The following is a 103,697-nucleotide window of genomic DNA, read 5'->3' as shown; positions in this document are numbered from 1 at the left end:
TTAATAAAGGGTTTACACCGAGATACAAAGTAAGGTAAGAATCAGGAACCAGGAAAAACAGTTCAGATGCCTCACATCTAACAGGAAGCGAGGAGAGTGGCATCATCCCTTAGAATTGACGGTGTTTTAAACCCTTTTGCTTGGCTGATCCCAACAGAAACATTTATTTTCTCTGTAAACCACAGACTGTCTTGGGATGATGTCTCATTTTGGGGGGGATTTTTTTTTTTGCTTTGCTTGTAAAAGAAAAGCATGTTTATTGTCGCCATCAGTGCGTCACATTATTATCTGTGAACCTGCAAGCGGCCATATTTTTGGGACATATCTGCACATTCACTGTTATGCACAATGATATTCACTTTGCCTCCTACTTCACCTGAACCAGAGGTAACGATGATGTGGAGGACAGAAGACTGGCCTCGGCTCTGTAACCCCCCATCAACACCATCATTAGCGACATCAACACAACAAAGGAATGTGGCCAACAGTGGTACAAGAATGTAAACAAGAGACTGATGCTGATTCTGAAAGAGATGATCCTTGTGTTCGTGTCTTCACGGCTGGACGACAGCAGAACTTAGGTCAAACATTATCATAATGGATTTGGCTTTTGTTTCCTCCTCATTCACTATTACAAACTGGGCTTTGCTGTATGTTTGACTCAGGCCGGTTGGTTAGTACTTCCTTCTTTACAATTTATTTTAGAATAAGGGTATGTGTTATTCTTAGCTCTCATCAATCCACTGCTCCAATTCCTTTATTATTATTATGGTCCGTCAAATCTCTTCCTCTGATCCAGGTCTGGGGCAGGAATTCCTGCTACTACTAGAGAGAAGGTAAAAAGTCTTCTGTGAGTACTTACTGTCTGGGTTGTAGCAGTACACGTCCCATTTCTCACTTTTGTTCAGCCGGTGGCCATAGTCGACGATGCCGACCTTGCCAAACCCGCAGTTGGCCCCTGCTTTGACAATAGGGTAACCCACACGTCCTGAACTGAACCATCCGGCTGCACAGACATGGAAACCTGCACAGGAGCAGAAAAGACATTGTTTATTGTTAAATAAATATGTTCTACGGTTTGAATAAAAGTCAGGGCGGCCTTTGAAAAGCACTGGAATGAATTAATTTGGGGGAAAAAATCAACTCTATGGTTTAAAAAAATGTTTATTTCAAAATCTCACAGGAACCAGACTTTTTTATAGCCTAATATTTTATAAACTAAAACCAATAAAACATCAGATGAGACTGGCTGAGCCTTCTATTTGTTGTGCTGTTCGTCTGCAGATGGTTGCCTTGAAGGTGAAAAAAAAGCGACCTCCAAAGTTGATTACTGCCAGATAGCTGAGACCCCCCCGCCGAGGCTGGACCCAAACATCAGAGAGCGTTGCTGGATTCAATCTCCGGCGACATTTTTCAATCAGTATGATGTGAACAATTCAACGCTCCTGAGGCTGTTTAAAGCCTGGAACGGTCTCACTCAGCAGAGGGTGAACTTTACCCTTTGATTCTCTGTTCGTACATGTCAGAGGAATTCCACTGAGCAAAGGAACATACAAAGACACGGCGGAACAGGTATAAATCAGCCAGTGATACAGTCGTGAAGACCTCTAATAAATTAGCATCATGTGGACAGGCTTAAAAGAAATGCAAATAATTAAGGAAAACAGCCGTGAATTATGTTTCAGTATGCTTTATTCTCTACTGGCATGGAGTCAGCTTCAGATATGGGTGTGTGTGAGTTGGAGACCTATTTGACGAGCTGCCTCCAGCTGTTTATAGGTGGCCAGCTTCCCTCCCTCGTATTTGCAGACAGCTTTGGCCTCATTATACGTCAGCTGGTATCTTCCTTTACGTGATTCCCGGTGATAAACTCCAGCTGCTTGTTCTGTTAACACAGAGAGACAACGGAAAAAAGACATCATGCGCAAACCGTTAGTGAAGCTAAAGAAATTGACTACTGTATACACAAAATATCAAAATTATGTTGAAACTTCTGTCATAATTAAAGTAATTTTGTGATTTCTTGAAAGCAATTATAAGTATTTTAATTCAACATTTAAAAAGTAATAAATCCTTAAAAGGCCTGAGGATCACTCATTGTTTTGTGCTTGAATAGGTGCAGTGGCTTCTATCTCTTGGGTATCTGATAACCTGCAGGGTGTACCGGTAGTTCTTTTTGCCAAATGAATCTTGTTCTGACACATTCAGTTGACTTTCCTAGACCTGACAAACTCTTTGTAGGTATTTGTGGCCCTTCTCTGATTTCCATTTGCCAGTTGGATCCCAGGGTGCTTGCTCCACACCTGCCTCTTTTGTGCCATCTGAGTGTACTGAGTTCATCTAAATTAGATTAGATTTTTTTTAGATCTTTACGTACAGCTGGATCTCAATATCTCATTGAGTACTTTGCTTTGTTGTAGTGACTCCAGTCAGTACAGTGCCTGGTAGCTGGTGCTTGCTTCCTCTGATCCATTCATTCATCCATCCATCCATCCATCCATCCATCCATCCATCCATCCATCCATCCATCCATCCATCCATCCATCCATCCATCCATCCATCCATCCATCCATCCATCCATCCATCCATCCATCCATCCATCCATCCATCCATCCATCCATCCATCCATCCATCCATCCATCCATCCATCCACTGGTACACCCTGGACAACCATTTACACTCCCATGGCTGAGGTCAAATTAAAGTTGCCATTTCACCAGGCAGAAAAGCTGCAGGAGCATTCAAATGTGTGTTGCTGTGAGGTGACATTGTTAACCACATCTACCCCAGCTGATGTGATGTCCCCACTTATCATAGCTGCTAAGATGCTACACAATCCTGCTCTGTGTGGGTCCTTCATTAGCAGCTGGTGATGCTAGGCATACACAGAGTGCTGATAGTATCTTCAGTTTGGTGGGGTGGACCATGTCAGGGCCTGCTTTTGCTTAACTTTTCATTCTTCCCTGCAGATTTGCCAAGGTGATGTTTATTCTCTTGCTAAATCACCTAGACACCCAGTAGTGCTGTGGGAGGCCACTTTTCCCAGTTGCTCTTGTAGTATTTCTCTTCATTCAGTAAAGATTGGTGGCAACAACAAGTCCTTTTAGGCAGGTCACCTGGCCAAATTGTGCAACATGTGCTAGTGTTTTGCAGCATTTTGGATGTAGACCAACAGTTTTGTCACTTACTCACTGAATGGCCTTCTTTTTTTTGGGGGGGGGGGGGGGGACTTTTACACAGGCAAAACTATGCAAGATCCATCGGAAATTTTGGCCTAAGTGATTTTCTGAATAACGATTTTGCAATCCATAAACTGTCACTTACACACCCCGTCAGCACTGGATGGTGCATTAGACTTAAAAGGAGAGAACCAAAAAGTCACACACCCTTTAACCTCGTAAAAATCTACAGGATGTCTACAGAGGTTTACATACTGTCAACAGCTTGTTGGATTTATATTTCAATACACAGCTGGAGAAGTGTGATTTAAAATTGATAAAAACCTCAAGGTCCGAGAAATTTAATATATTTTCTTTTCACATGACTGTGACCCATTTCACTCCTGGAAAGCCCTGAGATGAAGTCATTTTCCCATGTTTACTGGTATCATACAGCACTCAGCCAGGCTATAAAAATGCTATTTGGGACAAGGGAAGTCTGTTGGTCCTAATGTAAGGACCGCCTTTGCATAGTCGTAAAAACAAACAAACTTATGGTTTAGTTTATATAAGACTAACACATAATTCAGCACTTCTTTAAGAATTAATAAAGAACTACAGCTGTCCTGCCTACTACATTAGTCATTTACACCATTAAGATTGTGCTAGTTTTCCAAGTCATTTTCCAAGAGTTTAATGTGTTAAGTATAATTTCATGCAGGAAAAATTCCTGGTGGTGACCTCCAAAGAAATTAAGTCTTGAGCAAAAAAACATCAAATATTTTGTTCTGGAATGGCACTGATATATGTGACATGTGACCTGCTGAAAAGAGTAATCATAATCTCGATTAGCATATAAATATACAACAAAATTAAGGAAGAATTAAGTCCCCATAAAATACGTTGATGATTACTTTGAAAATGGTGTAAATTTAATTGAGAAAAAAGTAATTATTGGGTTAATAATTTTCATGATGCCTGTGGTGAAAGATAAAACGTAACTCTTTATTAGGGAATGGAAATGAGAAGATACTTCATATTTGACCCATATGAACATCATAACATCGTCAGCAGTTTTCAAATTTCCAAGAAGCAACGCCGAACAGAAGTCTGAAGACAGCAAATCACAGAAAATGACGTACTTTTCTTGGGGATTCAAGACATCTGAGCGCAATTAGTCCCGCAAATGGATCCCGATTCGGTGTTTTTACGCACGCTGGCTCCAGTCCGACACCGCAGCCATTAACGACTACACGATATACTGTACTTCACCTGAGGGTGTAAATGGGGGTGATAGAGCCATCTAACCCCACTGAACACGATTTTAAAAATCTCTGTTGTGCTCAGTTTACAGACAGACCCCTTTTTCGCAACAGCTTCCTTCGGGAAACTTTGTGAAGATTTGCGTCTACACCTCCTGTAAGCGGTGAGGAACTGGTACAGTTTGTCATGCAAAAGAAAATGTTAGTCTGTTTCCCCAAGTTAGTCTGTTTCCCATTTACAATTTAGCATTAGTGCAGCAGGTAGTACAGACAGCTGATCGTTCCTGCGAAATGGATTTCTTCAACTTGCATCCCAGTTAAAGTTTCGAGGAATCCAACAAGACCAATCTCATCATAAACTCTAAGGAGGACACAGGTAAATGAGCAGAAAGTACTTCAGAATACGTACCAAGCCATATAGAATTGTGGAATATTCCGTTCCTGTAGCCCCATGCCTGGACCTCCTGCAGCAGGAGAGCGAGTGTGCAGAGTAGTGCCAAGATGCGCATTCTGCAGCCGTCAGAGCGCAACTACTGCTGGGCTGCAGCTTTTATTCTGGATTCTGCAGCCCGCCACCGCAGACCTCAACCATTCAATGTGGGAGACTCACACCCACACGCGTTACCCCCACCCCTCTTTTTTTTTTCTCACAAAAGTGTATTGGGAAACAATCTGTCTTTAGCTAATGCTTCCAATAAATATACAAACAAAGGGCGTATTGATGCATGAAGATCTGCAGCATTGTAATCAATGTTTTAAACAATGATACAGCCAGTTGCTGAAAAGTCCATATTGAATGAAATCACTATCACATTTGATGCCAAATCTGTTTTCCTTACAGTATACAGTGAAGCTAGCTTTAACTGATGATCATTATTGTCAACATTTAAGATATAGGAATGAAATGTCTCAAACATTTCTTTGTGTTTTTCTTACTTTGTGGGCTCCAACACACAGCCCCCTCCCCCAGATAGACAGAGACACAGACTATATTTAAAATATTCCGATATTTTTCTGTGTTCAGAACTTAATGATGCGTAAATGTGCTAAAAGTTTGGTCAGGGCTCCAGTCAAATATCACACGTACAAAGACATGAACTGTGAATGGGGAAAAAGCCAAGCCTCACATAGTGAGAGAGAGAGGCTGTTTTGTTGACCATTCCAGATGTTCTCTGAATCTTGCACTTCCAGGGAAATTGGGCCTCCACTATTACAATCTTACACAGCAGATACGCAGATGCTGTTCTGATTTCAACCCTGGAGGCCGATGGGAAGCCCTTGGCAGAGTCACAGCGGTGTTCTGCTCTCCCTCACACTCGCGTCACCACAGTAAATCAGAAACGTGGGTCATATGGGCACAGAAACAATGGACAATATCTTCCATATGTTTACCAGGTGTTGGAGATCACAAACAGCTTCAGATTCATTACTTATACTATCAAAACAAAAGTACACAAAGCCCTAACCTAACAGAAACAACAAAAAAATCATTTTGGAAAAAAAAACCTATATGAAACTGAAAGCCACACGAATGAGGAGTATTTGGGAAAATCCCTGCTGCTTGATGTAAACAGGGACAGACTAAAGCATTCTCTTACAGCTGGGATTAGAACAGAGTGGGGATGGATGGATGGATGGATGATGGATGGATGGACGGGTGGGTGGGTGGATGGATGGATGGATGGATGGATGGATGGATGGATGGATGGATGGATGGTGACTGTCACAGGTGAAGACAGTAGCAGAACAGTGTGAAACAGAAAGATCATCTGGGCCTTAGTTGGTTCCAGATGTAAAAGGAAGTGATCTATACATCTTTAATTGTAAGAGTGCCTCTCCCAGGCAAACCCACACATGGAAAGTCCATCTCAGATGCAGTCATAATTGTGACATCCTTGGTTTTACAGCTGGACTTTAATCATCATCCAATCATCATCATTTCCATGTGTCCAGCAGGTAGAACACGTCGGTGACTCGCGACGAGTCACGGTCAGATTAAATTGTACATTTTTTCAGTGAAATCATGTCTGCTATAGGAACAAAAAAAGTAAAAAACATGAATAATGTGAAAGTCAAAAGTTGAGGTATACACACACACACACACACACACACACACACACACACACACACACACACAGACACACACACACACACAGACACACTAAAACAGCACACAAGCACGATACTAAAAAAAATGTTGACTCATAATACAATGAAGGGCTGTTTTTGACAATTACATTCTATTTTCCAATTGAATTTCTGATGAAGATTTTAAATATATTTTAAGACACTTTTAAACCCAGGACAAAATATTATAAATTACACACACACACACACACACACACACACACGCACACACACACACACACACACACACACACACACACACACACACACACACACACACACACACACACACACATAATTCAGGTGTCAACATATAAAACTGAGCTACAGCCACCTGAGATAAGAGTAGAAGTTGGGTGGACTGGGATGGACTAGTGAGGGTTGGCTAGGATACCATCAGGGGACACTCAAGAAAACAAAAATCACAGAAAGAAAGCAAAGACCTCTAAGAGTAGGAGTGTAACAGAGAAATATTGGTAATGACAGAACAAAGAAAAAGAAGAGCCCTGGAAGATTCGTGAGGAGACTAGAACACTTGGAATCATGAGAGAACTTGGAGTACGTGAAACCACTGGAGCACCAAGGACACTGAAGCACTTTTGACTAATAGAGGTCACGGGAAAGCAAGGGGCCACAGGAGACGGACCTCAGGGCCATCGGGATGGTGAAGAAAACAAGACAGGGACAGTAGAGAGAGAAGACAAAACCAGACAAAATGAACAGAAATAGAATAGAATACGAACAAGAGAACAATCTTGCAACTTGAAACGATCTAGAAAAACAACCCCAAACAGAACAGGATATGAGTAACCGAAGACAGAAGCCAGCACTGGAAATGATACCAAATCACAATAAAAGAAGAAAAATAACTCAACTGACCAACTGGAATAACTCAATCCTGAAAGAGCATCTTTATAAGTTCCACCAACTCCGCTCTGTGTTGACATGGACCCGGTCCAAACATCAAAAATCTTATACCAACACCAAGAGCAATACTTCAGAGTCCTTGCAGATTCTCCGTCTGACACCTTTGATGACCCCATGCGCGCTGACGGTGAGAAAATATTTATTTACTACCGTCTTGAGGGAGAAAGGCCAGAGAGGAATACAATGATTTAGCTCAGCAGGCTAGTATCATTTAAGCTAAAATATAAACCACATGGCCACAAAAATGATTTTATACTCTGGGCCACAGCACAGTAACAGGCTGATGTTACACCACACAGAGGGAGACGTGTAGTGGACGTGTGTGGTTGTTGGTGGACCTTTTCCATCTACTTAAACAGCTGTATTTGCTAAACTTTCCGTGATGTAATGAAGATCTATGACACACACTTGTGGATGCACCACCCATAGAAGGGCCACCCTTTCATAGCAGGTCTGATAGAAATTTACATGAGACATAATGTTGTCATCTTTTTTACTCATTGCAACAGATGTGGTAGGGAGGACCAGAGACAGAGGGTATAAATATATAACTCACAAGATCTGCTATTTTTGTCCAACTATTTGTGTTGAATAATAAACCTTGCCCATTTTATACATATAATTGTATTTTCTTTTGTCTCAACTAAATGCTCTAAACCACATACAATAGATTTCGTTTTTTCATTTAGTTTCGTTTAGTTTAGTTTTGTTTAGTTTAGTTTAGTTTTCTGCCGCTTATCCGGATCTGGGTCGCAGGGGCAGCAGCTTCAGGAGGGATGCCCAGACAGCCCTCTCCCCGGCCACTTCCATCAGCTCTTCTGGGGGAATCCCCAGCCGCTCATAAGCCAGGCCAGAGATGTAATCTCTCCACCTAGTCCTGGGCCGGCCACGAGGCCGCCTCCCGGTGGGACATGTCCGGAACACCTGTAAAGGGAGGCGTCCGGAAGGCATCCTAGCTAGATGCCCGAGCCACCCCAACTGACTCCTCTCGATGTGGAGGAGCAGCAGTTCTACTCCGAGCCCCTCCTGGATGTCCGAGCTTCTCACCCTATCTCTAAGGCTGAGCCCAGCCACCCTGTGGAGGAAACTCATTTCAGCCGCTTGTATCCGCGATCTCGTTCTTTCGGTCATCACCCAGCGTTAATGGCCATAGGTGAGGACTGGGACGTAGATCGACCGTTAAATCGAGAGCTTTGCCTTCCGGCTCAGCTCCTTCTTCACCATGACGGATCGGTTAAGCGCCCGCATCACTGCTGACTCTGATCCGCCTGTGGATCTCCCATTCCATCCTACCCTCACTCGTGAACAAGATCCCCAGATACTTGAACTCCTCCACCTGGGGTAGGACCTCCTCCCCAACCCGGAGAAGGCACTCTACCTTTTTCCGAGTGAGGACCATGGACTCTGACTTGGAGGTGCTGATCCGCATCCCTGCCGCTTCACACTCGGTTGCGAACCGTCCCAGCACTTGTTGGAGGTTCCTGTTCGATGGCGCCAGAAGAACTGCATAATCCGCAAAAAGCAGCGACGAGATCTTCCGCCCACTGAACTCGACACCCTCCACTCCCCGGCTGCGCCTAGAAATTCTGTCCATAAAAGTTATGAACAGAACCGGTGACAAAGGGCAGCCCTGGCGGAGTCCAACCCTCACTGGGAACGAGTTCGACTTACAACCGGCTATCCGGACCAAACTCCTGCTCCTTTGGTACAGGGACTGGATGGCCCTTATCAAGGGACCTTCCACCCCATACTCCCGGAGCACCCCCCACAGGATGCTCCTGGGGACCCGGCCATAAGCCTTTTCCAAGTCCACAAAACACATGTGGACTGGTTGGGCAAACTCCCAACTCCCCTCAAGCACCCCAGCAAGGGTAAAGAGATGATCCGTGGTTCCACGACCGGGGCGAAACCCGCATTGTTCCTCCTCGATCATAGGTTCAACTATCAGTCTAATCCTCTTTTCCAGCACCCTGGCATAGACTTTCCCAGGGAGGCTGAGGAGTGTGATCCCCCTATAGTTGGAACAGACCCTCTGGTCCCCACTCTTAAAAATAGGGACCACCACCCCGGTCTGCCAGTCCAAGGGCACCGATGTCCACATAATGTTACAGAGGCGTGTCAACGAGGACAGCCCTACAACATCCAGAGCCTTAAGATACCCTGGGTGGATCTTATCCGCTCCCGGAGCTCCGCCGCCGGGCAGCTGTTTCACTACCTCGGCAACTTCCGCTCCAGAAATTGGATGGTCCACCTCCTGGTCATCTGACTCTGTTCCACCCTGAGGATACGTGTTGGTAGGATTGAGGAGCTCCTGGAAATATTCCTTCCACCGCTGGATAATTGCCCCAGGAGCTCCCAGTCAGCAGCTCCCCACGCACACCTAACACGGTGTGGGCGAGTTGCCGCCTGCGGCCCCTAAGGCGCCGGACAATTTGCCAGAATCTTCTCGGAGCAAACCGAAAGTTTTCCTCCATAGCCTCACCGAACTCCTCCCATGCCCGAGTTTTTGCCTCCGCGACTGTCCGCAACCCGCTTAGCCAACCTGTACCGGTCAGCTGCTTCCGGAGACCCACAGACCAGCCATGACCTGTAGGCCTTTTTCTTCAGCTTGAAGGCTCCCCTCACCTCTGGTGCCCACCATCGGGTACCGGGATTACCGCCACGACCAGCACCAACGGCCTTGCAGCCACAGCTCGCGACAGCCGCCTCGACAATGGCGGAGTGGAACATGGCCCATTCAGACTCAATGTCCCCTACCGCCCTCGGAACATGATCAAAGCTCTGTCGGAGGTGGGAGTTGAAGACCAGCCTGATGGGTTCCTCCACCAAGCGTTCCCAACAGACCCTCACTAAGCGTTTGGGCCTGCCAGGTCCGCGCGGTGGCTTTCCCCCCCACCTGATCCAACTCACCACCAGGTAGTTATATAATAAATCCCAGTAATAATTTTTCCTTAAACTTCTGCCTGCCTGCCTGCCTGCCTGCCTGCCTGCCTGCCTGAGAGAGCAATGGCACAACGGAAAAAGTGCAGACAGGCTCAGAAAAGGTGGGTTGCCAGGAAACAGATAATTATTTATGATTTTGTGATTGGTAATGAAAGCGGCAGCTGAGGACATATGCTGCTAGTGTGCTTTTTTTCTTTTTTTCAAAGAGAGACAGTGAGACAATGGCAGGAATATTCACAAGAAAAGTTCTGGAAAAATACAGACTGCAGAGCTCAGCAGAGGCACTTGTTGGGTTTTTAAGGAGATCAACGGTGGAAACAAGAAACTGTCACAAAAAAGAATGAAAAAAACCTGGAGAGGAAGAAATAAAGAACCTCCACTTGAAATTCTTGGCTGAGCCCATCGATCCTTGTCTTGCATACTCATTGTTTTGCACAATTCTCCCCTACTGAGTTGTGCATCCAATATCGGCAAACAGCGTGACGGATTGTGCTTTTACAGCCCCAGCAGATGCACATCGCTGATACACCCAGTTTGATGAGGCCACATCCCAGCTTTCATTGGGACACTGTGGACCACAGGAATGATCCTGAAGCAGCCTCAAAGGGGGAAAAACTATCACAACCTTGCCCCATCATCAGGTATTTTAAAAAATAACAACCATGACGATAATAATGATATGAATACATTTGATTTATAAGCACCTTTGTCACGCTCGATGACACTTTTTACAAACATGACCAACAGATAAAAAGAGCACAGATTAAGTGTGGATAAAATAAAAATAAAACTGGATTTTTACCTCTTTTCTACTGAAATTTTAACAAGGTATTTACAAGAGGAACCTGGGACTATTTGGAGGGTCGCCATGGCAAAGGTCCCCCAGATGGCCAACAGGTTTGTTAGCTAAAGGGTTGATTTCCCCAGAGCATTATCCCTGTGCCACGGTCCCTTTCACCTGGCTGCAGGTGCCTGTGCAGACTCAGAGCACTGACCTGCTCTTTCATTTCTGCATCTTCAGTCCTGAATTGAATCACACTGAGCTGCAACATTCATGATGTGACTCACCGCCAAGTGAAATGTATACAAAGTTGTGGAAGTAATCATTTATTTTTTTCATCATTAATTTTTTTCTGACCTTCAATCAATTTGTAAGTTGGGTCTGTCTTTCTCCAAGAGAATGTTACCCTGTGGCCATAGCAACATATTCTGGCCCGTCATAAAGATCAGGCTTTCAAAAAACTGATCAGTTCATGATCAGTAATTTTGACGTCTTCATTTTAGAGCCAACTGTTAAACAGATTTAAGCTTTCGCTCTTAGAGGCTTGGCTATTTGCCATAAAACATTGTTGACCTGAGTATCTGTTTCTTTATGTTATGATCTACAAATTACATGAAATGTGTTATGTATTTAAATACACATTATAGGATACTGTTAAATGACAAAATCAAATTTAATACCTCATATATGATATATAGTCTATCCACTGTGAAGAATAAAATGTAATACTAATTACATAATCTAATAAACCATGTAGAACTAAGTGTTGCTATTACAAACTGACATCTAGATCTTACTATTATTTACTGTATATATAGATATCTCGAATTTAAAACATTTGAGTCAGAAAAACCTAAAATTCATGTCTCCACCTCCAGAGGGCAATGGAATTCTTTTCCATCCCATTTTCAGTTCTCTACCAGCTGTTCTTAACCAGGGTCAGGAGGGGGCGCTCAAGGCTCCCCCCAGAGTGATCAGGTGGGAGGCAGGCTCCGCTGGACAGGTCACCGGTCATCAGCCCACAACACGTACACGCCAGTCTCTCGCACATTCGCATCCTGGGACCATTCAGAACAGCTGTGTTCAACTAATGTTTGTTCAGCCGAACAGTTGGTTTTGATCCACACTTACTGGACGACATCGGCAAGTTGGACATGAGGTCTAGTGACATCTAGTGGCGACAGTGTGAATGCAACAGGTAAACAGCCCCTCTCAGATCCGCAGACATGAAGACATTTCCAATCCAACTTGTTGTTGGTTGATTCCCCCCCCTGTATTCTACTGTTCAGTATCAAATTCAAAGGTAAGATGATTTTTATATGTTGCAACATCTTTCGGGGGTCACTTTACCTTTCTATGAGATCAGGTTTGGTACTTTTATTTTGATAGCAAACTGAACTGAGGAGGGTATATACAGCAGTAAGATAACTCAGGAGGTCAGAGGTGAAAACACTTTGACTTTTCAATGAGATAATTCCATGCGGGTCACTGGACTCCCAGGATGCAGCGATAATGTGTCAGCTGTGCAGCTGTTTGAGGTCAGAGAGCATTATGGGATACAGAGTGAGCCTGTGGGTGAGCCCGTGGGTTAGTCTTTTCAGCAGTCAGGACACACAACACAATTATATCACAAAGAAGACAATGGCCCTCCCTCCACATCCTGCCGGCACCTGAATGCCTCCAGTTATTTGCCGGTTTAACCCTTAAGAAAGTTAGTCCTGGAAGTCTTGTAATGACATCTACTTAAATAAATTTAACTAAAATATAAGAATAAATACAACAAGATAATGACCCATACATAAAACATGAACATTCCCATAAAACAGGTTAAAGGCAACCTTAACTCAAAGCTTTAAACCCACTTTAAATCCATCATAATAAAGAGTCTGTGCCTGAGAGAGCTGAGCACCTTCAGAATCTATGTTCACTAATTCTATCGGTAATTAAATGCTCTGGGTTTGGCTCATCAAATGTCTAAATTTCTACAGCAGACAGAAAATGAAGACATAAATGAGCCATAAATCAGATAAATGGCTCAAAAGCTAAAGTCCTACATTTGTTTCCTCTTAATTGATGGAATGAGCAGAAAAAGGGAAAATGAAATCATGTTAAATAGCAGGTTAGAAGTTGCAAGACAGAACCTAAAGTCAAAGGGTGGAGATGTAATAAGTTTAGAGTATAATTTTATAGTTTTAACTTAACTTTTGCCCCGAAAAAAGATTCAAGCTTATTATTTTGATAGCAGTTTATTGATATAAAACATATAAAAAAAGTTCTGCATGAACAGATTCAAGCATCAGCTGGCGTGCGTCACCTTAAACCCTGTAATTGCAGGCAGGGACGCTGCTCTCACATCAAACATGGGTGGAGATCACTGCTGTTAACAGACTTTGAAGATGCAACTCTTTCAAGCGTGGCAACGTGATATTTCAAATAAAAGCTCAGATTTGAGCCGCTCCTACTCATGCAGCCTGTGTAAACACGCTGTAGTAGGCAGCCATGACGCCACACCTCTCCCTCCACTGGCTGTGTGTCCATGATGGAACTCATTTTGAATTTGTTCTGATCACTTTTAAAGCACCCCTGAGTCTGGCTCCAAGCTTCACCACATTTACTGACTCCAGGGCCTGAGGTCAGCAGCTGGGCCCCTCTGCTTATGCCAAAGATCAGGTTGACTCAAGGCGATTGGATTTGGCGCTTTTGCTGCCAGTCTAGATTTGATATTGGTATATCTGTATATCTGTAGTGTTCTGGCGTTTCATGTGTAACCTTTATTTTATTTCTAACAATCTAAAGTTAAATGTGATAGCAAACAGATTATGAATAGCAAGAGCAAGGCTTAAAGACTGATTACTAAGAATCACAACGTTTAATAGAGCTTTGAAATGAGTTGAAATTGAAATTTGTTTGTTAAGTCTCAGTGATTTTTGTAGTTTATTCCAGCGGGATGGAATATAAAACAGTGCTGTTCTCTGTGGGGAGCAAGAGGGGGCCAACTTTACTGTATGAAGTGCAGAATAATGGGCTTCACAAACGGGAGAGGGGACATAATATTATCAACATCCAGAGAGAATTTAAGAGGGCCGAGAGGCGACCCTTGTTAGACCTAACTCCATCTGCAGTGGCGACTCGAGATCCCCCCGGGAGATAAATGGAGGGCCAACTGAGAGAGGCTATCCAAGCTGGTGGATGAGAGCGGTGAGCAGAATATTATGGGCTACAGGTCTGAGCATCAAGACCATTAGAATGTTAACAACATACATGAGGGCTGATGTTGGCAGCTTTTCATAACAGATTAAGAATCAGGTGAGGCGGTTCAGTGGGCGCTGAGATATGGGTCCTGGCCAAAGACCTCCAGGAGGAGAGTAAGAGGGGGAGCTAGGTACGATCATGGCTGCAGGACTGTGGTGAAAACAATCATGGTCGCATTATTTTCAAACATCTAAATAATCTTCCTCCTGACAAGTAATAACAGGTTATACTGCATGTTCTGACAGCAGGTCAATAACATTTGGACTTTAAACAGATATTATCTTGTCTCTATGTGCAATCTCAGACTGGAGACTTCTTGTTGTGCTTTTGGACTCCGAGAAAATCCTGGTCTTTAACGTAATGCATTTGTAAACACTAACAAAGTACAGGAAATTCGTTTTTGAAATTCATTCACAAATTTAATCCTGGTAAAGCCTAAAATAATAATATTCAATTTAAAAAATAAATCAGAAGAGTCAGTGGAGTGAACAGTGCACATCAGTGATCTATTTGGTGCCGCTGTAATAAAAAATCTGAATAAAATATTTGATTTTGTTGGTGAAATTTAAAATTAAAGCCTTTCTCCTACTTTGGGGGAACATCTTATGACATCATGTGGTTCCACTAATTATAATGTTGGCTAAATACCAATTGCGCAAATTTATTCCATCGCAGAGTCAGTGTTTTGCATGTTACAAGAATAGAACAAATCTTAGGTAAAAGCCTGAATAAATAAGATAAATAAAGAAATAAAAAAGAATCTGATGGTCCCTTTCAAGGTTTAATGGAAAAACGTAAAACCAAAATTGAATGCACAGAACATTTCAGTAATCAACCCTGGAACTCAACAAAGCCTGGATTAGTTTTAAGAATCATTCCAGTGGGGAGATGCTGAGTTCTGAGCAGTCGACAAAGCTGAAGACAGAATCTGTCTCTTTCCCAGAGTAGGTAACATCTGCGTGGGACAATGAAAGCTGAGTGCTGATCATTGACCCTAAAAGATTCCAATCAAAAGGAGTGCAACGTCCTTCTGGTAATGAGCTATTGCCTTCAAATACACCCAGAGGCAGCAGTCTGAATGAGGTGTTGCCTCTTCCACCTGTGTTTAAACTCTTCAATGTCAAGATTTTCTTTAACTCTAAACTTAGCAAGAGTCAAATATGGTAGAACTTGTTTGGCTCTGATCAACACAATATAACCAGGTCAAGGCGGCTGTTGTTTTTTTTTTTTACCTGTACCTCCTAGGACTGGTGGTAAACACAAAGATTTAAACCTTTTCCAACAAAACCATAATTATCCTGGATGGAGCTCTTTTTTTGGACAAATCTGGTGAATCAATATCTGCCCCATAACTCCTTATCTGAATTGAGGTCTACTTCTTGTACCCAGAATCTCCACCCATTCCTGGCTCTTGTCCTGCCCCAGCATGCAGACCCACTTGACGCTTAAGCCATCTTAAGACGCCCTAAATTACCATCTATTGAACTCGACATAAGCATCATATATAAATCTGCCATGTTAGCAGCAAAGAATTTCTCCTTTTCACACGTCAGCTGATATGAACTACATCATTTCAAACTAATGTTCGCTTCAGTAATAACAATTGAAAGTTGTAATTATAAAAACATTTAAAAATGTATATTTCTGTTTTTGTAAATTAACCTGAAGCATCCCTATCAAAGAATGTTGAGTGCACATTTGAATTCTATCTCTTACCAATCGTGATACATGTTATTTTTACATTACCACAAACAGGAAAAATAAGTTGAAGTAAAATATGAGATGTGATCCCTCCCTCTCAGAAGTTGTTCCTCAAAATCTAAAACTTCTCTCATTAATCTGCATGTATCGCTGCACCACTTCCTCAGTCGCCTTCCCTTTCCCCGTCTCTCTTGCAATGAACACAGAAGATGCAGAGCAAAGAGAATTTTATTCTTTGTGAAGCCCTTTTCCACAATCTGGAGACATGCTGAGAAGGGCAGCAGCATGAATGCACAAGAACATTTGTAATAAGCATGTGGGTGGTTGGATCAGCCAGGCTGTTCCTGCCTGACACCAGCTCTTTATCCATGTAGGCTGACAAACAAACACACAAGCTAAACAAACAAGGCATGTTTTGTAAAATGGAGGAATTCATAATTTTTACTGGATAATAAAAATTACTCAATTTAATTTCCAATAATATATTAATGGGGAGGATGATCATAAATAGAACACAGGATGGATTATATGATTGCTGAGAATCAAAGACGGTCGAAACATGAAAATGATCCAGTAAAGGGCAGTGAAGATACCATGTACACCGTAATAAAGGTCACCCAAGTCAGCAGAAAATCGATCATAAAAGACACCTAACTATACTAAAAATGAAACCCCTTAGCACCTAAATCTGTGATCACCTGGTTTAATTTCATTGGTCAGGATCTGTTCGACTTACAGATCTGTAAGACGATACTAAATAGAGTGAGTGAAATGATTATAGTACTCAGAAACACAGAGCACGGGTGAGCAGGTCCATCACTAGGGACTTCATCTTCTGGTAATTCATGACCGCAAATTTTGATGGTCTGAAACTGAACTGAAAAAATAGAAAAATACCTTTTCACAGCAAAATAAAGTCTGATCGTATGCTTAACTTCCCAGAAGTGGTGAGAGGGCTGCCCTGCTTTTCAAATAAGGAGCTAGGAGTGCAATTGGAGCATTCTTAAACACAAACTTCTAATCTATCCTAGACATTTGTCTTAATATTCTCTGTGCAAAATGAAAGTCTACTGCTAAGTTAATGTTAGTAGTACATGAAACCATTAGGAGTGAGCCTCAAATAATGAGAAGTTATTGCATGTAAGATGGTACCTGTAGAATGGAGGTCTGGGTGCATAGTGGATACTGGGAGGAAAAGCATTTTAAGCGTTTATAAAAAATATACTGTACAAACACGACACCCTCGCTTTACACAAAATGCTGGTTTTATGGCAGTGACGGGGAGAGTTTCTTCTTCTGGCGTGGTTACAAATTCACCACTAATGCAAATCTGTTTATGTCTCCACAATCCACATTTTGCTGCTCCTGCATCCTCAGTCAAACACACAATAAAGAACAATGTCTTTAAAAAAAAAAAAAAGGCCACAGATTCCCAACGCAGCATTGTTCACTGGATGAGGTTGTGTTCAGTCCACTGTCCTCCAGGGATCTGCTCATTGGACCGGTCCCGCCAAGCCCTGTGCTCATGGATCAATGCATCCCGCCGTTGTAAGGTTTTCCATACATGCTGAGGTCGGTTTCTAGATCGTGCGTGGAGACGGGCTGCTTGTACAGAGGGTTGGAGGCCTGTGGGTGACAGGAAAACAGTCCAGGAACAAAATGAGCCACTCTCTCTTTCAGCGGCCAACTCGGGGTTATTTTAAAACATCCTTAAAAGCGACGGGTTGTCGCTCCTTACCATCTCATAGCGGGCACGCGAGCGTGCACTCTGGAAGCGTGAAAACTCTCTCCAGTCGTGAATGGTGATGACCAATTTCCAGACGGCCAGCAGCACCACTCCCACAAGCAGGATACTGCCCACCACCGCCAGCAGGACCATTAGGGCGTCTGTCCCAGTGCTGCACTCTGAAAGGGGAAAAGTACGGTGGCTGAGAAGCGCAATACAAAACAACATTCATGAAACTTGAAAACATGTTTACATTTAAAAAAAACAAATAAACACAACATTTAACACTTTTAGCAACTCTAAAATGAATGAACCAATAGGACAGCATGAGGATGAATGTGGGTGGGGGAACACTGTGGTAGATACTGAATAGAGACCTCTTTTTCGTGAGATATGGTTAAAGTACAACAAGCACCATTAATAGCGTTGCAGGTAAACTGCTGACTCCTGATTGGTCAGAGCTGTCATCTGCATCTGTCGAGAAGAACGTTAGCAAACCACTCACAGGCATTTTACAGACCAGAATAAATGTGGTCAGACTCAATCTCACGTAATGAAATCATTAATAATTCTTTCTTGTCATTCTTTGATAGAAAATCCTGGAAAGCTACAATTAACAATTAGAATTTTTATATGACGACAACCCACCATGTTGCACTTAGGGGCACCAAACACAGTGGGCAATATTAGAGTTTGTCTCTATTTTTCCTGCAGAGAGCACCACCACCATGTGATCCATATTTAGACTGCAGGTTCCCGCTGAAAACGATTTGAACAACTGACGGGCGCTCAGGCCATGAATGAGGCGTTGCCTCTGCTTTGTGACAAATATGTGCTAAAGGCAGCACAGACGTGCCATCAAGATTTCTCAAGGGGGGGGTGTGAGGAATGTCATCTCTGTTGTGCGTGTACGTGTGAAAAAAAGAAAAGGCGGCACAAGGAGTCAGCAGACAGTAACGTGACCTGTGAATATCTCACCTCATACTGTATTTATTAACAATTAACCTAAAAACTGATCTGATTAACAGGTAAAACATTTCTGCAGCGTGCATGTGTATTCTAAAAGTATGTGTGAGGGCTTCAGAGGGTTTGGGTTGGCTTTTGAACACAAACACAACATGGTTTGCAAAGATTGGCAACGTTCCTGCAATATAAATGCAGCAGCACTCCTTATTTTGGTGAAAATATCACTTAAAAATAATGCACTGGGCTGCCACATGGACGAGCATTCAAGGAGAGACAAAGCAGCCAACCTGGCTCTTTGAGAGTGGTGAGGACGGATTGCCCGCTGGTGTGCTCGGAATATGTGAACTTCATCACACAGTTGTTATCAGTCTTGTAGAGGCAAAGCACGGCGCCGGGGTCGTCTGTTTCTGTAAGGGAAGGTTAGAAAAATTAAAAAGAAAAGCATGACAATTGCTAATTTAGACCATAGAGACAATTTAACAGGAATTAAGATTAAAATGTTTTTTTTCCTACAATCAATGTTTTCCTGGAAGTAATAAAAAAGCTATTATTAAAGTAATATGTCAGGGTTTTGGCTTCGGATTGAGAAACCCACAAAGGGTAAACAACAAATCTGAGCCTGTGGAGGAAAACCAGAAACACTTGGGGATGATTGTCTTAAATTTCTGAGCTGTGAAATCATGACTGAGTCTGAATGGGACTGAGATATTTTGCATGCTCATGTTTCCAGCGGACTTTCATCACCAAAACAACAGCTCGAGGGAGGGTGAACGGGTGAGCTCATGCTGATCCCTGATCTCTTCCCACTATATTACATGCACAAAGTATATGGAATGTACATGTGGTGTCCATTAAGGCAAGTCAGACACTTGAACTAGGACTGCTAGCAAACACGCGAGATTTGGGCCAGCGCCGCGGTGGGTCAGTACGAAGAGTTCTTAGAATAGTCTGAATATAAACACACCCGTGTCAGTCTCCCCCACCACCAAAATACTGTAGCAAATTCAGGTTTTAGTACATTAATAAATGCTGGACTCGCTCACATTGGCACAAAAGATGGTTTATGAGCCGAAGCACGCAGACATTTTTGCTTTCCAAGTCACACATGATGTTTTTTTAAATAGTGACACACTGATGTTTCCTCTCTGGTGTCTGTTGTCTCTACTGATGCTGCCGATTTGATCAAATGCAGATTCTTCCACCCAGTAAAATAGCGCAGACATTAGTTCATGATTGATGATCATTTGAACTCCTTGACATCTGAAGCCAATTAGATGACACATGGTAACATCGATTATGTGTCCCCAAGCCTGCAAAACTAGATCCAACCACATATTAACAAGTGACGATGTTGGATGCACACATCCTCCTGATTGATGGTGGCTGAGCTGACTTTATGGGACTGAAAGTGGCCTCTCCCATAATTAAACACCTCATAGAACCTCATAGAATTCAATAGGTTTTCAGTGAGTCACAGAAAAAACAACTATATATAGTAACCCCACAACAACACAGGAAGTCTCCTATAAAGTGAGATTTGTAATGGGTGAGTGTGACAGAATACTGGGCTCTGCCAGACAGCTGGTCAGTGTGGCACAGCCTGTCTGTATTTATGTGTGTGTTTGGGTTCACTCACTGAGAGTCTCCACGGTGATGATTTCATCCTTGCACAGACGCTGGCAGGTTTGGTTGTCTGTTAGCTGTCCAGAGTTGAAGAGACGGCACTCGATACACTCCCTGAAACACAGCAGTGCAACTTCAACCCCAGAAATCTACCTTTTAAAATGGAAAGCTGCCTCTATATCATGGGTGGCCAAATCCAGTCCTCAAGGGCTGGATCCAAGCCAGACTTTCTGTCCTACAGGTAAATACTTTGGCCTGGGGTTCCATTTACCTTGGTGAAAGCGGTCTCTCCCTGGTAGGATGCAAAACATGGCTGGATTCCAGCCTTCATGGATTGGACCATCATTGCCCATCAGAGGAGGTCAAATCCATTCCTCCAGGATTTGCATCTTACCAATCAGGAAATGCTTTCAGCAAGGTAAATGAAACCCCTGGTGAAAGTGTTTACCTGTAGGACAGAAAGTCTGGCTTGGATACGGCCCTCGATGCCCACCCCTGCTCTATATTCATCTTTGAAAGCAAACATCCGAGACTGTATAACCTGTTTAACCTTTTTAAACTTCTGTCTGTTAGTTATATTCTGACTGTATTCCACATGCTCCTTTCCAGTTAAAACAACACAGATGTTAAATAAGCCAAAGACCTCTTGCTCAAGTAGGAAAAATGGATTTACAGCAATCAAATGTGATATATAAGCTGGCAATGTACCCCCCCCCCCCCCCCCGGATGTTTCTCCATGTTTTGGCAAAGAATAATGAAAAATGTTTCTTTCTAGACGTACCATGTGCCTTTATTTCATGTACTGGTCAAATGTGTGCATGACTGGAGAACCCACAGTTGAAAAGAAGCTATGGACTGTCTAAACTCCTGTCGAGTCACAGGTCAGAGGTGCTTCCATAAAGAAGGCCGCTGCTTTTGAATCCATGTGGATGTCAGTTAGGGGCAGGGCACTTCTTCATTAGATGTCTGGACCTCTTAACATTCTGATCTGCCACACTGAGAGATGCTAGTCAAGCCTGCAGTTTGGCCGGTCCCATTTTAAGGGTCACAAATGGCACGCGAGCTATCTGGACAACTGTCTAACGACTTCTTCATCAAAGTCTACAAGAGTTCATGAACTAGTGAGGTCTGCTCTGCTCCAGGGCTGGTGGACAGGTCACTAAAGACCATTACTCAGGCCAAACAACTGTAGGGTTTTCACCTTACTTCTCATTGAATTAATCGATTAATTCATTGGTAGTTTTTACAATTTTTCAAGAAGCGAGTGAAAAAAGCAGACCTCATGAGATGTTCTTTGACTTAAAAGAAATGACAAGATTCCCCTCAAAGGACTGTTCTGTATGGAGCAGAACGCTTACCTCTTAGTAGCACAGGCATCAGGGCAGGTGGGGCATTTTTCACAGGTTTCTCCGAATGAACCCGGCTCGGTGCACTGACAGCGACCACACGCACAGCTGCCTCGCCCGCTGCACATCCGTCCATCATCAGAAATGCACGAAGATGTCTCGGTGGAGCAGTTACAGTTGTCACCAACGTAACCAGCGTGGCATTTACATTCCCCGCAGTGACACTCTCCGTGACCTGGGAGAGAGAAGGCAGGAGTGAAAAAATCATATACGTAAAACCAAACTAGCACAAATGCTGCCAGGTATTTAACTCCCATACTGAGTGTGAACCAAACTAACACATGACTGCTACACTGATAAGGCTGAATTAGCTGGATATATTTACATTTTCTTCTGCAATGGCCTGACTTTACACAATGTTTTGGAGCTAAAGAAAAAGCCGTTCTTTTATTTATTTTCGCCAATTTTAACCTTCTATACTGGCAAACAGCAACATAGGCTACAAAGAAATGCAAGATCAAATTGAACAGCTCCGTTACTGTCAGCAAAATAAATGTGATGACTGTTGCGCCAAAAACCGACAGAATGGTGGACAAAGGAGCCATTAATTTATGGCGAGGAGTGCTAGATGTTTTTCCTTTACGAATGAACTGAAAAATACCCAATTATACCTTCACCTAACCAAAAACATGGTAACATTTTGAATGAGGATCTTAAACAGTGGAGAAATATATATGTTGATGTGTGTGGATTATTGACTGGGGAATAAAAATAGATGAAGATTATTGTTATTGTGTCAGCTTTTGAAATGTCTGGAATAAAAGACAAAAAGCAATCCAGTTATTATGTCCTTTAACAGTTACCCTGCAATCAGCAACACACAGCACATTAATCGGTCCATACTTTAAAGCAAAAGAGGAGCAGAAGCCTGCAATGAAGACCTGATGTGATACAACAACAACAACAACAACAACAACAACAGCAGCAGCAGCAGCAGCAGCTGATGTTAGCTGATGACTTCAGCTCATCTGCATCCAGCACCACGTAGCTACAGCAGCTTCATGGGTCAAAGCCAGAGTACCTTCACACAACACACAAGAAAATGTTTGTGCACATCTTCGACCTTATTCATAGAACACATTTAAATGGGAACAAATAGCACTGATTCATCATTACTCAGACTTTTGCAAATCTTGGACAGCTACAAAGTCTTGTCTTGATGGCAATGATTGATTTCCAGGATGTTCTAAGTTCTAAGACTTGGACAAAAGTTGCAACATAATCAGAAACATGTAAATGTCCAAAGCGCATGTGTCTCAGCTGTGATGATCGTTAGTAACCCAGTCAAAATTCCCAGACATAAAAACCATCTCCTCCTCCTCCTCCTGGGAACAGCAGTGACAGACTGAATCAGCTGCAGCTCGACGCCTCTGACATGCTTCACATCTGCTCCCAACAGTGGGAAAACTCTCCCTCTTCCACAGGACTCTTTTGGTTTAATGATAACTGTTGACAGAAGGCTGGTATTTGACACGTTACTTTCATTTTTGAGTATTATAGCTCACGCTTTTGTGTCGTTTATCCAAAATTGGCTGGAGGGAGGGTGAGTACAAGAATGTATGTATTACACCAGTTTGGGCCAGTGCACGCTAGTTGCTCAGGTCAGGACTTGGTAGTCAGGATAACATTTCCCAGAACATCATTGAAACGTATAAACATGCAAACCTTTAGAGGGAGACTCCAGGACAGTTCTTCTAGTGCATGCCATTACGGATTCTTTTATGAAGAACTCAAATGGAATGAGAGTGGAGGCGATTTTATGAGCCAACAGGAACCGAGCCCAGGAGAAAATAGGTCAGATCTGTGTCGTGCAGAGGAGAAGCTACTGCTTCTGTGCCACATGCGTTCACGACAGTAATCAGATTTACTTCACCCCTGGTACAGCGGGGGAAGACAAGAGCCCTGGCTCGAACCCAGACTCCAATCAAACAAATTAGCGGTAAAAAGAAAACAAAGTAGTAAATAGAATCAAAATTTTAAGCAGTGCAAATGGAGACTGAAGCCATGCTGGAATTATGGCCAGGGGAGCCACTCCCAGAGCCCAGACTACTCAGGCTGACAGATGATCAGTTGAGTAGACACAACATGTCCTGAAGAGACATCTGACAACCATGTGTTCGCTCATTATTATTATTTCCACAGGTCTTTTGCTTAGAAACTGTGCTAAAGTCTCGCACTGAATAGATTCAGGAACAATTAATCAGACCATTACTGCAGAGAGCACAAAGAGGCTTTACTACGATGGAACGTTGGCCAATCCTGGGATATTTGCACTGGTACACAATGTTAAAAACAATGATCAGAAAGCTTAAGGCTAATAATATAGTCAACACACAGGTTATTCACTGATACCAGTAGTCTTAAACATCATAAATAAACATGCATTGCTTCATACATAGGAACCTGAGCATTGGTACTGCTTGAAGATAAACCATCACATAATAGCGCAATCTGCTTTATGTCTTAAAAAGATGCCCTAGTTGTTGAGAACTGTGTTGTCAGTCTGAGTAATCAGGGACCTCATATGCACAGACATCCGTCCAAATTCACGTAACATTCGCCAAAATCTTGGCAGACACTCTGCATAGCAGTGATGTGAACATTTAACACGAGTGTAAGAGTAAATTCACAGCTGCAATGATTTCACGTATCAGCCAACCAAACAGGGCAGAGGCCAATCCTGAGGAGCGCTCGCACACAAACACTTTTATGGCCTTTTCCCCTGTTTGTTCTCCTGAGCTGATCTGGTTACTGTGTTCCACCAATATCGTCTGTGGAAATCCATTATTGATGGTTAGCACCTGTTAAGTTTTGCCCCCTGACAGTGCCCTCAAACAGTATATAATCAAGTTTTGGCACATCTTAACTGGGAAAATTCAACCATGATAAAACTTATTAACTCGTCCTTTTACAGTTCCTACAGTTCCTGGTATAAAAAGGTTATTTTATTCTGTTGATGTGGCATCATTATCCAAGTTTGAGTTGAAACAACATAACTGAGTCATTTTCATATACAAACAAACAGATATACATTCAAGTATGATCAGTTTTCAATCACTCAGTGGAAAGAAAGTGATCCTTTTCAGTTCTTGGTGCCTTTCAGCCCCTCCCAAAGTAGAATTTGGTCTCTTTATCTTGCAATTACATCCTAACCACTGACTGAGATGGTTCCATTTCTTTTGGCTGCTTTGTCAGATCATGATAAACACAGCTGTGCTGAAGGAGGATCCTCAACAGTTCTGTTTCTCTAAAATGATGCCTCTCGATTAGCACAGACAGACAAGCAAATAGAGGCTAAATGACAGAGAAAAGAAGGCAGCAGGATGTTTATAGTTTAATGGCTCAGACAGTGAGCGTTTTAACAAAGACAAGGTGCTGTAGACAGTACATGCTTTCCCACTTATTAGCCCTGGAAACATGACTATAATGTCAGATTTTGCAGAAAAATGATAGCATGGGAGTTGTGAAGAGGTTCACGGAGCACCTGCCAGCCAAAAGCAGCCCTTTTCATGTTTTTGTATGACAAAGAGCTGTCAGCCATCTTGTTTTTCTTCTTCAAAAGTACAAAATAAATAGAGGGAGGTGGAAAAGGTCAAACCTTCGTAGGCTGTATTTTAGAGTAATTGTCTTAATGCATAAGTGGGACAGACGCTTGGGCCTGCAAAACATAACAACAATCTAAACAAAGTGGAGGAGCTCTGGTACCAAAGGCAGCAAAGATTACAGTGTTAGGTGGTCATAGAGAAATCCCTGAGACTGAAACAGTGTCTGATGTGATGTGGGAGCGTTCAGAGCGACTGCACCAGCATCAAATTGTTCTCTTTCAGACTCACTGTTGATGCAGAGTCAGAAACGGTCACTTCCTGTAGTGACAGTACAAACGGCCTGTGTCCCAGAGGCAGGGCTATGTTTGTAGAGCGAAAACATGCCCTCTAACCTCCTACATCTCCACTTACAGCAAGAGGTTCCATATTTTCTGCTCTCTGTTGTATCTGGAAGTGTTGCTAAATAGTTGAGGATGGTGTTTTTATTGCATTTTCACCAGTTAGTCCAGGTTTTAAGATCTGAGGTGCATCTTGAGGCCTATTTTTCATGAGGGTTGCATGAGCTTTTGTGTTAGCTCCCACAGTCCAAATACACACAGGCTGATCCTTGGCAAGAGAGAAGAGTAAATACAGTAGTGCCTGGTTCTTTCACTTTAGTCACCAAAACTGAATTTATCAAGTATGTCACGTAAAGATCACATATAATAGTGTAGTATATACATTACATTTCTCCTCCACAGACTATTGGAGGACTGGGAAAGGTTGAATTTGTCCATGACTGATATTTTAAATACATGGCTCCTTTCAGGCCGTTTTACAGTGTTTGTTCCGGGATCAAATGAAAACCTGTTAATCACAGCGGCCAAGTTTGACCCTAAATGCCGGTTAATTACTTTACAGTCATTTCGATTGAAATTAAAGCAGAGGAAATAATAAGTGACAGAGAGCTCTGTGCATTCATTTCAGAGTAGTCAGGCGAGACTAATGGAGCTTAACATGCAGCCCCTCCCTGACCATGAGCCCTGACTCCAGAACAATATCACCAAAACCATGGAGCCAAATTACATGGTGGACTGAGGGATGTTATTACAGTTCGGTAGAAGGCCCAAGCTGCTTCTTTGTGAGCTTGAGTGAAAAACAGAAAACGGTCTCACCGATCCAGGGTTAAAACCTCTTTTTTTGCAGTTCAGAACCACAAATTGGGGAACCAAAATTGCTGATAATAAACTGTTAACAAGCTCATCAGCAGGCAACATGGAGTGTACGTGTGTGTGTGTGAGGTGTGTGTACGTCTGTGTGCACACGGGCGTTTGCAACATTTTGGCTGCTCGCTCAACAGAGATTCAATTTGAAACGTCACTTGCTGTTACTCATTGGAGGAGATTGTTACTCTTCAAGGCTGTTTGAGGTTGAAGGGACAGCATATTGTTTTGATAAAAGGAAGACAAATCAGCCAGTCAGACTAATCTGTCTCCCAGAGAAACAGGAGAAATGAACAAACATGGGGTGGATGAGTAGACTTCCTAGTTTAAAATACCAAAATCAATGTTGTGGAATGCAAACATGTTTGGTTTTGAGCATTTTGGGAGGCCTATGATGTATTACAGTGATTTTCTTAAAAACGCTCCCCCATTTTTGCATGAAGCAGCTGAAATATGTGGACAGTTCAAACATGCAGGTCAAGACCTGCTCTGCCTGTTCTCCATCAGAAATAAACAGGAGAACAACGTCATTGGCTGGGCCAGCAGGTAATAATCAAGGAGTGTGGATTAAAGAGATATAATGATAATAAACATAGCACAACAGTGTTGGGGCCTGCTGAGACGCCTCGGCATCCACAGGAATCAACAGAGCCAGGGAGGAAAAAAATGCAGAAGACAAGGTATTTAGAGGAATTATCACAAGTTTTAACATGGTACAATGCTGACCTTTGCTACTGCAGCAAGTCATATGTCATGTAGATGAAAACAAAACGCAAATACTGCAAGAGTGCAAACACGTGTGGTTCCATTTTTAATATCCTCAGGCTATTATAGTGACTATAACAAAGGACAAAAACAAACCTACATTTTAGGTTCACACACCAGCATATGTGACAGCTACTAAATTGATACTGAATTGCACAATCGTTTGTGAAAGTTCTCCTTTGACCCTCTTTGCAATATTACTATCATATTATATTTATTCCAGTCGTACTCAACTTCAGCACCAAGCAACACCTGCAGCTTTCAGGGCAAATGTCAGGGTGTGACCACGCTGAGGGCGCAGCTTATTATCGAGAGAGTTTTACCTCAAAACCCTGAATCCTTTTGTCTGCTGTAGTCAAGTTCAGTCAAGTCTCAGATAGACGACAGACGGGGCAATCTTTTAGTGTTTGCTTTCCCCCCAGGACTGAACATCCGGCACTGCTGTGTCAGCAAAACTGAATTCCCAGTTCTAGCAGGAATGAGTCTTGAAAGATGTGTGAGAACAAAATCTACAGACCGTAGTCCACACACGAGAATCAGCATATGAACTGAACAGAAAAGGAAAAATTAAGTCAGCAATTCACATACACACCCTATCTTAAATAACTTATGATTGAATCTTTTATGACATATCTAAGGAGTCCAAACTAGCCACATCTGACTTCCTAAAATAAGAAATGTCTACTGCCTTATTTTTAACCTTTGTGTTCAGTAGCAACATTAATGATGTTCCTACAAGCGCATTGTGATATCATGACTCAGCAGTCCTGAGGTGACTCTGGCGACCAACAATGCAGGCTTTCTGTTATTTCTGAAGCTTCACGTGTGCCTGAACATGTTTGGACTAGGAAAAGGTTGAGGTTTTCTCCCATTCCCCTTAAGTGGTTCTGTAGAGGGAAAGAGCCTCCATTATTTTTTTTATCCTGATGGCACAAACAGACTAACAAAATGAAGGGAATCTTGTGTGTGCAGCAGTTTGAGGAAGGCCAACCTCCCCAACAGTTCCCTTTAATCAGAACTGGGTTATCAGAGTCTCCACATCAAGAATCCCATCTGGTCTAAGGCTGCCATGGCTCAGAAGATGAGTGAATAGAGGTTTGAAGAAGGTGCCAACAAAGACCTGACCTCTGATCAATTCTTTGCCTCTGGCCCAGAGTTTTCAGTGTAGGAATCTATGCTTGTGTTTACTCCTACTGACCATAAACACTGTTAAAATGACAGACACTTTTACTTTGGCGGCCGATTATCAGGCAGAAAAATAATGACTTTGTTAGTTTTGTTTAAAGTGGCTGAAAACAAACAATACTAATAATTCAATGTGTGTGTCGTAAATAATTAAAAACCAAATCAATGACGGGAGGATCTTGAATAGAATTGTGTGATTGGGAACTCATTATAGCTCCAAACTGAGGCCAGAGTGGCAGAAGTTAGCAGACTGTTAAGATTTAATGACTGCTTATGGATGATGAGCACAAACAGTCTTTCTGGATGTGTGTGTGTGTGTGTGTGTGTGTGTGTCACTGCTGACTGAAGCAAACTCTTCTGGTTCTGTTGAGTATAGATAAATAGAATTGGGCATTGTGTCGGTGGATCGCGCCAAAACCAGCGCCGCAATCACAAAGCTCTTTCTGTGGCTTCGGGGGGGAACAGCCATTGGCTTGGGGCCGTGCCAGCCCCCCCGATCTCCCCTTCAGTGAGGCAGTGTTGAAGCAGAAAGAGCCAGAAGAGTTCTGAACCTCGTGTTCTGGGAAAACTGCGCGCCCGGTCTGACCAGAGCCAAGGGTTCTTGTCCATACTGACGGTTTGGGGCCCGAGAAAGCTCAGAGAAAAGACGCCATCAGAGCCAGACACCGACCATCACTGCTTATTCGTGCCGGGATGGAAATGTCCGGCGTTTCATCCACCATATGCAGCCCTTCACCCGAGTTATAAGGGTATAAATAGGAATTTTCATTTAACAATGTAGAAAGAAAAACAAACACGTGCACCAAAAGGAAAAAATAAATGTTTGCAGCATTAACAAGCAAAAACCACTGTGCAGCTATGCTGACTCCTGGAATTTGATATCCACGTTCCAAAGTGATAATGCATTCTTCATCCATGAGCCTGGTTTTATCTTGCAGCTGTTTGCGTTAATGTAAAGTGCTTAGAGAGCATTTTAATTGTAACCGACAGTAAATAAATAAAGGTGAGTTGAATTGAATAAATGACTATTAATTCAAGGTTAATTAAACAACCGGTTAGTAACATTTTGTTAAGTTAAGTTTGTTAAGTTATATAATTTAAGTACACAATACACTATATTTTGGCCTTCATTTTTTTGTTGTAGGACTTTTGCTGTTTTGCTGAATTCCTGGTTTTTTTAGTCTCCACCTGTCTCAGGTCTTTGAAGAGCCCAACAAAAAACACAAAGGTCTAAGCTAATATTGCAGCAGCTGTTTTGGGAGGGGTGGAGTAAAGCCTGCAGGAGTCTGAACTGCTGGGTTGTTACGGAAATCATTAAAGATCAAAACACCCAGACACACCTACAGCAAGTATGGGATCATGACCCAACGATGTCCGATTTCGCTCTTTCAGATAACAACTTCCATAAAGACCCAGACAGGAGGAGCACGCAATAAATCTGATATCGCCTTGTGTTTACACAAAAGTCAGCAATTAGGAGAGTGCCTCTGTATCTGCGCAGCTTTAGAAGCACCAGTAAACAATCCCACTTCCGCTCGCTCCACCACCACATCCCTCCAACGCGGGACTGTCTTGGTGAAAACGGTGATCGTGGCCTCACCTGAGCAGAGGATGCCTTTGTGACGGGCACAGGAGAAATCGTCGCATTCGCAGAAGCTGCCGTAGATCTTCCCAAACTCCGACTCGTAGCACAGACACTGGTTGCAGCTGCATTCCCCCCGGCCACTGCAGACCTGCTTGCCCTCTGCTTCCCGGCAGGCGTTCAGGTATATGCTGCTGGCCTCTCCCTCCTGGCACTCACAGCGGGCGCCCAGGTAGCCCGGCTCACAGTGGCAGGTGCCACAATTATAGGTGCCTGGAAGAGATCACGAATGCTTTATTCTACTGCTCTGACTGGCAAGTAATAGTCAAGTACAGTTTCCTGTATTATAAGAAGATAGCCAAAAAATTACTAACATTTTAATAGCCTTAAAAATTAATATCGGCACAATCTAGGAGTCCAAACTAACCATATTTTTTGTGGGTTTTTACAAATTCTAAGGTCTCCGTTAGGAATGTTCAATACCATTTTTTGTCAGACGAGTATGAGTTCTGACACTTGAATACTCACTAATATCATGTTGTTGTTTTTTTTACTCCTGAAGTTTTCCCAGCTGGCATAACATACCTCAGTCACTCTTGTATACCACTTAAACCAGCTCATTTATCACTGAAATGGATTTTTTTACTGGTGTAGTGACAGTTTACACCTTAAGCCTATAGTCACTTTATGGACGTACTGGCTTGCATTTTCTTTGAAAACGCAGATTGATTTCTCTGCTTTTAAACAGATTTTGTGGTTCTGTTGCTTTGAGCAGACCTTCAGTCCTGTGGAGACAAGAACATCTCATCACATCTCATCACATGCAGAGCCATGTGGTATCCTACGTAGTAAAAACTGCTTTAGCAGCTGGTCAGCATGGACGTCTCAGTCATTTCAACATAGGAAGGAACCAGTTCAGGTGCTTCTGGGCATCTTTTTTTTAAGTTATTGTGGCCCCTTGACATCTCCCTTTGGAGGATTTCTGACCACACTGACCAAGGACATCCCAATTACGCTTGATCGGTTCAACAGGACAATCAAAGTCCACATAGCTGGAATCGACCCCAGAACCTTGTTGCTGTTGACATTATGAAGTACCTGTGGAGCTACAGATGCTGCTGTTCACTTGAGCCGTCTTACTGCAGCCACAGTCACACTGGTAATCCACAGACACCTCCAGGTGATCTTTGAAGCCCACTGGCTTGATGGTGAAGCTGTGGTTGGCACCATGTGGAGGGCAGCTTCTCGCTTCCACACTCACATTAAATGAAACCTGATGAAGAAAGCAGTCAAGAAATTACGGCTCTTTCCACCTTCTTCCATGGTATGTTCTGCAATATGCCCATTTTGTGCTGCAACTCAATTAGTTCGAACACCGTTTGTAAATGTAAATATCGTGTTCAAAAGTGAAAATAAAGCGTGTTAAATGACCAGTCCATCATTTGCCCCCCAACTTGTTGAGGATCCAGCCAACAACTTGCACATAACAAAAGCAGGTCACCAACACCTGCTCTAACGTCACGCTGGCAAAACCAAACAAAGGTATAAAGAATATAGAAAAATATATAAAAAACATACAGATAACAAACATTGCATATATTATTTTATATCAGACTACTGACATCCACGAGGTTTAACCGAAGGACATATTTCTCCATTATATCCCGTTTCATTGGGAAACATTCTCCTCTTTCAACATTTCAGCCATTTCTAATGGCCCAACACCATTTAATAATGGTAAAAAACAACCAGCGGCTTGTGCACGACAACTTCCCGTCAGCCTGCATGCCTGAACTCTGTGAGAATGCGTGCCGTTATGCACAATGCCAAAACCTCTCCCATTTAATTATTCTGCGGAAGGATGTTTGGACAAGATAACAACCCAGCAGTGGTGGTTTCTCTTCCCTGCTTCAGTCTTTACATTCTTACCCACACTTGAATGGACATTATTATTAGTAGTAGGATTACTTTATGTATCACTTTATTAAAATGATACACATTTTAAGGGGAAGGCAATTTAAATATCTGAACCTCAAAATGTTTTTTTCTTTTAAATGGACAAGTATGTTCACAAAACACAAATATTTTTAAGTGGATCCAAAGCAGAGCTTGTCTTTTATTCTTTTCAATCTTGTTGTCACGTTTGCAGACGCCACAGCGACTCATAACCCATGGAGACAAGGCCTGATGTGGTGGTGTGGAGACCGCAGCCTCATCCTCAGTCCCCAGAATCCCAAGGACATACAGTAGTTGTCTGTCTTCCCCCCCGTCTACGTCAGCCGTGGCGATGGTCCCCTACATCTCTCTGACCACCTACACCGAGCACACCAACACCACGGCTGTCTGTAAGCACCTCTGGCTGCACGTCGACGTGCTCGTATATTCTGCAGCTGTACAGCTGACCTCCTTCCTCACTGAGGTATGGAGGCTGCACATTTGCAGAGAAGAAGGCTCTGCGGTGGGGGCCGTCGAGGGGCCATGCAGCCCTGCAGCGGGGGCTTGTGCGTGGGTAAGAGGAGCAGGGAGACCAGACTTAAGTTCGGGTCCTTGAGCTTAGTGGATCTGCGGTGTACCAGGACCACGGTGTCCCTACCCACTCCTGATCAGGCTGCACCCGTGGCGCCATTCTTCCTATTAACCATTTTTCTACCACAAACATTATATAAAGGTTGAATGAAGCGGGGCTTTGGAACAGATACTGAAGTGCAGGGAAATGCCCCAAGGCCCTCATTCTGATAAAAGCTCTTCTAAAGCAAAAGGTTAAAATATTAACAATTTACTCTCGTAAAATTATGAATTTATAAATACTTTTAAAATAGGTGCCAGTTTGCTCACGAGGAGTCCTGAGTATCTGCTCTTGGTTGCTCTTCCTCAGCGACCCAAAAGTTCATCACAGGTCAATGACACTTGAATTATTTTATCTTTTATCTTTTAATGAGACAAATGATGAAAAGGATCCGAGTCTGAAAACAACCCTGACTGATGCGGGAAACGTAACAAGTTAATGAGACACACAATTAAATTTACTGTAAATCTAAGTCGTGAGGAGGCTCGTTCTCTGCATCATGTGGCTCATTGTGGGGAAAGTTGCAGAGGTGAGAATTTCACGGGAGGAGCAAGATGAGCTGCAATGTAACTGATAATATAGTTAAAATCTAATCTGAAAATAAATGAAATGTCAAGGCTGGAAGATTTGTCCAGACTGATGGCTGCGGTTTAATTCCACAACTGCACAAGTCTTCTTGCGACTCCACATTTTAATTATGTCTGATTAAAAAAAATAAAAAATTAAAAGTTTTAAAAAGTTACCATGGGAACCTTTGTTTCATGATGGAATTCTTATGACTCTCTGAAATTCAATTAGCCAGAAGCAGTTCACCAGAGAGAGCCAAATAACGTCATATGACTCAAATACTTCTCATGAGTTTAGAAAAAAGGATTTCTACGAAAAACCTACACACAGAACTGGAGATATTGATATGTATGAGCCCTGCTCTGTTGGCTGCTGGTAATCTCCACCTCAGCCAACACGTCTCTCTTAGGGCTGAACTTTCACAGGCCTCCTCTTGCCGGCCTTTGTGCCAGGTCATTGACATGCAGCGTCGGGTTCGTCAGAAAGCTCACGCAGTCGACACATACCGGCTACATCCTAACTAAAGCTTGGCAACAGGCAGGCTGAGCTGCCCCCCCCCCCCTAGTTTTCTTTCACTGCCAAGGAACAAAAAGACGAGAGCCTGAGCCATCACCCATGAGCCTTCTTTCATTCCAGGCAGCTTCCACAAAACATCCACTATCATTTTTCTTCACCGAAACTAGAAAAATATCCAAGTGTTCCCAGATCTGTCACTTTAATCAAACCACAACCAAAACAAAATGGCTTCAAAGTGCTCTCCCTTACTGTGGTAAATCATTCTGAATTCATCAGGCCATGTTGTTCACTTCTCTTATCAGTTTCGTTAACTGTGAATTTGTTAACGCTATAAAAATAATTGTATGAATCAGCTGCAGATTTAAAGAACTGCAGATATGAATATGTTGAGGATGAAAAACTGGAAATTTTGATCGTCGTCTAATAGAGCCTGACATTCAAACCGTTTTCTAATCATGTTCGGTCATTTGGGGACTTCTGCTGCCACTCGAGTTGCACATGTAACTTTATTACATCACATGCAATAAAGTTGTGAAGCAACACCCAAAACGCCTGCCCTCTACTTTCGGTTAGCTACTACATGCTTCTCACAGATCACTCATGAACACTTGCTTGTATCTCAGAGGTGAAACACACACGTCTGCAACCTACACAAACACTCTGTAGCAAGAAGGGAATAAGATTATTATCGAAACCTTGTGCGAGGGGCTAAAGCTGCTGTTGTATTTCATGAATAAATCCGATACTCAGCAGTACGGGGTAAAGGTTCTTGGTCCAGACCGATTTAGATTTGCTCTTTTCAGGAAACTCGATCTCACGCAGAGACTGGGACTTGAAGCCGTGCCGTCAGAGCAGCCGCAGCACACGGCCCTGTCAAGGCTCAAGTGCTGTTCTGCACAATAACACTGTTTTAGCCTGGTGATATTGTGATGTGGCTGGTTGGAGTCGGTTCTGGGAAACAGAATGGAAGCAGCCACATTCAATGATTTCAGAGGAGCGTGCGCATTAAATGCTGGTCTGAGTGCAAGAAGGCAGGTTCTGCTCCCTGCACTGAATCTCTGGGAGAGTTCTATATTGATCTCATTTTGTTGCATGCGTCAACAACGTTTCTGGAAACACAGAAAGACAGAACACCTGGAAATGAGGTGAAGAGGTCAAAGGTCAAAGCTCAGCGTAATTCATTGGGAAACTTGACCGACAAGCAGAAACATTTGGGCCTTGATGCACAAAACAAAATTGTTCCAGTTGAAATGAAAAGTTAAATGAATGAGCTTATCGCATCACTTAATCTTTGTGGGGGAAAGTCACATGCTAACCATTACCCTTTTTCCTCCAGTCACAATAATTCTGATTGTGCGGTCATTTCCTGTAGGCAGCAATGATTATGTCAATCCACAAATATTTAACTGAATTGGAATTGATCATTTAGATTCTTAGTTTCCCGCATCCTCGGGAATTCTCATTTCACCCTGCAGTCCAAACCGGATTCTGACTGGTCTCAATGCTTCTGCACATAGACTTCCACCTGCATGGTCAGAAATTGCCATGTTTCTTTTTTATGCTGCAAAGAGATGTTAGAAGTGTTTGATACAGCTAGCATTAGAGGAATGTTCAGGAGCATTGAACATCTACAGTGTGATGTGCACTGAACATGCACTTACAGTGTCGCCTATCTTTAGGTCAGCACACTTCCTGAAGCCTGGCAGTGGCATCCCATCCTGGCAGGTGGCAGTGAAGGAAAGGCTGATGTCCTCTGGATGATCCCAAACCGAGAGCTCTACTTTAGACCTGATGTTCTGTGGAAAAAAACAAACCAATTCTCTCACAGGCTGTTCTGCCCCAGTCCTTTCTAGCAGGCAAATTTGAAATAATAATTTAAAAAAAACTCTGGCGAGGGACTCCACGGTCTGTCACAGAAATTGATGAATTGATTTACAGTATTAGAAAAAACTGCAGGGAGTCTGAAATGTAAAAGGTTTTGTATTATGTTGCTATTTAGCTGCCAGAGTTTATCTGAATTTTTTTTTTTTTAAAACAACCGAGAACTGTGAACAACTGTCAAACAAAAATCTCCACCCTACTGCTGCTGAGTTCATTTTATCAATATTTCCATTTCACATTATTCAAATAATTGCAGCTTTTAGCAGCGGAACTGAACATGTGGCTGAAAGACTCCGCAGCACTCATCAAAATCAGAAGTCAGCTTGTTTTCAGGCCCTTGTTACAGACGGAGGCACGTTATCTGCATCTCTGCGGGGGAAGGGTGTTACAATTTCCCTTTTATCCGTCTCCCCCAGCATCTGTCACAGCTGCAGCGTTTTCAGCTTGGACCGGATCTACTCACGTTATAAGCGGCAACGATCAACTGAATCACATTCTTGGAGTCCTGGTCCAGGATTTCCACTGTGGTTCCGGGTATGAGCGCAGTGAAATTCTTCAGGGGAGAAAGAGGAAATGGAATTAGCTGCTTGAGAGTGAAGGATTAAGTAATGAGACTTTGCATATTTAACTGTTAAATCGGCGCACCTTGTAGATGATATACAGCTGTTTTGTCACTGCAAAGATAAGGAAGATGTTATTTTCTGCCAGCTTTTCTCCCAGAAGTGCCAGAGAGGGATAATCCTGTAGAGAAAGATGGAAAGGAGCATTGTGGGTAAATTCTGGGCAAACACGCCATATATAGAGCCACTCAGGAAACAAATGGAAAAAAAAGTTGCTGCACTTCTGACCCCAGGTCTGTTTGGCTCTGCTGTGTCCCCATCAGGAGACGTGGTTTGTTCCTCATGACGAGGCCGATTCAATTCAATGTTTTTTTCTTTTTATTTGGCAGGTGGCAGAAATCAACATGCCAGAACAGTCTAATCACACAAGTTCACTCAAGTCCACCAGGCAGATGTGAACCATTCTTTTAATAAATACTGAAAAGAAACGGTGGGTTTCCCCCCATAAACAGCAGCTTTTAAGCAACATTTCCTCTGCTTTCTCAGGGAAAGAGTTATGTTTAACTGACCATCTTTGTAGAAGCGCTGTACTCGCTGTTGTCGTCAAGGTGACACTGTCCATCGTGGGGTTCAACGAGGCCTCCGAGCCTCCCATCCAGAGCGAGGTGAGGCACGTCATCAGTGGTGAACACCAGGAGGTGGTAGGCCTCCTTCCTCCAGCCGATCTTCTCCTGTTTACGGCAGATCGACTTCAATTTAGCCTTGAATTGCTACGCTTAGTGGTATAAATGTATGGAAAATATCAAGACAAGTCCTATTTCTCAACTAGTGAGGTAAACAGTTTGGGGGTAATGGGGTAAAAAAGTCCTTCCCAACTGAGAGCAGAATAAATACATGATTAATACTTTTTCATACTTTATAAATCATAACGATCTAGTTGGCCTGTACAGAAAACCATTCAATATTTTACCCTGCTCGTTGGAATGGCTACTTTCGCATGGTTTTTGTCATGATACACAGGTCGTGATGTCCTCGTCCAGTACAGAAATCTGCCATTTTAACAGCAGCGTGGAGTCTTGCTGGATCGTTTCTAATTTCATGCGCGGGTGGGCAATAATTTAGTGGCACAGTGAAAACCGACACTTGTCACCTTGCAAACAGCAGCCTGCAGAATGGCATCGAACCCGCCCTCCGGCGCGTCGCGGTTCCGAGACACCATCTGCTTCTGCACCTCCTCGTTGAAGCGGTCCACTTTGTCGGTCAGTGGGAGAATGTGGCGGAAGCCGAAGGTGGGGACACAGTTGGGGAACAGCTTGTATCTGGGCACAGGGAACAGGCATGGACATTAGATCACAAAACCACCAACAGATTCTGCCGCCAGAGAAGCGGTTTTCTTGTCTTTCAGATACTGGCAATGTTGGGTTAATATAACCGGCCCGCTTCTCACACCCAGGAGGGAGGCTGCAACCCAGATAGGAAGTGATGCGCGATGCAGCTGTTGAGCTAGCCGTCGCTGGAGGGGAACCGCCGCGCAGCTTCGACCGAGTCTGCTGCCTTTCAGTAGCCCTCGCCGACCCAGAAGCGTGGCCATTTTGAAGAACCGCGGACGCGTTTGGGTTTTCTCAAACATCGTATTCTAGCAACTGCAGTGCATCTTATGTATGATTCATGGATCCACCAAAATAGACTGTGTGGGTACAGGACTTTTCCTCCACAAGCCTTTTCTGCGTGAATTAATGATGACATCCTTGTGTTGAGAAGAAATCAGAATCCCAGAAATCAGAGCATTTGCACCTAATAGTTTTGCTACGCACTTTTTAATCTTGATCAGGAAGAGTGTTTTAGTTAAAATAGCATTCGATTCCTATCGATGTCACCCAAATGTTAAAACATTGATATTTTCATTGTTTCAATTTTGAGATGAGTAATTATCAGCTCACCAATCATCTGAAAAAGGTGAGAGTCACTTGGCAACAGGACATCCACCAAAGCAGAGTCCCACCTAGAGCAGTGGCCTAACCTACCCGCTGCAGGGATTCTCCTGATATTTTTCTGCCGTGTAAGAGAAAGGGGACATGTTCTTGTCCACAAAGGTGCCGAAGCCCAGCCTGAAGTTGCTGGTGAGCTTGCCCATCTCGTGGGCCAACTTGGTGCCCAGGTTACGGATGGTTTCCAGATCATCCTTCATTGAGAGAGAGAGGTCCATCAGGTAGTACACATCCACCGGGTAGTCCTCCACCTGCCGCACCTGCAGCTCGAACCACGTCTGGCCTCCTGAACGAGCAAACACATTAAGGAAATGTTTGGGAAGAATCTCGGTGGGTCTGATGGTCGGTTACCTGGAGAACAAACAACGGTTGTCCCTGACTGAATGTGAAGGAAACCTACCAGGCCTCAGGCTGAGGGCCAGCTTCTGGGGCATGATTTGGATGACGTCATACTGGGACAGCCCTTTAGAACTGAGGGGAATGTTCTGCAGGACAGAGATGCTACTGCTGGGGTTCTCCACAAAGCGGGGCTCACACCCTCTTTTCTGCAAGTTCTGTATGAAATCACAGCGTGACGTCAGCGTCTTCCCCCTCCCGAAATCCTGAAGGACGGAAAAAAAAAACGAGCGTCCCCTGTGACTCCTAAAGCACCTGGTTGGAACAGAAACATGACATAACCTACAACAATATTTCAAAGACGTACCTCTTGCGCACACCAAGCACAGCTGGGGTGGATGAGGAGGCAGTCCCGGCAGCTTGTAGCACTACCACTCGTACATATGTTGAGACCTGGGGTAGTTCGGGGGCACAGAGGGGGTGATCACAAAACTAATACTGATGCACAGAACCAAAGACTCACAGTAGCAGACGCCCAAACATCTGTGGACAAAAGGTAGCTGCTTTTCTCTTTAAGCAGCTGTTTTTGATGCTTCCTTCTCGACACGTGGGTCTGTTAGGATTTGGAACAGTTCTGAAACTCTGAATCACAACAATCTAAATGAATAAACATCCTGCCCAGTTCTGTAAAGCCAATACACACTGGTAATGGAATGTCAGAGGAAGGGGGGGGGGGATCAAACCATATCACCAGGTTATGCCACAGGCGCTTGTGGCTGCTGATGGAACCGGATCACTGATTATCGGGCGATATGGCTGTTGACTGAACAGATCCCTAAAACTGTCCATTTACACTTTGGGGTCATGTTCAACCAAATGCCTCACAAATGACAAGGCACGCGACCCAAGAGTCTTTAAAATGAGAGAACCTGTGTTTGAAGACGCATGGAAAGGAATCTTACTTTCATCTCACAAAGTGTTCCCTTCCAGTCCCATTTCAGGCACGGAAAACGAGTCACTGTATTTAAAACTGCAAAGACGTTGATGGATGACGGCTGGTAAATTAGTGAATTGAAGCCGAATGCCTGCACACCATGAATGAAGGTCGGTGCCACCGAGCACACGCTGCGTTTGGACGTTCACCGCGTTCTTGTGCGCCAACACCATGTTCTCTCCTACCTCTGACACCACGCAGAACCGTCTCCAGAAGCACGCAGGTCAGCGCGGCTCTCCACGTCCACGTCGCCGGGATCCACATGGCGCACAGCCCGATTTGCTGCCTTTGGTTCCGTATTATTTGACCATCAGATCACGAAAAGGGTGACGATCAATGCGAACCGCGACAGGAAAAAAACCATGCTCACACGTCAGCAGGAGAGAGGCGTTAAAGCGCAGACGACTTCCATTGTTTTGTTATTTTTTTCGGTCTTGTTGACCTCAGACACGGAACAAATCGGCGAGTACCGTGTTCGTTTTGGAGCCGCCTGACGCCTTCCAAGTCTGGACGACTTCACCCATTACTGACAGCGGCTCCGACACAGATTCGCGGCCCTCATCGATCCGGTTCGAACAAAAAGCGATTAGGCGGACGCGGCTGGGAACGAGGGCGCAAAAACAGAGCGCAGCTCGGTCTGGAGTTGCCTTCACTGACCCAGGTCCATCACGGTGCCGGAGCGTTCCAGCTGGAATCTCCGCCCAATCCCCGACTGGCGATTTACATTAACCCCTTCGTCACAACCGCCACGACGGAAACGCGGATCGTTTCGGATTTAAATCCCTCGAAGACAATTGAAACACAGTCATAAGGCAAACACAGTCATAAGGTGAACATTAAATGCAACATCAGCAAACATAGACGTAGACTTGTTAAATGACTTACAATAATAATTGTCTTACTTTTGCGATTACAGAAACTGGTTTTCTGTAACTGATTGTATTTGGTATATGTCATTAATGGAATGTAATCGTTTATTAAATGATATGTTTAGAACAATGGAGGTGAGTACGTTAGAACGTACATGCAGACTTGAACGCCACGAGAGCGACTTAATACAGTACATTACCCCCTGGTGGTGGACGAGAGTAATGCAATGAATCTCTTCTGTGGAGCTTATAATTCAAAAGGAGCCCACCCACACCTGAGCCCATTAGCCCATGCTGTAAGTATGAGGGGTGACAGCAATGCAACTGCACCCACACCAACGCACTCCCCAGACTGCATTTCAGCCTTCTTCTTGTGACTATTCCTTGGCTCATTGTAGGGATAACGCAAAGGCCAAACAACCATTCACAATACTTGTGCAGTGTGGGAGGTTTTGCTATGGTTGATACATCACAACACAGTTTACAGTAGAGGAGGACCAGTCAGACCCACACAACAGAGACAAAACATGGGAAACCTTGTCACACACCCAAACATATTTACCAACCCAGGTTGTACAGACAAAGCAACATTTGACTTGAATGATTTCTGCCATTGCTACGTCATTTCTCTTCAATGAAATGTAAGATCAGCCACTAAAGATAAGCTGAAAAAATCGTTAAGGTTCACTCTCATAGGAAAAAGACAAAATGAATCTTTGTAAATTGAGATTGTGACCATTAAAATATCAAAAATACACACAAAAACAGGTTCAGGTGTTTGTAGACCTGAGGAAAATATGTTAACAAGTAAAATTTTAAATTGAAGATTTCCCACTTTTTTTTAGTTTTAATTTAAACAACAGATTTATCATGGGAAAAAATATCTTGACCTCTGAAAGTAATACTAAATACTACCTTTATGTCTTATGTTTGATGCACAAATCCTGATTTCAGTAGCACTTTCTGAAACCGCAGCACCGCTAGTTAAAACATGCGGTGCACTGCTGCCATCTGCTGGCAGAAATGGCACAATACAATATTCCCCCAGGTCACAGTTAAACTCCAAAATAATTTAGTAACTACTCTCATGCCTCCTGTGGATAGGTAATTCCCACACCTGATTCATAACCTCTGTTGTGGGACTATTGAAACAACTCTCCTTGTATTTCTGTTTCCGTTAAACTGCGTTGATGATGGTGCTGAACAGGAATGAGATGGTTTGAGAGGTAAATTTTAGATTTAATTTTTTTTTTTTTTTAAGCTGTCTCATTACCTGGCCTCCAGTTCCAGATAGGCCATTGTAGTTAGAAGGATTGTGAGGATGGAAGTGAAAGACAGGGAGGCCTGGAGAGGACATGAGATTTGTGGATTCAGTAAAAGATGACACGATGAATGGTGCAATTAGTTTAGTAAATGACTTCATACATGCTATCAAAATAACCTCGTCCTTGACTCTTGATGTAAATTGAGAGGATAATTTGTGTGGCAATCATTTAATATTTGAAGTATATTTAAATAGCAGAATCGTAGCCTTTTATAGAAACCAGAAACATATCGTGTTGTAGGCCAATACTAATATGTAAAACTAGTCCAGAAAAGGCGAGTCCTTGTAATACAGCTACTGCTCACAAGAGGACGCTGTTGCTTATGTAACTTAATAAGGAAATCTAAAAGAATTTCTGAAAACGTTTTCACAAATAGTATCCTGTCATAAGAAAGATATTCCCACTTGAAAATTATAGAGGAACAACATTTGATTTAAAAAAAATCCTCTTATAAAAATATCAAATTCTCTTTTAAGCTTTATAGAAGAGTCTTCTATGACTCTCTGTGATATCCTTTCAAAATGATCACTTTAACTGTAGGAAATTCAATAAAAAAAAATTCCAGGGCTTATTATCCTGCACCTTCAGACTAATAGAATTGCCCTAAAGTGTTGCTTAAAATATAGAAGACATTTAGTTAGTAATCATTATGGTTGCATATGCAGGCAGCAAACAAAGGCTGCAAACATGTAGTAAATTATGCAGGTTATTAATTCTAAAAAAGCACATTTAAGAAAATGAAGCAGACTGTTTGCTCAGTTTATTACGGGCTGATAGAACAAGCACGTATCGAGGAGCATATCCCACAGAATATGCATGTGACTCAAATGAGTCCAGTCAAGCCTAGCAAGTGCACAACCACAACAGGCAGTCAGCTGACTGACTGCATGCGGGGAGGGGGGATGTTATGAAACACACCAAGACCGCAGGCAGTGAAGCATAAAGGACTTTTATTGTACCCAGTACAGATTATAATAAATTTAACAGTGTATGAAACACATTGCGAGGGGGGAAGACTGCAGCCTATACAAGAGCAGATTGTCCACCCTGTCAGGAATCTAACTTATAGTATTATAAAGAGTCTTCGGCCTGGCCTGATACTCTCCACCATTGTCAAATACATCCATACATGAATGAGCCACAGTAGTTTACAGGTTATCAATTATTGTCGGCACAGAAATGATACCAGGGCTGCGATAACACATTTTGACCCATCTGATTATCACATTTTTCTCCAGAAAGTGGAGTTCAGATCTGTTTTAAATATGTCCTTAAACAATCTCAATTTTTTAAAATCAATTTCTTTCCTCATTACTAACTACTGGTTGGTCTGGGATGGTTATTTCTAGCATTGCATATTTCCAGTATGATGACAAGAAAACCCCACATAATTGTCATTGACAACTACAGAGAAAGTTTGCAGGGAAAGGATCAGGTCTCCAGATCAAGCACAGTTCAATAAAAGTACATGACTATCAGAGCCAGAACGTTAAAGCTTAGACATCAAAAACAAATAGAACCTTATTGCAAAAATATAAACTTTATATAAGTTTGTCTTTGCCCCTCAGAAAAATAACAAATGCACGAAAAGTTTAAAATCGGTGCAAAGACCACCACAAACACCATCTTTGTCTGGAAACAGTGTTAGGCGAGTGGACAACGGTACTTGTTAGCCATGCAACACTAGTCTTTTGCTGTCAAACTAACTGGCGAGGGTGTCAAAAATATCACATTTTTAATACTTTTGCATGCAAAGTTCTGAATTTACTGTCAAAATAGTGAATTGGAATATCATTGCAGAAAAAACAAGAACAAAAGTACAAAAGGTTGAGTTAATGATACAGAACAAACCTAATGAAAGCCTGGTGTTAAATGAACTCAGTTTAAGCGTCCCTTCTTTGAAATGGGTGAAATGGGAATATACTGGTCATATTAAAATCCTGACCCAGCAGCAAAGGACACCAGGGACAGGCTGCTGTCCAGTCATGGGGATGTGGCCTCCGTAAGGAGGAGCACTAATCTAGCACAGAGACAGAGGCATTAAAGGGCATTTACACCAGAGATGAACCCCAATAGTTGAAATCCAGCAACAGCCTGGTGACAAGAGAGTTCCAGGTCTTCAGAGTAACCAAAATACAGCAGGTTAAGAAAATAAAGATATATCTACAGAAACTGGTGTTTACTTTTTTGTCAGCATGCTTTCACAAAATAAAGCCCTTTTGTAGTTTATGTACTCTAAACATGCAGTATTATGAAACCAGAGGTGAGTGGGTTTGTGTGTGTGTGTGTGTGTGTGTGTCTATGGGGAAGGGTGGGGGTGGGGGGGTGAGGCTTACCTGAAAAGGCCCCTTTAGAATAGTGCTGCATTTAAAGTCTATTAGATTTGTCATGTTATATTGTGTTGGAGAAACAGATTGTCACAGACAGAGATGTAACAGCTCTTTAGGTTTTTAACAAAGTACACGTCTGTTCTTAAAGCCGACGTTGCCATAGCAACAGCAGTCTCTTCAGAAGTCACTTTTAGAAACATGTCGGCACATTTTTCCTTGCTGATTTTTATTTGGGGAGCTTGCAGAGTTTCTCGTGTAAATCCTCCTAGAAGAAGAGGATAAGGAGGAGGAGCAGGGGGGCAGTGCAAAGAGTTCCTCCTCGGGGATATGGCAGGTCTGGCTCTGGGACCGTGAGAGTGGTTCAGTAGCTGTAGTTGTCCGGGTAGGGGAATCCTGCCGCCCCCTGCTCTCCAGCGTCCAGCAGATAGGGGACGGCATCCTCGTAGTGGGCCAGGGGCACCACCTCGTCTTCCAGCTCCGGCAGGCTCTCTGGGTCCATCTTCAGGCTGGGCCTCTGGTTGTCAGGGAAGGCCATGGAGAAGAGAGCCTCGGGGTCACACACAAACTTGTAGACGTACCTCTCACCAGCAACCTGACAGACAACGAGACCCTTCATCACACGTCTGACTAAAAGAGCGGCCAGTTGATTGGCAGCTAATAGGTGAGTGGGGACAGAATCCAGGTATCTACTGAGAACCTGGACTTACTGAACTGGCTTATTTTATGAATGTGTGGCAACTTCAACAGGAAAGAAATGGTCAGGAGTAATTTCCCCAAGCATTTTCTGATCGGGCACAACCCTAAAACCACCGATTTGATCATGTCCGACCGCAAACAAAACAGCAATTTTTAAGAAGAGGACAATAAAATGCAAAATAGTTCATTCTCTTGTCAGAGTATGCCAGAAAATAAAAGGTTAACATGCCTTTACCTTCTGCATGATGCCCTTTTCGTAGTAGTAGCGCAGGGAGCGACTCAGCTTGTCATAGTTCATCGCTGGCCGGTTTTTCTGGATGCCCCAGCGGCGAGCCACCTGAGCCAGCACAAAGACGGGGAATTCATCAGACTCACATTAGTGCAGTAATCACATATTAGCTCTATGAAAGGTTTGACGGGAGACGCCAACCTCCTCGGGCTCTATCAGCTTGAACTCCATGCCACGACCAGTCCAGGCGATGAAGTGTCCGTTAGCCGGGTCATCCAGCAACGTGACCAGGAACTGCCAGAGCTGCAGGGAGCCGCGGCGCTGGTACGGTGGCCCGTCCCGATACACAGAGGGCTCCTGTTTGAGTTTACCTGTGAAGGGAGAGACGGCTGAGCGGTTAGACTTTGTAAAATGTAACAAAACAATTGGGTTAAGTTGTTCAAAGTCTTAGTTCACGTATTCAGTCTTACCTTCTAACCTTTCCGGTACCACGCAAGTATCATCAAAGAACTGCTGCGGATCTCTCTCATAGGAAAACACTGGAAAAGAAAGTTTAAAAAGCACCATTTAATCAGCGCGCTTGTGGAAACGTGACTTTTGTAACATAAAGGTCAATACAGCCTGGACTTATTGAACTGGCTTCCAAAGCGTTCAGCTTCTACAGTATATATAGTATTGGGTCAATGTCACTTCGACGGCTGCTGAGATAGTTGAACTGTCGAGTGTTCACAACTGAGTATTGACTCAGCGGCCACATACAGGCAAGCTTTCAAGCATTCTACAGGTCCAAGTAAAGAACGGACTCACATTTAATATTCCAAAGGACAAAAGCTGAGCGTGAACTCACCTTCATGGGTATTCTGGTAGAAGCTTCCTGCTGGCCCAAAAGAATGACAATTAGGCACTTCTGTAAAGGGAAAATTCCTTCAGTTAGTAAATCAATGGCAGCATTACAAGTTTTAAAAAGCCAATATGGCCATGTACAGATTTGGTGCCTTAATTTTGGATGTACGGGAATGCTGGTGATAGTGTTTATACTTCTGGGCAGGGAGGGACAATCTGCAAAATTCCACCATTATTGTCGCCTCCTTAAGTTGCTGCATGAAATTAAACCCAAAGTTAAGTTAAAAACATCACGAGGGTCTGTAGAGACCCCAATGAGTCATCGTTGGAGACCCTGCACTGGGCAACAAGACACTATTGTGACAAAGCCATATGCAGTTTTTCCATTCAGAGACACCAGCCCCCTCCTCTGACGTAAGCATTTAAAGGACATTAGAAGCTAAGAGGATTTGTCATTACATCACTGCCCCAGCCCGGCAGCCACCCAACAGGCCGACGAGAGAAGAGAGAGAGAGCGAGAGAGCAAAAGAAAGAGCGGGAGAGAAGAGATGAAAGAAAGCAGCGGCGGTTGTGGAGAAGAGGTGGTTCATGTGTCTCAGCAGCTGTGTGCGTGGGTGTGGGGATCAGACTGCTGTCGCGGCTTGTTTGAGTTGAACCGTGCGTGCAAGCGGCACCTCTGGCTCCTCCTGCGATGTTTAAATGTTTAACGGTCGTATGGTTTGTGTGCGCCCCCGCGGGACGAGCGCTTGATGCCCAACTGTAAATCAGGGGATTTACTTTGTGGTCTCGGACGCTTGGACAGAACCTGATGATGCGGTCTTACGTCTCTGGCACAGGTCTGGATGTGAAAACTCACATCTGTATGTCAGAGGCCAGAGTCAACACAGACAGGCACATTCCTCACCAGCTGCTTCTCCACTCGCGCAATCCCAAAATACGTTTGGAATAATGAGCAACGGACGCAAACGTTTTTTAAAAAAAAACCTGCTACTCACCAGAATCAAAGCAGTAGTCCCGGGGCTCCTGTTTGATGGCCATGGTGTGAAAAGCTGTCTGGCGCTGAGGGCCTGGAGGTGGACCTGGGAGGCCCATGCTGGGGACCCCCTGCTCTGTGTACTGTGTGTCAATGAGCTCTTGCTTGAATCCCTGGGGGTGTGGGAGCGCCAGTGGTTCTGACATCTGCCGATGGTATGGCGGACGACTGTCACGTGCAAGGCTGTTGTTACTGCTGGTAGCCTGGGGCAAGAACCGGAACCGGACCTGGCTTTCTGACGGGGTAAAGGGGAGACATGGCTCCGACATCTGCCGATGAAACCTGCAGGAAGGGGGAAAACAGTGGCAACGATCTTTACCAGCGAAACCAGTATCACTCAATTATTACTCAATTTGGTCTGGAAAGGAAGCGTATTTGCTTAAGCAGCAGCCTCATCTGATTATTCACAAGACTGAGTTATGGCTGCCAAAGCTAAGGTTACAGTTCGTTAAACCGAAATGGCAACATGAGAATGTCAAACACTGGCTACAAATCATTAATCATCACTTGTCAAGCTGGAAGGCAATTATTTCTATTATTTGCAGACAGATGCAGTTGCACTGGGCCCTGTTTCTGTCCCGCTCAAGGTTCTTTCCTCTGAAAAGTTCTATTTCCTGCCACTTGAGTTGAATTGGAGGTGTACAAATGGATGTTAACAGTTAAACCAATCTAGGAGAAGCCAAACTTTGATGTTTTGGTGCTCAGTTTAGCACAAATATGCTACAAATACACTGATTAAAAGAGTAAGTGCTCACCTGTGCTCAGATGCGAGGGTGCTGGCATGCTGGGTGATAGATGCACAGGGCACAACAAAAGGTGGGCTGTGGCCCTGGACTGGCTGCTCAGGAGACACTGCGCTCCCCCGTATAGGCTGCCTTAAGTGCACTGGATGCGTTCCTGGAGTTGGGTTGGCTACATGAGGGTGGGGAGGGGGAATCTGCTCCCTCAGTGGGTGTGTTCCTGTGGTACTGCTGGGGCCGCAAGGAGAGACCGGTGTTGATGGGGGAGTCTGTGGCTTAAACCCAGATGTGGGTTTCCTGTCACAGGCACTGTAAATAAAAAAACCACACGGTCAAAACTCCTCTGATGATACCGGGAGTAGAAACACCCCAGCGCCACCACAAACCTGTAGCTGAAAAGGCACTTCTCTCTGAAGGGCATGGGACTCCTGTCCTTGCGACAAGGTGACAAGTCTTTGGAGGGAGTAGGCTCTCTTTTGATCTTGACTGGTGGGGGGCCATGAAACATCACTGTACAGGCGGAGACAAACAGAAGAGCTGATAGCATTAGGAGCCCCATATATGATCCGATGGAGGCCATAAACAAATGCACAGCAGCCGTCTTAACCACATTTGGAGCCGGTGGATGGATGCACGGACGTCTGCGGATTCTCCCCACTGACAAAACCACTTATCGACAGTTTAATTGCTGTTGAGACAGAACAACGCTAACTGCACTCCACGTGCACGAGATACCACACGTGTAATCTAGTTTCCATTAGGGATAGCCAATACTCATTTCTTGAATCAATGGCTGTAATTCAATAACGGAAAGTGCATTTTCCTTTGCGAGACTGTAACTTTAGACATTAAATGTAATTTCCTTAGCATCTGCTGCAGTGCCATAAAGCAACCCAGTACAGACCATAACCATGGCTGCAGAGGAGCGGGAGGCAAATAAGCGACCCACGTTACGGGTGGACCTCAATGCAACTACCTCAGAGCACACGGACCTCCTCCCATGGGCTCTGAGGTCCATTAGCAATGACTACAAACACAAAGGGAAAAGTAAACAACCTATTTATTTGCCATTGCTTCTGGTTTGGAAGATGAAGCAGTGGACTCACTGACCTCTAGGCAACCTCGGCTCGGTGCTGGAGAAAGTGCTGGAAAACTACTGCAGGTCAGACCCGCTTGAGTTCAACCTTGCGATGACTCACACACTCTACAACAGTTTTAGTAAATCCAATTAACGGTTGTTGGCACTGTATCTGAGCACCTTTGTGTCAGTGGAACTGAACTAAAATGATGCCGGGATAGGTGGTCAGTCTAAAGCTCGCTTTAGCAAAACAACCAAAATCTTTACTGTGCCTCAGACAAAGATGAGCCACAACCACGAGCCAACGCCAGTGCCTGTACAAAACTAAAAGACATGGAGGTCCGAGGCTGCCCTGTCCTCTAAAACAGAAGCCAGCACAGCAACAGAAGCAGGACACGAGTGCAGGAAAGTGTGAAATATGATTAGAAGCTCGGCTCATGCGATTCCTCATGCCAATCAGCTGATTAAGCTCAAATGGGAGAAGGGCGAGCAGCCATCCTCAATGATAGTCTACGGATGAGGAATGGGGTGTTCCCCTCAACAGGATAAAGCCGGGTGGGGTGGGGGGGGGGTTGTTTGGTCTCAGTCAAATTATTTTAAAAATGAATATCAACTTTGGCCAAGATTTTTGGTGTGTGTGGGGGTTGCAAACAGCAGTTAGAGGTGATGTGCAGGTGCAAATGATCAGCAAAACAAGAATTAAACAAAGGAAGGGGGTACTCACAGCTATCGGACTGGAAATCCGGAACAAACTGTTCATCGTCTGGCACTTGAGCTGTGGAGACACAGGAAAATGGTAAACAAAATTAGTGAATGCATACAATATATAGACCTGTGTGTGTGTGTGCGTGCACCATAAGACGAAAGGGTTTATTAGTAATGGAGAAGATACATTTAATCATAAGCTAGGGGGCAGCGTACAGCTCGTGTACATGCTCGGGACTTTGCTCTTCCTGCTCCAATAGCCAAAACAAAAGCAATATATCAGTATTGTCAAAGAATTGTGGTTAATCACTAAAGGTGCCGCTGCTGACAACTCAAAAAAGCAAACAAGGAAGAGAAAATGTACTGAGCAACAGGTGTGAGGGGAGGAAGCAAGTCAAAATGGTTCCACTTGAATCATTTTGTTTGGACTGATGGTTGGGACTGACCTTCAGCGATCCAAATCTCTTGTAGCTGACTGAGATCTTGGAATAGCTCTGAAAATCGACAAGCAAAAAAAGATTTAAAAAGATGTGCTTGCGGAATGGAAACGCACGTTGCTTAATGTGATGAGGTCAACGATCTCTGAGTGTCTGTGTCGGCGTTACCTTCGGTGTCCAGCGCCAGCTCCGCGTCAACAAACTTCCTCTTTCTGTCATTAACGGGCCTGTCATGAGACGGGTCCTCCACCTGAGACTTGTGCTGTTTGTTGGAAAGAGCAGGACGGGAAAACATGAGAGCAGGACAACACCGATGGACTGACAGCGTCCACCAGGAACCCCATCAGTCACAGAGAGGCATGATTACAGGTCTGAGGCTGCTTTGTGTCCGCTTACGCTGGGCGGGACCATAAATGGGACCTGCTGGTCATAGAATCCATCCATGATATCTGGTGTGTGGTGAGGAGGGGGGGGGGCTCTGGCAGCAGGGGGAGGGGGGCTCACTTTAAAGTGGCAGCGCTTTGTGGTATGCTGGAAAAGAGAAAAATAATAAACTTTAAAGAACTTGCATTTCACACGAGAAGCTGCACATCTGGACTATGTGCACGGCTACAATGCTATTAGGTCACAATTCTGAGGCAAGCATTTATTATATAAGATTATGGCTGTGTAGGTGCAAGAAGGCCCCATCTTTTAACAGAGAAGTCTCCTTTCAACACTTAATTTAAACAGAGAAAAGGTAAGCAGAATAAACATGTGTGTGTTCTTTCAGAGTGACATGAGTCACCGGGGCTGCTGTTAATAGGTGACGGATACATGATAGTTGCTAGGTAATAATTACATTCTTAGTTTGGAGTGTCTGTGGCAGATGTGGAGCACATGTTCAGAGGGTAGGCCACTCAGAAACTACGGATTTTTGATTGTTAATATTGAGCAGTGTTCACTGAGGGACGTGAAAAGCACCAAAAACTGGAGGGTTTCGCTCACCTTGAAACTTAAACATTAAACTCTAAAAAGACTGCACACTTATCTACTGCACTCTAATTTTACTTGTGCGCTGTTCCGAGCTGGATAAGGGGTGAGGGAGGGTGAGACAGATTCGCTCAACACCCCACCCCCCACCTCCAGTTCCATCATCTCCTCCTCCCTGCCCTTCCCCCACCCATCTCTCTTTTTTTCTCAATGAAGTGAAACTCGACTCGCGTGGAAAGACACGGTCCATCCATTCACGACTTAGAAAACACACACGCACACGCACGGCCGCACGCACGCACACGGAGCCCATGACCACGATGGTGATAAACTAAAGTAAACATTCACGCTGCCGAAACCTCAGCCAAATGTTGCACGGAACGAGCTTGAGAACTGCGTTACGCGCAAACGAGACTATTTCACATGTTTGGAACAAGAAATTATCTTAAATTTAGCAACCTAAAAATATAAATATATAAGCAGCACCAAATTAAAGCAACACCGTGTGGCGCAGCTCACCTGAGCGGCTGTGATCCTCTGTTTCGCACCAGCGGAACACAAATATCCACAAGAACGCGAGAGAACGCACTGATCGGAGCCGATGCGCCTCCGACTCACCACAAAACTTGACTGAGCTTTTCGCTGATGGCCCGACCGATTTTCCTGCGAGACCCAGCGGCGGGCAGAGGCAGCGCTGATTGGCTGAAGGCTTCCGTCCTGTCGGCGGGCAGCCAATGGCGGCTCGGGGGCTGATATATTATGCATGAGCCAGAATCATCCAATGGCTGCGTCGCGGGGGTCTGCTTTTATGAATGGCTGGGTTCCATTCACAGTTTTTTTTTTAAAACCTTTACAGCAGAGACGTGTTTGTTAAAGGGCCAACGAAGCAAAGACCTGAAACCAAGGTTGAACTCAGAACACACTCCTCTTTAGAGGCAGTAAATGTAGACCTAATATAAAAGTTCAATAGTAATAACAAAATGAAAGGAGACCCTTTCTGAGGGTGTGTCCCTCTCTGCATTGTTCTTGGAAGCACAAATCATGAGCAGATTTATGGCAAAGGATTGGAGTCATGTGTGAAAAAAACAACTTTCGACTCGGTGATCAATTCCACGCTTTGACCACTGGGAGCAAAACCCCAAGTGGAACTTTAGATTACGCTGAGAATACCGATCTATCACTGCAAACATCTGAGGGATTTTCTGAGATCAAAACTGTAATCCTCTGTAAATCTCTCTATCCGCTGTACAGTCACCGTGACCCTGCTGCAGGGGTGATAACGGCAAGAGCAACATGGAGCTGACGACGTCAATAACCTACTGTGTTCAGTTCTGCGTGTAAAACCATAAACCTCCAGCCTGCTAGTCCACTCTGCTTCTCTTGGTGCTGCGGATGTGGTGGGTGGATCCTTGGAGGCGTGTGCAGAGCGAGCACATTGTATTACTCTTCATGCGCTTCCCTAAATAAATGTGCCATATGTTGATGGTGGTGCAGTTCTGGAGCTCATGCTTCAGCTCTCTGGATGAATATGTTCACCACATGAAGCACATGAAGCCCTACTTACATGTTGAAAACTGTAGTTTACTGTGAGGAGAGAAGAGCTAGGTCGGCAGTGCTGCTTTAAAGGCCAAAGTGGGTTAATCCTCATACCAAGAAGCCTTCACTTATCCAGCGAGAGCGCCACAAAAATACTACAACTTTAATCTGTCTTCGCTCACGTACGAGAGGCCAAAGACCTGCCACTGTTACGAGGTTAAGTGTTCTCCCTGGACAAAAGTTCAGGGAGTCACTCATGCAATCATTCATCCCTGAAGTGGCTGTTAAAGACCCCGGGTCTTAAACCAGCCTGGCCTGGTTTCATGCACAGAAACTATTGGTGCACAATGATGGAGCAGTTGCGATCTGCCCTTTGAATTCCATCTCTTCAGGTCTCAAACTATTTTCTTAAATGAGATGACTATCAGGGCCATATAAGTGGAGTTCATTGCCTAGAGTTTGGGGGGGAGGGGGTAGGAGGCTGAGGGGGTTGTGTTGTGCAGTTTGGGCCGCCGTGGTCTCAGGTCTGTATCGGTGCATAAAGAATGCATCAGTAATTTATGTTCATATGCTCACACAGTTTTCAGAGGCGCGATCAGCTTCACACTGATCACTGCTACTCTTCACCAGCCTCATGTTTCATTCAGAACACAATGTTAAACAACGGCTCAGACAGGATGGTTGGGACTCCCTACTACACGCGTTTATTCTTCCTGTTCCATCAGAAACCTGGGATGTGCCAGGCAGTCACAGAAAAGGTGACTTGTACATGTTGCACAGTGGAGTCTGGCTCAGTCCATATTTCAAAGACGTGAAATGGGAAATTAGTGGGTGCACGCTGTCTCTCACTGAGGGACAGGATCTGACTTGTTTGCTATTAATAGCACTTTGAGAGATAATTCTTGCCTTGTTATCTTAGCAAAAGCCTTGCCAAAGGCAGGAGGTTGTAGGCCCTGGGTTGTATAACCACAGCCTTCTTTTCTTATTTCTGCCATCTTCCTCTTCATTCTGTCTGTCTTTGTTCCGCTGATCAGAAGTCTGTGTTAGATGAAGACCAAAGAGGAAAAAAAATAATTTGACACTTCAAAATGGGAATTAAAAATAACTAAAACCAAATCTAAATGTGTACACTTAAATATCTCTAATATAAGATTTTGTGTAATGAAAGTGTCAATGCTTCAGAGGCCTTTGGATGGAAATTTCTGATCTCAATGGCACAGGAGGTAAAGAAGAGATCCTTTAAAACACTGCAGGCAGGTCAGAAACACCCAAGTTACCTCAGTGTCTCTGATAAAACCTGCAACCAGTACAACAATACCAACGCATTTAAGAAACGATGAAACTACGGCTTGCATCGAACACATCTTTAGCAACAGAACGGAGCGATTGGCTGCTCCCCACAACCGTCTGTTTCACTGATCGCTGTCTGATAACAGCAGACACACAAACCTGTTTCACTTGTAATATGGAGAATGTCAGCCAAAAGTTTTTATGTTTGGTGTTGTTGCTGCTGTGGTTAAGCGGGGGATGGGGGGGGGGGGCAACGTGAAATAGCGTGAGGCAGGAAAACCTGTTACACTCATACATTGTCAGGTAGATACCTTTCTGACAGACGAGAACATGCAGAAAATTGGATTAAAATAGGACACATTTGGTGAAAGGATTGATATGACAAATAACAAGCTCTAGAATGTACGCTTGATGGTAAAGTGCACTGATCAAACTCATTACATCAAATTTAATTAAGAATCAAAATGTGGGAAATAGTTTTGTTATCCACAAGGAACTCCAGTGAGAACCAACAATTTTGTATCTCATGTCAGTTTTAGCGTAATTACTGGTTTGCACGTCATGTTTAATCAGGTCAGTTAAAAAATGTCCAGTTGTGTGTTGTTATTGTCTGTCACTTCAAGTATTGTGATCAAATCACAGGTCAAGTGTGATCCGCTTAAAAAGAAGTGCTTATTTTAAATGGCCATTAAAGCGCTACAGCTAAAGGACAGGGAGACAGGCAGGCAGGCAGGCAGGCAGACAGACAGGCAGGCAGACAGGCAGGCAGGCAGACAGGCAGGCAGGCAGGCAGGCAGGCAGGCAGGCAGGCAGGCAGGCAGGCAGACAGGCAGGCAGGCAGGCAGGTAGACAGACAGACAGACAGACAGACAGACAGGCAGGCAGGCAGGTAGACAGACAGACAGGCAGGCAGGCAGACAGGCAGGCAGGCAGGCAGACAGGCAGGCAGGCAGGCAGGCAGGCAGACAGGCAGGCAGGCAGGCAGGTAGACAGACAGACAGACAGACAGACAGGCAGGTAGACAGACAGACAGGCAGGCAGGCAGGCAGGCAGACAGGCAGGCAGACAGGCAGACAGGCAGACAGGCAGGCAGGCAGGCAGGCAGGCAGACAGGCAGGCAGGCAGGCAGACAGGCAGGCAGACAGGCAGACAGGCAGACAGGCAGGCAGGCAGGCAGACAGGCAGACAGGCAGGCAGGCAGGCAGACAGGCAGGCAGGCAGGCAGATTGCATCGATTGATTTCGATTGAGTCTGCCCTTGACCCTTGATAGCAGCCGTGGGGGAAGGGCCGCTCCAACATTGGCTGTAAACTGTAGTGATGAGCAACGATTGGAAATGTAAACATCTTAGGAGGCAAGTTTGCTGTCTGGGACTTCATTCACAAACAAGCAAAGCATCAGTTCAGCTCCCAAAATGCTTTTTCCTTTTAATGTGGAAACGACACAAACTGTTAAGAGCGCGCGCACTTATACTCAAACATTTTCCCTCACGACATCTGATGAGTATGAAATTGTGGAAATTAGCATGAATTAAATGACATTAAGTAAATTATATTCAAATCATTGCAATATAAATAACCATGCCCAAGCAGATCCTTGATATACCCGCAAGCAAGTTTGAAACGCTCGTGGCAGCAGCGCCACTATGTACTTTGTGTGTCGTGCTTCATGTGAAAAAAAGAAAACATTTATTTAACCATATTTCTTTCGATATGCGTGTGTAATTACCCCACCTTTGGCTGACATCTGACATCCTTGTTTGTTTTGCTAAGGCGTAAAATGTGTAATTCAAATTGGTTTCAGACTGAGCCAGCTGTCAAGGTGAACATGATGACTGATGAGGCAAACTTATGTTGCAGAGGGGGTCATGGGAGGGGGGGTTCCTGCCGTTTAAAGTAGGTTCATGCACGGTAAGGCAGTTGATCATTATAAAGGGCATGACCTCATGTTTGACACCCTCTGCACTTACTTAAAAAGGCAAAAATGGCTCAGCATTTTTATGGTTTGATTTTTTTTATTAAGTTGTCTTTTTCTGGTCGTCTTTTACACATACACAAATCATGCTGCTCCAGAAATAGAAAATCAACCCAAATAAAGGTAATCCTTCTGCAAATACATCAGCCTGAGCAGCTGATCCACACTGGCTTCTGTTAGTTTCAAAAGGCATGCGTTGATGTGGAAAAAACCCAAAACAAACCTTAAACAGTGAAACCAACAAACACCAATAAAGTGTGATGCTGCAGTCTATAAATAACTGAAATAAACGTTAAGTAAGTATAAAGTGTGCACTGTATTGTGACATCCTTCTATTATTGTAGATGATAGTATTTTTAGACAAATACCCAAACTAAATATATACTCATGGGGCTCCACTGCTTTTAAGTTCAGATTTGTTTGGGGGCTCGAGAATAAATATTCAACAATTTCGAACAATGGTTTTGATCGAAGGCTTTCAAGCTCAGTCTGCTTGTGCAGGTCCATTTCACCATGAACACCATATCATCCGCTTTCTACAGTTCCTCCAGGATGATGAGGCACTGTTAATCCAAATGTTTGACATAGTCCCAGTGTTTTCTGGCAAAGTGTGCCAAAAAAAAGGATTAAGAAAAACAAAAGAACAAAGCCGGTGGCAGAGGGCAAGACCAAACTACAGCGAATCATCCATACCATAGTACTATTAACACTGATGACAGCCTCTTTCCAAGTCCACATCAAACAAATTGGTTCACTCTTGAGTAGTGACCTTCACCTGACTGTTGGAGTCTCTTGTCTAGCACCCAGGCAGTGAACACAGCTTCTGCTCTGCCTTCTTTAAAAGTGGAATCTGATACTGTCCCTGATGACCACCAGCATGCCAGATGGTGCCGGAAACATCCAGACCATCAAAGGATGTGATTTTTCGCCCCTGAGCTTTCAGCAGTTGAGCACTGGTCCAGGTAAATGGTCCTCTCTGTCTGTCTGATGGAATGAAGAAAATGTGGACACACGTGCCAAAACAGACCCGGATAACTTTCTTTGTTTTAAGGTGTAAAAAGACCAACCAACCAAAATGCCAAACACTGTTTTGGTGACGGCTAACCTAACCAATGCTAGAAAAAACAAAACAAAAAGATAAATTCATTCCCAATCAGATCATCTGTATCTATGAAGACAATCACAAAGACATCTTCAGTAGAACTGTTATAAAAAAACAATTTAGGAAGTGCACCACTAACTGTTCCAGCTCTGGCTCAGTCTGTAGGGGACTGACCCGGGACTCAGATGGCTCTTGTCTGGGTTCTGGTTCGAGACCAAAAAACTGGAAAGTGGGCAGTCTGGGGCACACAGGTCAGGATTAGGGTCAGCCACTCTGTCACCTGTCCAGGTGTTCTTTGTTTCTTCAAGTACTGACATTTCTGTATAAGTGGAAACCAGTAATTTCCCCTCTGGGGGAATAATGAAGTCTTCGAATTAGGGAAGCTATTAATTAAACTTCTGTTTTTGAAACAATAAGTCACACTTTGGTCACGCCAGAAAGCAACATGTTCATTTGTAGTTCCATATGGCAATAAACAAAGTTTCCAAACTATTCAAGCCATTCTACAATTAAATTTGGTTCAAATATTCAAGTTTCCGATCAAGATAAAAAATAATAACCAAGTAATGCAATGCATTTTTCAAACATGTCTACTAATACAGATACAATAACCAAGACGCTGGTCTGGGTTTGTGTTAAATTAGGAAGGTTGGTGACATGATCACTGCTACTGAAAGACGTGGGAGGTGACGTGTTCATGCACCCAAGACAAGTTGTAATTTAGTGGTTCATTGCTATTAAGAAACCAAGCAAACGAAGCCGCTGCATTCACAGACATCATATATTACACTGTGTACATCAGAAAATTATTTTGTCACATATTATACTTCTCTTCTTCCTCCTCCTTCCAAGATGCTGACAGCACAACATCATAGTCAAATATAAATTAATATAAATTAGACAGAGTGGAAATCTGCTTTAAGACGATATTAACTGTTCAGCGAAGAACACTAGTGGGACCTCTACTATCTACACTGCAGCTACATGAGATGTCCACATTTTAATAACGATGATATATTAACAATACATTCAAACATTGTACATGATATGTGAGCTACTGCTACTTTCTGCAAATATATATTTTCTTTCTGCACATATTGAATAATATATTATTGTGGGGACTATGAATACATTCTTCAGGACGTTGACTGACGCACATTGGTCTCTTTTTTTTGTCAGTGTAGACGCCTTGTCTTTATTTGCTCTACTAAATGAATGTATCAAAGCCCCCCAGCAGCCCGTGGGAGGGGGGTAGATGAGTGGGATTTGCTCTCTAACAGCACAGTTGACATTGTGACTCGATGTTTGACATGGTAATTAAGCGTAGGGTTGCAGCAGAGCGTCTCACTAAAATAGATGGATAAAATTAGTTCTCCTGTGGATGCCTTGGTAAATAAAAACCCTGAGGGCCCTGCTCTTATATCCCTGTGGGGTTATATTTACAATATTAACAAGTACCATGCAGCTTTTGGAGAACAGAGCTCATGCAACCATGTATACTCTAGTCGTAATAGTGACCCAAAGGCTGTTTTCTAAGAGGAATACCTTGTCAAAAAAAACCCGTTGCGAACCCAACAAGTCTCTTTTCATTCCTACATGCTTGTTTTGGTCTGTCAGTTAAAGGAATGAACAGAATCGGTGGTTAAAATCTGCAGTTAGCCTAACAGGCTGAAAAGGTCTACAAGTTGAGTCGATTTGTAAAAGAATGCTATGAGTACTTGAACACATTTCCGTTTTTGTATCTTAGTGAGTGAGGCAACACCTGCCTCACGTGAACTGGCAAGAAGACAGAAATGTCTTATTTCAAGGCTCCAGTCGAGCCATCGCGGTGAACACTGGGGCAGCCAGATGCTGTGCATAGTCTGTTGTTGTGGTGTCATGAAACCATTTTTTTGCTGGCCAGTGATGGTGACAGACTTGAAGCCATTCAGGGCACAGTTCCATCCCATTGTCATCCACATTAACGAGTCAGTAATGCAGGAGACTTTTCCGCTGCCCTACCAGGTTTGCCAGACCTGTGGGATGGCCTCTGCTCTTACAAGCAAGTGGTGCTGACTTATTTATACAGATCTTTTAACAGAAATCTGGATCTCCCTCTGTGTACGCCGCTCTTGCAAACCCCTTCTCTACATGTAGTGTGTTAATGGTCCTTCTCCCTTCATTGCCTCATTACACATTTTTAACACCTTATCGTTGACTTCGTGGGTATTCAGGTGATATGTGTGTTTGGCCACCAGCACAATGGAGGGTGTTTGTTCAAACTGAAACACTTGAAGCTGGAGACACGAGAGGCTGATGGGTCCATAGAAGTGGGTCAGTTGTGTATATTGACAGTCTGGTCCATTGGTCCATCCCTTTGGGAATAAATGGTCTGTAGGCATCCAAGCCACAAGAGTGTTCCATGTTAGATGTGTGTGTTTGTGTGTGTTTCCATATTTTGGTTTTTGTGTTTCTTGTGTCCACATGTGTGTCCTTGCTGCAGTCATGGCTTCAGTTTCGTTTTTTAAAGAAAAAAAAGGGCGTCTTCTGAGGGGGACCTAGTAAAATAGGGACCTGGTTCTTGTGTGTAATCCTGACCTGTACGAATCAGAGAAGAGAGAGTCATGATTCAGCTTCACACACACGTAATTGGTGCATATTGGGTTACGGCCTAAAAGATACGTATGTTCTATGCTGCACTAAAGATGTTGCCTTAAAGATCAAACTCTCACCGTGCAGGGGGGCTGCATCCATGGCTCACCGTCAATCTGCATTGGCAGCTGTCGGGTTGTCCTGTTGCAAAGAGAGAGAGAGAGAGAGAGAATCGTGGGGAAGGTCAGCTCACACACAAGAGGGCTTGTTCACACTATCCCAGACCAGGTTACATTGTACCCTTTGTTCCCATGAGAGCCTTTCCCAGACACCCCCACTCTTTTAAAAATCACAGATCAACTGTCTACACACACACAGACACACACACAGTTGTTATAAGAAATTATTGCGGGTCTTTCTAGCTTCAGAAAACGCTGTGTGGGAGAATGAGTTTGATGTCCTGGTGTAAGAAAATGGTGCTTTTCTGTAAAATGTGAGACCAACTTAGAAATGTCACTTCTTGGGAGTACTTGTTGGAAATTAGTATATGTATATCTTAGTGACAGACAATTTACACTTAACACTTTATGATCAAAGTTAATCAAGTGTGAAAAATCTCATTTATTTAAAATCTGGAACCAGTCAAAATGCACATTGGGTATATTGCATGCAGCAGTGGCTGTTACAATCAATATTGTCTCAATGTACAAGTCACTCCCTGGATTTTACCTAGAGAAAACTTTTCAAATAAGCAATAGTGGCAAGAAAAACTCCCCTTTTAAAAGGAAGAAACCTTGAGCAGGACTTATATCGGTGGAACCCTCTTTCTGACGACCCAAATTGAGGTTTGACTCAATTATGATTACATCAGCTACACAATAGCCTGCTGTAACAGCCCATAAGAGACTCATTTTATGCAAATATATCTGCTGAAGTGGTTATTAAGCAGAAGGATGCACAAGAAAATGGATGATAAAGATGGAGAGGTGATAAGAGCGGGGATGTGGGTCCCGACCTGATGCTGACGCTGGCACACTGAGCCAGTCTGCGACCTGCACTCTTCAGTCCAGTATAGATCTGTCCCATCTCTATCGCACCTTCCAGGCCAACCACCTCCAAAAGCTGGTCACTGATGTCTACATAGGTAGAGGAAGAGAGAGAGGATTAGGCACTTTGGTAGAACGTTGCACCTGAATAAACACCAAGCAACAAAAAGCCAAACCTGGAAACCCTCATTTATGCACTAGGTTATTTATATTACTTTCCCCTACATATTTAGTCTTACATCATTTTACACAATACTGGGCAAATGTTTCTCTATGCAGCGTGATGATGGAACCAGCAAAATCATTGAGTTTTAAAAACAAAAGTTCTGGAACATGTCACCAGTAACTTATGATGGAACAGCTTCACAAAGAGAGCAACATAGTGTCAATAATAAATGAAAAAGTATCTCTAGAGACAGCAGGAAGTCATTTAACCTGAGAATAGGCAGTGAGACAGGCTAATGTCTATGAGACTCTGACGTAATAAACACCTTCAAAAATATGTCAGATTTATTTATATTCAAAGGCCATGATGAAAAGATGAACACATTCTGCCATTTCATTTGATACACTTATTATTGTGTGCGTGTGTGTATGTGGTGGTGGTGGGGGGGGACCACTGCTCTAAAAATACAAGAGTAGAGCAGAGGAATCTCTTATTTTAGAATTTTAAAAACAATGCTCATACATCCGTCTCATGGTGCACTATACAGTATTTAATACCCTTCCTCCGCACACCCACCTATGAGCTCCCTCTCCACTTCCTCCGGATACCAAACATGGCCATTGTGCCTTCTATGTGTCCCTGTGTGAGAGCAGCATGGCCCACTGTGCTAGTTCTCACCTCACTCATGATTCTGGCCTTATCAGTTCTCTGTTATTTTGTGCTCTTAGGCAAGTGGCACTGTTACTTCTCAGTGAGGTGGATCTAAGAATAGAACAGAACAGCCTCTTACATAAGGCAGCCCTGGTGCATTGTGGGATGAAAATGGCATTGCGCTGCCATGTACCAAGCAGCCACCGCTGTGCTGCACTATCTGCTGCATGTTTTCTGTTGAGACTGTTGGATTAATGTGTGACTATAGCAAATCATTTACAATTTCTTGAGGCATGATGACGTCTTCTACATTGAAGAAAGGAATGCACATGCTATGTTTATGCTACACAACCACCCACCCACCCACCCACACACGAACAATTGCCTCGCTTGTGGCATGTCACATTTTTAACAGGTGGTGAAAATGAGCAAAATTAGTAATGATCAGTGTTTATTTTTTTATTTTTTTTACAATTTTTCTGCAGTAAACTATAACAAATGGAAGATACACTGCATGTTTCAATCTTTTTCTTGCTTAACTGTTTACACAAATGTGGCAATTGCTGTTTAGACAAAGTAAACTAGCATTTGGCTTCACAGTGTTAAAACTTTTTGCTGTGCTAACCTTCAAGTACCTATTTCAAATAATGGATTGCATCTTTTTTGATGCTTGTGTACAGTGTTTGACTGAGTTCTACATGTCTGCCCATGCAGAACAAAAACCAGAACAAAAAACACAGTGACTCAGAGGAAGTTTCATCACTGTGATCAGAATTACCCCAGGCATCTCCCATTCATGTTGGTTAAGTCTGGCTGATTGCATTAACTGCAGAAAATGGATTTAAAAGCTTTAGTTTACCATGCCAGAGAAAGAAGCTGCCATAAACAATTGGTCATCTGTTCAGCATGAAGGCGTGCAAGTGTGAGCACACACAAACACAGGCAGGAGCATGTTCGCACACTCACACTGTCAGAAAACAACATCAAATGTTTCACGTCACTATTTTGATCTTAGAGGGTAATAGACAACAGGACGGAAGGGAGAATATTACAAAGATATGCATCATTTGTTAGGCGGTGCTTTAATTGTCCTTTAATTTGTCAGTCTAACAGAGATTTTCACCATAATTAGCCGCATTGTTGGCCGCAATCTAAATTTGTGAGTAGATCTCAATTTAGTTTTATACAGTTTTCACTACTGTATTAAAATGTTCAAATTCTGCCAAAAGAAATCTACTTGATAAAGGTCCAAGTTTTGTTTCCATCACACCACATCATTCACCTTATCTTCGCACCATTTATGTGCAGCTTTTGCCGTTCGCTCTGGTGTTCTATGAGATCGTCCTTGAATGTTTTGAATGTTTTTGGGTTATTTATTTTACCCCCCCGTCTTTATAAGCCTCAAGGTCCTGCTGTTGTGAAGCTCACGACACCCTGCTGCCAGAACAATGACTGACAGGAGGTCTGGGGCGCTTGTGACAGAGTTTCAGTCAAATGTAGTGTCCAGTTTGATGGTCACAAAAGCTCAGTATTGCCAGACCAGTTAATGTTCCAGTTTCCTGTGTGTCCTCGGATGACCTGTTAGAGATTCACTTTCTCTTTCTCACTTTTACAGAAAGTTTTGACAGATAAAAAAAACACCAATCACATGTCTCTGCTCAATGCTTTTCTTTTGTCGTGTCCTTGTTGCAGGATACTGACTGACCAGTGAGATGCATCACTGCTGCCAGTGTTTTTGGTTTCCCTGATCTATTTGGGCCACTGCTAGCATCCTGATCATAGGAAAGAATCCTTAAGGAATCAATTGTATTTCAATCAAATACATTATTTTAATAAATAAAATAACACCTCAACATATGCCAAACTTTTTTTTCCAAACATTTACACACAAATGCGTGTATGTTGTAACAAAATAAGGACATGAATTTTTATTGTTTGTCAGGAATCAGTGGTTACCAAAGTCCTCAAGTGGGTCTTAAAGTGTTCCAGTTCTTCATGGAACAATCTCATCCTCACCTGCCTTCCTTCTTTCCCTCCTTGAGTTTTTATTTAATCAGCTTTTGACATTAAAATGTGTTTAATCATTCGATCAAATGATCTGTCAGTCATGCGGACGGGAACTTCACTGCAGCTCCAGTCTTTCTGGTGGCTACATATGAGGTCAGCAGCACAAAACAACGATCCACACATCTGGATGCATTGGTTTGACTTTTGCTTGTTGGAATGGGAATCGTCCCTTATTTTAGGGCTGCTGTGACCTGTTTGTAAGTCAGAAACTACAAGCTGATACTTTCACCTTTAAATCAGTATAAAAGCAAAGCCAGTTTGCTGCAGGTCACATGACTAATCAGCATCATTAGTTTTACTGTCTCCTGTTTCCTTGGGGGTTCTCCTGCAGTCTCTACAGCCCTGGGGTCTCCATGGAAACATGAGTAACTCAGAGACTTAAAGATGATGTGAGAGCTGTAACAAGTGAAAAGAGACGATAGTGAGTATTACCCTCAAAAAGAACCACCGCCTTTTGCTGTTGGGAGAGATTTAGGGTCTAAGGCTTTTAGATCAACAGCATGTGGAAATATTTCCAATTTCCCGTGACATTTATAAATTAACAGTATTTTAAATGATTTTAAAACTGCTTGTCTTCCCACAACAGTTAGGTGGAGTTTCAATGGGCTTATACTTCAGATGTACTTCTAATGAGACGTTTACCAAGGTTGTCTCATAAAAGAATTTGGGTCTCATTACAGCCTAATCCTCATGCAATATTTTACTCTTTATACTATTCTACTGACAGGAGCCTGTGAAAACATGTAGAGAGGTTGTTTTATCACACACTGGCCACCTCGCAAACTTAGCAATATGTTTAAAAAACTACTTTGACATTTACTGTAAATAATCAGCTAAGCAGATGTGACTAGATGTGCTGGCTGACTTGGCAGGACCGTAGAACTGCAGACAGGCACCAGAGGTCCTGCCGAAGTGTTTGAATGCCTCCATCACCATTTCCTTCTCTGTCCGCATGAATGGTTTTTGTTCATGTGACACATGCGCGTGGAATCAGGGGTCAAAGTTCAATACACTTCATTCCCTGCAGTCTGCAACAGGCCAACATTGAAAGAGCTGGCATGCACGCTGTGTTCCATCGCATGATTAGACAAACATCTCAACGTCTCAGAATGAAAAAACATAGAGGGACTTTCACTATTACTGCTCCAAGACTAAAGCTGATCACGGTTAAACCCTCAAGTTTGCGTTCACCTGTTCACAGTGAGACTCAGTGTCACGCTCAAGGACACTTGAACTTTCAGACTGCAGGGACCAGGGATCAAACCTTCACATCCTTTACATCCCTGACACAACCACTCCTCCCCCTCAGCTTCAGACGCCCATGGAGTCATCAACCAATGCTCAAAAGAAACTTTTTCCCTAATCTGGTGCCCTGTGCAGTCGACTCCTCATGAGTTGAAAGGAGCCATGAACCAAGGCAGGAGCCCGTCTTTGGCCCCCAATTCATACTGAAAGGTCTGAGTGAATAATTTTAAGTTGTAATTGTTAACAGCTATGTAAAACCCACAGTTTCTTACTGTATTGATAATTTTGTCTTAGTTTGACTCTATCCTACCTTGCACGCAGAACTTGAGCTCTTTAGCATCGGTGACAGTGCTGGAGGGAATCCTGTCAAGAGCTTTCTTGCTCATACGATTATAGTTTCTCCTCCTCTTTGACTCGCCCCACAAGTTAGAGCCACCATGCATGCTTGGGATGTTAAGCACGGCGATGCCCTCTAAAGAAGTGTTGCTAAGGTCCAAGGTGATCCCGTCACACTAATGGAAGACAAAAGGACAGAAAGAAACACTGTCTGAAAGGTGAATCTATAGAATATCAGAAATGTCTGCGTAGTGGTGCCGGAGGTTTGAGCTTTGGAAATATAGGCTGTGAAGATTTGAAGAATAACATCAAGCTGTGTTTCTGGATAAAAAAGCATTTGGTAACCAACACAAACCCAGTATGTCTTTATTTGTTGACATTAGCACTTTAGGCTTGTATGGCAGAATAGTGGTAAACCAATAAAAGACTAGATCATGAGCTTCAACTATTTTAGACCTCATCTTCAAAAATCAGTTGTTGATTCCACTGGTGAATATCAGCTGCAAGCGTGCAGGTGTCTAAACGTTTCTGACTGGATCCTGTCCCACCTACAGTGTCCCCTAAATACATGTTTTTAGACTGTTGGAGGAATTCAGAGTACAGTCCAGTATGGGAAATGGAATTGAATTAAAGTACATTCAAGATATTCAAATGTCTTTCCTTCTGCATCTTTCACAAACATGATTTTGGGACTGCTGCGATGGCACAACTCACTTCAACCTCTATGCATTCGTTGAGTTTCTTGCAGGTTGCCGATATGGTCTCTGTGGTGCCAAACTCAAAGTACCACAGCTTGTTCTTCATTCTACGAGGCCGGAGGGAAAAACAGAGGTCAGATAGGTTTTAACTAACACCCAAATATCTAAACTTGCCCTCCAGAACAGGGCATCTGCTCACAATCAGAGCTTCCAGCGTGATTGTGTTTGGGTGAACTGAATACATATTGAAGCTGTCCAGCCCTGAGTCCTTTTTCAGTTTGAATCTAATCGATGCTGACAGCTTGTGGTCACGTCACCATAGAGATCAAAGCATCATTGATGCCTTAAAGTGGTGACATGGCACTGACAGTGAAAACACCACCATCTGTCACAGTATAACACGGGCAAATCAGTGCACACAGGCGCCTCTTAGAGCAGAGCTGAAAATTCAACCTGGACCTGGAGAAGGGACACGAGGGGTGATATCGCTACTAAAGTTAATCTGATGAAGGAAAATACTGATGTGAATCACAGCGTTCCAAGCAGCCCCCAGGCAGCCCTAATGAACTCAGTCACATTCAAGATTGCATGTCTTGTTTATATCTACTTATTTCAATTTGCCTGTTTGGATCACCATAATTACAGCTCTAACTTAAAACAGCATTAAATTCAGCACTTTTTAGGGCCTCAGTTTTGGACTCAAAATTCTATCCAATTTAATAATTGCTAACAAATGTATTCCACGGTGGAATCACATTAACATATACATCACGCGATGAAGATTGTTTTTTCTCATTTCAAATGTCCTGTTCTTGTCTTGTGTTTGTCTCTACTCTCTGTCCTCTTGTGTGTGGCCTCACACACACCCACGCACACACATCAATGGCCTCTACCTGTGTTTAACTGTCTCCGCCCCTTTCCTCCTGAACCAAAGCTGTTTCCTCCTTGCCTTTTGTCCTGGCTCTTCTTGTCATTGTGTCGGCCACCCAGCCGTTTCCATGTTTGCTCTTCCTCTTGTTGTATGTGTGGGGAATGGTGCTTTCAATTACAACAGCAATATTGCCACAACTGCTGTGTATTATGTGGGCACAGCCGTTACCTCAGCACAACATAATGTCACATACATCCAAATGTTTGTTTGACAGAATTTTCAGCCTGTGCTCCGTCCTGCTCATGTTCATTTTAGGAACAAACTGAAACGAAACACTTGAAAAGAGCAAAGAAAATAACAAACCCAAAACTCTTTCTGAAAACTCTTTAAACAAAGAGATTAAATAGCTGTTCAGTGTCTGACGCAAACTGTTCATCTTCCCATTTTCTCCCACATTATCGCCTTTCCAGTTTGTGTGCTTTTTGATCAAAAGGAACGTGATTTATATTCTTTGGTGTTGAAAAGAGAAATGGAAAGATTCCACTTACAAAAGTACTAAACACAATTCATTTAGCTCACAATGAGTCATCGTAACGCACAAAGCACACACATTTGCACATACACACAAAGTATGAGAGAAAGAGAGAGAAAGACAAAGTGAGCACACCAGTCAGGCACAAGTATGTACACACGCATGCAGACACGCACACGCCCGCGTGTTAAGAGAGGACCGGCTGTCCATAACAGTGAGTCAGCTCAGGTCTGCAGTATCTGGCTACGCTGATCTTCCTGCTACTGTTTGCTGATCAAACGAGTCTTTGCAAAGGTGCCACCGCAGTAAACACGGCTGGAAACGAAAACTGGAAGCATCAAAGATTGTCTTTTTCCCTTGAGCAACTCTTATTTGTTGATGGTTCTGGGGTTACTGCTGAAATATTTACACTTTAAAACATGATTACTGCTAATGTTTTCATTCATGTGCATGAAAGGAAGAAAATGCTTTTGTCTCTCAACAGATGTGGCAAAAGTCTCAGAAAATAATATGTCAGAGGAAACTAACAGCGCCTGTATAAATAAAGAAGACATGCACCAGCCACGATGGCAGCTAGACAGACAAACAGAAAGACAGACAGACAGACAGACAGACAGACAGACAGACAGACAGACAGACAGACAGACAGACAGACAGACAGACAGACAGACAGACAGATAGATAGATAGATAGATAGATAGATAGATAGATAGATAGATAGATAGATAGATAGATAGATAGATAGATAGATAGATCCCTCATCTCCAGCTCCGTGTCGTGCTGCCAGAACATCACACACTTGTGTAGCTGACACAGTTATCGCCATCTGTGCTGAGCACCCTGCAGTGGGAACCCAGGCCAGATCAAGGTGTACTGTTCCAAACTGGACCGTCCTGCACTGGTTGTGAGTATTGTTTAGCAGTGAGTGGAATTTTATTGTATTTTTTTTACATTCCAGATATCCTTTTTATTACGAAGGAGGTCTACAAAGTGACCTCTCTGCTAAACAGATCTTACATGATGAAAGGATTAGAGAGAGCTCTCGCTCTGTAGCCAGGCTGATTTCCTTCATTCTACTGTAACACCTTTTCAAAAAGACACATTGAATAAAATGCAATAGTTTATAGACCTTTACTGTACATTCTCTCCTGATATAGACTATGGCTGATTATGGTCAAGTGTGATACCCAGATTCTTGACTGTGCCCATGATGAGGTCAGAGTCGGTTATAGTTTTATGGGACAGTTTCAAATGAGATGTGTCAGTTTATCTTAATAAGAAATCCATCACCTGGCAGATCACTGACGTCCAGTAAGATTTGAAAAATCCTAATCTCTCACCTACTGTTGAATTTCTCGGGGTGTTTTTCCCTCATCAGATGGAATCGATGAGCAATGGAGGCATCCTGTGTGCAGAATAACAACAGAACATCATCATCATCATCATCATCATCATCATCATCATCATCACTAAAAGTATAAAGATCTTAGCTATTGATGGACCAATGCTTAGACTGTACTAAAACACAAACCAGCAGTCATTATCGGAACACGTCCCACGTATTATGTAAATTTGCACTTGCCATTTACCAAATGTAATCACATTTGTTTAAATCATTTACTTTGCTTTGTCAAGACCGTGAAAACAGATCCTGACATGGTTTATTCATGATAATAATCGGCTGCTTCTGACTTCAGCAGGATTATTCTCGAGGATTCCAGGATTCATTTCTACGATCTAACATTGACCCCTGTGAGGATTCCTCGCGAGGCGTGCCATTCATGAACTATAGTTTGGATTTTGACCTCATCTTCTCTGACATGTTTGTTGACACGTTCAATAGAGGCAGCGCAGCAGACAGCAGCTGACAGGAAAATGCAGCAGGAGGTGATAAGACTAGCAGAAAGACTCCAGGCTGGCCTTTGCTCTCCCTGAATGACATCCTTCACCCAGTGTCTCTTTAGTACAAGGAAGCTTATCTGCCTTCAACTCCAGACATCACTTGATCGGCTCCCAACGGAAGCCTTTGGATAACTCCGATGCCTGTGCAATGCCTTTTAGCTTTGGTGACAAAGAGCGTGATTTCTTTTTTTTAAATGTAATTTTGAATCTCAATCAATATATCAATCAATATCAATCCATCAATACATAAATTTGCATCGTGAGACATCTGAAATGTGCAAAAGAAAAAGATTTTTTAATTCATTTCCCCCAAACATTAATGAAATCAGGTTCACATAACAGTCAAATAAAGATTTGGAGGAATAACACACAAACCTTAAATGCTTGTATGTAATTATTATGAGTATGTTGTTATATAAAAGAAAAGGCTGTACCAGCACAAGAATACCAAATACAACCCACAAAACCAGCTTATTTTTTGAGTATGTAGGCAGACAGCACACAAAGAGCAGACCAGTACTGCTGTGACTCCAGGCTGAGTTTGACCAGATGAGGTTCTTCTCCTGTCAGGCTTCAGGATGTGATCTGCCTGTCACTGATAAACAGCTACTGGGACTTTGGATGCATACAAAACAGATTATATTGACTTCATGTCAAAGGAAGTAATATTGTGCAGCTTCTGTATGTGTTTCACATGGCTGAGACGTTATAGAAAGTGTTGGAAACGGAAGTCAATGATTTTTAATTGTAAATCTAAAATGACAAGTGCCATCTTGCTCTGCTCAACAGATGCAGGACAAATGACTCTCTCACTTAAAGAAAGACAGACAGAGGTCTTGAGGTCAATGGGTGGAGAAAAGGCTGTGGCCATTATCAGGCACCTAGGGCCTTGCTATAGGGCAGGAGCAGACTCTACAAGTCGTCCTGGCCCAAACAAGGACCTACAGATATCTAGGATGTGGAAAGAGATGTTGTCTACTCGCTGGCAAATTATTTGGTGTGAAAGCCAAAGGTGACTGGGTTCCTGTGGATGGAACAATCTCTCCCCTTATCCATTGATGAACCTGGATGAAGGTAAGGGGCTGGACCACCACCATCAAATGCCAGTCTTCAAGAAAAAGCATAAGGAATTCCTCAAAAACATAAATGCATAAATGCATAAATGGAAAGATGATGTAAAGCTGTAGATCCGGTCACCACTCGTGAATGGGACCTCCTGTTTTCCAGCGTGTCTATCCACCCAACCCCCTCTTAAGGCTGATTTCTGGATTTTCTCTTTTCCTGATTAAAAGGAAAAAAAACAAATCTGGAAAGTTTAAAAGAAGAAAATTGCAACATGAGCTTTATGTGTCCAGCTTGTTTATTGTTATGTGGACAATGGTTGTTTTTCACAGGTAGAAAGATGCGTCAGGGGAACAATTACACGTTGGATAGCTTGGAAATGGGCTGGCGATTCCTGCCCGTTGAAGTGTCTACTGCAGCTATGTGCTCAGATTTTACAGCATCAGCAAATATCACGCCCCAAAATAGAACTGCATCTGCTGCCTCGAATGTTGACACAGAACCAAGAGAGCGAGATGATCCAACACACAATTCTCCAAAACTCTGAATCCGATGGCAAGGTTACTCGCTACAACAACAACAATGTTAAAAAGAAGAACCCTGGGACAGTTCATTTTCCCCTGTCACATGTCAGTGCTGTTTTCCTCACTTTTGGTTTTGATGCGTGTCCACAATAACAGTGACACGTGCCCTTAATGTTTTCCAAATGTGACAGGCTGTTTTGTGTCTCTAAATCTGCTTTTAGGCGATCACTGACCACTTTAACTTTCGTGCATTGTCCGCCTGAATGCAAAGATCGTAACATTTGCAACTGCCTGGGTGATGAAAGTCATTTTGATCTTGCCTTTTGCAGGTTTCGCACACGCAGGGGCAGAGGTGGTGCTGCGACATTGGGTTGATGGAAAGAGGGACAAACAAGATCAGAAAATGCTCCAGTGAAGGAGATGGGCAGGTTTTTATTTTCACTGACGCCTGGAATAAATGAAACAATCAGCAATTCAGTATACCCAGAACCATTTCTGACACCAACAGGAACATTATATTCTTCCATTTACTGATATGTGTTTGCATGTTAGTTATAAATAGGTTTCATTTCCTTTTCACTGCTTTTGAAATTGTTTTAAAATGACATTGTTGGAGTAATTATTCTTCACAAGAGAGAGATACCTCCTGTTGTGTGAGCAAAATCTGCTTGTTCCCGACTCAAATTTCAAATGAAAAACACCATCAAGAGAATCATTGGTGTGTGTGTTTGTAGGTGTGTCTCTGTGTGGACTAGTGCTGGCACAGGCTGAAGGTCAGGGGAAGTATCAGTGACAGGAAGTGAGCAGCTGCCAGGTTCGGGCCAGGTTACCACGGTAATGAATGACCGTGCTGAGTGACATCTGGCTGCTCTTAAAGTCAAACGTGTGGACTCACAAGACTGTGTGCATGCATGCACGCAAACACCATTTTAAACCATGAGCTCATCATGTCACTGCTTGAGAACTGTAAACAGCATCCTGTGTCAGACAACGCTTTTGATAATTTTGCTTACACAGTCCTGCATCCTCGTTAATAGCAGAGATCATTCAGTATGGTGCTAATAACATTAGCATCTATTGTAACTATACCAGCTGTGACAAGCAAAACCTTGATTGTGCTACTGGATCGAAGTATACGACTTATGTCCCAATCATAATTGTACAAACATGAGTCATTAAAGTCATTTTAATTTGATGAATTAAATATATGAGATTACTACAGGAAACAGTGTTGTATCCATCCATACACTGCCTGAAATGTTCACAAGAAGACGGCCAAGATCTACTCCCTACGAGCTAGAGGCAAGGTCACTAAATGGTCCTTTACCCTTGGAATGACCTTGAAGTTTGCAGGTCAACAGCGTACACCTACACATTGTGTACAGAAGCATGGCACCACAAAAGGATCATCTTTCCTGCTGCAATGAAACTCCATCTACCATTGCTGCTGACATGCAGACTTCTCACAACATTCTTACACGACTTCAAGTAAAGAGGATGCAGAGACAGTTAGCAGTTACCATGGACACTACCTTCATAGGATACAGCACAAGTGTACTAATGCACATCCACCTGGTAATTTCCATGGATTACACAGTTTCCCAGGGCCTTGAATAGTGGACAACATCCATTTGTGTAAGAGCGCCACAATGTCAGCCATTAAGCCCATTGACCCAGTAGCAGCCTAACTACTCTCCTACTGGAGTTGTCCCACTGAGTTATTCATAATTGAAGACGTCAAAAACATCTACTAGAAACCTGAGGTCATTTCCATCCTTATGATTTCAGGGCAGATGGGGTGTCTAACTGTAATATTAGTGTCCGAGGGTTAATGGCATTGGCAGCGTTAGGGATGTCTACTTTTGCCCAGTGGACTAGTTTATTCAGCAGAATAGGAGCTTTAGGCTCTCAGTTGAAGGGACATCTTATTAACAGCTTTCAGATGCTACTGGGTGTTTAATTGTAAATGGTAAATAAGATATACATTTTTATGGCATTTTTCTAATTGTAATTGTTGACCATTTAAAATCCTTTGCAATTCTTCCTTCACCATTTCACACTTATACTAGGACACAGGTGGCAGAGAAAAGGCAAAATCATGTTGCCTTCAGGCCATATGGCATGTTAATGTCTCTGCACACTCTTTCTCACACTGATGAGACTAGCCACTAAAGAAGTTGCACTGCTTCAAAATTATTGTGGCAATCCCAATTTTTGGTTAACACATTATGAACAAAGGTAGAGTTATTAACCAAATTTTGGAGTATGCGTATTCCTGTGCTCCACCGGGGGAGGCTGCACCTGTTATTGTGTCAGTGATCCTTTCAGAATAATTAACCTCAGTATTAAACAGACCATGACTGCGCAGTGCTGCCTTCACAGTGGCACGAGGATGGTAATGCTGACAGATACAGTAGTGTGTGTTGATTTCAACATGCCATATGGCCTACGTTTCCTAAAGGTGACATTAAATGAAAGGACACACTCAGCCTCCTTTGTCATGCTGTCAGTCATCATTCTACACCCATATTACACCTCACCCCCATTCCTGATCCTGAAAAGCACCACCTGAAACTAAAGAAAAGTTCTGAGGCCAAAATCTGAAACTGAAAATACAAGATGAAGTGTAGAAAAATGACATTATGAATCTGAAAAGTCCAACAGTTGTAACACCTGGTGTGGCTCCACAGTAAAGGTCCCTGATACATGTTTGATAGCCGAAGACGTTAATTATCTCCCATCTGTTGCTCAAGAACGAGTGTATTCCCACACATGAACAGAACTTATTAGCAGAACTGACACAAGGCCAACTCATTCATTAGTATTTTCAAATCACTGTCAATATCCCATTAATACAATGAATGTTGCACTGTTTTTTCTACTTCTAAAATCTTCTCACCAGCCAAACAAAATACTTGACAAGCATGAAGAGCGTGAACACAATATGCATGAACCCACTTTGGAATGGGGCCGTGGTGACATCGATGCTCTTTACAAATGATAAAAAAATGTGTGGCTGCTCTCTACAGCCAACCAAATCAACAAGACCTTCAGCCTCATGATCAAGACCAAAACTAAAAGATCTGCTGTCTAATTCTCAATAAGGATGCAAAATATCTTGTAAAAGCAACACAGCGACCAAGAGGCTGTTGCAGCGACACTTTCCAAACTAAAATGCTATTAATACACATGGAAAGAGAATGAATTGTCCATGTCTTCGAGTTCAAAAATCAAATTGGAGCACTAAAGTACCTCTAGTAAAAATAAAGAGCAGAAGAGGCCAAGGCAGCACATCAACACAGGCATAAAAACCATAATGGTACAAAGCAATCAAAGAGGGATTTCTTATTAAAACATCAGTAGCACCCAAAACCTGCAGAAATACATGGATACGGAAGGCTTGTGAAAACCTTACATAACATTAAATATGCAAATCGATTTGTATGTAGCTCTGTGTGCGAGCCAACCACATGCTCCACACCATGTCATCCACAATTAAATCAGCGAGATAGAGGACAGATGACAGTGGAAGCTTTCAGATTTGGCCTTGCCAGACCGTTGTCTCCATAGCAACCAAACCTTGAGCTGCAAGGTCTGTGATGGGATGGCCGGAAACGCAAACCCTGTATGGCGAGCAAACCAGATTTGAGAGTTACAGACAAATGGCTGCATCATTAGTGTGAGTCATGGGCGTGCTGCGTGCGCGCTGATGCTTTGCCATCTGTCACAGTTATCTGTTGCAGTTTTGCAGAGTGGTTTGATAAGTGAAAGGCTAGGAAGGAGAAACGAATGCAGCAGTTCATCAGTAGCCTGTGTGTCTGATTTGAACCTGTTAAACCCATAAACCCCTTATTTACTGGGCTGGAGATGCTTTACTGGGACTGGATTTAGTTTTAGAGCAATGGTTAGAAACCTGCTGATTCGGGCATCAGTTAGAATGTTTTTTTTTAAAATCTTTCCTTACAATTTCTACTTAACAACTCATGCTACTGAAGTTAAAATTCTGTTTTTTATTACTACTGTGAAGTATTTAATCAGGATTTGTCTAAATGTTGGCAGGTGGGACAAAGGCTTCATTACACTAAGTAGCCCTGTGAGGGGAAATGTGCCCATTACTTACAGAGATGAAAGCAAATTCATTTTCAGATGACAGTGGATCCAGCAATAAAGCAGTCAGGTCTACAGCCTGATACATGCAACCTTGAGCCTACACACCTTCTGTTTGTTGGGAGCTGTGAATGACTATTTATCCTTCACTTAACTTGACCACTCTTTGTGTGGAGGGTACTGAACACGCCCGTGGGCGAGTCGCCAGCTTATCACAGGGCCCTTTATGAGCGTGTGGGGGTTTGTTGCCTTGCTCAAGGGTAACTCAGCAGTGCTCTGAAGGCGTCCTGGCACCTCTCCTGCTACCAGAACACCTTCCAGCTTTTGTCTGCTACCACGACTTTAACCAAGAACCCTCTGCTTCTCAACACAGCCTGAGCTACTTGCCCCCCCACCTCTAATGTCATTGACATGTGGTTGGCTACAAAAAAGTGAAGACATTTGTGGTAAAATGATGAAAGCCTTTTTGTCACCTGCAAATTACAGACCAGCTGCAACACCAAACATGTAATATATTTAAAATGGTTGCCAAGCGACTGGAACGTGGCGCCCTACAAAAGTCACCGATAACGAAGATAAAATTGATTTCTATAAGAGTCACAAGCGGTCTTTGACCTGTCAGGACAGAAATTGACTTTAAAAATTGCTGCTCGCTGTTCCACCCAAACAGTTCTTGCTGTAGGACCAGATGATGGTTGGACTTACCACCCCGATAGAAAAGTAGTTGTTGACGATGTTGTAGGGGACAGGGTCACCCTTCTCCTGCTTGTCATCAGGGATGATGTTGATGTTCCAGCGATCCAAGACCACTTCAGTGCTGTGTTCGATGTCCCGCAGGAACTTCAGCAGGCTGCCGCCCTCATAACCTGCCGAGAACCGAGAGACAGTAAATGACTGATGTTTAACCAGCTTCACCAGCTTCAGAGATTTTTTTACTCCCTGTAAGTACTGGTACATCCTGTATTTCTTGTTTTTGATGAACATGGACCAGGGTTTTGCACTGTGGGCACCGATATTAGAAAGCCTGACAGGTTTGCATCGTGTGGTGGGTTTTAAAAGCGAACCAAGCGCTGGAGCATCTGTTTTTGGTTTGACATAAGCAGCTCAAAACAATGTACGTCAGACCTCATAGCACATGTTGTCAATAAAATATATCCTTTCTTAGATTCAAATATATGTAATTTCATTCCCCCATGTTATAAGTGAGGAATCCAATAAATACAGAACATGAGACAGATGTTTACGTGATTTGCTGACCTCCTCCCCAACGTAAGCAGCGTGCCAAGTCATTTCCTGTACCCAGAGGGAGGATGGCCACTGGAGGATGTTTGGCAAAGTTGGATTTATCTGGATTGTCAAAAAGAAAGTGTGTGTGAGAGAGACACAGAGAGATGCACAAAAAAACAATGTCCCACAGGTGTTCTGGCAAGTTCACACCAGTTCTTGAAAGTCTCTTCACTTTTTGTGATGCAGGGAAATCACCAGTGTTTTGATCATATCTGTCATTAAAGGTGATCAGCTTTTGATTAACGATCACGTGTCCTCAGCACACTGGATTTTGAAAAGTTCTTGTACCACGGATGGATGTAAGAAGGCGGATAATGGTAGAGCTATCACACCTGGGGAGATACCAGACAAACCAGACAACACAGAAGCAGGACAACTGCAGGACTAAAAAGGAAATGGAATGCATGGACCTCTATTACAGACTCCACAATGGTGAAGCCACAACATGCTTCCACGGTTTCCCACCAAGATATATGAGGAAGAGCTCCTGCTCAGGCCCATGGTCAGCAGCAGGAGCTGGCTGACGCACAATGTAGGCAAATATCTGGCCACTATCCAGCCTCCATGGATCAGCAAAAACTCGCAGGATCTTTTCCGGGACTGTCAGTTTTTATATTATAGATAAATATGAATATCAACAGTCATCATCCACAAACAATGTTACCAGCTCAAAGCTAAATTCATGAAAGTGCACGGAAAGGATTTAACTTTAGTAGCTTTCACCTGTTTGTATGTTCATTTGTCCGAGAACACATTAATTGAATTGAATCTGTGTACCTATACAGTCTAGAATCCAGCCAACGGTGCCATCGCCTCCACATGCCAGCACTCGGAAATCAGGGACGTCGTGGAAGAAGCTGAGACTGAGGAGAAAGGAAATACATTGAAGTGAAGGCAGTCACAAGCATGAACTTTCTGTTTCAAAACATACGGTGGCATCCAAAAGTGGGACACCTGGGTGGGTTTCTGTTAGCGTGACCCGTTAAACAAGTCGATCATTATCCATTTGTAGAAACCAGCCTCTTTGGACCTCCTCTGCTCCTGGTAGCTGTAGTTTCTGATGGCACACGTGTACCTGAAATCACGTTGCTATTGTTTGATAGTCTCCTGCTTTGTGGGCATCGGCTGATTGTTGGGACAAGATTAAAGGGGTCTGGTTATTTATAAAGCTTCAAAATTTGCACCATCTGGCCTTTCATAATGATGATGGATCCTGACGGGCTGCTTGAGATGTGGTAGCTTAATAAAGGTTATGTGAGAGCTTAACTCTCCTGGGTTCCTCTTCTTTTGCTGGGTTCTGCCTGTCCTTTATAACTATATATGATACACTGATATTGCTTAAAATATCAGATAGTTTTTTTATTTAGGTCTTTTGGAGTTCATTTTATGTTCCTCTCCTCTTTACATTAATAAAAATATTGACCAGGGTGTCCCAACCTTTACACTGTAGTAGCTAGCCAGTCAAGGTAATGCACAGGTATCCTGTGAAGCTGCACTTGGAACCTTCTGACACGTTTCTTTCTGCAGGTTGTCAGTGTTGTCACATGGTGCTAAATCCATCAGCAGCAAAGGTCATGTGTTCAGTTCCAGCCATCAACGCTTGTGTATCTTCTGCTGATTGTGTAGTAGCAGCTCAGCTACCTGTGGCAGGAAACCTCATCGCCTCTCCTCTCGTAGGATACCAGATGGTTCCTTCTCCTCTCTACTAGTACCTCTTCAACATACTTTTTTTTTTTTTTTTTTTTTTACAGATGAGGTTAAAGGCTGTAATGACACATACATTGACTGTGTATAGTGGTACGTTGCTGTTCATCCCAGACACGGGACCATTCTCTGAGAGGACTTTGGGGGCAGGCAAGACCACCATAGCTTAAGATTTACACTTCTGTTTTTTTGTAACAAATGTCAATTACCTTTTATTTGCTGGAGAAGCTGACCATCAATATTTCCTGGCGTTGTGAAACACATACAATATATGATGAACTGAACTATAACTATCAACTATGTAAAGCAAAAGCGCTTTTAAAGTGTCTGGACAACTGCTAAAATGTTGGGGAGAACATCCATCTCAGGAGGGAGCCTTCCAGGCCTAATCAGCCTGCAGGACCGTACCAACAGAACCCTGAAGCAGCAAGTTCTGACAACAAAGAATTCTCAGTTAACTGTTTAGATTTAATCAACTTGAGCCTTTTAAATAATATGCAGTCAAGTTAAAATTGGACTTCACACATTCTTGTTTGTTACAACAAGAGGTTGTGTCAGTTTGTTCAATCACACGCAAAGTATCACAGGCACAACCCCAACTCCATCTCATCCTGTGTAACTTCAAATACGGTCAGATGTAATAAGATATTCAGCCAATGACATCACATACAGTCCACATATTATCAGGTCACTGAAGGGTAACTAATATTGTAGTGATCTAGTCCAACAAGCAACACACATATGCATATCGACCTACCCCATCATCGGACCCCCTCGTTCCAAACTGTACACCTGTCTTGGGTTGAGAAGGTACTTGAACTTTCTAAGAACTCTGGAAAGAACAAAGAAATCAGACCACCTACAAGAAGAAAGCAATGTGCTAAATATAACACATAATGGATACTCAGAAAATTAAAGATGTATAAAAAGATATGTAGTGAAGGTTTCAATATCCAATTATTTGGATACTGTTTCGGTACTAGTAATACTATATCCCACATCAAACATTCTCTAGCTCCAAATGATCTGCATTATGTGTTCCTTTAGAGCAGAACATTAATCAGTAAGAGCGTTTTTATCTTCTTCTGTGAATAGACTGTGGAGTGAGAAGGAGCAGAACAATTATAATTCTTTGTCCTGAAATTGCCTTTTTCACGCCTGTCACCTGTGATTAGCTGTCAGGATCTGTGCTTTCTCTCCATTGTGTTCTCACAATTCCATCTTTCTCAGGAACTCACCGCTCCCCCTGCCGTCCTCCACTCTTGGGATTGACCATAACCAGGAGAGGGTGGGAACCCGGTAGAGGGTTGATCTGATTGGAAGGGGCGGAATACAGTTCAGACCCGCATGAGGCAGCCTCGGTGGGAAAGAGGCAGGTGGATGCTGGAGGCGAGCGTACCTGCAGTGCTTGGCCTTCGCCCAGGGTGAATTTAAAAGTCTGATTGGCGTCATCAGGACTGGTGCTGGGTGGTGACTCCCCCTCGCCACGTTTCAGCATAGACTGACGGTCCTGTAAACACAAATGTTACCTTGTATATAACAAATGACGTGTTAAGTTAATGATGTTCTCTGCATATGAGACGTCTACAGCACGCCTGTTCATCCCATGGAGAGGGATCCCTTACCAGGTTTCTTTTTTAATCTAAAAGGGTTTTTAAAAAAATGTTTTCTCTGACCTGGGTTGAGGGTTTAAGGGCAGAGATTTGTCTGTGCTTGCTTGTTATCAATCTCACATTTATTAAATTGTCTTTATTTGCACTTGCATGTTCAAAATAAAATCATCAATCAAACCTTCATTCTTCTACAAATTATACCAATACGAAGCAAAGATATATATATACAGTATATATATATACAGTATATATATATATATATATATATATATATAATGCAAGATACATTAGACAGAAGGCTCATCTGCATTGTGAAGCAGCAACTTTCCAGAGATCGATCTAAATCAATACATTCTTGCTCATGTGATTCATCAGGAGTGTATTAAGACAGCAGTTTGAGCCTAAAGATCTTGTCCCGGATGTTTTTGTCACTGCACCAAATACAACTCAACATATATTTAGTGATTCTGACTCTAAATGTTTCGCAGATGTGTGGAAAGCTGCAGCGTGGACCTCTTTAGGCATGCGTATTAATTGTCATGTCAGCGAGGCATCAGAATGCAGGTCTGGAAATAGACTCTTGGTCGTGAAGCAGGTGGTTGCGCAGCATACGTGTGACAGTAGGAATTATCTGTTCAGTGGCGTGACATTCAGACTTTTGGAGTTGCAGTCTGTTGAAATGAGAAAGATCGGTTTCAAATGGACCGTGCGAGGTCCAGGGGTTCCATAGAGGATTTGAAACCTTGGGAGGATTACACTTCTTTGAATCCAGAAATTAAAAAACATTCTTAAATTGCTGCTCTGTTTTGCATTAATTATAAAGGTTTTAAGTTTGTACTATTACCATTCTAAATAGACCATTTAAAGCCATTATAATGTTTAAATATGCTAAATAACAGGTAACATGCAACCTGCAAACCTACTGGTTACAGGGAGTTCAGATGATCAGACTCAAAACAAGGTTTTATGAGTCAGTTAGCACTGAATCTTAACCATCTGTGGGGGAGAATGTTATGCACTCGTGTTTGACAAACAGGAGGAGATATTCTCACCAGAACGACGGGGCAGATGTATGAGGGAAGTAGAGTGTGGTCCCTCAGTGATCCTCCATCACATTCTTGCTTCACGTGAGAGGCACATTTATTATGGAGCTGCAGCACAGGGGAGTCCAGGCATCATAAGAGCTGCGTTATCCATTAGTGAGATGAATCTTGTCAAACAGTTTAATATGTTTTTAATGCTACAAATACCTATATTTTTGGCCAGCCTAACACCTAATTTATTAACCAATATATGAGTACAGTGTTTGTCACGCTGCAATGAAATGTAAAGTAATATGCGATGGGAGGGGGTTAGGTAAAGTGCATGTCTGTGGCGACATCTAGTGGACATTACTTGCATTACATAATGGAATCCATTTGTGTGCATGTGTGTTTTCGTTAGAGAGGGGTACAGTATGCATCTAGTCATCTAGTGTACATCTAACTATGATAGCCTGTGTGTCACTTTATCCATTTTTAAATGGGAATAATTGCGAGGGTGTCCTAATTTATAATTCCTCCTTAAAATTTCATTTTACAAAAAGTGCTGAAACCCTTTTTTTTCATTAGAATTTTGATAGTGTACTTATATTACCTGACTCTCACAATATTCTAATAAAATGACACCAAATAGCCAGATATAAGAATATTTAAACACACACACACACACACACACACACACACGCACACACACACACACACACACACACACACTTTTCCACTGACTACAGTGTGAGTGAGAACAGTGGGAACTCACCGTGATCTGACACCAGACACAGTGTAACCCCGTCAGGCCCTGGTAGCACTTGATACTCCGATGACAGCGGTCACACTTGGTAGGAGAGTTACCCTCCATCCAGACATGCTGCATAGCCTGGAAGGAAGTACAGACATTTCTACATTAACATAAATGTTTTGGCCTTTGGATCTTTAAGAGTTTTGGTCCGGAATTCCTTTGAACTGCTGATTTATAATTTGTAAAATGAAGAGAAGGTAAAAATAATCCTTGTGCCGGATTATGACACATGAGAAGGCAGAGGATGTGCCTGTGATGAAGCGGGAGTGTGACCTCACGGACCATCCTGTGATCTTTTCTGCTTTCTCAGATGAGGTCGGTGAGAAACTGACAAACAGAGCGACATGTTCATGTGCGGTGTTTTGCACTTACGTCAGTGTGCCGACGTGATTTTGCATACGTGCTGATGCAGGCGGCGATGTCTTTGGACACACACCTTTCGTGGACTGTGTACTTGCATACTGGAAGACCAACAACAGATGTCTGTGTTATTTCGCTTATATCATAATCAGACACAGTGTCAACATTGATAGCATAGATTATTAATTTTACACAGGAAGGGAAAATGACATAAATCAGCGATGCCCACAAAGGGGAAAGGAGGTGAGGAATTGACCCACTGGAGCAGCAGAGGCCCTGCTTGCGGACACCGAGCAACATGGTGTGGCAGTAGTTACAGTACGCAGGCTTGTTGAAGTGTTTCAGACGCCACACATGCTGCCCGTCCTCTTCAATGTTCTAGCAGATTAAAGAGAGGTGGTGTGAGCACAACTGTGGTGTGTGGTGGTCTCGTGAACAGTTGTGGTTATTATTGCTTTAACAGGTGCCGGCAAAGAAAAAAGCTATTCAGCATTTTTAGGTGTTTTATGTTGTAACAGTAGAGTTTGGTCAGAATTTGGCAAAAAAAACCCAAAACGAGCACTTAATAACTGAGCATGACAGATATAGTATGATGGAAATGTACCGTGTCCATTCCCAGCAGAACCAGTAAGGGGATGGTGGTGAGACCTCCTCTGATCCACTCCTCCAGCGTGACTGTCCCATCTCGATCGTAGTCGATCTCTTCCATCATCTCCTTTAGTATCTGAGGTGACCAACAATCACACTTTATCTATCTATCTATCTATCTATCTATCTATCTATCTATCTATCTATCTATCTATCTATCTATCTATCTATCTATCTATCTATCTATCTATCTATCTGTCTATCTGTCTGTCTGTCTGTCTGTCTGTCTGTCTGTCTGTCTGTCTGTCTGTCTGTCTGTCTGTCTGTCTGTCTGTCCGTCCGTCCGTCCTTCCGTCCGTCCTTCCGTCCGTCCATTGAAGGGTCTCTCAATGTTGTTGGTCTCCACATTCATTGATTAAATAATAATAAAACTTTTAATGAGGGACCCATCACAGTACTGTTTCTGTGTTTATTGCTTACCGGTCGTAGTTCTGTAGTATCCCATTCCAGATATTCTGCCACATGCACCATCTGATTGATAATTCGATCCAGCTCCTACCAAAACACAGATGATCGTTTTATCATCCAGTTAATTAGTGTAAAGTAGTTTCTTCAGTCCGTCTGCATTAGTTCAGTTTTCACATTTAATTGAAACTTCTTTATTTACCTTGTTATTGCAGGCTATTGAGTGAAGTTTGATTAGATCATATTTTAATTCCCAGGCTTTCAGTCTTCATCCTGGTTCTGATGCTCATGTGTGCTAACAGGACTAACAGCTGGAGCTGGGCTTCCATGTCATGATTACAGGATCAGTGAACAGGCTGAATTCCTTCTTGATTGACAGCTATTTAGAGATATACGCTGCCTCTTGAGCACTGGCAGCTCAGTCCCATTGTGGATTTTTCTAGTGAAGTCGAAAGACAAACTGCAACCCATTTCTTAATATTTGCTTCGCGAAATTGCAATTTCATGCTCATTGCAATTCCTTGTTCAGTTTAGGATGATTTTAACATTTCCCTGTTCCAGTTTAATATTGTGTGTTCAATCATTCATCCTGCTGGTTAGGACTCCCAGCCTTCCCTGGTTGAAAGACTACCAGCTGCCGCTGACTGAGACACACCGGGCAGCAAATTAACCTTTTATTCTCAAAGTTGATGTGACAGAAGCACATAGTTTTGAGTGGGGGCCAAGTGGGTCAGGGCATCTCCAAAAGTGCAGCTCTTGCCAGTTGTTCCCTCACAAAAGCTACATGGATACTGACCAGTGCAGTGACGTGGTCACTATCTAACAAAAGTGGTCCAAGGAAGGAACAGTGGTGAATGGGAGGCCAAGCCACAAAGCTGCACATAGGAAGGTAAAAAAAATGTTAGATCCAACAGATGAGCTACAGTGGCTTAGATTAATAATTAAGTCAATGCTGGTTGTGATCGAATGGGGAGCCGAGGATTTAGCTACCAGATCCCCCTGATAGGGAACAGGCTCCCTGGTACGGGAGGCTGACTTCATCTCTACCCTTTCCTCTTTGAAAAAGCTTATTGTCAGTCATTCTGTAGTTCCAGTTATTATTCTAGACATAATTATCATATTTAGAGGGTTGTCTAATTATTAGGATAACAGCTTAGTTATGCTGCTATAGGCTATAGTATCGTTGCCTTCATAGCTGTATGCTGACCTACTGACCTCCGACCCCCCTGACTCAACTCTTACACCAGCATGTACTTACATGATCTCTACCTATTTTCTCCTCTACCTGTCCTCCCCCTTCTCCTCTCTCCTCTACCTGTCCTCCCCCTTCTCCTCTCTCTATACCTGTCCTCCCCCTTCTCCTCTCTCCTCTACCTGTCCTCCCCCTTCTCCTCTCTCTCTACCCAGCCGGCCATCAGCAGGAGGGTCTCCCTACGTGAGTCTGGTCTTGGTCAAGGTTTCTTCCTTGCCACTGTTGCTTGTTGGGGGTCAGGCGCTGGGATTCTGTAAAGCACCTAGAGAAAATTTGGATTGTAACAAATGCTATCTAAATAAAGATTGATTGATTGATTGTTTGTTTGTTTGTTTGTTTGTTTGATTGATTGATTGATTGATTGATTGATTGATTGATTGATTGATTGATTGAGTAAAAGCTGTTTCTGTTTAGTATGCAACTGCAGACCCATAACAGAGGCCATGCTGACCTCTGTCGCCTGCTGAAAGCATCAACAAGGGGCACATGAGCATCAGAACTGGACCACGGAGCAATGGAAGAAGGTGTCTTTGTCTAATGTATCACGTTGTCTTTTACATCACGTCAGTGGACAGTTACGTTTGCATCACCCAAGGGAAAACACACAGAACCAGAGTGCATTATGGGAAGACGGCAAGCCGGCTTTGGGCATTGTTCCATTAGGAGACCCCAGGTCCTGCATGCATGTGGAGGTTTCTTTGACATGTACCACCCACCTAAACGTTTCGGCAGACCATGTACACCTTTCATGGCATCAATATTCCCTAATGGCCATAGCCTCTTTCAAAAGGATAATAGCTGTGACCTGACCTGTTGACCTCTAACCCCAGTGACCAGCTCAGCTTTAGCTATGATTTGATTAATGTACTTGCATGTATGCTGTATGTGTAATCCTTCCTCTATCTGTCCTCCCTCTTTCCTCTCTTCTCCTCCTTTGCCAGCTGGCCATCAGCAGGAGCCCCCCCCCCCCATCCCATTAATAATTGTGTCCTGCTTCATATCAAGAACAGTTTAGAAATGCTTGAGGGAGCACAAGTTTGAGGTGTTGTGTTGGCCTCCAACTTCCCCATATGTCAGTCCAGTGGAGCATCTGTTGGTTGTGCTTGACGAACAGGTCCGATCAGGGCCGCTGGCAGTAAAACATGGCTCATATGTATGTTATTATTACCAAGCAGTGCAAATGCTGCAGCTAAGTGCTTGATTTTCTATGCTTAGAGCATCTGTGTGAAACGTGAAAGTCAATACACAAATTTACCAAATGAAAAAAGAGAAACAAGACACTCACAGAGCTGTCTAGAAGCCCATTTCCATCTGTGTCATACAGCCGGAACATGACTGGTGGGAAACAAGAGAACAGCGTCCATGAAAACTCAAAAACTGATCAGCTCTTTGAAGCTCTAACATTCACTCCCTAGCTCCCTCCAGGGGATCAAAAGGTTAAAGAAGCAGATTATGCTATTGGTAAGACCAGTTAGCAAAAATGTGCCTTGTGATTCAGCGCCATTATAGCAGTGGACACTCCGCCCACCATCACTCACACTCCAATTTGTCCTCTGGCATCCCCCGCTCCAGCAGGGAGAGGTAACAGACTATGTCCTTGAGAAAGACCACCTGAGGCGGTTGCAGGAGGGGGCTCTGGTGGGGTGATGGGCTTCTGCGCTGCAACAAATGTTTCTCGGTCTGGCTCCTCTCTGAAAGAAGCATTTAAAAACACCATGACAGTGCTGAAAAAACACATTTAGGAAGTTTGACCTTTTTATGGCAAGATAGCTGTTAGAGTCTAGGTTAAAAATCCCTCAGTTTAGATTCAGACAGTTAAGAAATCATTGTATTCTGATGTGATTGACAGTTACATTTAAGCTTCAGCTTATGATCACAGAAGATGATGGAGGTTGACTGATGGTTGATGGTGAATAGTATGACGATGCAGCTAAATCACCTGGTGAAAGTTTGGGGGACCTGGCAGGACCAGTGTTGGGGTTCAAAGCATTGCTGCTGACCTCTGAGGCTTTGACCTGAGTGCAGGGCAACTGGTGGCAACCCCCAGGTGTCTGCTGCCCCATTCCTGAGCGCAGTGAGGAGGTGCGAGATGACGATGGCGAGGTGCTGGCTGCTGTTGTGTTCATCACACTGGAGTGTTCTGGTGTGTGCCTACCCATTGCTGAAAGGATACTTTTCCCATTCATCCCTGTTGATGGAGGAAAAGCATTTAAACAGGAACTATCAAAAACAGGAGGAAAGGTGGATAACAGCCCACGAAGTGTTGCAGACATACAATACAAAAAACATGACAAATACACAGTTACAGGAAGCAGAAGGAATACACTAAGCATTTGGGTCATCCACAACAAGATGACAGAGGGAGGCAACAGCGAGTTACAGCCAGTAGACCCATGTCCCATTAAGATGACATCACTGTGATGAGTCAACCGTTGCTGGTACCTGTAATGGGGGCACAGGCCACTTCAGTCTGAATAGAGATGCCTGCGTCAATGGAGCGGGCATCTGCAGTCCATTGTTTAAGAGAGGGAAGAGATAGTGGCAGCAGCCATATGAATGAGTGAACATCATTGCAGTCAGACTAACATGTTTCCAAGAATAGACATCTCGGAAAGTTAGGCCGAGTTGATCACTGAAAACGTCGAGACACAATATAGATGCTTTACTCTGCTGGATGTGCAGATGCTGGGTGATTTATAAATACTTTTATAAAAATATATACAGTAGAGGTCACACATCGGTGTGTATATTTCAGTTGAAGGAGACTTCTTGGTAAGAGAAATGATGGAATAATAAATCAGACAAGAAAAACATCAAACGTGCAAGGATATAAAGGAAAGTTAGGAGAAATGGCAGAATCATTAAATGTGTGTGTGTGTCATTTTGATATTTAAAAATTGTGGCAGAGGGGAATGTGTCCCTTGGTGCGAAAACTCCATAAATTTGAGCTTTATGGCACTAATCACTGCGTCTGCTAAATGTAGACAGGGCGAGCAGATGGTTCCTGAATGTCTGATTCCCACTGGGAAGTATGGAGGAGGATGCGCAACCATGTGAAGGGTTGTGTTACTGCTGTGTTGGAGAATTAGTCAAAATTGGACCCAAATGTCTCCATAAAAGGAAAAGTGACATCAGGTAGCCAACACCTACAGGAACTTCTTTGAATTCTTCAAAGACAATTCCAGACGACTACCAGGCCAAGAGTGTTCAACGGCTTATTTGCTGCAGTTCAACCAGCCTAACTCATGGAGCCTGCATTGTTATAATCTATCTGCTGTTTAAACTCCAAGCAGCTTTTTTGGGGACTCTGATCTGAGGTGCTGACAGTTTCTGGTGGTGTTAACTTCAACGCACTCATCCTCTGAAGAAGAGGAAGCGCCTGCTCTTTCTGTCCTAGCAGTTTTATCATAGTGTTTAAGGCTTTAGGGAAAATACACTTTGGGAAACATTCAGTCCTTGAGATCAACAATAAAAACTAAAGTTTGGGTATACATATTAATGTGGACATATGAGACACATGTTATAGGAGATGTAAATGTGTGTGGTGAGTTGCTCTCATTCTCATCTTCTTAACCGCTTTATCCCTTTCGGGGTCACGGGGAGGGCGCATCATTTGGTGGAATTTGATGGCAAAAGTAGCCTTTTAATGGTGCACGTGAATGAAGCTGAATTCCATAGTTTAATCTACTAACCCAAAATTGGAATATTAAGGAATATTCAAGCCAGACAACTTCATTTATGGTCACACTTTGTCAATGTTTACAGTTAGCTGAAAGCTGAAGAAAGAGAAAATAAAGAAAAGAGCTTTGAGACTGACAATCAGATTTCCAAATGTTATCAAAGCCCAAGACAATCCTAAGGTAATCAGCAGACATAGAATGTGTCATTTACTTATGTGTTGACATTAGCATATTGTTAGCCATCCATTGGAAATGCCAGAAGTCTTCAGCTGAGATTTTGAACACAATTTTGACATCAAGTTTAGCAGTGTACAGTATGTGCTAAAAAGAAAAAACCTACGCTAGAGTACAGGTAAGAGCTCCATGAGTAAACTCACATTCTAACATGTTCACATTTAATAGAGAGATCTCCGGCAGAACACATTCTTTCTGTCATTCATTCATTGTGGCAGCAATGAAACCAAAACAGTTATAGGAGGCAAATCTTTACAAAAGGCAAAGGTGCACAATGGCCTACCCAGTAAACTGGATTCTCCATGAGACTGATTGGGAGAGCAGCCCCCTGTCTTGCTCTTGAAGGAGGTAAAGAGGTGCCGACACAGTTCCTCTGGGATGTCATTCTCCAGATAAGTGGCCATGAAGAGCTGGAAACCTTCATAATCGATGGGCTGGGAAAAGAAATGGCAAATAGAAAAAGAGAATTACTCAGGTACATCTATGAAATGAAGTAAATGTTTAGTGAGAGTGAAGAAGAGATGAACGTGTTCAGTCCCAGTTGACCTACCCTGAAAATGAGAATTATGATACTGATTTGAGATAACATGCAAGTTAAGACAGCCTAATGAGGACAATTTGGACATTTAAACACAATAAATTGCCATAATTATCTGTTCTGTAATGACACAAAAGCTTGGATGGTAAGTTACAGTGTTGTTTGAAAGAAATGACTGACAAATGCTAAAAACAGCAAAGTACTTTACAACCCAGCATACAGGCATGGAAGCAGAAGGCGGAAGCCCCCTCAGCTTAAATATACCAACACTTTAGACCTTTGAACAAGCAGTCTGCAGTGAATAACACCAGTTTTTTAATAGTGGGAGACAGAACGTGCATGCAGACTGCAGACAGCCACCACACAGCATGCAAAGTCTCCTGGGCTGAGGCTTACTTGGTTGAGAATGTCTTGATTCTTTACATCAGCCAGAACAAAAAAGGGGGAAAGATAGTCAGAAAACCAAGTGAGGTTAGCAGGAAAATGAAAATAAGACATCAGTTACTGTGTGAGGAAAGATTTGTGTGTGATGGAGCCGTCTGCCAACATAGTTTTTCTCTGATAGTTGGTGATAATCTTTCTGTGGTCATTTTTATATTTAACCAGCTCCACGGAACTATAAAACAGTTTGAAAGGAATAGAAAAGGCTACTCTTTTCATAAAATAATACAGGACCCAATAATAGACCCATTACTCATAGCACTGTGCTCAACACACATGCGGACCATTTTTCTCTTTTTCACACACACACACACACACACACACACACACACACACACACACACACACACACACACACACACACACACACACACACACACACACACACACAGATGGCAGAATCAGTGTTCAGTGCGGCGCCAGTGGATGATATGGCATCAGACAGGGCACAGGAGCATTGCGTCTGGTTCTGCCATCAAGCCTTCATCACGTTGAAAACCAACCCTTTGGAAAAACATTACAGTAGGGTGGAGATAAAGTAAAGGCAAAGACAAAAGAGGAAAGGGAGATATGTTTTTCAAAAACTCTAACACGAAAAATAGCACCCCTTACATGTGGAAGTGCTGTGGACATTTTTCACGATTTGAAGGTAAAACACCAAAATAGAAATTGCTCAGCTTTGGTGGCTGCTAACCTTTCGCTGGAGCCTAGGGGCCTACTGAAGTTCCAGTGTTCCCTAGAGACGGTATCGACGTTATATGTGTGGGATCATGCAACCTCCCATCCACTGTAGTGTGTGTTTTGTGAACATACCTGCTCAGGATTATATTTGGAAAGCACTCCTTCACCATGAAACTCATCCAGAACATCCTTCAGCTTCTTTGAAGAGTCTGTACAAGAACAGAAGAAGCTAAATCTTTTTTGGTCACAGTATGAGATACACAGCATTTGAGTTGTACTGGCAGTCTTTATTTCATCAGGTAGTCAATCAGAAACCATATTTGTCATCAGCCTCTCAGGATAATGGGTGACTCTTGATGTCTTTAGCCAACGTATGTGGAAGTACCCCTTCAAACCCACATCATATGCATTTTGACTATGTGGATTTGGGTCCATTTTGGCACTTGCATTGACTGAAGACCACGAGGAGGGACAGAGGTCAGGGTACGGAATATGGGCAGCAACGGTGCTATACCCTTGAAGAAAAACTGGTCAAGTTTGCATAGTGCTGAACCTTCTTGCAAGATGAGATGAGATGTTTGTAACCGTTTTAAATATTTGCAGGGTCCAGACTGCTCTCTGAAATTGTGTATCACGGGAATGATGCGGATGAGAAGTGAAATTCACTTTTCTGGGCTTTCGTGTTCTTGGGCTTGTGCCTAAAGGGCTTGTTACATGTGGAAATCCATGTCCAGGGAGAAGATGAGGATGTCATCCTGCTATATACAAACACAACTTTGTTTAACTTCTCTGCTGGAGTGCACCATTCACCAATGTTTGGATCATTCCAGGCTCATTGATTAATCCAGATGTCATCACCAGTTATTCCTAGTGTCTGCTCGGAGTGTTGAGCTGTCCTGCCTCCCCGTCCTGCCTCCCCGTCCTGCCTCCCCGTCCTGCCTCCGTCCCACTTGTGATCCCATTAAGCCTCCTGTGTTTCACCTGCTCCCAGTCACCCGCACCTCCGTCCTCATATATTTATACCTGCCTCGCCTTCCCTTCTTTGCCAGACTGCCTTGTTGTCAGGCATCTGGTGGTGTTCTGGTGTTATTTGTTCTTGTTTGTGTTTGCATTTGGATTTGGACTTTATTCTGCCCGTCTGGTTGGATTTGTTTGCTGAATTAGTCTGACTACCCGGTAGCAACTTAACATCAAAACTTCCGATCTCTTGAATTGAACCAGGATCCATGTCATGCTCAGATCCTGACACAATGTGGCAGTTGTCAGGGTGATGAAGAGGCAGAGGGGTGACTTTGGCCTTGGAAAATACCTCAGGGTGGAAGAGAGCAAGGTGAGACAAAGCTTGATCTCAGCATAGTGGCGGCAGAGTTGGAGGTGATGTTTTGACAGAGAGTGGCTCAGAACTAAATAATGTTTGGTATGTCCGAAACAGATAAAGCTGCTGTGCCTCGCTGCTCATCTTGAGTAAGAGGGTGAGAAGAGGGGTGTGATATATAATGGTGAACAGGGTTTGACCTTTCAGGGAGGTTGCAGTGAATGGAGTGTTAAGGGGACCCATAACTAAGTTAGTAGATGATGAAATTTTCATCCACTCCCATAGAAGGTGTCAGCATGGTATTTTCCAGCATCAAAGGTTCACCCAGGTTCTCAGATGGGCAGTCAGCAGTGGCCTGTGGGTCCTTGTCCCTAGATCCCCTCCAGACTGCTTGCTGTTCAATAGATAGATCTCTACAGTGCCATTATGACATGAGCAACTTATATATCTTGACAGCTAGGGTGACAAAATCATCCAGATCATCAAGCGCATTGACAAATAATCTGGTATTTGTTCCCATTTTGTATTGTCTAGTAACTCTATATGCCATTCACTCATCACTGATTGTTATATCATACTTTTTTTTAAAAGAAGAAGCACACTTTATTGGTGCCCAGAGAGGGAGTGACTGATTTAACGTACACACACTGGCATGTACACATACCAAGAACACATGCAGTCATTGTTGGAGACGTCTGGGAATGAGTAATAGAAATATCCCCGCACCTCTTCCAAACAGCCTTCTTTCAATTTTTTGGGTCGGCAACTGGAACTGAGACCAGCTGCTGCTGCCCCAATGCCAGTGTGATGTCTCAGTCACCTTCATTCTACTATTACAGTGGCAGCAGAATATTTCACAATAGGAAACGGATACAAATAATAACAGCTGCTGAAGCATCTCACAATGGGTGAAGATACTTGAAATCACTGTGCACAGGTCAACAGGTCTGGGAACTTAAGTTGAATATGTGTGGCGCATAGGAAATATAAAATACAAGAAGGGAAAACCCCGAACTATAAAGCAACTAAAAGAAAACAACCAACTTTCAAATGTATAGATATTTGTTCTAATTTTGACCAGCTTGTCCTCCGAACCTTGTATATTTGTTCTTTCAGTCAGCCAATGGACCTGACTGACAGCAGTGACCTGCTTTGTTTTTACTTCCTATGGATCACAAAGGTTCATGCACGAGTGCGGAAGTCAACGAAATTGTTTGCATGACAGAACCATGTTATGTTCACCCACTATGATGACAAATGAGTCTGCCAGGAAAAGAAGGTAGCAGCTCTTTTGACTAACAAATCTAAAATAAATAAATAAAAAACCTCAATCCAGCAAGTTAGTGAACGTCATCCTGCAGAAATAAGGATTTCATGTTTTTTTTTTTTACTTTGTTTGTTTTTTAGCAATGACTGCTTTAAATAATCAATGCAAGATTTATATATGCATACTGCATATGCAACTTTATTATGTACAGATTTCAGAGGTTTATTTAAATTCTTAACAAATACAATGGAGACCACATTATTTATATTTGCAAACAATGCTAAATAACACTTGTAAGCATCATCGGTTCTGTACACAAACACAGAAAGACCAACAATGTGTACTCACATTCACTGTATTGTTGTAGTTGGGCAAACTCAGCTGGGCTCAGACACACCCAGCTCCTGTCACCCATCTCTGAAGCCCAGGGAAGGGGTGTGTGCGTGTGTGTGTGTGTGTGTGTGTGTGTGTGTGTGTGTGTGTGTGTGTGTGTGTGTGCGTGTGTGTGTGTGGAGGGGCTACAGGGGTCTGGGGTCTGATGGGGCTCCTTCAGGCAGTGTGTCAAGGTGTGTCTATAATTGGTCACGATTTAAAGGGTACAGTAGGAGTAATGACCGAGGCCACATGAATCAGCAGCTGTTGGACTGAGCAGGTTTGTCTGGTGTTTAGATCAGTGTTCAGGAACACTGCTGTGCTGCAGATATTAGATTTGTCAGGTGCTGGGGCAGAGAGGGGTTCTCTTCCGTTGTTGGACCTGGTAGGGATTTGGGGGGGGGGGGCAGAAACACAAATCAAGCTGAGAGTCAGCATTGGACATTCAGACATTCAGCAAAATGAACATAAAAGGCATGGAAAAACCTGGAATATCAGGGAGACTTAGTTCATAGGAGGACTGGTGTGTCAAGACACAGTAGCTTTTAGCTGACTAATTATTCTTGCCTTTTCCTACTTACTTACATTTCATGACAGAAATGAGTGTAATAAGAAGAAGAAGAAGAAAAAGAAAAAGAAGGGGGAGAGTAGAAAATGTGGATGAAAGAGAACAGATGAAAAAGATGAAACGTGAAGGTGATTAGATATGATACATTATTATACAATGGAAAAAACAGAGAATTGACCTGATTACATTTCATCACTTTTAACCAGGGGAGCTTTTTATAGTATTTTGAGACAGACAAATATAATCTGATAATAACAATAATATTCAGATTGCACATTTTTAAACACCATGGTTCGGAGAGGCTTAAAAGCAGTTTTGAAACAGCACCAGAACTGACTGACCTAGCTGGTCTTACCTCCTCAGGGTCATCATTCCAAAGCCAGGGGCCCTGGCTCATATTTGTCTGCTACCTAAAATTCTGAACTACCAAAACGGCCCCACCCAAAAGTCTGATGCTGTGGGCTGGCTGATACGGGGTCAAAAGGTCATTTCGATAACAAGGGTCCAGACCCAAATGAGATTAAAGAGTAATCAGTAAAATGTAGAAATCAATTCTAAACTGGGAAGGCAGAGAGTAGAGGGAGGCTGCCGTGGGGGTCATGAGAGGAGGTTTGTTACTAGCTGAAGGTGAGACAGGAACTTATGGGTGATGAAGCAGAGAACGGACCTGCAATGGTCTAACCTGGAGTAGAGGAAGGCCTGGATGACTTTCTCCAAGTTAGACTGTGTCAGGATTTAATTTTGTCTGTTAATTGTTGAATTGGGTAAAAAAAGGATTGATCATTTTCTTGAGATGGTGGTCAAATATTGCTCCTAATTTCTGGCAGAGGGCCACTTCTGACTTAGGTGAAAGTAAAGCAGGGCCCAGCTCAGGTAACCATTTATAAAAATGAAGTTATGCAACCTGCATAACCACTGCGTCTGCTACCACTGCGTATGCAATCAGACTTTGGAGCGAGGCATCCAGACTTTGAATTCTGCTAAAACAGATAAATTCTACTTAACCCACCCAAACAAAGGGGCTGAGGCCCAGAGATGAAGGTCAACCATGACAGCGACTGTGGCACCAGAAGACACATACATGCTTAATAACCTAACTCCTTCACCAAGTTATCAAAAGCCCATTATGTTGCCCCCAGTAATCATCCACACAGATGTCTGGCGTCATCAGTACCAGAACATGGGACTGTAATGCACAAAGCACTGGAGAATATGTGTCATCAGGAGATATGATGATATTTTGTCTAGTCAATTTGAAAGTAATCTCCTGTTTCACATCTCTTTTCGTATTTGTTGTTTATCTTCCCAGTTGTCTAGCTCACTGGAGATTGTACAAAGATATAAATAATATATAGAATTGCATTAAGGAGCTCCAAAGTGTAGTGATGTTACTAAAATTAACCATACAAATAGAATATATAGGCTCTATACATGTATATATTGTGACAGTAAGTGTTTAAGTGCCCCCCCCCCCTGCACTGACAGATTCTGTTTTGCTCACAAGGTTGCCTGGCAACTATGACGTCATTGGAGTGCGCAACAAAGAACAGCACCATGGCAGAGAGAGCGAAGAGAAGGAAGAGATCACAACCGATCCTACCAGCCGATCAGGGTCGGCGCTTGTGTCCTGATTTCTCTGTATATCTTTAACTAAACGAAAACAGCTATTTTTTAGACTTTTTGGGGGGGGGGGGGGGGTTGGTAAAATGGAAGCTCTTTTAAACAATTACATTTAAAAACAAACAGATACAAGGATATAACAAAAGCTAATAATCTAGAGAAATTTAAGATGATAATCTTTAAAGTCTCGTCACAACTCAAACTCCAGGAACTGTTGTGGCAAATCACAAAAGGTCTCGGAGGAATATTTAAAACCTGCAGATCTTTGGTGAATGTTCTGTTTCTATCAGAGAGATTTATTTTAAAGTGTATTTTAAGGTACGTTACACAACATTTAAAAGTAAAAAGTTATTTCGAATCTGCAACTGAAAGAAAATCAGTTGAATTATGAACATGCTGAGCAGATTATGAAGGCATGATGGATGATACGATGAAAATGCCTTTGGTTTTCGGACTGGGTGTTTTCAAATCCAGAAAAGAAGTAGGTCGGCAGATCCGTATAAAATAAGACTCCAACCCTGCCAGATCCTTCAAGATTTTCCTTTTTTGGTGGATGCAGCCTGTACTCCAGATAGCAGTGATGAGTCTCGCTGCTCTGGTTTTATGCGGCTACAGGCTGTCGGGCCCAACGGATGAATTACCCAAGTGAGCGCAAGAGGAGATTAAGGTATGAAATCCAAAGTTAAAAGTCAAAATCTTCAGATGGCAAGAATTATTTTTGCATTTGAATTTGTAGCTGTGCAGCGTTTGTGTCTCGTTTTTCGGTTTTGGATTGAGACAGAATTAAGTCAGATCCATGAAAATGTAATAAAGGATTTTCTTTACAGCCCACGTGTTGTCCTACTGTTTTATGGTGAGCAGAATATTTTTTTCCCGTTTACGCTTTTATCTCATCAACTGTGTTCAGAGCTGTAATAGAAGGTGCAACAGGAAATCTTTCACATATCCCCTTTGCTAGACTAAATCTGCATATCCAGGGTGTACAGTTCCAGAATATCTCAGTATTCATTGCTTGGCCTGGACCTAACTGTCCTTGAGCAAAACTGCTCATTTTGTCAGCAGAGGACACTTAAGTCTAACAGGCAAAGATTCACCACACAAAGTTCAAAGCAGAGTTACTATCAAAATAGACTGCACTAACTAAACTGCTTTAAAATTTAAACTCAGATCTTCTTCCCGTGTATTGTGAACTTAACAGTGGGCATATTTAAGGCACTGTGAGAAACTGGTGCATTGGTAATTGTATTTGTATCTCTGTGTCTCAGACAGAGGAGCTTTGTCGCATTACACTGATCCAGACTCGCTTAAGAAAAACAACCAAAAAAAGTGTCAGGATGATTAGGATGTTGTGTGTGTGTGTGTGTGTGTCTGGGAGGGGGGGGTAGCAGAACCTCACAGATGAAGAGAGGAAGTCCTGACTGTAGTTAATTGTTTTTACTCACCGTGAGCTCTGAATGAGCAGCAGGAAACCGACGGCCTGTGTGACTATGTGATTAAACAGATACCAACCGCAGCCTGTCTCTTCCAAACCCAAGTCATTTTCGGGCCAAAGATTATCTGCATGATCCAGGCAGTAGCTAAATATAGCTCTGCCTCTAACTGGGTTGGCTACTTACTGAACAACCCCAGAAATTAGACCAGTTTGCAGTATGTGGTACGCTGCTCGTCAGAGAAACTGACTGTTACCTTAATGATGCACTGACTCGACCCCTCAGTTTGTCATCGGATGAGCGACTAAGCAGTTTGCTTTTTTTGTGAAAACCAGTAAGATTTTGTGCAACAATAAATCCACCTTCAACACGGGCACTTAAAGCAGTTATACTAGTAAAAAAAAACTAGTTAAATTTAATCAGGTCACCTAGGTGAGAAAGACTGTAAAGCTCACATGATAAGTGTGACCGGACTTTGTCATCAAATGCTAACTTCTGCACATCTTTATTGTCCCATAAGAAGATATTCTAAAATTAAAAATGTGCAAAGAGCCTTGACCTCACACAGCCGGAGTATGTAAGTAGGTTTTCTGTCTGTCTGTCTGTCTGTCTGTCTGTCTGTCTGTAGTTTTTTTTTATTTTTTTTACTAACAAATAAACCTCAGCACTCAGCTTTGCCCCTTTTCCCTCAAAATTTGGACAAACACAAGGGTGTGTGTGTGACGCGCCTGTGCATCTGTTCATCATTATTCACCTGCCAAAGTTGCGTCAGGCCATGTTGTCAACGGCGCTTGTGCCTTGTCAGAGTTCCACCGATATATCTCAGCGTTGTGATGCATTGTGTGCTGTGATCTGCTCTTACTGACACTGAGACACATCTGGGCAGGTGTGAAGAACTGGAGCATGTTCAGAGTAGGTTTTGCAATTCCCTGTAAACTAATCAATACAGAGGAAAATAAGGATGGGGAATAGTTATCAGGAATGGCTCGAGGCTACATCCTTCACATTTTAAATCTTCTTTTTTAACTTTGATGTCTTGTGCTCTTGTGTCGATCTGCAGAATGTTATTTTAAGAAATGATATGGACAGATTCTTTTAGCTGAGGATGAGTTGAGAGATTAGATTAGAAAATAGTCCCAGTTAGGTGATAAAAGTGAATGATTCAGCGCTGTAAACAACTCAGTGCTGATGAATGTACATGCTTTTATTTACTCGGTTAAACAGATCATCAATGAATTGCTGTGCTTGAATTAAATAATTCAGATCTTCATATATATTCTCAGGCACAGCATTGAAAACTGAAAGTGTAACAATATTGAACCGTATGCGATAGAATTTCAAATAAGTGTCCGTCTCACCAGTAAGATAATCAATAAATTCACAGCTTTGCAATCATTTATATTCCTCCTTAATATATGTCAGAATTTTAAACATTTAAAAACATTTACGCACCACGAGAGAAAAGGCATCAATTCATCGAGGTGGATTTGATGAATCATCTACCGGTAGATTTCCCATCATTTTTATTTTAGTACCACATGTCAGAGACATCGCTGGTATATTCTGTCCGCGTAGGGACGAAAATGACGGGGATCTATTTAACTGGTCCTGAGAGGACGTTTGTCCTGGTCTGTCACCTTTAAATCCATGTGATGAATTCCAGTCTGATAGCAGCAGGACCCCCATCAGAAGGGCGTCGCTGTCCTCCTCTCAGGGACAGGAATTCACAGGACAGTGTTGTACACACCAGCGTCCTGGGAGCAGGAACGTGAGCTGCATCTCACAGCACGACTCACTGATCTTATTTTCATTACTCCTGTCTCCACGCCAGTGTCGTCTCCTTTTGATCCTCTCCTCATTGTGTGTGTGTGTGTGTGTGTGTGCATGCGAGTGTGTGCGCATTTCTTTAAAAGAAGAATCCCTAATGCTGAGTGGATGCCATTAAAGAATAACTAACCATTATCCCCGACTGGAAACGATGTAATTAGGTGCAGCTCTGCAGGTTAATCACAAGAAGTCGGCTCTCTAGCAGTGCTCACAGGAGGTATCCAAGAATTAATGTAGAGCACACTCCCAACCAATCCACTGAGAAGTGGAATTACATTTAGCCCAGTCGACATGAAATGCAAGGACACCGTATGCTTTGTCCTTGCTGACTGCCAATAATGGGGGACGAATAAACGTGTGTCATATATATCTAAGATGTCTACAAGTGTGTGAAAAAGAACCAGCCAAGTTTTGTGCCGATGTGCAGTCCGAGTGAGCCTGAGGCGAAGGTACGGATTCCATAATATTCCTAATTCTGTGATACACAGCCAATTTCTGAACCTTTCTCTGCCTTGTTACTCTGGGAAGCGTCAAAATTAATCCAGACTTTCATTGCAATGTCTTCCCCCATTTGTCTGTATTTCATCATTATTCCATATTCAGCAACACACACACACACACACACACACACACACACACACACACACACACACACACACACGCATCGTTACCAGACAATTCCAAACCAGACAAACTACAAAACACTTTGCATCATGATGTCATTTATTCCAGAGGTTCGTTTCCCACAAAGCCTGTTGTCTCAGCTCCATATAAAGCAAATGAAGAACGGTCAAAGTTGCTGGGAGGAAAAGCTTAAGGAACATTTGGATACATACAAGAGACTAGTCCGTTAAAGGGAAGAGGATTAATCGATAAACAACGAGCACAGACACAAACAGCAGAGATCCACGACAAAACAGTGCAGCAGAGGAAAGCTCTATGAATCGGTGCTCTTCCTTACCTCTGAGTGCTGCAGTTCCAACACGAGTCAACATCTCTGTTGAGCTATGGAGAGACACAGCTGGTTAAACTGGGCTACAGTACATGGAACTGCAGCTGCTCTCTGATCTCCCAGTAAACAGCAGTCGACTCGCTCTGAGTGTTCACACTGTCACACTGCAGCTACATGTAGCGCGCAGCTTTATCCCTCCATCCACCCTGAATTCATTAGTTTTCCTCTCTGCTTCTGCTGCCTTCTGTCTCCCCGTCTCTCTGTCTCTCTTTTTCTCTCACTGTCTCTCTTCCTGATTCTCATCTGTGCATGGTTACTGCTTCCTCTGTTTCTCTCTCCCTGATTCTGTGTGCATGGTTAGTACTCCCTCTCTCTCTCTTGCGCTCTCTCTCGCTCTCTCTTGCTCTCTCTCTCTCTCTCCATTTCAATGTTCCTTAATTTTTTGTCCAATAATGTCATATGATAAAAAAATAAGTTTTCTTAAAAAGTGCAGTTGGACAGTCCCAGTGTCAGATTCAGCTGCATTCATAATTGCCTTTCATTAAAAATACAAATTGTATATCAATATTTTCAATTACTCATTTGAAAAATAACAAATCAACATCTATTTCCAATAAGCTGCTGCTGATACTGCAATTCACTCACCACCCAAATGGGGTGGTGTATTACCTTATGTCAACAGTCAGGGCTAAAGACACAACAATAATACTACAATGAGTACTACTACTACTACTACTACTACTAATAATAATAATAATAATAATAATAATAAGAAGAAGAAGAAGAAGAAGAAGAAGATTTTTGATTTTTACAAAAACATTTTATTAACAATTCACACAGGGACGCAAAATGCCCTGTTTAGAGACACACAGAATAACAATAAATAAATAGATAGATAAATATTAAGGAACAGTAAGTATAATTTATCCCACAAGGGGTTGTTCAAAGAACAAACAGTTTTCAGTGACAGTGCATAATACATTCTTGTGGCACCATATTTCTTGAAATTGGCTGAGGTCATTTATCATTTTGAAAAAATCAAACTCCCACCTCAGCCTGGACCGTACATTACAGCACCACACAGTGGCGGCCTCCCAGTCTCCAGATTTGGCTATTCTATTCTCACGTGAGGTGTAAATCGCCATCTTGGCTTCACCGCAAATAAAATTTAGGAGGTACCACTTGTTCCGAGCAGCCTTTCTGTACCTTGCACCAAAAATAAATGATCTGATTGAAAAAGTTTCATTAAAACCATTAAAAACACCTTTCATCACATTAAAAAGCACAGTGAGTTTCTCACACTCACTGTAAGCGTGGAAGACAGTTTCCCGTCCGGGACAAAACGGGCACTGGTCCGACACAGCAGTGTTCATCCTTGAGGAGACCGTTCAGGGCAAGGGCTCTGTGCAGGATCCTCCACTGGAGGTCTCCGGTCCTCTTCTTTGGGGGGGCTTGTAGAGCACCCTCCAACAGGGGCGGGCACCATCCCCTCCCAGCCGATCAGCCCACACGCTGGTGTTCCTGTTCGACAGTCCTCTCCTGTTTAATACCCTCACGCAGTCGTAATACAGGGTCTTCTTCTCGACTGCCTGCAGGGAGAAAGTCCTGAGGACCGCCAGCCTGATCTCTGGGAAGGGGTCCTCACAGTCCGGTTCGGTCCCCTGGCCGTAGTCTACAAGGAGCCGTCTCTCTCTCTCGCTGAGCCTGTTCCTCCACAGCTGAAGCGCCCCCTCGGCTGCCCGGGTAGAGCGGGTGCCCAACAGGGAACCCACTGCCTCTGCGCCCGTTAGGTCCGGCCCTGCCACGGCTACTACGTGCTGCAGCAACAGGGTCCGGGTCCAGTATAGTGCTGCCTTCAGCCTCGGCGCGGCTCCGGGGTTTGCTCCATTCACTATGGGTTCCCTTAGCAGCCAATACAGAGAGTCAGAGCCATTTCTTATTCAACTTTAAAAAGGGCCCATGCCTTAATAACACTTTTTATAAAAAATTGGTAGCCCATTTAATTTAGCAAATTTTAAGTCGGTTAAAAATAGAGCGCCATCCAGCCCCAAGTTACTCACCCGTCTGAAGACATATCTGGCCACATCTCTCCACATTAGGTCCGCCGGCCCTGTTAAAAACCTTTGTATAAACTGGATTCTAAAAGTGGTGGTCCTGCTGGCCAGGTGGATGAGGCCCTGTCCTCCCTCCTCTCTAGGCAGGTACAACACCCCCTGCTGGACCCAATGCATGCCGTCCCAGAAGAAAGACAGAACTCTTGTCTGCAGTTGTTCTAGCAACCCCGAGGGGGGCTCCATACAACTGAGCCGGTGCCAAAGCACCGAGGCCACCAGGTTATTGAGGACAAGAGTCCTGCCTCTGTAAGACATGCGGGGGAGGACCCATTTCCATTTCTGAATTTTTCCTTCTACTTTTGCTAATGTGTCCAGCCAATTTTTCCTCTCTGTTTCTTCGTCCCTAATAAAAACATCTAGGTATTTTAGGCTGTCCCTCCACCAGGCAAGATCCTGGGGAAGGACCAGCAGCCCATTTGTCCACCTGCCAACGGCCAGGGCTTCACTCTTGTGCCAGTTAACCCTGGCCGCGGACAGGCGGTTGAACAAAACTGTCAAGTTAAATAAAATTTCGATGTCCGCCTGGCTACACACCATTATTATTATGTCATCTGCGTAGGCAGATAAAACCATTTTTCTATAAAAGGATGGAAGAAGCAGGCCATCCATGCTTGCATGGATCCTAGAGAGAAGGGGTTCGAGGGAGAGAGCATAGAGCATTCCGGAGAGGGCGCAGCCCTGCCGGACGCCTCTACGCACCCTGAAGGGAGCACACAGACTGCCATTGAACTTCAGCATACTCGCAATGTCACAGTACAGGACGCGGATCATCGCTATGAAGCCAGGGCTGAAACCGAACCTCTTTATCACCTTCCAGAGGAACTTGTGTTCAACCCGGTCAAAAGCCTTTTCCTGGTCTAGCGAAATGAGACCAGTATCGATGTCCAATGATCTAGAGACTTACAAAACACCCCAAATTAGGTGGACGTTATCTGCTATGAACCTGCCGGGCACACAGTAAGTCTGGTCCCGGTGTCTGGTCCATAGCCTCTCTGAGCCTGGAAGCCAAAGTCTTGGACAAAATCCTATACTCCATACACAGTAGAGACACAGGGCGCCAGTTCTTAATCTCCTGCAAGTTGCCCTTTTTTGGCAGGAGGGTGACCACTGCTCTCCTGCAGGACAACGGCAGGGAACCCGAGGCCAGGCTGTCGTTGAATACCTCCAGCATGTCGTGGGCCACAATGTCCCAGAAGGCTTTAAAGAACCCTACCGTGAGCCCATCGACACCTGGAGCTTTCCTTTCTTTCATGCTGAGCAGTGCGGCGTGGAGCTCGTGGAGTTGCAGCGGCCTGTCCAGCCGCGAGTTTGTCTCTCCAGAGACCCGAGGAAGGTCCCCGCAGAACTCGTCAAACAGGCCGTCAACCCTGCAGTACCCACTCTCGTACAGAGGAAAATAACTCCACTGCCCGCTTCCTTATCTGTCCCAGCTCTACGAGTTCCTGCCCTGTGCTCGAGAACAGCAAATGGATCATTTGGTTCTGTCCGCGCTTCTTCTCCAGCCCAAAAAAGAAGCTAGAGGAAGCATCCATCTCAGTGAGGTCTTGAATCCGGGACATGACCAGTGAACCCTGTACCCGACTGTCCAGCAGGCTGGCCAAGGCCATTTTTTTTGGATTGGAGAGTTTCAATACACCCTCGATCTCCTGTGGAGCTGCCAATCGCCTCTAGCTCCACTATCTCCATCTCCAGATCTTTGATTGATCTGCGTGTGTCCTGCATGGCATTGGGCCAGATTCACCAATATGTTCTTAAGAATCTTCTTAGATTCTTTCTTAAGTTGTCCTTAAGAAGTTTCTTAAGAAAACCCTACGTCGGATTCATCAACGTGTTCGTAAGCCCCAGAATTGTTCGCAGCTGTGTTCTTAGATTGATGAATGCCATCTGTTCGTAAGTTGAAAGCGCGTGCCAGGTGAGTCTAATTAACATACGATTAGCATAAGTCACCGCCCACTAATGCCCATAAAAGGAACTGCAGCAGGACCCTGTAGACAGAGCAAAAAGCAGCCAAATGCCCAAAGCGAAATGCCCAAAGCTTGCCTCTCCACGCCTGATTTCGGACGCCGTGTTGAACAATCAAGAAAGGATGGCTAACACGCTTGATAAAATTGCCTCAACCCTGATGACTATAGCCAACACGCTTAAAGAAATCAACGAGAATGTAAAAAAAATAAGAATGTAAAAAAAATAAACGTGTAAAAGCTGTGCTCGGATTGTGACAATAATGCATTTTATTCACAAACGGGCAATTAATCGCGCTCGAACGTGAACCGCGTGCCTGCAGTCTGGCCCCATCATTGCGTCAGGACGCACATCCTCACGGGGTTGTGGCTCTGTGTCCAAACACATCCAGCGCCCCTTTAACATGCCGATGGTGCGTTCAATGGTGGAGCGACTGCGCGCATGCATCTGATTGAATAAAACTCCTGTGGAGTCTGAGGGTTGGTCAGTGGTGTCAACAACCAGGGAGCCAGGGCATATCCTCGATCCCCTAAAAAAATAAATCAAGATAAAATCAAATAAAAAGACAGTTTTGGCATGGTTTCCAATTTGGTTGATTAATGTTAAGTCATTGGCACATTTACGTAATTTTAAAATTCTCCGTAAATCACCAAAAATAGGAAATAAACAAATAAATAAATAAATATGACAGAATTATCATTGTAATATTGAATTTTATTGAACTGCACAAGAGAAGAAAACACAACCATGCCAACATGTCGGCACTGAAATGTGCGCAAGAGTACTCCTGAGTGTTCGTAGGATTTGTTCTTACCTACGAATAAATCCAGGATAAGAAGAAATTGGTGAATGCCACAATCTTCGTAAACTGTTCGTAAGTGGGTCTTAAGAACAAATTTGTTCGTAAGAACGCTTCGTGAATCTGGCCCAACGTTCCCACTCTGAAAGTCTGCATAGTGAGGGGAAAGTTAAAAATCAAAGACAGTAAAAAAAACAAGGAAACATAACAAGCCTTTTTTATATATTGAGCCGTTTCCTCGCCTTGCCCTTATGTTTTTTAAGCCTGAAAATTTCAGGGTCGGTGAGATCCGACGTT

The 103,697-nt window shown here is 43.2% G+C and overlaps 4 protein-coding genes across 7 annotated transcripts in view; all 4 read right to left on the bottom strand.

Annotated features, from left to right (window-relative positions):
- Positions 1-4,987, bottom strand: part of tnfaip6 (tumor necrosis factor, alpha-induced protein 6) — a 6,667-nt gene extending 1,680 nt beyond the window's left edge. The window contains exons 1-3 of the mRNA XM_003961701.3: positions 4,830-4,987; positions 1,748-1,885; positions 863-1,024 (exon numbers count right to left, since the gene is read on the bottom strand). Coding sequence (XP_003961750.1) covers positions 863-1,024; positions 1,748-1,885; positions 4,830-4,929 — 400 coding nt within the window. The 5' untranslated portion in view covers positions 4,930-4,987. The remainder of the gene's footprint in view (positions 1-862; positions 1,025-1,747; positions 1,886-4,829) is intronic.
- An 11,374-nt stretch (positions 4,988-16,361) lies between these two features.
- On the bottom strand, positions 16,362-40,248 carry itgb5 (integrin, beta 5). Its single transcript, XM_003961637.3, has 16 exons — positions 39,745-40,248; positions 38,933-39,018; positions 38,630-38,831; positions 38,266-38,515; positions 37,392-37,560; positions 36,811-36,972; positions 36,327-36,422; positions 36,145-36,234; positions 35,462-35,596; positions 31,250-31,424; positions 30,170-30,424; positions 21,825-22,047; positions 20,480-20,580; positions 19,131-19,250; positions 17,890-18,056; positions 16,362-17,777 (listed from the first exon to the last, which is right to left on the bottom strand). The coding sequence occupies exons 1-16, from the start codon at positions 39,821-39,823 to the stop codon at positions 17,682-17,684; spliced, it is 2,406 nt and encodes an 801-aa protein (XP_003961686.1). The 5' UTR covers positions 39,824-40,248; the 3' UTR covers positions 16,362-17,681.
- A 2,436-nt stretch (positions 40,249-42,684) lies between these two features.
- Positions 42,685-51,485, bottom strand: etv5a (ETS variant transcription factor 5a). Of its 2 annotated transcripts, none has more exons than XM_029846378.1 (13): positions 51,336-51,485; positions 50,241-50,375; positions 50,013-50,106; positions 49,854-49,901; positions 49,427-49,477; positions 48,011-48,134; positions 47,640-47,933; positions 46,847-47,166; positions 45,856-45,915; positions 45,479-45,547; positions 45,210-45,379; positions 45,009-45,116; positions 42,685-44,675 (listed from the first exon to the last, which is right to left on the bottom strand). In XM_029846378.1, the coding sequence occupies exons 2-13, from the start codon at positions 50,286-50,288 to the stop codon at positions 44,445-44,447; spliced, it is 1,617 nt and encodes a 538-aa protein (XP_029702238.1). In that variant the 5' UTR covers positions 50,289-50,375; positions 51,336-51,485; the 3' UTR covers positions 42,685-44,444. The 2 variants fall into 2 exon arrangements, with proteins under 2 accessions (XP_029702238.1, XP_003961751.2); XM_003961702.3 differs by having other exon boundaries at positions 45,015-45,116.
- Positions 51,486-58,320: 6,835 nt separating this feature from the next.
- Positions 58,321-98,839, bottom strand: dgkg (diacylglycerol kinase, gamma). 3 transcript variants are annotated; one of them, XM_029845947.1, is made up of 27 exons: positions 98,535-98,839; positions 92,105-92,510; positions 89,307-89,383; positions 88,449-88,469; positions 87,798-87,948; positions 86,043-86,105; positions 85,540-85,788; positions 85,139-85,291; positions 84,886-84,935; positions 82,364-82,438; positions 81,900-82,019; positions 81,556-81,673; positions 81,308-81,396; positions 80,897-81,013; positions 80,152-80,250; positions 78,886-78,996; positions 78,725-78,798; positions 78,244-78,318; positions 76,560-76,645; positions 75,753-75,842; positions 75,201-75,361; positions 68,241-68,305; positions 65,514-65,604; positions 64,774-64,975; positions 60,304-60,424; positions 59,429-59,489; positions 58,321-59,294 (listed from the first exon to the last, which is right to left on the bottom strand). In XM_029845947.1, the coding sequence occupies exons 2-27, from the start codon at positions 92,169-92,171 to the stop codon at positions 59,208-59,210; spliced, it is 2,673 nt and encodes an 890-aa protein (XP_029701807.1). In that variant the 5' UTR covers positions 92,172-92,510; positions 98,535-98,839; the 3' UTR covers positions 58,321-59,207. The 3 variants fall into 3 exon arrangements, with proteins under 3 accessions (XP_029701807.1, XP_011606036.1, XP_029701810.1); XM_011607734.2 differs by lacking the exon at positions 86,043-86,105; XM_029845950.1 differs by lacking the exon at positions 88,449-88,469.
- Between the last annotated feature and the right edge of the window lie 4,858 nt (positions 98,840-103,697).

This window comes from Takifugu rubripes, chromosome 1, assembly GCF_901000725.2.
Source record: "Takifugu rubripes chromosome 1, fTakRub1.2, whole genome shotgun sequence".
Classification (NCBI taxonomy): Eukaryota; Metazoa; Chordata; class Actinopteri; order Tetraodontiformes; family Tetraodontidae; genus Takifugu; species Takifugu rubripes.
This window is presented reverse-complemented; position numbering and strand designations above follow the sequence as displayed.

Coding starts and splice junctions, on each gene's coding strand:
- itgb5 (XM_003961637.3), bottom strand. CDS start 39,823: ATGTGGATCCCGGCGACGTGGACGTGGAGAGCCGCGCTGACCTGCGTG. Junction 39,019..39,744: donor GGTTCTGCGTGGTGTCAGAG/GTAGGAGAGAAC, acceptor GAACTACCCCAG/GTCTCAACATATGTACGAGT. Junction 17,778..17,889: donor CGCGTGCCCGCTATGAGATG/GTAAGGAGCGAC, acceptor TGTCACCCACAG/GCCTCCAACCCTCTGTACAA.
- etv5a (XM_029846378.1), bottom strand. CDS start 50,288: ATGGATGGATTCTATGACCAGCAGGTCCCATTTATGGTCCCGCCCAGC. Junction 49,902..50,012: donor GCTGGCGCTGGACACCGAAG/GTAACGCCGACA, acceptor GTCGATTTTCAG/AGCTATTCCAAGATCTCAGT. Junction 45,117..45,209: donor AGCTGATAGAGCCCGAGGAG/GTTGGCGTCTCC, acceptor GTGCTGGCTCAG/GTGGCTCGCCGCTGGGGCAT.
- dgkg (XM_029845947.1), bottom strand. CDS start 92,171: ATGGGTGACAGGAGCTGGGTGTGTCTGAGCCCAGCTGAGTTTGCCCAA. Junction 84,936..85,138: donor GCCAGAGGACAAATTGGAGT/GTGAGTGATGGT, acceptor GTTTCCCACCAG/TCATGTTCCGGCTGTATGAC. Junction 78,319..78,724: donor GGAGGACGGCAGGGGGAGCG/GTGAGTTCCTGA, acceptor TGTTCTTTCCAG/AGTTCTTAGAAAGTTCAAGT.